Here is a 116,322-nt window from a genome sequence, read left to right as displayed (position 1 = left end):
CATTTACACATGGTATTTAAAAGATAAACTGAGGCATATTAAAAATTTCAAGAGTTTGAGCAAAAATCAATTCCAATCTGGCAGTGCTAAACCAGAAAGTGGTTAGATATGCTCCACCAACAGGAGCTATGAGCCAAACGTTTATAGAAAAGACTTGGAAGCAGAGCAAGTAAATTATTTGATTGGCTATAGCTTAAGGAGCTGCATTATTTGTGAAAGCCTAGTTGGCTGTTTATAACTGGTTGTCCTTAGGTTTTGGTTTCTTAACCTCGAGGCATTTACAGGCTTAGGTCTTGGTTTGCTTATACAGGGGGCTAAGGCATTAGAACCACCTCAGTCTTTTTTTTTTTTTTTTTAATATTTTATTTATTTATTTGACAGAGAGAGAGGTCACAAGTAGGCAGAGAGGCAGGCAGAGAGAGGGAGAAACAAGCTCCCCACTGAGCAGAGAGCCCGATGCGGGGCTCGATCCCAGGACCCTGAGATCATGACCTGAGCCGAAGGCAGAGGCTTAAACCACTGAGACACCCAGGCGCCCCAAGAACCACCTCAGTCTTGTGGCCTCCTTGTTTAAGTAATTTCAAAGTAGTGTATGCATCAAATTTTTTGTATTATGGAAAATTTCAAAAGTGCACAAAAGCAAAGAAATACCATTATTACTCTTCCCAGTCCCTTTCACTCTATATTCATTATGCAGCTTTGATGTTTATCAACTCATGACCAATTTTGTTTCATATACACCCCCAACCCCAAGTGTTTTGTGTTCTGGGTTTGGATTCACCTGAAACCTTGCTTCCTCAGTTGAACCTATCCAGGAGGTGACCCTGGGTGCTGCGGACTCCTGTTGGTCTGTCTTCCACTCTGCCTTGTGGACCAAGGCTTGAGAACACCTCGAGTGTCACATTCTATTATACTTGATAGGGAAACTCGAGGCGTCCTGGTGGCGGGCAGAACAAAAGGACAGCTGTGCCGGGCTGACCACAAATTAGGGCATCTTTGGAGGTTGTCCTCCAATTCCCAATTAATTTTTAGGAGAGCTTTAATTATGTCATCAACAGTCCTCACTTAAACAATCACAGGCACTCTGGCTAGGGGGGACATGAGTGACAGACTAGATTTGCATAACCATTTACTCTAATTAGAATGTCAAAAGTTGGTGGCTAAGAGGCCAAGTTGTGCTGTGACTTAGTATCATTTTAATTTAGACCAATTTCCTATTATCATAACTGTCTTCCTCTTTGCCTCTCAGGTCCTCTATCCTTTTAACTGATTTGTACCAAAAACAGAATGGAAAACAAGCAACTAACAACTCACTTGCAGGCTGAACTCCCGAGAAACTCTAAAAGTTTCTTTCCTTAATCCAAGCCATGATTTTAGCTTCTAAAGAAACATAATTGCATGGACATTTAGATGTAGCACTAGTAATTTAGGCAGACAGTTAGCTTTGAACCCAGAAGCCTGCTCTTTGCGTACGTGTGTGTGCACGCACGCGTGTGTGTGGGTATGAAGTGGAAGAATCATCTTCAGGTTGTCCCAGGAGAAAAAAATAGTGTCTTTGTATAGTCACTTTTATTCCAGTGCTTTAACACAAGGATTAGTGTGTAATACCAATTGTAAGATACACTCATTAATAGATAATTTTGTTTTTAATAAGGTGTAAAGCTTCTGTAATAAACGTTTTGGACTATGAGATCTGAAAACTACAAAGCAAGCTGAGAATAAACAGAACTCCGGGTCTCAGGCATAGGAACCACCCTAACCCATTAGAGACTGTTTAGGCATGCATGGGTGATTTCTGGGTCCAGTGGCTGAGCTTCTTACCCAGGTCGTAGTTAAATCAGGCATCCTCTGTCTTTCCGCCCTCATTCCCTTTTAGCAGCAGGAGGCCACCTATTTAATTAGTTGGGGGTGGGAGCCTCTGTAATCTCCTGGGGGCAGCTTTAGTCCCAGGGTTGGATAAGAGGTGAATCCAAACCCGGGTGTGGCTGGCCTCTCCCCTGCAACATATGGGGAACCCACCATGCCTTCAGCCCAAGTTCCAGTGGCAAGCATTAGTGGAGAGGCCTTCCCTGCTGGGAACACACCCTGTAAAGCCAAGGGCAGGTGGCGTCACTAGTAGAGGTCAAGCAGTTCTTAGACCAAACAGCATCTGGCGAACCATGCCAATTGGAAATCAATGTCCCTCCCTGGGTGGGTTTAATTTTATGGTTGTTTGCACAAATTTACAGCCCCTAATGGGAAGGGCAGAGCTCAGAGCAGCCTCCCAGGATTGTTCCAATGGAGTCTGGTGTCTTCACAGCCCATCGATAAATTGAATTAAAGAGTTTTGTTTGGTAGAGGCTAGGGTTGGAGCCTGGCTTCGGGCTAAGCCAGACTATAGTAACGGTGGGGTTAGCCACTATTTATCCAAGGCCTGGAGGTCTGGCCACAAATGCAATACATGTAAGCCCCCAAAGCCTACCACATCATCTCCAGCCTGAGGGAGACATGTGGGCTCCTCTGCATGTGGCAAAATTGGATCATTATGTTCAATGTTCTGATGCCATGTTAAGCAGGACAGCATTCTCTGGACTGACATAGATTTAAGAGTGGTTAAGACGCTATGTTCTGCAGTCAGACAAATTCAGGTTCCATCACTCACCAGCCGAAGGAACTTGGGACAAGTTTCTAACCCCTCTAAGCCTCATTTTGCTCATAAATCTCAGGTACTAAAAATGGCAAAAAAAAAAAAAAATGAAAATTCTAGCCAAATATGAGTAAGATAGATATGTTAAATAAATAGGCAGGAACCAAGTGAGTAGTGCTGGTTTTAAAATCTTGAATGTTAACATTTTTACAATGGAAGTCCATAGTCTTAAAGTTGTATGGGAAGTCTTCAAGTTGCTCATTTCTCCCCTGTTTGGACTCACTAATCTTTCTTGTTTTTCAACAAAGAGATGAAGATCCAGGCACATATTTTGATTTACCCTGTAATGAATGGGTTTTTGTGTTAGGAGGACTTCATGCCAGTCTCTGGTCCAATCAGAACCAGAACTCCAGGGAACCCAGCAGTAGTCATGCAACAGCTTCTGTCACATTCCTTAGGTAGGTCACTCCCCCAAGAGAGCTGCGTAATCAGGATCTAGTGATGACTTAAGGGAGAAAAACTTTTGTGTAGCTGGGGGTGGGGTTGCTTTCTTCAGGGCCAAAACTCTGCTGGAGGTGGGCCTGTCTGGTCATATGTACCCCAAGGCTTCCTTTCCCCCATCAAAGACAGTTTCATTGCAACGGACACCAAGGGAATAGGGGCAAGGAGCCCTGCTTCTGGGTGTGGCTGGGGGAAGAGGACGGGAAGAAGGGCCAGTTCTCCCAGATGAACAGAGAGCAGCGGCGGTCAAAGAAACTGTGCTACATCCCAAACTGCAGCTTCCCTGAGATGCCTGGTTACTTTCTCCTTTATCTGCAGCTTCAGCTGAATCCCCATCACTGGGGCAGGATGAAAGGGTTTCCCTTTCTCTAACAGACACAAACTGCAGTGGCTTCTGGTCACAACCAAGCCCCTGATGACTCTATTGTTGTTCCCTAGCCACAGCTAGAGACACTTGGCAGGCTGGTCAGTCCAATTCTCTCTCCCGGGTATTTGAAAACTTGACTGGCATAGACAAGTGGGCTGGGCGGTCATCTCCTGATAGTGCTCTAGGACCAAGAGCAAGGGCTCCTCAGGTCCCAGGTCACCTTCATTCATTCACCTGCCAGAGAATATGTTAAGCTTCCTTTGATTTGGTCAGCTACTCCTCGTATCATTTCTTGTCTCCATTTTGCTTAAAGACTTTTCCTTTTTTCTTCTGCAATAACCTTAAGTGATACTGTTTCCTACTGGAAACTTTTTAAAAAGAGGTAGAGAGAGGTGAATTCTGTATAGTAGGCTTCTGAGGTTTGTAAGTGTCTTAATGTAAAACTTTTGGGTTTTCCAACCTTGAGAATATCATTCTTAACTTAAAATTTCCCTCATAAGAGACATCTCCAACCATGAGACCTATAAGACTACCTGGAGATGCATGTACCAGGTGGCTTGCCAGTGGACTTGTTCCTTGGCTAAGTGATGTACATCTATGTCTGGAAGGCTAGGCCTCCACAAAATGACCAAGTTGGCTTCCTCAAGAATAGGTGACATTAGAGTGCTATTTCTTCAAATGTCAAAGGTCTCTGAAAAAGGGTCTTGGGCTCACCTAAGCCGCACAAATGCATGAAACCAAGTACATTAATTTTTTTTACAATTTTATTTACTTGAGAGAGAGAGAGAGAGATAGAGAGAGAGCAAGAGAGGGAACACAAGCAAGGGGAATGGGAGAAGGAGAAGCAGACTGCACACGGAGCAGGGGCCCAATGTGGGGCTCAATCCCAGGACCCTGGTATCATGACCTAAGCTGAAGGCAGACGCTTAACGATTAAGCCACCCAGGCATCCCTAAAATTTTTTTTAAAGTTTTACTTAAGTAATCTCTACACCCCACATGGGACCCAAACTCACGACCCTGAGCTCAAGAGTTGCATGCTCTTCTGACTGAGTCAGCTAGGTGCCCCCATTTTACTCTTTATGAACTACAATATTACCTTCAGTGATTAACTAGAATAGCCTCAGCTATGCCAACCATCCAGTGAGCAGGCCATGGATTTCCTTCCGTTACTACTAGAAATGGCTTCTTCCAAAGGATCGATCCTTCTAATCCATGTTTGGATGCTGATTCAGACTGGGAAGGCTCTAGCCCCATCTTCTCCAAAGAGCTTCCTCTGAGGATCCAAATGTGAGGTTGGGTCCTTTTATCAATGACAATTTGGAAGATAGGTAATATCCCAAAGCAAGATATCAAATTTGAGCTCCGTCAAATAGGGAGACTTTCCTTATGATATCACCAAGGGTTGGTTAACTCCGCAACACAGCTAAAGACACAAGTCCCCTTCAATTTCTTCTCTGTTCTGGCAATGGAGTTCATCCTCTCCCCATGGCCATGATCAGGTTGTTTCCAGATGGCTACCTTTGGCACAATGCATCTTCACTTCTGTAGGAGCCACTCAGAATATCAGCGGTACTGTTTTAGCTTCCCATAGACCACATGATTCACTGAAACTTTCTCCACATTTCCTGGAGTTATCATGTTTCCATGTCATGAGTTAGCAGTTAGAGCCCACTTATGGAACTCCCCATCTGATGACTCTTGAGCCTTCCATTTGTTTCTCTGTCTCCCACCCTCCCTTTCCTACCCACGTGGTAGGTAAAAGGACTAGGAACAGACCAGGGGGAAGCAACTAGGTGCATCACCAGGCAGGCCTTGGGTAAAATCAGAAAAGAGTTGGATTAACTTCTGGGAATCCAGAAGCAGACTCTGTGGTTTGACTAAAGTACAAAGAGGCTCACCTCCTTGACCCCAAAGCTGACCACTAGCACCTAAAGACACACACTGCTCCTGTTCTGTCTCCATTTCTGAAGAATTACCCAATATAACCCTGAAATGGAAATTTTCTACTGACTAATTTCTTTCTAATTGCAGGAGCTCATATTGTGTGATCAATGTGTGGCAGCCCCCCCTTTTTTTACTTTGTATTTTGCAGAATTTCAGACAGGAAGAATAGTATAATGAACCACAACATGCCCATCACCCAGCTTCAACAATTATGAAGTCATAGGCAATCTTGTTTTACCTATACTTCTACCTATTTCTCTCTGTCCTAGATTATTTTGAAACAAATTCCACATATTATATAATTTCATTTGTGAATATTTCAGTATGTATCTCTAAAATATAAGGGCTTAATGTAACCATGATATCTATTTATCTAAAATAACTTGCCAACAATTAATAAATCATTATTATTAATTCCTTACTATTAAGTATACAATCAGTGTCCAAATTTCCCCAATTGCCTCATACATATTTGTAATATTGGTTTATTTGATTCAGGATCCAGACAAGATCCATACATTGCATATGGCCGATATGCTTCTAGTCTCTTATTATAATTCCATAGGTTCCCTCTTCAATTTTTCTTTTTTCTCAGGCAGTATATGTGTTGACAAACGACTTTTTGTCCTATTGAGATTTTCAGTTCTGGATTCTGCTGATTGCCTCCCTACAGTATCTCTTAACATGTTTGTCTTCTAAATGTTATGCAAATTGTTAGATATAGAGGACTAATAACATTCAGGTACAAATTTTTAGTAGGTATACTAGTAATGCTGTGTTTTTCTATCAGAAGGCACAATATCTGCTTGTCTCTTAACTCTTTCTAGTGGGTTAACTGAACAATAATTAGAAGCACTCAAATAACAGAGGTGGGTTATTCGCAGGTACAGGTCCACCAGCAGGTCTTGGGCAATAAATCGTGGGTTGGGACAGTTTGAATCTGACCCTGCCACCAATGCCCTTCTCTCTACTGGCACTTCCTTCCTTTCTGGGTCCCTTTATATTCATTCAAATTCTGTCCTGACTGAGCAGTGAACCTCTGATTATCCTCCTTGACAGCTAGTTTTTTGCCCTGAAAATTTTCCCAGCCTCAACATCTCCCAGCACATCCATCTAACCATTCGAATTGCCAGAGAATTTGCATGCTTCAAGTAACTTTATAAGAGATATGTTCAGGACTCAAAAGAATGACTAGAATGTAGTGGAGAAGGAATTAATTCATTAATTTCAGAACTGCAAGTTAGACTTTTGAGTGTAAAGATATACATATTTTTAAAAGACTTTTGTTTATTTGAGAGAGATAGAGAAAGCACATGAGTGTACAAGCTGGGGGAGGAGCAGGGGGAGAGGGAGAAGCAGACTTCCCACTGAGCAGGGACTCTGAGATCATGACCTGAGCTGAAGGCAGATGCTTAACTGACTGAGCCACCCAGGTACCCCAAAATATACAGATTTTAAAAAAAAAAATCAAATGCTAAAATGTTTTAAGATGGCCTCTTCCTGAAATGTAAGATTATGGATTCAGCTTGCATTTTCCAAAATTTTTGTGCTTGGATACTGCTCTCTGGATATCCTCCAAGATGAAGAGTTTCTATGGCAACATAATTTGGGAAACTATATATATTTCATCCTGAGAAGGACCATGATCATAGTAAAAGGTCTGAAAAGTCCTACAGTAAAAAGTCTGTATAGCTTTGTTAAAACCAGAATTTTCTTTTCTTTGTTGAAGGGTAACAGTTTCAGAATACTCTTTGGGAAACCAATAAAGCTGATCTTCTGGGTAAAGTGAGGCATGAGAGAAAGAGGGCACTGGGGGCTAGAATCAGCACTTTGGAATTTCTCTGACCCACTTGAGTCTGGGGATACTGGGGAGATTGAATTGACAAGAGGTTCTCATAATGGGCTTCTGCAGAAAAATTGTGTTCTAGGGGTATTTCTTGGCCTGAAGTCATCAAGTATTAAAGTAAACTTTTGGCTTCCATCTGAGATGACTTACCTGTATCCTGCATACCATCATGGGGCATGGAGGCACAAACCTATGTTTCATGGGCCCCAAATCAACATTCGTCAGTTAGTAGCAAAGCAAAACTGCTAAGTGATTCAAGTGACTTAGAGTGACAGATTATATGGAAAGTGGGCATTAGCTCCTAGGATGGATGTGCTGGAGGAAGGGGGCTATGGGCATCACTTGGCATCTGAGCAATGCAGCCGGCAGTGGTTGCATAACTGGTAAAGCACAAGGTGCTCAGCTGTCTGGGTCCCTGAAGCCTCCAGAAGAGGCAGTGGTGAGAGGTAAACAGCAAGCGATGGAAGACCAGGGTTGGAAGAGCTGACTCTGGTAAACTTGGCTTATGAGGGGATGGTCAGAAGCCCAGGGTCAGAGGGGTATTGAAAACTTAGGCTCTCTCTCTTTTGGTATTGACATCCTAGAATCTGATATGTGAGGAGATGCAGAAGCAAGAAGCCATAGGTATGGTGAGATGTGGATATGACAAGTCCTGGGGCTAGGGAGGGGTATGTGCATTGAAGCAGGCCATGAGTCCTCTGTTGTGAGAACAGCAAGTGTCCAGGTCCTGGGAAGAGAGAGCTCATGGTAAATGAGGGATCCCATTAACCACACTGAGGGTCAGGACAGGCCTTTAGGAATCTAAGGAGGAGGGCATAGTGTGTGTGTGTGTGTGTGTGTGTGTGTGTGAAGATGTAAGTGCAGGAGGGTCTGAAGAGGAAGAGGAAACTCAGTAAGTCCTCAGGAACCTTTGATTCTGTCCCAGGTACATCAGATACCAAGCTCAGGGCTAGGTACTAATTCTAAACCACTAGTGGGAGGTGGAGCTCCAAGGAAACCTAAGATTTGGTTCACGGAAATAGGCTAATCTGTGCCTGCAAGCTACCAGTCCCACTGCCTACTATTAAGCAGGGCTAAGGCAGGCTGGAACTGACACAGCGGTGCACATAAGTCTCAGCGCCTTTAATGAACATCTGCTATGTGCCAGCCGTAATACTAGGCACTAGGGGTACACTAAGGCCCTGTCCCTAACATCACGAGACCCAGTGCAGCACAGAGCATGCGCTCCAGGGGAGAACTGGGTTTCAAATCTACTCACTGGCTATGCAGTTTGGTTTAATCAGGGCTTTGAATTGTCTTGGTCACAAAATGAAGATTCTAACAAGCCCTACGCAAAGGGTATTGTGAAGATAGGAATTAATACCTGGTAACCATTTAGTGTTTCCTGAAGGCATTACTTTATTTATGGTGATGACATTGGTTTCTTTAGCTTAAGGTCAGCCTGAATAAAAACTTCAGTCAACCAAGCAGCTAACACATATTTATCACTCTAGTAAGACCCAGGTATCTGAAATTTGCCCCTTCCCTCAAAGAACTTATAACCTATTTGGAGAAAGAAGAAATGAATTCATAAGAAGATACCAACAATACCAGTTTGAGGGTAGAGATTTTTGCACTGTGGTTAACTCTATTTCTAGCACCTGGCACATAGTAATTTCACTAAATATTTGAATAAATGAAAGTTTGAAACAATGAGACAAATTGGTATATGGTTGCCAAAGGAATAGGAAAGCACATATACTCCTATGGCTACCAGTGCTGGATACCACTTGGAGACAGCCAGGAATCTGACTGGTATAGATATCGAGTGAGCTAGGCATGACCTCTTTTTGCTCCCTGCTCAGTGAAGGTCAGTGGGAGGCTGGGGCACAGACAGGGAAGTAAGACTCTAACATGATGGTGAGGAGGAACAGGAACACAGGAATTAAAAGACCCAAGTCTTCGGACATTTAGAAAAACTTGTTCAGCCAAGCTGCTGAAATTGCACAAAGAAACTAAAAAGCAACATCAACTAAAATAGAGAGAAAACCACTTCCCCCTGGGGCAGGGAGTGGGTATCAGCCGCTGGCCTGGGCCCGCAAGGCCTCTGGGCTTTAACTCTGAGCTGACTCAGGTACTGCCTGAAACCTGGATTGTAATGAGAGCCACCCTTTGGGGAAGTAAGCCACCTGCTCACTGTGAAACAGCAAATACCACAATTTCAGAGCAGAAACAAAAGCAGCAGGTCTGTTGCCACTGCTTTGGAGGGCACAATTTCCCCCAAAAGAGTCCATGTGAGCAGGAAGAAAAAGAGCTGTGTTCCTAGCAGAACAGTGTCTACTCTCCCTTTGTGTGTGGGGTCCCTTCATCTACATTTTCCTCCTCCTTTCTTTTTTTCTTTCAGCCAAATTTCTTGAGCATCTGTCATGAGCTAGACACAACTCTACGTACTTAAGATACAGCTAGGAATAGTACAGACAGAACCCCTGAATTCCTGGATTTGCCAAACAGCGAAGGACATAAAGCATCAGATAGAACAGGAGTTGAATGACACAACGAAGCCACCTGGGGGAGAGCTGGGGAAACTGTATTTGAGGCCAAGGGAGCAACCAGGGAAGAAGCTCCAAGGTGGGGGAAAGCATGGGATGTGGAGAAGGAGCAGCCTTTTGAGAGGGTGACCCTTTTGGGGTCACCAGCCAAAATCCTTCTTCCTCCAGAGCACAGTAAAATCTCTCTGCTCTGAGCCCCTAATGGTAGTAATCACATACTGTTTCATGCCTAGGACAGTGGTCCCAGCTTTTCTGACATACACTCCTATCAGAGAAAAAAAAAACCAAGAACACTGGTATATACTCATATATAAATATACATTTTTATATTTTGTGTGCCATAAATATATCCCAAGATAGAAATTTTAAAAATAAGATAAAATAAATATCAGCAAAATTTCTAATCTTCTCACATACTCTAATGGACTGTCTTGTGTGCTGTTTGGGGACTGTAACACTGGTTTATGACTCAGGGTTAGTTTTTTGATGGGTGTTGGATCTTATCTCCACAAGTGGATTGTGAATTCCATTAGGCTAAAGGCTGTCATCCCTGATGTTGTTTGGCACAGGGCTGAACAGATGGAAACAGTAATTACTGGTGGACACGCAGACAAGGAGACACCTTTGTATTGGGTCTTCACTGGGAGGCAGGGAGGGTCCTGTGAGTTTGCTGTTGCCTGGAGAAAAGATTCCTTGTACCAGTCCAGGGTTCAACTAGGGAAATGGTGCCACTGTGTGGACTATGGAAGAAGGAATTTATTATAAGGATGATGACTTACACATAGGGCAAGGGGCTAAGAGTGCAAGGGTCCAGAAGGGGTTGTTGAAGCATCAAGGAATAGTCACTAAGCAACCCTGGCTTGGGTGAAGGAGGAAGAGCTTGCAGTTGGGTCTGGGAGGCATGTATTTCCAGGGGCTGAAATAAGACTGGGTGGGGAGGTGTTGTGCGGTAGAGCTGGCAGTCGGGAGGGAGGAGTAGAAACACAGTGAAAAAGTTCAAGAACAAACAGGAATCCAGGTGTACCCCTATGTCCGTTTTTCATGGCCTCTAACCTGCAATAATGTTCAGAACATGTTGACTTCACTTCTGCTTCCCAAAGCTCATGTAACTTCCTTTTGCCCACCTCAAATCCAGAATGACACAGGGAAGGGCATTCTGAAAAACATAGCTTCTGGTCCAAATTTACCACAGAACAGTGCAGCACATCCCTTGGATTGATTCCCTTTGTTCTGCTTCTAGATTCATGAAAAGAAATCATAACTGATTTGTCTTCTCAAAAAGACCTCAGTACTAGGAAGGGAAGGCCCTGGATAGTGAATACAAATATTCCAGTCACTGGAAAAATAGAGCATCCCCTGAAAATTAACACTTTTTTTTTTTTTAAAGATTTTATTTATTTATTAGAGAGAGAGAGAGCAAGCACAGGCAGAGGCAGAGGGCAAAGCAGGCTCCCTGCCAAACAAGGAGCCCGATGTGGGACTCGATCCCAGGACGCTGGGATCATGACCTGAGCGGAAGGCAGCCGCTTAACCAACTGAGCCACCCAGGCATCCCGAAAATTAACACTTTTAAATATGTGTCTGTAACTACAAAATTGAACCTCAAATTATAATACAATCCCCAAACTTACTAGCCAGCAAGGCCCTGAGCAGCAAAAGGGAAAAGGAACTCCTTTCAGTGTTCCTGCTCCTATGGAAGAGAAGGAAAATAAAGCAAAAATGAGCAGAAAGGAGGGGAGGCTAATCTACATCTTGAACCATTGCCACAGGTCATTTTATTTGCCCAAATAAGCACCTGTACCGTGTTTAACTGTAGGCCAAACACAGACCTAAGTGTTTACAAAGATTAACTATCTAATCCTCATACCAAATCTGTAAATTGGTTCTGTTATTACCCCTCTCTTTAACAGATTAAGTTAAAAGGCATAGAGAAGTTACGTATTTTGCCGAAGATTGCACAGCTGGGATTCACATCATGACTAACTGTAGCTTTATGTATAAAAGATTCAAACAATGATTCATTAAGTTCATTTTCATTATCGTTTGTAAAATCTACTCACAACATGAAGTATTAGCTGTCATTTAAAGAGTGACTTCCTTAGGGACCAGGCAGGGTCTTTACAGCTACAGTCTCATCTGATGCTCTCCACTGCCCTTTGAGGTAGGTATTATGATTCCACTTTGCAGATGGAAAAATAGAAGTGATCCGTGTAAGGGCACACAGCTAGCTGACAAGAGATACAGGACTCAAAACTGACTCCAAAGATGGTGCCTAACCCAGACACTAAGAGAAGGCTAAGATCCAATATGGAGAAGAGTGAATGCAGAGTCTAAACCATGCAAGTCAGTCTGGCTCATGGTGAGGAGAAACTAAATCAGACTGTCAAGCCAGAATTTTCAAGCAGTATGTGAAGCAACGGGGGTTGGAGAATCACCTGGGGCACTGTGGTAAGCCCATACTTTCTGGAGATAAGTGATCACTTCTGAGGCCTGGGATGGCAACCCCTGCATCCTTATGGATTATCTTTAAAATAATATTGCTCCTACTTTTCTACTCCTACAGGTGTAAACTCCTTCTATGTCTCCCTCTCCCCCCATCTCCATCTGCTAGTTTTGATTTCTGGCCAACCCTGAGATATAAAATAACTGTCAGTTCCCTTGGTAAGATCATACCTTCAGTACAGAAACAAAGTGGGAATTTCTGAGATGCATGTTCTTCTGGCTCAAATGGCGGTATTTTCTGGTAAGAATTAATTTTGCATTCAAAATGTGGAGCTAATGTAGATGTTCTTTATAAGGTGAAGGAATGCAAATCATCATATGGGTTATTCACTAGGAATGCACTCATCCTGTAGCATCTCTCTCTCATTTACCTAATTTATTTTTCTAGCCATTCAGTTTGTGTCATGTATTACCCTTCATTGTCTAAGCGCTCTGCTAGACATTAGAGTTATAAAATAAGTAACACCCTCCTTTAAGTACACAATTTCTAACTTTATTTCTGAAACCTTCCCTAGTGACTTATCTGACTTTGGGAAGTCACTGGTGGATCTCAGTTGCCTACCATAAACTGAGTGGCTTGTATTAAGTGATCTTATAATTTGAAAGCCTCTAAAATCAAAGGACACAGGATATTTTAATACAGCCATTAAGTTGCCCAATACCTCTGAGCATACTGTTTAGCTTCTATGACACACCTTCTCCTCTGTAAAATAAATGGGAGGTACTAGAGCAGGTTTGAAAAAGTGTATTCCGAGGAACTTTGTGAACAGGCTTTTCTAGGAAAAAAGGGTCTGTGTTCAAAAAGGTCTAAGAAATGCTGGAGTCAGGAGGTTTCTTTATTGTAGGACTTCTCAGAAACTTTACTGTACTAATTTTGCTTCATGTCTCTCCAAGCAGGAGATAGCAAATATGTTTCCCAAACTTACTTGACAATGAAATCCTTTTCCCCTAAAGCCTCTCTGTAGTACTAATAAATTGTCCTTCAGAATACACTTAGGAAATGTCTTACTTTACACACTGTATACTCCTAAGGCCCTTTATTATAGCAATGTTCGTATCTCTATCTTAGATCAATTTCATGTCATAGATACCTGCTAGTTTATGTTCTTATGTGCTGTGTGCATACTGCTACTTTTCCTTTTTGGAAAAGTTGTGCTTTTGCTTCTCTTGGTACACGGGCTATAATCTCTCCAAACATGAATATATGGCCTGCAAAATCACCCATCTTATTAGCACTCTGATCAGTAGAGTCCAGAAGAAGTGCACAGTATGTTTTGTGGGGCAACATTCCCAAGAGTGTCACAGAGGAGACTCCTCGGGGAAAGGGATGAGATATGTGAACATGACAAATAATAGGATTAATAGGGCAGATTTCCATAAGAATTCAAAAAATACATTTGACATTTTGATTATGAAATACTGTGGTCTTTCCTGTCACAGAACTACCATTCCTGACCAAGACTATTAGGACTCAGAGTAACAGAGCTGAGTGGCTCTGTGCAAAAGTCTGTGTTCAACATCTGTCACGCTGGAGATCATTAATGTTCAATTGCATCCTATTGTCTTCCTGCTACTCAACTTCATTTCACTGTCATTGCTTCAGCTGGGGATTAATCAACTATTTATGGGAAGACTGGACTTGGGGAGTCAGGACATTCACAATGGGGTTTCAGTCTGAGGCTACGGTGGGGGAAGAAAGTTATAGTAAAAAGACTCCTGCTTTGTTAGAGTTTGTTGAAAACTAAATTAAACAAAAATATCTGAGAATAATGCTGACATCATCCATATTTCAAAAGAAGAAAGAACATACTTGGTATTCCTGAAGAATCCAGAAATGATCCTGGCTTGAATCTATTCAGAGCTGGTTTCTTCGCCACTTTACTCTTCCTTAAGAACTAGAAAAAAGCTGTGATGAAGAATCAAATTAACGGGGTCTCTGTATAAATCAGATCATTATCAATAGTGGAAATGGTGCTTCGTTATTGTTCCTGAGGACAGTTGATACAACTGAAACATCCACTTGGTATGAAATATTTATGGGGGGAAAAAACTTCCATTAGGAATTATTTTTAAAATCTCACAAATTACTTAGATGTTTCCATTTTGCACATACATGTGCATTATGATTAGTTTTATTAGATTTAAATGTCAAATTAAATAATTATCATCTCAATATATGTTCCCAAAACATTTATGAACCTTTTTCAGGGCAAATAGAGTATAAATTTTGAGTTAATTTGCCTAAGTATCCAAACTCATGCAATCCAACTATGTAGCTAGAACATTTTTGATATATCATTAATATCTTTTGATATGTTACAATAAATTATTCTGCAGAAAACAGCCAAATTATTTGGACAGTAGACTTTCAGGTCTGTAATATTAGGACCTACTAATTTGTCCCAATTTACTTAATAGCTAAGATAAAAATGTCAGTATATCAGATCGGCATTAACCAAAATTGTCATACATCTTGACAAAGCGAAATCTCCTTAAACTCTTAACATATCTCTTAATTCCAAGACCAACATGTTCACACAAATAATTTCTAATAAATGTAAAACCTCGGTTAAGTTTTTGATACGTGAGCTGCTACTTGATATGGGAAAAGACAGACCAAGCTCTTTCCCCACCCCCACCCTGTTATTCTTTTGGGGACAGCCAGGCCACTCCAGATGGTGTGTTACTGTTGGACATAGCTTTGGAGAAACTTTAACAGACGAAGGCTGTAATGTCAGGATTTTGCTGTGCGTCGTCCCCCTTCCCCCCCTGCAGTTCCCAGGGTAGGAAGGTGCTGAGATGGAAGCTGAGGGACGCCCGCCCACCTGCCACCACCTGTTCACTCCCTCAGCCCTCTGCTATAAATTCTCCTCCTTCAAAGATTCATCCAGCACTCCCCGACAGCTACTGCGGAAAAAGCGCTCCTTCTCTCTCTGAGCATCTGGAAAGATTTCGTCTTCCTGAAAAAGAAGTCTCGGGCTTTCCTAGAGGACTTGAAAGATCTTCCCCAAACCAGCCACACCAAATTCTGCAGCAAGGAGGTTCCCTTCTCTTTTCCAACCTCACGTTGGGAAAATGACTTTCTCTTCAGCACCTCAGTTTCCCCTAAATTTGAACAAGTGAAGAGACAGCAGTCTGGTTATCCAGTAGGACGGAAGGCGGGGTCCCGTACTCCCCACTGTAAACTCTTGATTTCCACGCGAGTTGCTTTGTGTATGACTTACTCGCTCAGAAGAGCCACGTTGGGGAGCAGCTCGATAGACCGGCTCGCGCGCAGGTCCTAAGCGGGCGAGTGAGCTCAGAGCCTCCCTCCTTCCGGCCTGGGATGAAGTCCTGCAAGCCCAGCAACCCTGCGGCGGGACCGCGCGCCGCGCCCGCGTGCGCAGGCGGTGCCGAGTGCGCGGGTGCGTGCGCCGGGGCTGGGCGGCTGGAGAGCGCGGCGCGCAGGCGCCTGGCGGCTAACGCGCGCGAGCGTCGGCGAATGCAGGGACTCAACACCGCGTTCGACCGCCTGCGTAGGGTGGTGCCCCAGTGGGGCCAGGATAAAAAGCTGTCCAAGTATGAGACCCTGCAGATGGCATTGAGCTACATCATGGCGCTGACCCGTATCCTGGCCGAGGCCGAGCGATTCGGCTCGGAGCGGGACTGGGTCAGTCTCCACTGTGAGCACTTTGGCCGCGACCACTACCTTCCGTTTGCGAGCGCGAAGCTGCCGGGTGAGAGCGAGCCCTACGGCCAGAGGCTCTTCGGCTTCCAGCCCGAGCCCTTCCAGATGGCCAGTTAGGGCGCGCGGCCCTGCCAGGGGGAGATGGCCAGTGATCAAGCTCCGGAGCCGTAGCCCTTTCCCCAGTAGGTGGCCAAGGATGCGTTCTTAGAATAAAACAGCAAACCTTCAGGTTACTTTTATTCGCGTCGCCGCCTTATGGACACGATTTTATTGCCTTTCTTTTCCTCCTTATCAGTATTTTGTAGACTACATTAATGGAACTTGTGAATGGTTTTGATTCCTATGAAAATAATGCCTCCTCTCCCTTTTGGGGGACGACTTTAAGGGAAAACAATCTCAAGAAAAAATAGGATTAGGCTATACTGCAGTTTTAGTCCTCAGAGAAACAATCACTTTCTTAAACTTTGCAAGTTTGACCTGTTCGGGTGAAGTTACAGTATTCATTACGTGTGTATGCTTAAAACAGCTACCTACCCGTCGTGTAAATACATTTATGCTTACTGCATTGTGTGTGTATGCATGAAGTAGTCATACTTTTTTTTTTTTTGCTAGAGTACATAGCGTGAGTGCTCTGTATTTTTAAATGTATACATTATTAAAATATAGATTTTGTAATATAGAAATAAAAATGTGAGTTTGTTTTTTATGCTAAGTGCCGTGCTAGTTTCCTGATGGCAATAAAGGCCTATTTGGGGGCGATGATATTGAGTGCTTCCCTGAGTGAAGATGTGGAATGTTTAAATCTAATTGCACCAATTGGCAGATGTGCTCTTTTGTAATACTAAAAAAGGCAAGCTGATGAGAATACAAATAATTAATCTGAAAGCTTTCTCTGTAACTTGGAACTATAGATGTATTATTTTTCATGGTTTTTTTAAAGGTTAAATTAATTGAAATAACATTTAGCTTTTAAGTAGATATACAATTCCTCAATATTTTATTGAGACCAATTACTACTAATTCCTTACAAGTACCCAAATATATATATTTGCTCCTATATAGGAATATGTATATGTTAATATTACATATGTAAATATAACTAGCACTGAGAAATTTTAAAATGTTGCTTTTGTAAGTTATTTCCTTTTAATCAGTACAAGTAAGCAGAAAGGGCATCACTACCATCAAGGCTAATCAAGATTAGAGCAAAATAATATGCATGGTAGTTGTTTGAATTACTTTCATGAATTTGCTTAACCACTGGATACGTAAACCAAACCCTTAATGTAAATAGTGACTTGGTGATCAACAGCACTGCATGCATTATTAGAATTGCAATAGCAATTAGAAATAATAACTAGAAAAAGCAGGACTCTAAGTTATGTGTGCATTTGGCATTTTTCACAAGTCAACAGAAACAACAATGACATCCCCCAAACATATTATGGATTCCAACACCTAACATCAGATGCAGCCACCTACTTGCAATTTATATTATTTCTATAGAAAGTCTCCATAGAATTTTTACTTTCTTAGTTACCCCTAATTAGCAAAATCCATTTGGTATATAAGGAATGAAAGTGTCTTCCCCAGAGCATAAACTTAGACTTACAAAATCACAAGTGTATCTGTAGAAAGTTTGGAGAAACAATTGCTGGATTTCCCTTTCCTTCTGATATCCGTTAATAAGAACCTTTGCTTCCTCACTGCAGATTAGAGGGTAAAATGTTTAGGCTTAGAAGATACTATAGTTACACAACATAGCTCTAGAAGAAACGATACCATGTCCTCTTTCTGGCCACACTCCACTGCAGTGTGTACTTGAACTGATGACAAGGCTCTGGGCCTCAGTCTTTCTTACTATTTGGGCACAGTAGTTTATTATTTAGACTCGGAAAGCTTCATTAATAACCCCAGCAAGTTTGTAGAGTTTAAGAATGAATAAAATCAGTACTAAAAAATGTGTTAATTAGGGAAGTTCTCAAAAATGTGTTAAGATGGAGTCCTTTTCCCAGTAGGCTTCATATCCCACTCTCTAGACTGTAAATTACCTTGTAAAAGAGAGCTGTGCTTTTTATTTGATCTCTCATGGCTTTTAGTATAGAGGGATAGACAGAATAAACTCTCAATAAATATTTCTTTTTTGATTATAAACAGTAGTTTCTTAATGAGATTAATTAAATAGATAAGATCCTAATCCCATATCTCTTCTTCCCCATCCCCATTCTCTAAAAGAATGGTAATCTGTCTGTTAAATATTTTGCCTATAGCTTCCTTTTCTGTGTTTTTGAAATCTCAAAGCAATTTAGCTCTAACCAAATCCCTAAGCTATCCACCCCACTTGATGTACTATTTTTTCCTGGGAGACATTTGAGGGAAAAGTAAATGGGTCTTAGTGATCAAATCCAGTCTTGGATAAAACTCCAAAAACTGTACATTGGGAAATCCGTTATGATTTATGGATTAGGAGCTTGGGTAGCACAAGTATAAAATCTTTTTGATGTTAAGATTCATATATTATTATACATAATAGATTGTAGATTACCAAAGCACTTAAGAGTTGCTACAGTATTCTATACTGTCCACATTTGAAAAATCTGTGTTCTTTCTAGTTTGACAGCAAGGCATATTGAAATTCGAAAATATTCTTTTACCTGGGCTCCCTTTAAAAAAAAAAATCAAATATTATCAAGCACCTACCCACACCCAGGCTTACTCAACACCACCCTTGTCCTTGGATATGAAGCCAAGATGAACACACGTACTAATGAATAAGCTGTCCTAAACAGAGTATTGCTGAATACTTCAGTGGTGTAGCTCCAGTAACATATGCCATAGGAACCCTTTAAGAGGGGGCATTAAAATAAAAGAAGACTCCCCTGGGCAGGTTTTCAGTTTGATTAGTTATTGTATCTGGGCTCTTCCTAGGTGCTAACTGGAGGCCGTATCCCCAAACACCAGGGTCAGAAGTCTTGAACCATGAATAGGTCTATCATGAGGGGAAAGACCATCCAAGCCAGTGGTTCTCAACCATTCCTGCTCATTAGAATCACACCTAGGAGTCTTGAAAAAAATACCAAGTCTGGGGCCCCTAGCTCAAGAATTGATTTAACTTCTCCAAGGTGAGGCTTGGGCATAGTTTGAGATTCTCCCCAGGTGATTCTATTGGGCTGTCAGTATTAAGAACCACTTAACTGAACAATATGTACTATGACACCATTAAGCTCATTACCCAAAACTGATTATACTGACTTCCAACTTTGGGTATTTGCAGATGTTAAGAGAATCTGGCTATCTTTTTTATCCAATACAGCCAGTTTCTTAGTAAATGAGGTGGCCTTTATATTAATGAAGATCTAAAATTTCTGTTAGCTATGAGCCAGGTAGAATGTATTTGGGTTGTGGTTGGTAGAACTGTAGGATTCAACAATTAAGGCTCAACTAAACATCTTCCAGTAAAAGCAAAGTGCTGTTTTGGACTGAATTTGGCTACCCTCTGCTCTGCTTAGAGATACCTCTTTTTGCTAACTACAGTGAAAACAACTTCAAAGCACATATAAAACCATAAATATATGGCTTGTCCTTTTACATGGGTATACACCCATTCCCTTCTAAGGTCATGAATACAAGTGGGTACAAGCTTTAACAATTGTTGTATAGAAGTAACACGGGTCTTTAGGGTTGCTATTTTAAACTGGCAGTGTATCCAAAAAATACCTAAGCTGAAAGAAAACCACTGAAAGCAAGAATTTACCTATCTCACGTACATAGTCTGGAACCAAGCTACAAAGCAAAACAAACCCAACAATTAATTGAGAATAAATAAAATTTTATTTAATGCATAAACAGTCCATCACATCCTCTAAATTTCTTTTTTAAAATATCCAGGTTGAATTAAATGCTGGTTCTTAATTTTTATTTTTTCTTCTAATTGCAAAGTTTCCAAACAAAGCACAACCCCTAACAAATCTTTAAGAAAGCACGACTAAGAAACAGTAACAATATCATGGAGATGACTGGTCTACTGGAATACAGTACCACATACCTTTTGAAGAAAGACACAGTTTATGCTCACAGACATTTGGGCTTAAGCGATCACTTGTTTTCAGTTCCACAGAATATCTAACATGCATGATCCAGAAGACCAGGAATATAAGCCAAGATCCATTAATTGCTTTTTAGTAATGGAAGCAAAACATTATTTTTATGTAATTCGCACATTTCAAAATGGCTGTTATAATGGTTTTTCCGTTAGGATTTCAATAAACAAAAAAGTACTTTAGAAAATAAGTTGACTCAAGCTTCCTAAGATGGAAGCATACCATGTTTGTTAGAGGCATCTCTTGATTCTGATTGAATTATGTTAGCTGTGGGTGCTCCGTGCCTCAACTGAAGTCTCTGTGTGTGTGTGTTCATGTGCATGTGTGTGTACATGCCTGTGCGTATATGTACATCCTTTGTCAGTCCTCACGGCTGAAATGAATCATTGGGGTTAAATTCAGACTTGATGTAGCTGAGAATGCAAAAACAGTGGCCAAAGGCTATGCTTATTTTTTGGGTCTTTATCTATCTGTTATTTCAACATAAGGTCATTGACATGCTAGCATGGAACGTTTTTTCACTGGGGTCTGGAATAGTACAATGAAATTGTCCTGAACTGCTTAAGCCAGAAAGGAATACAGAAACTCCTTTGCCCTTTCTCTGTGGTCTGCAGAGTCATTTCCACTAACTTCATTCGTGGACACAGGAGTCAGAGTTCCTGTTGGCTATTCTACCTATGCCAAAATAAATTTTCCTGGAATCTGCCTGCAGAAAGCCGATAGAATATTTTTTTAATTCATTTGGTTTTTCTCTAGATTCTTCTTTTAACTGCATACCATCTAGAAGATTCCACCGTTACGTACTACCCTTCTAAAGAGAAACAAAGTAATGGGGCAGGAAAGAAATGCGAAACTTAAAAGCAAATTCAACTACTTACTTTGGAGAAAAATATTTTAAATGTTTCCTTTGGAATAAAAAAACCGCTATTACTTTTTTTAGGGTCTCCAAGTAAATTCTTCCTAAATGTTTGTTTATCCTAGCCTCCATCCTGGAAAAGGTGAAATCAAGTATTTTGTTTACAGATAAAGAAACAAGAAACCTCAGCGTTACAGAAAAATCAGAGAATGTGTCTGATATTCATCTGAATTATTAAAATCCCTCTTGAATTCCTAGGAATTCACCTAAGAATGCCTAGAAATAAGGAACTTCCCTAATACTGCTAAGTATTTTACAGATTTTTCAATCTCAACAGAAAGGTAACAAAGGGAGAAGAGTAGGTTAAGAAACTTAATGCTGAAGATTGGAAAAGTAAGTGAGAATCAGAAAAGAAGATAAGGTGTCTCTGAAATAACAATACTGAAAAAGTAAAATTTAATTTACCCATGTGCATTAAAAAAATACATTTGCATGCAAATGATTTCATTTGTATTATTTGAGGGGTTTAACTCTCCCTTAACACAGTAAAACTGTTTATACTCTGTACACATACACATTTAGTAATCTTTTGGTAATAACTGCTGTAGTCAATATTAGCATATAATTCACTGAATTCTTGCACTACTAATTGTGGGAAAATTACAAGAATCTGCTAGTTTGCAGATAACTCACTGAATCTGTGAAAAGCATCACGTTCTTTGGAATTTTGGAACGTCGAACAATTCATTCTTACCATACTATATGAAACTAACTCATGTTTCTTACGGGTATAAAAACACCTCTTTTTTTTTTTTTTTTTAAGACTTTACTTTTAAGTAATCTCCACAACCAATGTGGGGCTCACAGTCACAACTCCGAGATCAAGAGTTTCATGTGCCACCAACTGAGCCAGCCATGTACCCCAAAACCCCTTTTTATTGTATCTCCATTAATTTTCAGTCTAAACTGGTCAAGCTTCTCCACCCCCATCTTTCCCTTTTTTAAGTTTCATTTTTTAATGTGTCTGTTTTCAGTTAGGAGGCAGAATGATTTTTTATCTAAGAGAGTTAACATTCTATAAGAAGTCTACTGGATTTGCTGGATATTTTAGGAAGATTAAAACCTAGTTATCTTTCTGTTGCTCTGTTGATATTTAATCAGCTTGTAATTCATTTGTAACACACAATTTGAATAAGAATATTTTTACAAAATCACTTCCAAGTGTCAAATATACTTATACATTAAAAAATTGGTTGAATCACCATCAAAAAGCTTAAACCTGGAAACTAGAACTGTTTTCTTCATTTTAAAGAAAAATATATATTTACTTCGACCTTAGAATATTTGTTGTCAAATAGTGTTGAACTCTTTTAGTTTTTATTGTTAGGGAAACATTTTCTATTTACTCAGATGTTAAAATCTTCTAGGAAATTAGTATTTTTATGGCTTTACACTACAGCCATTCTCTTTATGCTTACTCTCAGCATTTTTGGCCCAATTCTCAGAGGACTGAAAGTGTGTTCTTTCTCTTTTTCTTGCAATTTCAAGGCTACTGCTTTTTGGAGTTTGAGGTGACCATTGTTTACATATTAACAAAAGACAGCCTGTTTATTATTCTATAATACCAAGTGTGCTAGCTAGTATAATTAGAAATAGGAGGCAAACATAATTTCAACAAATATGCATTTTTTTTGCACTGTACAGATTTTTTAAAACATGGTATTAGCAACTTTTTTTTAGCATACTGATGACCACTGCATTGTCAAAGCTTAGAAGACGTTTGGCATTCTTCAAGCAGTGTTTCAGTAATTAACTTTCTAAAATCTTGATCCACGTAAAACAAGAAAAGGCAATTAGTGGTGAAAAGGACTTCAACAAGCTTATTGTAATTGAAGTAACTGTTTTTCTTACTGGTAAGGCACATTGATTTTCTACTCAACCATCAGCAGAAATACTTTGAGGCCAGGTTACCCAAGGACCCTGGCAGAGACCTTGAATAAAGGTCATTATTAGGAACTTTGCCTTTGAGTTTACAACCAATTCATAAATAGCCCAAATACAAACAGACTCAGGCCAGGATCTCAGCTTGGAAGGTACTTTGGGAGTGTGTGGGGAGGAAGAGGACAGGAGGAGGTTTTGATCAACAGGAATTTGGATGTCTGACCCAGTTAGTATTCTAGACCTCCCCTCCCAACCTGATTTTTTTTTTTTTTTTTTTTTTTTTTTTTTACTTTGTCAGCAATTCTGTCAATTAGAAGTTGATGGGAGTAAGAAGGCAACTGCTTAAAAAGAATGCAGCCCCTCTATGAAGTTAAAAGACTCTCAGGTAATCAGAATTCGTTCAGTTGGACTGCTTTCTTCTGACCATCGGCCTGAGATGCCTGGAACTGGAGTTAGGTCATTTTAGAGCGTGCAGCATGCTGACAGGCTGAGATGGGATGGGTTACCACAGGGGGGTTATAGGACATGGAGCACAGGGCATCTGGGGAGAAAAACACAGAATGGGGGATAGATGCAAAGGACCTTAGACCGCATGATAGACACAAAAAAGGAGAAAGTAGTCTCTCTTCTCCTCTTATGGCCTGCTTTGCCTGGATCCTGTTCTTGGGACCATCACCCAATCAGGTGAAATAGATATTTTAACTCAGTCATGAATTAAATTGGGTTTACTGAGTTCACTTGGGAATCTAGCATTGTGTTTTGGGTGTAAGGAAATATATTCTGAGTTTTAAACAACCAATTTACAAGTGAATATCTGGAAAGCAACCCACTTGTCGTTTGAGGATTATTCAAACTAACCTGTCCCTATAAAAGTCAGCTTTTGACTCCTCTAGGCACTATTCTCCATGGTTGGTTTCATCCAGAGCTCTAGCTCTATCTACTGCTGGTCTCTCGACTACTCAATTTCTCATTGAATGCTTACAAAAATTAAGTGAGGAATAAAAAGAGAAAGATGCATTGATCCCCATTTCCACAACTAATCGAATTATGGAAAGCCCCTCAAATTGTTTGGAGAGGAGAGTGCTTATGGGACCTGTGTGACTTGTAGAAACAAAGGACCAGACAAATTGCATCAACTTTCTCTCCTTCCCTGGTCCGTTTTTGAGCTTCCTCTGGGGGCTTTATGAATGCTACATGTCTAATGAGTGTTGCACAAGATAGGAGGGCCCAGTAAGGCCAAAGTGTGTGTTTATTTCTACTTTCTAGGCATGCACTGCATGTACCACAAAGGGGGAGTATATTCTTCACTAGGTGCCCAAACTACAGATTTATGCCCTCTGCATCCCCTTGGACCTTTCTGGGTAGTTCAGAAATTACTCTCCGTAGATGCAGCTGCTCTTTGGAATCCCCTGGGAAAAATCCTGATGCTTATGCCACAATTCCGGAGCTTATGACTTAACTGATTTGGGGTTGTGGCCTGGGTATCAAGATTTTTAAAAGCTCTTCAGGAGATTCTGATATGCAGCCCAGGTTAAGAACCACTGCTCTAGTCTCAGTTCACTTTATATGGGAACATGCTGACATACCTAGAAATTTAAAGTTCAGTGTAGGTCAATGAATATTTATCGAGTGCCTACTCTGTATAAGGTACATGACAAACTTTGACACAGTCCATACCAACAGAAGCTAAAACCTAGTGTGGGCAAGACTGGCTAGTGCAAGCGGAGGGGACAGGCAGGTATAGAGAGGCTATATTTTATATAAAATACTATACAAGGCCATCTTTTCTTCTTCCAGATTCAAGAAACTTGCTATAAGTTTTCAAAGAAAGTAGAATGTATTTGGGTGGGGCCTGGGGGATCAGAAAATAGTTCCCAGAGGCAGTGGCATTTTTAGATGGGCTTTAAGGAACAGATAAGATTGCCATAGGGAGAGGCTGGGGAGAGAGAGTCTTCCAAGGTAGAAGTGACAGAGAGGCATGGAGCTGGATAGCAGGGGCCTGTGTTAGGTTTGCTGCCATATGGGGTGTGTTTTCCGAGGAATGGGTTGAAAAGTTTTGGCATCATATTGGAACAAGCCTGGAATACAACAGGGCAGAAGAGTGGGTACCTGATTGGCTCCAGGGAGCCACTGGGGGTTTGAAATTGGGGAAGAGTACGAGCAGAGCAGTCCTTCAGGAAGAAAGAGCTGACACTGAGACCTGGGCTGGATTTGAATGGGAGAAATGGCAGCAACAGAGGCAGAAAGGCCACTTAGAAGTCCTTTATTATGGTTGAAATCAGAAATATTGAGGGAAATTAAAAAAGTAATGTAAGTCTGAACTGGAGAACTGCCGGGGGATGGGAAGGAAGGGCTGAATGTAGAAGAAATAATAGAATTAATGGGATCTGTTGATCGATTGGCTAGAGGAAGCAAAAAATGACTTGGATGCTTTTTATCTGGATCGCTAGGAATGTGATGGTGCCATTACTAGAAATCATTAAGCAAGGCTGAAGAGTGGTTTGTGAAAGGGAAGATGATGAATCTGATTTGAGACATGTTGAGTCCAAACATATCCAGCTGAACCAAAATTTCTTATATATGTATCCCTCATTATAATTGACTTCTTTTTTTTTTCAAGATTTTATTTATTTATTTGACAGAGATCACAAGTAGGCAGAGAAGCAGGCAGAGAGAGAGGAGGAAGCAGGCTCCCTGCTGAGCAAAGAGCCTGATGGGGGCTCCATCCCAGGACCCTGGGATCATGACCTGAGCTGAAGGCAGACGCTTAACCCACTGAGCCAGCCAGGCGCCCCTATAATCGACTTTTAATGGAATTCTCAAAGCAGGGAACTGATTCGTTCAACACAGTGAGGGACTCTGCCTCGTAGGAAGCATATGGCCTTGTCTAGAGACATTTTGGGTACCCACAACGTGGGGATCAGCTGCTAATACTACTGACATCCAGTTAGAGGCCAGTGATGTTACCAAACACCCTACAGTTTGCAGGATAGCCCCTGCAATGAAGAACGATCCACCCCACAAGGTCAATAATTCTGAGGTTCAGAAACCCTGAATTGACATAATCCAGTATCTCCAATTTCAGGAAGTTTTAGGTTTCTTATATTTTAGGTTAGACAGCGCCATCCAGTGGTCAAGTATAATACTAATCCTAATTCCCTGGTGAACACCAGAAGGCAACAGATATATTAAAAAGTATTTTGAAAGCTAAGACATAGAGATGTGAAAAATATCCTTTTATAGGACAACTACTTGGGGTTTACAGAAATAGATGTTATAGGAAGGTTAGGTGAATGACCGAGAAGGAACAATCCTGGAGTTAGAAAGTTCTCTTTGGGTAGAAGAATAGAAGCCGACCTGGAAACAGAATATTTTATCAGATGCATTCTGCATGAAACATATGCTATCATTACAGTTGCCTGTATTTTTAGTATTGCTCCTGAATACATGAAAAAAGAAAACAAAAATCTAATACTTTCACTGAATAATTGACTGAAACCTTTATTTCTTAATGATGTAACCTGTGGCATTTGTTTCATTAAGAAATAAAGATTGAAAATATTAAGATGATTTTAGAGTCATAAAAAAATATAGGGTGAAGAGAACTAGAAACTTCTATTTGATAAAGAGCAGATTTTTTTCCCTCCAAAGCAGCACTCTTTATGCCTTACATCTTACCTCCCCTACTAGATTGTAAGCTCCCTGAGGTCAGGGACTGTGTCTTATTCATAGGTCTCTAGCATAGCATCTTATACAGAGTAGACACACAAATGCTTTTTTTGAGTGAATGAATTTATTTTTATACTGAAAGTCATTGCCTTGAAGTGAAGAAAATTTCAAGTCTTTCTAAACAACTACTATTTGTTCATTGGAGTTAGATACCAGCTGAGGGTGCCTGGCTCAGAGAACACCAGACACCTGTGCACCGGAAATTGGTAACAGACACCTCCAATTCATTTCACAGGGGATTCTGGAGCAAGCTGTGCTGTGATGACCATTCCCAGGGCAGTTTTTGGACTGCTGTGTGAATTGCAGATTTCTCTATCTAATATAAGATTCATTTATCCAACAAACATCTATTGAATGTCTACACGGTGCTAAGCACTCTTCTAGGCACTGGGGATAATCGTAGTGAATTTAGTTCTAAAAATTGCTTAAGAGGCAGATTTTGAATAGGTGGGTTAGAACAAAGATGCATATTCCCCTTTCCTCCCACTCTCCTGGTTAGCATGATTTTTTTTTTCAGCATAATGTTTTCTATATAGAAAATGCAAATTATCTGAAACACAGTCCATACCTATTAAAGATGTCTCCTTCCACACCCACTGCTCTTCTAGGGCAAGTGAAAAACAACACTCTCCATCACTTCCTTTCCTTGTTGGCATCTCTTCCTCCCTCACTGCCTCATACATTTCCAGACTTTTGGGGAGACAAGAAGGGCAGATGATGACGACTCTTACATATTTTGCAAGTGGCAGTTGAAGCTAGTAGCTGTAAAAGTGACCCTATAGAAGCTTTCTTTTTGGTTGGTTTACTAGTAACCTTTTAGTTCTAGCATTTGGGGATGTATAAAGTCAGAAAGAAAAACCACTCACCATTATATCCAAAAGAAAATGATGCAGACAGGCTAACGGGGCCTTGTTTTGGCCATCGAACAAGTGCGTTGTGCAATATTGAGGGTTTCAGTGAATTTTTTGGTATCTCAAGCACATTTTGGCACCTTAATACGTGGCTCAGTACACTCAGGATAAGTAAATCAAAAGTGCTTCTCCACATCTGTGAGTTGTATGGCATGATCTCTTAAGGCTAAGTAGAAGCTGATTAAATGAATCCATCAAAACTACTGCTATGGATTTAACTGATGAAAGGTAATGGAGACCTCCCCACCTTTCTCCTTTACATTGTTTGGTGAGTTAGTGATTCCTAAGGTCACTACTGTCTAACTCCTTTCAGCCCAAACATATGGCCCCTCATTACTTCTAATAGGGCCTAAATATCCCTAACATAGCAGGGGACAGGGGAGCATGCTAGCTTTTTCCCAAAGCAGTGGATGACTTCATGACATCTTTGGTTCATCTGTTATCGTCTTCTCACATTTTTGTTGGAATCTTTAAAAGGCACAGCCCTACATCTTTTCCCTAGCTGAGACAGCAAGAGTCCCCAGCTGACTTATTCGAAGCACTTCTTGCCATGGGTCCAGCAGCATGGGAACTCACTCAAATCCAGTTGCTTGGAAACCACTGTGTCTGGCTTGTCCTTCTTCCCCCTCCACAGTCTGCCCCCTTACACAGCCGGCACCCAGACATTCCTAAAGTTCATCACTCTCCACTACACTCCGAGAAGAACATGAATACACCATTGTGCTTTCCGTGGAGGAGAAGGCGGAGAAAATGTCAAGTCCTTTACTGGTGAGAGATCCATAGCGACTGCCACTGGGCCGGACAGACATGGGTGGTGGGATCTGCTGGTGCCACTGAGCTGGAAAATGGACCAAATAACATGTTACAATCAAGGGAATGCAGTCGAGTGGGTACAGGGCAGGGGTGTATTCTGTCCTCATTCAAACAGTTTCTGTGAAATATATCTGGGTCTGAAATGTGTCATTTGCAAAGAACAAAAAAAATCTCTCCTTCCCTGCCAGGAATAGGCAAACTGGGCTGGTGAACTCTTATGCTCCCAATTCCAAAACCCACGATCTGGGACTATAAGAGTAGCTGTACGGGGAACGCCTGGGTGGCTCAATTGGTTAAGCATCTGCCTTCAGCTTGGGTCATGATGCCAGGGTCCTGGGATCTGGTCCTGGGATCAACTCCCGTGTCAGGCTCCCTGCTCAGCAGGAAGCCTGCTTCTTTCTCTGCCTGCCCCTCCCCTGCTTGTGCCCTTTCTCTCTCTGACAAATAAATAAATAAAATCTTTAAAAAAAAAAAAAAAGAGGGGCATGTGGGTGGCTCAGTCAGTTAAACATTTGCCTTTGGCTCAGGTCATGATCTCAGGGTCCTGGGATTGAGCCCCGTATTGGGCTTCCAGCTCAGTGGGGAAACCTGCTTCTCCCTCTGCTGCTCCCCCTGCCTGTGTTCTCTCTCTGCCTCACTCCTTCCTCTCAAATAAAAAAATAAATAAATAATCTTAAAAAATAAAAGGAGTAGCTGTATAGGGTGATTTATCAAAATATCTCCTCTTACATCCCCTCTCGCTGATCTAGCATGGAGTCTCCCAGGGGCAGTGTAGAAAGAGCTGTAGGCTCTCAAGGGCAGGTACCTCAGAAGGCAGAGACAAGAAACCTGAGGTAATGGATGCCAAAAGACAGGTCCAGACCTCCAAAAGTACCTGTCCCACACCCTAATCACTAATCAGCCACTACCCATCCACCCCCTTATTCAGGTTCTAATGAGTTTATAGCAAGAAGACTGAGAAGTAACTTATGTGCAATCAAACATGATTCAGGGACAAAAGAGAACGTATTAGAATTTCCATGTTCAGCAAACATTGTCTAAAGGAGAAGATCCTTAGGCTTGAACATGCCTGAATGAAATATCCACTCAAATTGCTTTGTCCCTCCTATTGTGTCTGATTCAGAAATTTCGAAGCAGTCTTCTGATTAGGTTTCCAGGGACCTTGGTGTGGAGAAGGGGGAGCAGCAGGTGGGGAAACTGGGTACTCTGGATCCTATGGACCTGTTGAGCATTCTTTTGTTGATTTCATTATTTTGAATCAGTTTTTTAGATAAAAATCAGTTTTTAGATAATAATCATATTATCAGTGTTTTGGAAATACCTCTGAATGGGTGGATAAATTCAAGTTTTGAAAGCTACCAAAGTGAGGACAAAACTTACAGCGATTCCACTGAAGAGCAGGCCCTCAATGAAGCCACGGTGAACAGTCGTCTCTGCTCCAAACCTCTTAACCAGACCACTACAGTTGCTTCTATCAGAAGCTCTACTTTGGGTGAGAGAGGGGAGCCCACCTGCTGTCCCCATTCCTTAGGGGAGGAAGTGGTGGTGGTGGTGGTGGTGAGAGGGCAGGGGATTGATTTCAGCCCAAGTCCTCCATTCCCTCCTCCATTCCCAAGTCCTAATCAAAGAAACAGCACCCCCTGCTGTTGGTGCTGCTCAATCAAGACAGGAGCCTGGGAGAGGTGAGCCTGGAAAACTGAACTGGGAAGTGGAGAGCAGGATTGGGACAAGATTTATCAGTTTCAGGGCTTATTGATACCGAGTTTCTTAGTTGTAGAGCTATCTCCCTCTGACATGGGGAAGTGGATGAAATGGATAGGGGACTTAGCCTAGGTTAAATATGTCGATGGCCTCTCTCTCCCCACCCCCTCACCGGGGGAAGGTACATTAGAGTCAGTGTCCCTCACAGTTGAATTTCTTTTCAAGTCCAAAGATAAGGGAAAATAATCGAAGGACTATATATTGCCTCCAAATAGTAGACCTAGGGAAAAATTAGCAGGCCAAGGCTCTTCCTGTATGGTACTAAAAAAAGGGAATTCCTAGTATGTACCTATGAATAGTTGGGACCTCAGGTTCTAGACACAGTGACTTATTTGTTATTCTGGTTGCTCATGTTGAACCAGTAATGATTAAGAAATTTATTAATTACTAAATTACTTAAAAATTTTTTTAAAGGAGAGGAAGAGAAAGAATCAACCTTTTGGATTAAGGAATGTGCCTCCAAAAAAATACCAGTTACTGTCAAAAGTATAGAGGAGAATAGCAGAGTACATTACATTACATTAATAAAGATTAACTTGTTAAATTCTTTTGAAAATTAGAAACATAGCTCAAAGGAACGATACAAAAGCCGGCATTTGCCTCCTGGCAATAGACACATAACCTCCCTGAGTCTCAGTTTCTTCAGCATTTAGAAGAGGGTCACAAACAGCTGCAATAATTGGGAGGGTCTAAGAATACCATTTTGTAAATTACAAGTCATTATACAAACATCATTTGATATTATTATTGGGACAGCTCTCTATTATTAGTCTGGTTGTGGGATTGGCACCATAAGTATTTGTGGAATGAATTAACAGATGAATGGGGACAGGAAAATTCTCCTGGGTGGAGGTATGCTTGGGAGGAATGACAGGCAGTGGGGATGAAGTTCCAGTGGGTGGCCCATGGTATTAAGGAGACAACAGGAGATGTTGGATGATCAAAAGCATAAACACGGTTAAATTCTGAAATAATTGTAATTCCTAACATTATAGGACATTTCTTTGAAGAAGCTTAAGCTCAAAGTAAAATGCAAAAGTATACAAAAGCCCTGAGGTAACTAAGATGAAATGATTTTAAAAATCCATCACTTAAGCACTAAAATACAGTCTAACGAATTCAGTTATGGAAAAATATCATGCCTATCCTTAAAAAACTTGTTTTAAGCTGTCTATCACACACAGATGTTTAACTGAGGACATTACACCTACCGTATATATCCAGCCTCGCTGTGCACGACACAATGCCAGCTTCATTCTTGGCTGACAACGTGTACCATCCAGCGTCGGATTTCTTGGCTGGCTGAATGAGGAGGCAGACATACCCTGTTGTGTCCTGGTGCATACTAGAGAAAAAAGAGAACATATCTGCATTGTACCTGGGGGCAGAGAAGGCCTTGAGCGGTTCAGGGTTCAGGGAAACTCTTGGGGCAAATCCAGCAGTACAGTGCATCTCCTCTCCTCCCTGACCCTAAGGGGAGGGATGGGCAAGTCAGCTTAAAGCAATTATCAAAGGCAAAATGAATGGTGGAATGGAGTTACAAAAGAGCAGAAGTTAACCCAGTGAGGCCCAGAGGAGCGTTGACAGCCCAGGCAGAGACCCATTCTTGCCCTCCCCACTGCTCTACCACTCTCGGAGTTGTACTCCTTACCAGAAGGGCCCCCATTTGTCACAACCAAAGTCCCGAAAAATCTCTCTTCCAAACCAGATTGGACACTCAAACATAGATGTATTGTTAGCATGGAGGGGTTATTTCTTAATGTAACCAATTGGGCACGAATAGGATTTAGTTTAATGCAGTTCAGGAGCAAATTCCTTCCGTTTCATCCACATCAGTAGTTCTCACCCTTGGCTGCATATTGCAATCTTTGATAATTACACTAGAACTTCAGGCTGGATTTAACATGCTATGTTAATTATTATTATTATTAATGCCCAACATAGGGTTTGAAATCATGACCCCAAGATCAAGAGTGGCATGTTGTACTGACTGAGCCAGCCAGGCACCCCTACACGTTACATTAATTTAGAAGGAAGCGTTAACTCAAGAATATTTTCTGTGCTTGCATGAGTTTTACCAGAAAAAGATCTCAACCTATATATATGTAGACTTCTTAGATGCCAAAATCCTGTAAAGTTTGACAGCTACAACATCCTCTGGAACAAATTCAGTTTACTGTGAAGAAATAAATCTCAGTAGAAACTTTTGTACATAAGCTGCTTTTGTTTGCTTGCCCCCTCATGGCATAAAACCAAAATGGCAAAGATAAGGTTGATTAGAGGAAATCTAGCAGGGACCCATTTTTGGAAACCGGATCTTGAGTTATTTTGAAAATAACAATGTTGTGATGGATAGAAAAGGAGTTACTGCCTTAATGTTTTGTTTTGCTTTATTTTATTTTAGCTTTTTACTGTCAAAGGGATTTCCTGGGTACTAATATGACTGAAGATATGTAACAAAAAATATGCAGGATCCTCACAAATTCCTTATACATTTTCAACTGAAAAATTAAAGTTTTAACAAAATCAGAAATGAAAGAGGAGAAATAACAACAAATACCACAGAAATACAAAGGATTATAAAGGAATATTATAAAATATTAAATGCCAACATTGGACAACTTAGAAGAAATGGATAAATTCCTAGAAATATATAACCTCCCAATACTGAATCAGGAAGAAATGGAAAATTTGAACAGACTGATTACCAGCAATGAAATAGAATCAGTAATAAAAAATATGCCAACAAACAAAAGTCCAGGACCAAATGGCTTCACAAGTGAATTCTACCAAAATTTTAAAGAAGAGGTAATACCTATTCTTTTCAAAATATTCCAAAAAACAGAAGAGGAAGGAAGACTTCCAAATTCATTCTATGAGGCCAGCATTACTCTGATACCAAAACCAGATAAAGACATGAAAGAAAGAAAGAAACTAACTAACAAACTGCAGGCCAGTATCTCCAATGAACACATATACAAAAATCCTCAGCAAAACATTAACAAGTTGAATCCAACAATACATTAAAAAAATTCACCATAATCAAGTGGGGCTCATTCCAGGGTTGCAAGGGTGGTTTAATATTTGTGAATCAATTAACGTGATGTATCACATAAACAAGAGAAAGGACAATAACCATATTATCATTTCAATAGGTACAGGAAAAGCATTTTACAAAATAAACATTAATTCCTGATAAAAGTTCTCAACAAAGTAGGTTTAGACATAATAAAGGCCATAGGTGAAAAACCCACAGCAGACATCATCTTCAATGGTGTAAAATTGAATGCTTTTCCCCTAAGGTTAGGAATAGGACAATGATGTCCACTCTCACCACCTTTATTCAGCATAGTACTGGAAGTCCTAGCCATAGCAATCAGACAAGAAAAAGGAATAAACGAAATCCAGATTGGTAAGGAAGAACTAAAATTTTCACTATTTGCAGATGACATGATGCCATATATAGAAAACCCTCAATTCTACTACAACTGATAAATGAAGTCAGTAAGGTTACAGGATTCAAAATCAATATACAGAAATCTGTTGCATTTCTTTTTCATTTTTTTAACACTTTTTAAAATAAGCTCTACGACCAATGTATGCCTTGAACTCACAACCCCAAGATCAAAAGTCGCATGCTCCACTGACTATGCCAGCCAGGCATTTCTATATATTAATTGCATTACTAGACATTAATAATTGTATTTCTATATATTAATAATGAAACATCAGAAAGAGAAATTAAGAAAACAGTTTGATTTACAGTTGCACTGAAAATAATAAAATACCTAGGAATACACTTAATCAAGGAGATGAAAGCTCTGTACTCTGGAAACTATAAAACACTGATGAAAGAAACTGATAAAACAATGTTGAAAGAAATTGAAGATGACACAAACAAGTGGAAAAATATTCTGTGCTCATGGGTTAGAAGAACCAATATTTTTAAATGTCCATATTACCCAAAGCAATCTACGGATTTAAGTGCAATCCCTATCAAAAAATAACAATGGCATTTTTCACCAAACTAGAACAAATGATCCTAAAATTTGTATGGAACCACAAAGACCCCAAATAGCTGAAGCAATCTTGTAAAGAAAAACAAAACTGGAGGTATCACAATCCCAGATTAAAAGTTATACTACAAAGCTGTAGTAATCAAAACAGTATGATGCTGGCACAAAAACAGACCAATAGATCAACAGAACAGAACAGAAAGTCCAGAAATAAATCCACTATTATATGGTAATTAATCTTTGACATAGGAGGCAAGAATATGCAATGGGAAAAAGACAGTCTCTTCAACAAATGGTGTTAGGAAAACTAGACAGCTACATGCAAAAGAATGAAACTGGACCACCTTCTTACACCATACACAAAAATAAACTCAAAATGGATTAAAGACCTCAGTGTGAGACCTGAAACTATAAAAAGTCTAAAGAGAGCACAGACAGTACCTTCTCTGACATTTTTCTAGATATATCTCCTGAGGCAAGAGAAATAAAAGCCAAAATAAACTATTAGAATGACATCAAAATAAAAAGGTTTCTGCACAGCAAAGGAAACAATCAACAAAACTAAAAGACAACCTACTGACCGGGAGAAGATATTTTCATATGAAATAGCTGATAAAAGGTGAGTATCCAAAATATATAAAGAACTTAATATAACTCAACACACAAAAATGAAATAATCCAATTTTAAAATGAGCAGACATTCCTCCAGAGAAGACATACAGATGGCCAACAGGTACATGAAAAGATGCTTGGCATCACTCACCATCAGGGAGATGCAAAGCAAAACCACAATGAGATATCAACCTCACACCTGTCAGAATGGCTAAAGTCAACACAAGAAACAACAAGTGTTTGCAAGGATGTGGAGAAAAAGGAATCCTCATGCACTTTTGGTGGGAATGCAAACTGGTGTGGCCACTGTGTAAAACAGTACAGAGGCGCCTCAAAAAATTAAAAATAGAATCACTATATGATCCAGTAATTCCACTACTGGGTTTTTATGCAAAGAAAACAAAAATACTAATCCAAAAAGATAAATGCTCCCTCAAGTGTATTGCAGCATTATTTACAATAACCAAGATATGGAAGCAACCCAAGTATAAATCAATAGATGAATGGATAAAGAATGTATGTATGTGCATGTGTGTGTGCATGTGTATGTGTGTGCATGTGTGTACACAGAGGAATATTACTCAGCCATAAAGAAGAATGAAACCTTACCATTTGCAACAATACGGATGGATTTAGAGAGTATAATGCTGAAAGAAGTAAGTCAGTCAGAGAAAGACATATATCATATGATTTCACCCATATGTGGAATTTAAGGAAAAACAAAGGAACAAGAGAAAAAAAGAGACAATCCAAAAACCAGACTCTTAACTATAGAGAACAAACAGGTGGTCACCAGAGGGGAGGTGAATGGGGGAATGGGTGAAATAGGTGAGGGGAATTAAGAGTATACTTATTGTGATGAGCACTTAGTAACATACAGAATTGTTGAATCACTATATTGTACACCTGAAACTAATGCAACATTGTATGTTAACAAAACTGAGTTGAAAAAAAAATTAATCTTGAAAAAAATCTTGAAAATTAATCTTGAAAAAAATTAAGGTTTAAAACTGTGGGACCTCTATACCATAGCCTGCCTTTCAGGAACTAAGAAGAATAAATTCTTGACACGCACAATAACATGGACAAAACTCAAAGGCATCATGCTAAGTGAACGAAGCAAGATTCAAAAGACGACAGACTTATTTGGGTGCCCAGGATGTCCCACTGAGCTCGGAAGTCCCTTTGAACGCGGGAACGGGCTGTACCTGATCCTTTCTCGGGTGAAAGGGAGGGTCTCGTTGTCCTTCTTCCAGAAGAACACAGGTGGTGGCATGCCTATCACCCGGCACTCCAGCCTCACTGGGTGGCCTTCGGGAACTCCACTGTTCTGCAATTTCTCCAGGATCACAGGGGCTTTCTTCACTTCTTTGGCTGAGTGAGAGAAAGGCCATTCTTGTTTGAAGAGTAAGTGCCTTGAGGTTCATGCTTCGAACTCATTACTGTTCTGGAACTTAGCAGAGTGCCCCTCCCCCATACCCCACCTCCTCTTCAGCAAACTTTTCACACCCCGAAGTGAATATCATTGCTTTTATAAAAGCTCTGGAAGTGATGAAAAAGGAATGAGGGACTCTCTTTGCATATTGTGTGAGAGACAACGCTCCAGGATCTGGGTGGCCCACTGGGCAGGGGGGTGCGAAAGGTGGGTGTGGAATTTAAGGAGTCTCTTTTATTCCCAACAGTAAATTTTGAGAAACAACAGATTTTATGTACTGAATCTATCCTTTTTCTTTTCTAGAGATGATTTTGTAAAAGGTATATTCATTTTCCCTCAACTTTTACTTTGAAGAAGTTTATAGCTACAGGAAAAAAGTACACTACTTTTTTTTTTTTAAGTTTTATTTATTCAAGTAATCTCTACACCCGACATGGGGCTTGAACTCAAGAGATTGAGATCTGAGATGTGAGATCAACAGTTGCACTCTCCTCTGAGCCAGCCAGGTGCCCCAGAAGTACACTACTTAAAAACAAAACAAAAAACCCCACCAAGTATGCTTCCTAAGGAAGCCTTTTTGGGGGGAACGGGAGGGCCAGAACCAGATAAGGCAAAGATACCTCATATTTCAGGATTCCAGAGTCAATATTTGCAAAATATTAGGGGGAAAAGTAAAAGCTTGCAATCAATATATCCTTGCAGGAAGAGCTTTTCCTACTCTGTTGGGTAAGAGAAAATTAAGAGTGAGAAAAAGGAAAAGATATATGGGGTGAGCAGTTACAAGCCTATAGAGAAGATAATATGCCGAAGTCCCCTGATTTCCAAGGGCCACACATGGGAGAAAGCTCAGCACTAGAATTCGTATATTCTGAAATCTAGTTCTGGTTGGACTCCTGCCCCGAGGGCAGGTATCAAGCAAGTGATGATGACTTCTTGTCCTTTTTTGTAGGCATTACAGTGTTTTGTTCATGTTGCCTTACAAGGTAAAGGTTCATTTGTTTAGTTATCAACTCAACATTTGCTGAGCACTGTGCATGTTCCAGGCACTGAGTCAGACTTTAGAGAGACACAGAAAAAGTCAGAATGTCTGAGTTAGGAGATCATAGTTACATGGAAGGCTGCAAGTGCTCTGAGGAGTCTCTCCTTTTCTAAGTGCTAAGGAAACAGAGGAGGATGTGCCTTGGTGGTGACATTTGAATTAAGCCTTGGTGAATGACAAGGAGGTTCCTAAGCAAAGAAGGGTATATTCCAGGTAGAAGGATCAGTGAAGCAAAGGCATGGAAACTTGGAGTAGGGACAAGAATCTGGTGTGTTCCAGTAGTGATGAACTGTAGGGCAAGTGACTTGAATTTAGTGTAGTCAATATACTAATTAACTGATTAACTATTACAATGGCTCCCATATACTGCATGCATATATGCATAAGATACCATATTATGTTTTTACTGATAGGTCTTTGTAAGCAATGTAGGAAGTATGGCCCTTACTATAGTGAAGGAGAAACAGAGATGAAACTTGGTAGGGCAAAGGACTAAGGAATTCTGTCAGAGGTTGTGCTTATTTGGGCAATAACTTTAAAAGGGAGTTATGCTTGGGGGTCCCGGAAGCCAACCTTACCTACTACGGTGAGCTCCAGACTAAAAGAATTCTGTCCGGTTTTGTTGGTAGCAATGCATGTATAGGTCCCTGCATCACGTTGAGTGAGCGGGTCAATGAGCAGAGAGTGAACTCCAGTTTCTCTGACCAACATCTTGTGGGAGGCGTCTGGTAGCACTGGTTGGCCATTGAGCAGCCACGTCAGCTCTGGAGGCGGTAAGCCACTCACCTAATAAATAACAGGACAACTGAGGCAAATGACAGGCTGATGACAAGCAGATTTATTTGGTGGCTGAATTCTTCATCCTTGTCTGGCACCAAGTAGTGAGAAAAAACACGGGGTGGAGAGACACCTCTCTCAGGGGCATCAGGACAAGAGGTACTGGGTGAGGGGCCATATTAATTTAAATTGTATAGTAGTTTGACCCCAAATTCAGGGGATGATTATATTTTAGATTAGAATAAGTAAGAAATAAAAACTAAATGAATAGATAAAATAGGTCTGCAGAGTCAGTTTCACAGATGATATGTTGTTGCTTACATACCTGAGAATCGCGAGAGGAACCAAGGAAAGGGCAGACATTAGAGTTCTCAGATATTTCTCTGTGTTACAATCACGTGGGGGAGCATTTGAAAATCCCAATGTCCACCTACTATCTTAAGTCAGAATCTCTAGAAATGGGACCCGGAATGGGAATCTTTCAGGGGTTAGGGTGGAAGAAGTAACAATCAATCCCGAATATTATTTAGGCAGCCATTGACAGAGTAAGAACCACCTCTACGAATGATTAACCTCAAGCGTTTACCACTTAGCATCTAAAAATTCCATAGCATTCTGAATCTTTGGAGGGCAATAGGTGACGTAAGTTTCTCTTCATACTGAGGGATATCCATGATGCTCAGCTGAACAGTTTCTGGCTGAAGAGTTAGAATGCAGAATAGCTAAAGCTGCTGGATGTTGGTTAGTATGAGAGACCAACTTCTGTTTTCATAAACCACCTCAGAGCCATCTTTTCATGACTACAATTTTTTCAAAGCCTATAGGTCACAGACACTTCAAGGATGCAAAAATCACACTTTTGGCTTTATAGCAATAAAGACTTTCCCAGCACTACATGGAAAATGTCTGAATTACATCAGTTCCTTGGTTGTCTTTTACAAATACAGGGTCAACTTGATACAACACCAATGTAAATTTATTAAGGTACAAAGACTTAAAAATTTCATCAAAAATTTTTTTTTTGTCTGGGATTAAATGTTCTGAAAAAGCCTTGTGAGAAAAGAAGTGATCTCTTTCGCTTCCCCAGTCCCTCTTTCTCTAAACAAAACATAAAACAAATACAAACAAAAATAAGTCAGACAAATGCAAAATGTGAACAGATCCTGAACCAAGGATGAGGATTAGAGTCTACCTTACAGTCCAGCCGACAGAGGCGCCCCTCGTGAGCTACCATATCCCCAGGAGCCTGCAGGAAATGTGGTCGGAAAAAGCGTTCCTGTAGGGGCTCTTTGTCTCTCTCTTGTGCTCGGGACCTTCCTCTACAAAAACAAGCAAGGTCAGGCATTAAACATAGAAACCAATCTATAAACCTACATCAGCAAGCATTTATGCATGGCAATAGACCATGGAGAACAGATATTTTGGGGGCGTGGTAGGGAAGGAGGCTGCTAGACTGTAAACAAATGATAAAATAATAAATAATGGTGTGAAGCTTATGTAAAAAGCCAGGTGGTAAGCATCTCATACCCTGTAGGATTATCTTATGAGATCTGTAATTAAATAAACAGGCTTTAGCTTCTTTCTCTCTGAAGTCATTCTGGGTTAAGTGGCTCAGCTCCCCTTGCCTGGGCTTTGACCAGTTGTTCAAAAGTTTCAAAATAAACAAATAAATCAGTATTCAAGCCGAATCTCAAATGAGAGCCAACAGACAAGTCCTGTTTATTACCCAGAACAAGGCAGCTGCAATCCCTGTGTCTCTGAGTAATAAAATTTAACCTGGCTATAAATTATGGCAGACCATTAAAGATGATCAGGAACTTGAACTAGTTAAGACTGACCAACAGTAACAGCTGTTCTTGAAGGGGGGAAAAAAAAACGACAAAGAAGGTATAGTTGCAGCGGTGATGAAATACTGTATCTGAAACTTGGGTCACTATTTTTGCTCCTTTGGTAAGTCAAATATAATTCATCCATGTCAGCAACTATGGAATGCTTTGCTAAGACTCTGTGGCACCATAAGACTCAAGGGGAAGCCAGGCTCTTAATTCTTAGTGGTTAGTAAAATCAGAGAGGGAGAAAGTCAATTGCTGTGTTAGAGTCAATTGTTATACTGGGGACACCAACAACAAAAATATTCAATCTATAGACATAACCATTAGCAGTTTCTGTGTTTTTAAAGAAAATACGGTAATTTAATTCAAAGACTCTGGTTTATATATTATCTGCACAGGTGCTACTGATGGTCACAAATTTTAAGCCATCAAGAGTGTGTGACAGACCTGTGGGTCTCAAAGTTAATGTGCTTATAAGTCACCTAGGGATCTTATTAAAATGAATTTCTGATTCAGTAGGTCCGGGGGGGCAGTGCTTGGGATTCCACATTTGCAACAATCTCCCAAGGGATGCTGATGCTACAGGTACAGGACTACATTTTAAGTAACAATTTGTAGACCCAGCACTTTGATGCTCATTGTGGTAGGTGGCTGCTTGGGAGGGGCTCGAGAAGGGAGATTCTTACTGTCTTTACCTGTGAGACTGACCAGCAGATGTTAGTCGACTGCGAATGGGCAAACTTTGTACCATCAAGTGGCCAGAACAGCTGATTCGTCCCTGAAACAAAAATGAATTTAAAATAAGAGAATTCCCCATTTTTTTTTCAAATTTATATAAATTTTTCTGGACTGGAACAGTTTTGAACCTTTTGGCCAACTATTATGCACAAGAAAACTTGGGGTTGGGGGATAAAAACAATAAAATATGACTCCTTAAATCACTGTTAGTAGTCCAGGGGAGAGGGGCACCTGGGTGGCTCAGAGGGTGAAGCCTCTGCCTCCAGCTCAGTTCATGGTCCCCAGGTCCTGGGATGGAGTCCTACATTGGTCTCTCTGCTCAGCAGGGAGCCTGCTTCTCCCTCTCTCTCTGCCTACTGCTCTGCCTATTTGTGATCTCTCTTTCTGTCAAATAAATAAATAAAATCTTTTAAAAAATAGTCCAGGAAAGAGATTTAAAGAACATTGTGATGACTTTTATTTTGAGCTGAGAAATGAACAGAACACAAATGTAAAAAAAATCGAATTCTTGTGCACTGAACATTATCTGCGGCCACATGCAGAGACTATGGCCAAGTATTTTATACTTTTCTTGATAGAGATTTATCCTCAAGACTAACATTTTATTTTTTTAAAAGGTTTTATTTATTTATTTTACAGAGAGAGAGAGATCACAAGTAAGCAGAGGGACAGGCAGAGAGAGAGGGGAAGCAGGCTCCCCGCTGAGCAGATAGCCCGATGTGGGGCTCGATTCCAGGACCCTGAGATCATGACCTGAGCCAAAGGCAGAGGCTTAAACCACTGAGCCACCCAGGTGCCCCAAAACTAACATTTTAATAAGGAGAGTGGGTGAGTAGAAATTATAGCTCTATACTTTGTATTCTAGTAATAGTTGAAGATACTTATTCTGTCATATCTTTTAGAGGAATTTTAATTCTTGATCCTAAATCTCATTCAGAAAAGAAAAGTGAGAGATTATGGCTTTCTAACTTTTACCAAAAAAAAAAAAAAATCATTCTTCGATAGAATGATTTATAGACTCTTCAAGAGAATCAATGAGTTGGTAAACAAAAGATTTAGCCCAATACATCTGGGACATAGAGAACAGGTATTTCTAATGTCCTTTGACAAAGGCTCAAGGCTTGTGTGACCCATCCATGGCTAACTGGTCTTTTAAGCTGTGCTCTAGTTACACACAGTAACAATGATCCTCATTCATTTTCCTCAGCAATCCTTAGTAACTAGCACTTCTCAAGGTCTCATTCACAATGACATCAAGTGCTCCTTCCTCAGTGCAGCACAGCGCAGAACCCTGCTTCTCCACCTGGGGGTTGGCAGCCATGATAGTGTAGTTGCCGTCATCATCACCGGTGGTGGAGTCGATGTGCAGAGAGCACGTCCCATCTCCTTCTCGCCTCATTTTGCAGTGCTCATTTCTCTTTGAAATCTGCTTCCCATCTTTGAACCAGTAAACCTGCAATGAAAGATAATCGAGGAGAACATACGATAATGAAGTAGGGAGTAGGGTGAGGCAACGGCGTCTCTGCAAGAGCCCCATCCCTTTTAAAGCACTTTGAAAAAAATATTTTTAAAATGTCTGTGTAATACATATACATATACAATACTTATACATATACAATACTTAAGTTAAAAATTCTGTATGATTTAGGATTGAGATAAAGCTTTTGACTCTTCTTATTTTACTTCGTAATTACTTAAAAAGTCACCCCAAGGAACAGACACGTCTTCATAAACAAAATGATGAAAACCAGGAGCATGAATTTTCCCCCCAATATCCTATCTAAAAGCTCAAGTCTTCCGCAGTCACAGATCTCCAGGTCTACAATAGTTCACTCTACCTGAAAGGATAGTACGGTTTTTTATACCAAGTGGAAGGAGGCCAGGACTCACTGGCTAAATTTCTCATTAAATAAACATTTAAATAAATAGATTTTTCATGTTGAGTTCTGTATGTATCAAGGAGATCTCTCAAAGACAGGGGGGTTAGAGTACTGGCTGCAGCTGTTCTCCTCCATGTTTCCTAGTTACTTAACCATACATGATAACACCATGCTAATGTTTGTGCAAGTAGAGCGGAGAGGTCCCCTATCACAGCCATACTGGGTGTAAATCCTTCTTTCAGCTGACTGCCAAAAAAATCTGGTGACTCATAAGATTTTTCTGCAGTCAATGATAATGATACGACATTTTCAGCATTTACCAACCTGATAGTAATGATACAAATATAGCTACTTTGTGCAACAACAGGTCCTTTGTGGGTATTCAGTAAGCGTTAAATAAAAAGAAAAATATCAATTTGGTGAGTTTGGTTTGAGAGAATCAATAGCCCAAAGTGGAGGATTATGACTAAGAAGCTTATTTTAAACTTTTATTTAAATTCTAACTTACCCATAAGTCTGATTTATTTGGGGCCTAATTATTTAACTGTCTTATCCTTGACTGTCTCTTTTTAGTGAAATTATCTGGGCTTTGTTAGTTTTTCTGGTAGTGGTTTTTATTCCCTCTGTAGATATTTCCCTAGAATCTGGTAAGACTTTCTGGAAGGCACTGTCTACGGTTCTGTGTTGGTTGGCCCACCAGCTGGTCATCTTCTCCTACCTTTGGAACAGGTATTCCAACAATTTTGCAGGTAAATGTCACTGGAGAGCCTTCTGTAACCCGGAAATGCTTGAGTCTTTTGTCAAAGATGGGAGCAATACACTTGCCCGTGGGGATCTCATCATGTTGGATTTCATCATCTGATTCATCAACAGGGGTACGTTCCAAGCGAAACTCTATTTCATTCATCAGCCTCTGCTCAAAGCTTGAAATTTTGTACTCCTGTCAAGATGGAAAACATGTTTCAGTTTCAATTCCATGGGTGCGAAAGAAGATGTCTATCAGTATGATTTGAGGATGGAACTTTTTAGATTCAGACGGTAAATATATATCATGGAAACCCAATAAACCAGGCATGTTCCATTTCCAGTTCCTCCCCACAGAGCACTAAAGGAGATGCCAATGTCTCTACTATAATCCCAAACTGCCTTAGTGAATCCTGATTCCTCACCTTGAGTATGGAGCCCCAGTAGCATCCTGTAGAGAAATGAAGATGGAATGTAATTTCCATTACTACTATTAATGTCCATTTCAAATGTAGAACTTCCTATCTGGTAATATGGCAAAACTATTCTGAATTGTATTCTGATGCATGCCTGCATTACCAGCTTCCTGTCTTTACTGGACACTCCCATCTGCATACTTGATGAAACCTGTCTTGAATAAATCTCCCTTGACTCCATATCCATCTCTCTACTCTCACCACAACAAAACTAGCTGAAATAATTTTGTATTGTTACAGGATCATTTGCTTGTCACCCAGTATTTTAGTAATGCACTCCAATTAAGCTTGTGTTCTCACTGTTCCCCTGAGATTACTATTGTCAGGGTCTCCAAATTCACCAAATCCAGTCGTCACTTATCTGTTCTTATCTTACCTGATCTCTCAGGAACATTAGACAAGGATGACTATTTTCTCCTTTTTGAAATATTTTCTTCTGTTTGCTTTCATGACACCTTATTGTTTTTCCTTCTTTTTCTTTAGTTGCTCCTTATCAGTCTCCTTTGCTAGCTCCTAGACCTAGGTAGGTGGTCTCATCCTGTCTCACTTCTGAATGCTGATGAGTCCAAATCCATATCTTCTGGCCTGATCTTTCCACAAAATTCATATACCTGATGATCTATTGTACATCATAAGAGTCATATACCCAGCGACTGATTCTATATCATGGCTTGGGCGCCCAAGGGGCATCTCAAACTTAGCATGATCCAAACAACACATACTTGATTTCTGTCTCCCAGAGATGCTCCTACCCTACCCTTGCCCATCTCAGAAAATGGTGCCATGACTCATCTACTTGGTTAAATAGTTAAGCCAGTGTTTCTTGCACTATCTTTGCTGAAAACCAAATTTTAAAAAATTAACATATAATATATTATTTGTTTCAGGGGTACAGGTCTGTGATTCATCAGTCTTACACAATTCCTAACACTCACCATAGCACAAACTCTCCCCAATGTCCATCACCCAGCCACCCCATCCTTCCCACCCTCTCCACTCCAGCAGCCCTCAGCTTGTTTCCTGAGATTAAGAGTCTCTTATGATTTGTCTCCCTCCCTGGTTTTGTCTTATTTCATTTTTTCCCTCCCTTTCCCTGTGATCTTCTGTCCTGTTTCTCAAATTCCTTTTATCAGTGGGATCATATGATAATTGTCTTTCTCTGATTGACTTATTTCACTTAGTATAATACCCTCTAATTCCATCCACATCCTTGCAAATGGCAAGATTTCGGGTTTTTGATGGCTGCATAATATTCCATTTGAAAACCAGGTTTTAAAAAATGTCCAGTGCATACTTTTATAAAGTGAAATAAAAATGAATGTGTAGCAAAATGAAATTTAGGAGGCATGAAAAATTATTATATTCATAGGCATAACATTTTTCTGTCAAATTGCTATAAAAATTTTTTAATGGTTACTCTCAGTTTCTGTGCTTACACCAAGGTGGAGATGTGATAGCCTGCAGATTGCTACACGTCCTCAGACCACACTTGGAGTTACCAAGTTAAACCCTAAATCTAGGACTTATCCTGAATTGCAGTCACTCCCTCTCCCTGCTGAATTCTATCGAGATTATATGTCACCTCCCAAAGCAGCCTTCCCAGTCCACTCCCATTCTAATACTGTGCATAGTACTGGTTGCTATCCAGTATATTTCTTGTTTGCTTATTGATTGAGTGATTGAATATCTCTCTAAGGATTGGAATGTTAGCTCCACAAGAGCAGAGATTTTTATCTTGCTTCTCACTGTATCAACAGCACCTGGAATAGTGTCTGTTTCATGGCAGGTGCTCAATGAGTATCTGAATAATGAGCAAAGACAGGAATGACATGGGGGCAATCCCTTGTTCCAAATGCATCTCTGAGGACTCCAGAGCCCTGGCTTTGGGCTGAGGGTAAGACCTTCTGTAAGCTTGTGACTCTAGTTAACCACAATTTCGTAATTTAGGTGAGCTCCATGGAGATGGCATTAGGATGTTCCTGAAATAAAATTTGAAAGCACATGACTGATATACATCTGCCCCGAGTCTTAAGCAGAGTGATTGAGTTTAAGACTCATAAGCTGTATTCTGAAGTTATAAAGTCACATTACTCTTGTTCTTTAGTTATTGTCTTATACATATTATCACCTGAATTTTTGTAGAATTGGAGCTTATGAAACACAGAAATACAGAAATCAGAGGTTCTTTGGTTTCAATTTCTTGAAACCAATTTTATTATTTTTTAAAGATTTTATTTATTTATTTGACAGACAGAGATCATGAGTAGGCAGAGAGGCAGGCAGAGAGAGAGAGAGGAGGAAGCAGGCTCCCTGCTGAGCAGAGAGCCCAATGCGGGGCTCGATCCCAGGACCCTGAGATCAAGACCTGAGCTGAAGGCAGAGGCTTTAACCCACTGAGCCACCCAGGCACTCCTCTTGAAACCAATTTTAAATCCTCCTCTCTTGGCCACATCTCACACTGGGTAAGCAAAATAAATCCACGGTTCTTTCATGGTAGAGAAAATGATTAATCTCCAGTTAGCTTATTAATTTTTAATCAGATAATTCAAACCAGTTAAAGCAAAAAATTGTTCACGTCTATTAATTTGAAACCTAGTTTAAAAGTATTAAGAAACCTAGTTTAAAAGTATTAAGACTATTTTCTACATTATAAGAGTTTTTAAAAAGTTAATATTAAAGCTTCCAACTTTCTACCTATTAGGTTGAATAATATGAAACTGACATTTTTGTAGGTCAAAAGTGTAGAATTTCATAGATTCAATCTAATACTTCACAATGACTATATTTTCCATAAATACAATAAATGTTCTGCCAAATTTGAAATATTTCTTAGTCTTCCAGTTTAAAAATCACATGAAGAAAATATATTTCTTCTTTCTTGAATTGCCTTTGTGATTATGAATATATATTATTTTTCTTTTTAACACATTTGTTTATTTTCTGGGATATTTAGGAGTAAAACCAATGAGTCATTTTATTCTCTTACCATATGAGGTAGGTATTAAATAGACATTTTATTATTTTAAAAATTACATCCAAACAGAATAATTCACATATTTTCAAACCTCATACACAGATCCTAGGGTTCAGGAAACAACAGTTTTTGTGAGGGTGGCAGGAGGTCTTAGCCTTTCAGAGCTTCTCATCTTGTTTCATTTAAGGCCCCAAACTCCTAGTCATTCCATACCAACTCTAGCCATTGTTCTAATGGAGTCCTTGCTCTAATTTAAAGAGTCTTTCCTCATGCTTCTCCTATTGCCTGACCTGTAAGGGCTGGTAACTTCCTGGTTAAATACATTGTCAGAGTTATTATAGGGAGAGATAAATTCCTGAAATTCTATTTTGAAAGTATCAAGTAATTTTCCCTAAGAAGTGTTTTGTACATAGTTCTAAGTTATGATTACTCCTAACCTTCAGGAACACAGTGGGTGATATATATGAGGCTGTAAGTGCCTGCCTGAGAATATCAATATCACATTGTCTCTGTGTATTCCAAACTTGATTTTACCAACTTGGGGTCTGATTTTACAGAATTTATAAATGTTTGAATTGATTTGATCCAAGGAACTACAGAAGCAATATGATGAAAATATGCACAATTTGTTCACTATAAATGTATGCATATTGGTTATATATTTATTATTTTTTCAGTATGATGAATTGGGAGATGATAGAGAACATTCAATGAATTATTTAAAAAATACTACTGATAACTATGTACTGAGGATACGGTTGCAACAAGATCTTAATTGGAAGTTTTTTTTTAATTTAAAGATTTTATTTATTTATTATTTGACACAGAGAGAGAGAGAGAGAGAGAGAGAGAACGAAGTAGGCAGAGTGGCAGGCAAAGGGAGAGGGAGAGGGAGAAGCAGGCTTCCCATGGAGCAAGGAACCCTATGTGGGGCTTGATCCCAGGACCCTGGGATCATGACCTGAGACAAAAGCAGATGCCCAACCAACTGAGCCACCCAGGTGCCTCTTAATAGGAAGTTTTTATTGAAGCCTAAGATGGGCTAGGTATCGGAAAACAAGTGAGCTGACAGACAAACTATTCTTCAGAAATTTCAAAGCAGTTGCTTACGGACAGGGTAGACCATTTAAAGCCCCCACATCCGCCAGAGAAACAAAGGAGTCAGAGGGGAAACAATCCAGTGAGAGCACTTTGGAGAGAGCTATTGTATCTATGCATCTCCTACCTCCCCCTCTACCCCAAGAGTACCTGCCTTCACTTCAAGCTCAGTGAGGGAGATTAAATAGGCCCATTGGGAGCTACAAGCAAGATGGTGGAGGAGCAGGAGACCTAAATACCCTCACATCCCGGGAGTTCAGCTAGATAGTTATCAAATCACTCTGAACACCTATAAACTCAACAGAGATAGAAGAGAAGAAGAGCAGCAAGTCTAGGAACAGAAAAGTGACCACTTTCTGGAAGGTAGGATGTGTGGAGAAGTGAATCTGAGACAATATACTTCCTGTATATAGACCGTGGGGAGGGGGACTGGCAAGGGATAGAGCAGCAGAGCACAAAATTGGAAATTTAGAAGTCTGTTCCACTGAGGGACATTGCTCCAGAGACTAAGCAGTGGGTGGAGCCCTTGCAGGGACAGTGTGGTCTCAGGATCTGTGGTGTCACAAAAAGACCAGGGGTGTTTGAGTGTGGCAGAGCTGCCAGGCATCAGAGTGGGGAAGCCAGCTGCAGAGGTGGAGCTGAGGAGTGGGCTTTTAGCTTGGGGTTACCTTAAACCGTGATCTCAGGCACAGTTGGGCCTCTGCTCTTCAAACAGGGACCCCACAAGTGACAGATCCTGGGAGACCCCTTTCTCCTTCCTTTGGGAGGAGTGGCACAGGAGCAAACTGCAGGAATCTGCTGGGTTTGGAGACTCCAAATGGGGTTGTGTGCCAGAGATAGAAATGCTTGGTCACAGGCTGGGTGAGCACAGAGTGAGGCCAGAGACCAGGGAGATGGGAGTGATTGACTGCTTTTCTCTGAGGGCGCACTGAGGAGTGGGGCCCTGAGCTCTCAGCTCCTATGGGGCTGGAGATTGGGTGGCCATGATTTTCATATTTGTCCTCCAAAGTTCTACAGAAAGTGTTCAGGAAACAAAAGCTCCCAAGAGCAAAACTGAGCAGATTACTTAGCCTGGACCCTGGCAAGGGCAGTGCAATTCCACCTCAGGCAAAGACATTTGAGAATCACTGCAACAGGCCCCTCCCCAAAAGATTAGCAAGAACATCCAGCCAAGACCAAGTATACTGATCAATGAGAACTGCAAATCTCCAGAGGTAGGGGAATGCAACACATAGAATTCATGGCTCTTTTCCAATGACTCTTTAGTTTTTCAAAGTTAAATTTTTAAAATTTTATTTCTTTCTTATTCTATTTTCTTTTAATTTTTCCTCTTTCCTATTTTACCCTTTTTAATTATCTTATCTTGTCAATACCTTTAAAAAATCTTTAAAAATTTTCATTGTTATAGTCATATTCCATCCCTTTATTGTATTTAACCTTATTTTTTGTATACATATAGGTTTTTCTTTCTTTAAAATTTTGGGATACACTTTCTTCTAACAGATCAAAATTTACCCTAAATCTAGCACATGGCTTTGTTCTAGTTTCCAGGCTGATCACATTCTTTCCTCTTTTTTTTTTTTCTTTTTTAACCACCTTCTTATCAATTCCTTTTTCTAGAATATTTTTTAATTTTCATTTTTACAGTCATATTCCATTCCTTCATCATGTTTACCCTTATTTATATATATATATATAAGATTTTGTTTCTTTAAAATTTTTGAAGGCAGTTTCTCCTAACAGATCAAAATACACCCCAAATCAAGTGTGTGGCTCTGTTCTAGTCATCAGTCTAATATAGATATATATATATATTTCTCCCCCTCTTTCTTCTCCCCACACCAGTTTCAGGTCTCTTCCCATTTGGTTAGTATATATTTTTCTGGGGTTATTGCTACCATTTTAGTATGTTTTTCTTTCATTCATCTATTCTTATCTGGATAAAATGACAAGATGGAAAAACTCACCACACACACACACACACACACACACACACACACACACACACACAAAAGAACAAGAGGCAGTACCAATGGGGACCTAATCAATATGGACATTAGTAAGATGTCAGAACTAGAGTTCAGAATGACAATTATCAAGGCGCTAGCTGGGCTTGAAAAAAGCATGGAAGATACAAGAGAATCCCTTTCTGGAGAAATAAAAGAACCAAAATCTAACCAAGTAGAAATCAAAAAAGCTATTAATGAGATGCCATAAAAAAAAATGGAAGCTCTTACTGCCAGGATAAATGAGAAAGAAGAGAGAATTAGTTTTATAGAAGACCAAATGATGGAGAATAAAGAAGCTGAGAAAAAGAGAGATAAACAACTACTGGACCACGAAGGGAGAATTGGCGAGATAAGTGATACCATAAGATGAAACAATATTAGAATAATTGGGATCCCAGAAGAAAAAGAAAGAGAGATGGGGGCAGAAGGTATATTGGAGTGACTTATAGCAGAGAATTTCCCTAATTTGGTGAAGGGAATACACATCAAAATCCAGGAGGCACAGAGAACCCCCCTTAAAACCAGTAAAAAAGGTCCACACCCCTTCCTCTAAGAGTAAAACTGACAAGTCTTAGTGACAAAGAGAAAATCCTGAAAGCAACTTGGGACAAGAGGTCTGTAACATAAAACAGTAGAAATATTAGATTGGCAGCAGACTTATCCACAGAGACCTGGCAGGCCAGAAAGAACTGGTGTGATATATTCAGAGACTAAATGAGGAAAATATGCAGCCAAGAATACTATATCCAGCTAGGCTATCACTGAAAATAGAAGGAGAGACAAAAAGCTTCTGAGACAAACAAAAACTAAAAGAATTTGCAAACACCAAACCAGCCCTGTGGGAAATATTGAAAGGGGTCCTCTAAGCAAAGAGAGCCTAAAAGTAACAGACCAGAAAGGAACAGAGACAATATACAGTGAAAACCACCTTACAGACAATACAATGGCACTAAATTCCTATCTTTCAATAGTTACTCTGAATGTAAATGGGCTAAATGCCCCAATCAAAAGACACAATGTATCAGAATGGATAAAAAAAGCAAGACCCAGTGATATGCTGTCTGCAAGAAACTAATTTTAGACCTGAAGACACCTCCAGATTTAAAGTCAGGGAGAGGAAAACCATTTACCATGCTAATGGACATCAAAAGAAACCTGAGGTGGCAATCCTTATACCAGACAAATTAGATTTTAAGTCAAAGGCTATAATAAGAAATGAGAAAGGACACTATATCATACTTAAAGGGTCAGTCGAACAAGAAGATCTAAGAATTTTAAATATCTATGCCTCTAACATGAGAGCAGCCAATTATATAAACCAACTGATAACAAAATCAAAGAAACACATCAATAATAGTACAATAATTGTAGGGGACTTTAACACCCCCCCCCCCCACTGAAATGGACAGATCATCAAGCAAAAGATCAATAATGAAATAAAGGCTTTAAATTACACACTGGACTAGTGACTGAATATATCACTCAGATATATTCAGAACATTCCATCCCAAAGCAACATTCCATCCCAAAGAACACATTCTTCTCTAGTGTACATGGAATAATCTCCAGAATAGACACATCCTGGGTCACAGATCAGGTCTCAACCAGTACCAAAAGACTGGGATCATTCCCTGCATATTTTCAGACCACAATGCTTTGAAACTAGAACTCAACCACAAGAGGAAAGTTGGAAAGAACTGAAATACATGGAGGCTAAAGAACATCCTACTAAGGAATGAATGGGTCAACCAGGAAATTAAAGAAGAATTGAAAAAATTCATGGAAACAAATGAAAACACAACTTTTCAAAATCTTTGGGATGCAGCATAGGTGGCCCTGAGAGGAAAGGGGACCCTCCTACACTGTTGGCAGGAATGCAAGGTGGTTCAGCCACTCTGGAAAACAGTATAGAGGTTCCTCAAAAAGTTCAAAATAGAGTTACCCTAAGACCCAGCAATCCCCCACTACTGAGTATTTACCCTAAAGATACAAATGTAGGGGCACCTGGGTGGCTCAGTGGGTTAAGCCGCTGCCTTCGGCTCAGGTCATGATCTCAGGGTCCTGGGATCGAGTCCCACATCGGGCTCTCTGCTCAGCAGGGAGACTGCTTCCCTCTCTCTCTCTGCCTGCCTCTCTGCCTACTTGTGATCTCTCTCTGTCAAATAAATAAATAAAATCTTTAAAAAAAAAAGATACAAATGTAGGGATCCAGAGGACCATGTGCACCTGAATGTTTATAGTAGCAATGTCCACAATAGCCAAACTATGGAAAGAACCTAGATGTCCATCAACAGACGAATGGATAAAGAAGATGTGGTATATATGTAAAATGGAATATTATGCAGCCATCAAAAAATGAAATCTTACCATTTGTAATGATGTGGATGGAACTAGAGACTATTATGCTGAGCTAAATAAATCAATCAGAGAAATATCAGAGAGATATCATATGATCTCTCTGATATAAGGGATTTAATCTCCAGAACAAATTGAGGGTTACTGGGGGGTGGCAGGAGACGGATAGGGTGGAGGGGTATGGACATTGGGGACAGTACGTTCTATGGTGTGCGCTATGAATTGTGTAAGACTGATGATTCACCTATACCCCTGAAGCAAATAATACATTATATGTTAATAAAATAAAAATAAAAATAAAAAAATAAATGGACCCAATAGGAGAGCTTGTTTCGTTTTCTACAGTGGGTTAGGTTCTGACTCCTGCCTCAAAAAGCTAGAGTGAGGAGTGAGGCAGCTTCTTGTCAGTGGGAAGGCTAAAGACTACTTTGACTAGCATTCACTCCTGCATTGTGTCAGGGCATAGGACCTGTGATGGGTCCCGTCGTGCACACTTAGGCCCCCTACAAGACAAAGCCACTGTGGAGTCAGCTTTCGTCTCTCCATGGCTGGGAAAGGGAGTGAGAAACAGCAGTTAGTAAAGTGGGGGAAGAGGGAGCAAAAAAGAGAGCAGCTGGCCACACTTCCCTCCCTGGCTTTAGGTTCACCACTTGTAACAGTCCCTGCGCTGTAGGGTATGGATAGGGGTGTTTGTGTGTGGGATCTTATTTTTGAATAAGGATTGGAGTGTTGGTTACTACAAGCACTGGAAATTTTGTACTACTGGATCAAACCTGTATTTTGCAACAAAGTTACCATAAAACCTTATATGAACTAAATGTGACCAAAACTATTTTGAGATTGCCTTATATTTGAGATTTCCAGGGGCAGGAAAAGAAATAGTCCCATGATAAATTCAAAGGGATATTGGGAGAAAAAAAAATTTTTTTCGACATATTTGTTTAAGGTACTAGGTATACAATGTATAAACTGCAAATAAGCAACAACATAAGCATCCTGTAGATCAAGGAATTTCCATGAAAGATTTCATAAAATATCTGGGAAATTGGAAACAGGAATGAGGAAACTATGAAGTTGTGAGCCAGGGGTATGTGGCTTGTTGCTCAAGCACTGAATCTTTATTTCTGAGCTGTTACCAAAGATGTATACCATCCCCAAAGCAGGAATTGATGTCTTTGCAATAAAGAGTTGGTTATCCCATGGAAAACTACCCCGATTACACATAAATCAAGATTGTCATTCCAAGTTATGACTGATGGAACTCAGATTTTGTAAAGAAAATTGCAAAAAAAAAAAGGCAGTATGTTTAAGTTAAATTTAGGTGCTTTCTGTACAGTTCTGCACAAAGTTTGAACTACTGATCCACTGTTGGTAGACATAGGCTTTGAATTCCAGGATGGATTTATGTTGCATTCTCCATTTCCCCTTGCCTTAACCTGTTGTGAGTAAAAGCAGCAGTTTCTGCATTAGCTGCTTGTAAGCAATGTTTGTGCTCAAAGGAGAGAATGTTTTTCTGTGTGAAGTTGACATTCAGTTAACACCAGAGTTTTGCTTAATTTCAGTGTTTTCATCTTTTAAATCTATTGATCGAAATGGATTATTGTCATTATGTAGTTTCCGTAATTAGGCATAATCAGAATCTATATAGTCAAGTGAGGTATTTTCCATAGACCACAAATCCAAAACTTTCTATTTGGTCAAAAGTTTCACTATCTTATCAGAAACCAATATAAATCAGAATAGCTATGTGCTAATTCAGCAAATATTTACTGAGTACCTACACTGTGCCAGACACAACAGGGGTGCAGCGATGATTAAGAGATCCACCAATCTGAGGTCCCAGGGAGACTGTGATTGGTGCATCCTGGTTGGGTCCATGGCAGATGACATAGGGACACTTCACTATCCCAAGGTTCTACTATGCTCAAGGTAAGCAAAATAAGGTCATTGGCTGTGTGGAGTTCTTATTAGAACAGGAATGGATGGCAAGACTCACAAAATAGGATTTTCATAAAAGTTCATGGTAAGAGATGAAAGAGGTATGCTTTAGATAGAAGAAAAAAAAAACTAAACAGCTTAAGAAGATTAGAGGAACAAAAAGCATAGCAACAATTAGGTGCATATTTTTTTTTCTTTTGTCATGCATGACAGTATCTGGGAACCACAGGCAGTTTTAAAGAAGAATTAATTTTAAAAAGTATGTTGGGGGAAGGAGCAGTAATAAAGAGATGGGAAGGTTTCCAGAGAAATGAGGTCAAGGAGGAAAGCTGAAATAAGACAGAGTGTGTGTGTGTGTGTGTGTGTGTGTGTGCATGCATGCAAGTGTGTGTAGAAATTAACAGCACCAAATAGTTACTGGGTGCAGAAAATCATGTTAAGTCATGTGTGAATTAAAATCATTGGTCTTGCAACTATCACAGGATCTCCCTGATATGAGGAAGTAGAGATGCAACATGGGGGGTTTGGGGGGTAGGAAAAGAATAAGTGAAACAAGATGGGATCGGGCGGGAGACAAACCATAAGAGACTCTTAATGTCACAAAACAAACTGAGGGTGGCTGGGGGGAAGGGGGTAGGGAGAGGGTGGTGAGGTTATGGACATTGGGGAGGGTATGTGCTATGGTGAGTGCTGTGAAGTGTGTAAACCTGGCGATTCACAGGCCTGTACCCCTGGGGCTAATAATACATTGTATGTTCATAAAAAAATTACTTAAAAAAATCATTCATCATGAAAACTTCATTATTACATTTTGTGATCCTGGGTTCCTTTGACCTTTCAGGTTCACATTACTATCCTTAAACATTTATGTTTTTTGATCCGCTGAAATTCCACTGGTGGTGAATGATACCCTTCAAAATAAGAAATGATACAGCCTAAAATCTAGAGGCTGGGCACTTCTCTTAGCTTGTCCCTAACTCAAAGAAACTTCACTGTCAGTTTAAGTTAACCATTTTAATAAATATGAACATCTGAAAAGAGGATACCTTTGTGTCACACAATGTTCTAAGAATCAATAAGCAAATGTTAATTGCTACTTAGAAAAGTTTTATAAAATGAGTTAGAAGGTAAATGCTGAAATACTACAATAGGGAAATGCAAAGTGGTAGATAATGTCAAAGAAAACCCATTTTCTAAAACATTAATTTAGGAGTTTGCGTTCTGGGGAGGAAACTATCTATAGTCAAAATTCATTGTTCAAGGACCTCTGATTTATTTTCATGCTCAGCATAATGAGATAAGGCTAGACCAGACACATGTTCTAAGAGGATGCTATTCTTCATTGGCTAGGAATAAAATAGGGCCAGAGAGTCCAGCTTCCGGACTTAGAATTTTTCAAAACAAAATAAAACAAAAACAAATGCATACTCGTCAGAAGAAATCATTTGTTTCCCCTTCATATGGGCAGCCTAATATAGGAATAAGAAAACTGATCATTTTGATTCCTGTGTCCCCAGTCTGCAGATACAGATAACTATCAACAGGCAAGTGTTACTTTATGATTGCTTTTCTACTTTCCCAAGCAAATTTTCTTCTTTAGGCCATAATACACTTTAGACAGTTCTTCACAACATCTTCACTATCATCTCCCAAGGCAACAATGATGAGGCAGTATTACAATGTGGTCATCATTTTATTCCTTAAAACTTAATTAGTATCAGCATCTACCAAGCTAATGCAAACTTTCCATCTTAGATCCTTAGTTTCCTGAATTGCATTTATGCAATTTATTTATGCAGCTTGGTTTTCTTACCCATGGCATAGAACTTAGTCCAGAATCAATTCTGTAAGTAAACCACCATAGCGATTCCCAGAATAATGATTCTCAGGGGAACACTGATGCATGTCACAGATATTCAAATGGAGAGGATTGGGATAATTTTTGAAACTGCTCCTAGTCCCCGCTATTGGCCCTGGAGTTAATAATGAGCTCTTTCAGGTTTAGGACACTCAATTCATAGAAGTTCATGTTCACATATACTCACATTTCAGTATTTCAGGAGACAAACCCCACTTTGCCATGAACTGGGCAGGGGATTAGCATGGATCTACCTACAGTAACTATGAAAGTAACATCACACGGCTCGTGTGCTAACCTGGTATTATTTTTACAGGGTTCCCAATTGCTGAGTTGCAAAAGACATTGGCTGATTACAGCTCTGATTTCAGTGATACTTAGAAGGATTAACAACCACAAATGTGATGACAGTATTATAGGAAAGCGAATCTGCATCAGACAGAGCAACATTTATGGCACCTTAAAGGTAATTGTCATAAAACTGAAAAAGGCTGCACCGTTTTAGGGAACATGTGAAGTGTCCTGGGGACTAGGGCTCTAGTTCTAGTTCTACCACTGACAGTTTGACAACTGTGCCCCCTCTTTCTCGATCTAGAAGAAGGAATGGAGAAAAATAGTTGCTTTGGCATTCATCTCCCAGAAACATACCTAATCTGGTGAAATGATACATGAAAGTGTACTCAATTATAACAAGCTTAAGTGTTCTTCTTCAGTTCAAGCAGCACATTTTCAAAAGAACCTACTTAGTAAAAATTGCCCAACATATCACACAATTGTAAAATACTATATATCCATAGCTCCACTGGAGGTAAAAGATAGAAACTAAGGAAAACAGCATATGGTCGGGAAAATTTGGAGCCTTGTTTCCCAGGATCACTTATGCCACAAATTCCACAATATTTGGCATACAGTTTTGCCTAAAATCTTATGTTATGTTTCAAAATAGATTTTTATCAGTTCCCACCTTGGGAAATTAACCAAGAGTTAAGTTATTAAAATGTAAACCTACATTTAAAAAGTAACCACATTATGAAATGCAAAAATAAATGGCCCAAATAACAAAATACTCAGTCTATTTTTCTTTTATTTGATGATCACCTATGGCCTTCCTTTTTCTCCTTCAGTGTGAGCACTTACTAGAAAACAAGGAGTTGAGTGGGTTGAACCACAGGATATTGCCTATTGACGGCTTTTCACATGATTCAAGCTAATGCAAAGAGTGAGAGGAACTGGTGAACAGACCTCTAGCACATTAGATTGTAGGAGACAGATAAAGGACAGCGTGGCATCCCAGCGTTCCTTAAAGTCTAGATCTTCTCATATATTGCAATATTTCAAAGATGTGATGTTATTTGCCTATACTGAGTTGAGGATTGCTGGAATGGCCAGCAAACTAGCTAGTCCTTCTCTTTCTTTGACATATTCTATTCTGTGTAAACACATATAAATAGTTAAACTGATTAACTACCAAGGTAATCAAGAACTGTAGATCCATGTGGATGAGTTTCCCATATGACCCATATGACTTCTAAGAGTGCAGGGTCAGGCTCACTGAGGTCTGGTGACCTGTCCATCCAAGGACTAAGTTAAGTGAAATGATATTTCTTATCATGAAATTCCAATAAACCATTGTGTGCGACAGTCTTACCTGCTGGTTTGATCTGGCATCACTGAAATTCATTTTTTTCCTCAAGTCTTGAATGACCGCATTCTTAGTTTCACGAACGTAATCATCATTCACCGGTTGCGGAGACTTCGTGTTTTTCTTCATTAGTCCCTGGGATGGCCTGTAAAATAAATTCACACCTGATACACCCATGAGAAACCCTTGCCAGTGTCCGAAAGCCTAGAAATCGGAGTGGCTGAAAGGGCGGTCGGACAGTAGGAGTCATCAGGCACTTAGGGAGGTCAGCTCGGGTACCAAAGTTGAGCACTGCACAGAGACTCTGTGTCTGTAGAGGTGTTTTCAATATTTAAATTATTAAACCTGTAAGGTATTCAATATCCATTTAGTGCCTCAGAGATAGGATTGTCTAGGAATCCACTAAGTGAGAGTCCTGTCCCAGACCAAGCTATTCTATGTATGTCTTTTTTTTCTTTATATATTTTATTTATTTGACAGAGAGAAATCACATCTAGGCAGAGAGGCAGGCAGAGAGAGAGGAGGAAGCAGGCTCTCCACGGAGCAGAGAGCCCGATGCGGGGCTCAATCCCAGGACCCTGGGATCATGACCTGAGCCGAAGGCAGAGGCTTTAACCCACTGAGCCACCCAGACGCCCCCATGTATGTCTTTTCTTAAGTGATATCTTTTACTCGAGAAATCTTGACACTTACACAGATGGTGCGCTTCTGGGCAGCCCCATGGCATTGGTGGGAGGGATGGCAGGGAGAGAAGGCAGAACAGAGCTGAGGAAAGCCACTGGGTTCTGAATCCGGCTGGTGGGAGAGACAGGAGCTGGGGAAACACAGCGGGGCTGAAACTGGTTCCCACTGGAGATGGCAAATGTGAGTGGTGCTGGTGCTGGCTCTCCTGGAGCTAGAGGGGTTGGCTCATTTGGGACGGTAACTCCTCCTAGAGATTTGTTTGGCAGGGACGGCTGAGAAACCAAGAGGCTCTCTTTGCTCACTGTCCTCTGGATGGTTTGAGGAGTGCTGCTCAGGGTGAACACGGGCGAGCTGGAAGGGGACACAGTTGCTGCGGTGGTGTTCGGAGAGGGGAAGAAATGCTTTGGCCGGGCCAAGCTGAATGTCTGTGATGAAGGAGCCTTCACCTGCTTGCTGGGCATTGTCACCGCCGGGGAAGCAGTGGAGTTCAAAACACTCATGTTGAAAGGAAACTCCTTAGGAGAGGAAGGAGATGGGTTTTGCAGCTGCTGTTGTTCCAGTAGGACTTGGTTGTGAAGCTGTTGTAGCTGACTGGAATCACTGCACAAAAGACGGGGGGAGAGAAGGGAAATCTGTCACTGTCAGCTGCACCCATCAGAAAACGTCCGGACAGGCTATTTACGATTCTATGCTGATTCAGAACACACAAGCAGAGTTGTCAGAAATGAGCTAATCAATTCCTCGTGAGCTGTTTCTCCTTCCTAAATCTGCTTTGTTGTCGGCAAGAAGGGGGGAAAGCCACCACAACGCCTGACTCCAAAAGGCATTGCTCACGTTGTATTCTTTGTGTGGTGACCTTGAAACAGGGCAGGACAATTTTAGAATGTTTATAAATTAGAAAGAAGAAATAGAAACAACGGTCCTCTGTTGGGAATGCCCAAAGTTCTGACCGGAGCAGACTGTATCTCAGCTTTGGGACAGAAAGCGGTGAGCTACGTATTGTTGTAAGGAACTCAATGTGTTGTATACTTCATTTTGCCTCAGTTTAAAACCTTAAGAAAGCCACTGGATGTGTCTTGGTGTTTCTCATCCCCTCTTGACAACAAATGTTATAGATTAGGGGACCACATGTCTCAATACATTCTGGGCAGTCTTGGTTTATGACTATTTTCCTGGTGCTTTTTTTACTCTCAAAAATGTCATGATTTGAATGGTAGATTATATGGCCATCCTAATTAGAAACATTGCCTTAGACTTTTCTTGTTCCTAAGAGGAGAAGATCAAACAGAAAATACTTTCTTCTTTTGTAGGAAACTGAATCACAGAAGCATTATATGATTTGCCCACAGTCTATTTATCTTAACAAAATGGTTAGTTATTATTTTTTTTTAATTATATATTTGACAGAGAGAGAGAGCAAGCAAGCATGGGGGGGGGAGGCAGAGGGAGAAGGTAAGAGGGAGAGAAACAGATTCTACTAAGCGCAGAGTGAGCCCAATGAGGGGGTCAATCCCGTGACCCCAAGATCTCAACCTCAGCCAAAATCAAGAGTTGGATGCTCAACTGACTGAGCCACCCAGGTGCCCCCAGTTATTTTTTTTTAAAGGTTTTATTTATTTATTTGACACAGAGAGAGAGAGATAGCAAGAGAGGGAACACAAGCTGGGGGAGTGGGAGAGGGAGAAGCAGGCTTCCTGCTGAGCAGGCAGCCCAAGGCGGAGCCTGATCCCAGGACCCTGGGATCATGACCTGGAGCTGAAGACAGATACTTAACGACTGAGCCACCCAAGTGCCCCTGTTTTTTAAGAAAGAAAATGGAAAATGAAAATCTGTAAAAATCTTATGCACATAAAGTTGTAAGGGCTGCTAAATGTTGCTATTTAGAAGAATCTACTCTCAAATGAGTAACTGCAGGAAGATCCACAAGGAAGACTGGGGTGTTTCAAATCTGCCATGGTTTTATGTTCTTTGGAAACATAGGTTGCTTCTGGAATATAGAAGGTGATCTGCTGAACATGAGATCTATTAAAAATGAAATGTTCAGTATTTTCATAGCGTTAGGAAAGTGAACACCAATGGTAATAAAGTTGAACAAACTTTATTTTTAAATTTTATTTTAAATAAATTTTTATTTAATTTTATAATTTATAAAAAATTTTATATAAAATTTATAAAAATAAATTTTATTTTAAAGTTGAACAAACCTTGATTTGTCTTAATTCTGGGAGTTTAAGGCCTTTCTCCTTCCTTTCATTAACATTTCTCTTTTTTTTTTTTAAGAAAAAAATTTTTTTTAATTCATTTGACAGACAGAGATGACAAGTAGGCAGAGAGGCACTCAGAAAGAGAGAGAGAGGAAAGCAGGCTCCCTGCTGAGCAGAGAGCCCCATGTGGGGCTCTATCCCAGGACCCTGAGATCATGACCTGAGCCAAAGGCAGAGGCTTAACCCATTGAGCCACCCAGGTGCCCCTCATTAACATTTCTGTTAATGTAAAAAAGTAACTTCACAAAATAGAGCCCCATATGTTGTCATATAGCTATATAATATGCAATCCTTCTTTGTTTGTCGATAAAAATTCTTGTTTTGACTTAAACTAAGAATTCAGAAGCATTAACCACTTGGTATAGTAACTTTCTTCTCTCTCTACTTTTTAGAAGTATTTAAGCTTAGAGAATAATATAGTTATAGATTAATTAATCCTTTTAGTTTCATCATGGATGAAAGAGTCAGCAATCAAGAGAAGCAGAAATATCTTTGTTAGGTTATCCTTAGGAAAATATATAAAATATATACAATTAATATTATTTCTGTTAGTGTTAACTTTCCCAATGGTATGAAAACACAAAAATCTTTAGATTTTTAATGGATTTCGTATTTGTCAGATCACATTCTGTGGTTGCTGTAGCCTGAAGACAATGCTGTATAGCTTTCAGGACATCTCTGTACAGAGTAGTCTACACAAATTTTAGTCTTATGATTTTCCAGAATCCTTTTCTCATGGCTACAGAAAGAGAAAAAGTAGTATATGACAAGTAAATAATTTCAGAAAGAAGGATGATCGAAAGGGGCAGGAAGTCATTTGGTACTGATTGAGTCTTATTTTCCTTTAGTTCCCATTGAATAAAAACTAAGAACTATCTTTTTATTTTAAGTAAGATTTCCAGCGGCATGTTAGCCCTTATCATTTAATGCAGTGTATCAGATTAGAGATGGTCACAAACCTTAAACATAATGATATGTGAGATAGAGTGTCAAATTGTTTTGCTTATCTAAGATTCTGGAACAATTCATTTGAGAAAATGTCTCTTTTTGTTTGAACAAGATTGGTTTTTTTTTGTTTGTTTCTCATTTTATTAGTCTTGTTTCACAAGGGATTTAAAACAGCAGTTTGGATGGCTTATCCATTACATCAGTTGTCAATGCCATTGTCTGAAGAACTTTTATTAAATCTTCTGTGTTAACTTTGCTAGGCACTATAGGAGAGATATACATGTCTGAGATAGCACAAGCTATTCAGGGCTCAAAAATCTTACTATGCATACATACAACATAAATAACCACTGGTTATTTAAGAGAACACATGGAACTTACTTGCTGCTTTAATAATGAAGGTACAAAGAACAATGAAAGAATAAAGGAAGGGAAAATTAATTACAAAGGCATTCTAGTTCTAAAATCCAGAGTAACATCTCTAATACAAAGTAACAGCCTGTCATAAATTGCTACAAGATCAGCAGCTCTTTTTTTTTTTTTTAAGGTTTTTTTTTTATTTATTTATTTGACAGAGAGAGATCATAAGTAGGCAGAGAGGTAGTCAGAGAGAGTGAGAGGGAAGCAGGCTCCCTGCTGAGCAGAGAGCCCGACGTGGGACTCGATCCCAGGACCCTGAGATCATGACCTGAGCCGAAGGCAAGCGGCTTAAACCACTGAGCCACCCAGGCGCCCAGCAGCTCTTTTCTTGTTGCCATGAGGATTTCTGAAGTCAGGTCTGTATCCAAGCTTTCTTTTATCAGCTTTCAAGCTGACATCAAGCTTTCTTTTACCCAGGCAGATTTATCAGCTCTCTTGAGTTACCTGAATATATCTTCTCCTTTGCCACAGCACATAATTTAAGCATGATGCTCAAGAATATGGTTTCTACAGACAGACAGACATAGGTCCTAATCCTGGCTCTGCCACTCATTCATTGTCTGCGTGACTTTGGGTAGTTTCTAGACTTTTTCTGACCCTGATAGCCTCATAAATAAAATAAGTACACTCTCAACATTGTTGTGAGAATTGATCAAATCACCGAAAACATATAAGTACTCAATAAATGGTGGCTTTTTATTTTTTAGTTTGTGAACCACAAATGTCAATATCAAGATTTATAAGAATGAAAATTGAGAGTTTCAGAATAATAAAGATGCTTCTTTTTGTTTCTGGGGAACAAAGGAATCTCTTAGGGATTTTAGATGAAAAGGCTTAGTGACAAAAACAACAAAACAAACTTGGGATAGTGTATCAAGTCCTTTTGAAAGCTGTTTTGGCAACACAAATTTTGGGCAGTGTGTGCTGGAGCCAGTTCTCGATTGCTCTGGAGAGCAGATTGTGCACATCTCATCCCAATTCCCAGTTCAATGACCTTTCTTTAGTAGCTTGAAATAGAACACGGTGGGAGAAAATTGGCAAATGCTACAAATCAGGGCTTCCCTGTCTTTATCCGTTTTTAAAACATCTGCTAGCACATCACTGATTAGAATAACAAATTCTGAGTAAATATGTCTCTGCAATTGGCTTCTAGCTGTGGTTTTAGCAATGGCTACCATGCTGGCTACACATTAGAACCACTCACAGAGCATAAAAGACAGACAAACCTCAATGCTTTAGGCACCATTGCCCAGAGAGTCCAGCGGCCCCAGAGAAGATCCAGGCCTAGTTATTATTCTTTTTAAAAGTAGGTCAGTGGTTCTTAAACTTTAGTGAGCCTCAGAAGCCTCTGGAGGGCTTATTGAAACCCAGATTTTGCCCTCCCCACCCCCTACCTCCAGCTTCTGATTCAAGTCTGGAGTGGAACCTGAGAATCTGCATTTTTCTATCAAGCTCCCAAGGGATGCCAGCACTGTGAATAGCAAGGCTCAAGGTGGCTTTTGCATGCACCTGGGACTGAGAACCACTGCTCTAAAGAAACACTTGTCCCCCAAACCTAGGCTTTCCCAGTACATGCCGATTTTTGTCTGACATTTTCCTCACTTTAAATGTTAATTATTGTGTTCCCCTGGGTGTGGAGGGGTGTGTGGATGGGGTGGGGTAGAATGATAAATGGTGGTAACTCAGACTTTCCAACTTTAGACCAGTAGTTTCCAAACTGGATGAATATTTTAAAATATCTGTGAGGGATTCCGATTCAGCTGGGATAGAAGGCATAAATATTTTTTAAAGGCTCTACCTTTCATTAGAGAGTGTAGCCAGTTGAAGAATTGCTGCTCTAGACAGCTTGAAAAAGTCCGGAATTATCCGGACTTTGATGATACAATGTTTAAAAATGACAGTTTTTTTTTCTGTTGCAGTTTTAAGATCTATAAGAATTATGTCTATTTTCCATGTGAGTGGCAAGTTGAGGGAATAACCAGAAAATTGTGCCCTCAAGAAGATTATTCAGAGAGTCAACATATTGTAATGCAAAACCTAGAAGATTAAAAACAATGAGGTCAAAACCAGTAAGAAAAGGCTGTTGGGGGCACCTGGGTGGCTCAGTGGGTTAAGCCGCTGCCTTCGGCTCAGGTCACGATCTCAGGGTCCTGGGATCGAGCCCCACATCGGGCTCTCTGCTCAGCAGGGAGCCTGCTTCCCTCTCTCTCTCTCTGCCTGCCTCTCTGCCTACTTGTGATCTCTCTCTGCCGAATAAATGAATAAAATCTTAAAAAAAAAAGAAAAGAAAAGAAAAGAAAAGGCTGTTGGAGGTGTGGCTCAGTGGGTTAAAGCCTCTGCCTTCCGCTGGGCTCCCGGTCTTGATCCCAGAGTCCTGGGATGGAGCCCCAAGGGGCGGGCCCTCTGCTCAGCAGGGAGCCTGCTTCCCCTTTCTCTCTCTCTGCCTGCCTCTCTGCCTACTTGTGATCTGTCTCTCTGTCAAATAAATAAATAAAATCTTTAAAAAAAAAAAAGGAAAGGCTGTTAGACATATGGGTTCACAAAGGACTGCTGTGTGTGTTGTGTATGTGTGCATGTGCACACATACATATATGTTCATCCCTCTACTAAGACAACCTACAGACACAATTAAGAGAAAACTTAAGGAAAGCAAAACAGATTCAAGAATTATATAGCGCTGAGGGCTGGATTTGTAGGGCGTGTCACTGCATAGTTTAATAACAAAAAATTATATTCATTGCAAGTCCGATGTGGTAGATGCCGCTGGCTGTTTACTTCTTCCCTTTGTAAAAGAACTTGATTTTATTCATGGAGGCAACATCTGCAGCCAAAGACTACACTTCCCAGTCTCCTTTGCAGCGACTATTCCGTGTGACTAAGTTCTGGCTGATGAGATACAAACACAAGATTTTTGGGTAAGACCGCAGAGGGCTCCTTAGAAGGAGTTGGACCTCAGGCCTTCCACCCATTTGCCTGTCCAGCAGCTGGAAATCAGACATGATGACCAGACCACCATCAGCCATTCCGGACCAAGATGGGAACTGGAGAGGAAGCCAGTGCTAAAGGGGGCAGAGTCGAAAGACAAGAACCTGGGTTGTCAATGACTATGGAGGTATTCTAATGGCCCCAGACTGCCCATCCAATTCCTTTATTTAAGAGGAAAAACCCTCATGTATTTAACCCACCATTTATTTGGGTTTTCTGCAACACAAAACCAAACTGAATCCTAACTGATGTACTTAATCATCCCTGAACAGTCCCTGGGTAAAAGGAGGCTCTACAAAGAAGGCAGTTCCCAAGGAAATTGTTTTGGATTACCTGTTCCCAAAACTCCCTTTTCTGTGAAATCCCCCGACCCCCCACCTCACCGTCCTTCATAGTTCTGATTTGATCCATTTGACTCTTCTTTCCTCCAAACATAAATCCTCTGCACCTGACCAGTTGGTATTTGGAATTGAGCTGCTATGAATTATTTAATTCGCAGTGGAACTTGACACGAATTGTAGAATGGGACATGCCATGATGAGCCAGGTGCGAGGTAATGAGTCTTCAAAAAGGGAAGAGTGGAGAGGATATGCAAAAAAGAAACAAGGAGGTGCTCCAGACAGAGAGTGAGTGGGGGACAGAGGCTTGGGTATCTTTCTCCAGGCAGGACCTGGCTGCCTTCAGGTTCCCATTCCTGTGTATTTCCCTACAGTAACCACTTTTTTTTACTTTAGTGGATTCCTATTTCCTGTGACTAGCAGAACTTTCAGGGGACAGAGACATTTTTGGATGTGGTTTTCCAAGAGGCATGCTTCATAACATTTAATTTTATGCCCAGGATTTTGCCTTATGTGATAGTGAGACAAATATAAAACTAAATGACCTGAGGATTGCTGGGGGGGTGGAGAGGTAGGGAGAAGGTGGTTGGGTTATGGATATTGGGGAGGGTATGGGCTATGGTAAGTGCTGTGAAATGTGTAAGACTGATGATTCACAGACCTGTACCCCTGGGGCTAATAATCCATTATATGTTAATAAAAATAATTTTAAAAAACCTAAATGACATCCCCTGCTTCCATTGAACATCTTGTGTTCTGCACTGAGAAGCGCATGATGGGCTTACTGTTACTATAGATTTTAATTTTGACCTTTAAAAGTTTATGTAATTATAAATATAATTTTTATAACTTTGATCCAAAAGAACACAGTAATAATAGTTTCATGTTCTGTGTTTGCTTTATTATGGATGAATTTTAAACATTGCAACATGGCTCCGATGGAGGCTCCTTAAGGGGTTAGCGTGACATCACATCAGGCCCCAAGGTGAGTCTGAAAATTATGACTCCTCATTCTTTCATTCCCATTATATTATACGAAACCTACTGTGGTTATTATAGCATATCTAGCCACAGCAAAGAACGGTCAAAAAAGTACTAGATATCTTTTCATAATGACTACAAGAGCTTTAGCTGAAAAAGAAATGGGAAACATAAGGATGAAATTATAGATTATAAGGATTACTAGATTCAAGAAAGGACTCTATAAGAAGAGTGCAGAAGGGCTTCATTTGGAGCCTCTAATGTTAGACAAACATCTTTATCAGCTAGGTTAGGGGTAACATTAGGTATAACATTTTTCAGAGGTAGAATATTTAACAGTAAGGATAGTAGTGAGAGTACACTAATGTTGATGTAAGGATTTACGGTTTGCAAAGCATTTAAATTGTTTCTTCTCATTCTGTTTTCAGACCCATTTTTTTTTTTTAAAGTAGGCTCCACACTCAGCATGGTGCCCATTGCAGGACTTGAACTCACAACTCTGAGATCAAGACCTGGACTCTTGGGGCGCCTGGGTGGCTCAGTGGGTTAAAACCTCTGCCTTCGGCTCAGGCCATGATCTCAGGGTCCTGGAATGGAGCCCCGCATCAGGCTGTCTGCTCAGTAGGGAACCTACTTCCCCCTCTCTCTCTGCCTGCTGCTCTGCCTACTTGTGATCTCTCTCTCTGTGGTTAAAAAAAAAAAAAAAAAGACCTAGACTCTTTATCCAACTGAGCCACTCAGGTGTCCCATTCAGCCCCATTACTATTTTTTTAATAATTCTTTTATTTTTTTTAAATAAACATATGATGTATTATTAACCTCAGGGGTATAGGTCTGTGAATCGCCAGGTTTACACACCTCACAGCACTCACCATAGCACATACCCTCCCCAGTGTCTATAACCCAACCACCCTCTCCCTACCCTCCCCAACCCCGGCAACCCTCAGTTTGTTTTGCGAGATTAAGAGTCTCTTATGGTTTATCTCCCTCCCGATCCCATCTTGTTTCATTTATTCTTTTCCTACTCCCCAAACCTCCCATATTGCCTCTCAACTTCCTCATATCAGGGAGATCATATGATAATTGTCTTTCTCTGATTGACTTATTTCGCTAAGCATAATAGCCTCTAGTTCCACCCACATTGTTGCAAAATCAGCCCCATTATTTTTAAGGGCAGATTCAGAGAGGCTCAGAGGCACCCTTGATCCTGTTTTAATTTTTACTTACAGTTTGGGTTTGGCCAGAACTGGAGGGGGTTCTTTGATGGGTGAAGAAGGCTCAAGGATTTTTGCTGCCTGTCCATTGAATCTTTCCGGGAAAGAATCGGGCCTGGTCTGCTTGGTGGTCACCACGCCCTCCTCCGAAGATGCTTCACTTCCTCTGTCATCTTCAGGCAGGTTGAAGTGCACACGGAGCCCAATCCTGGAGCTGGACCGGGGCTCATTGTGGTTCACCAGAACTCCTTCAAGTTTGGGTTTAGGGGCATGTTCCACAGAAGGGGGCTCTGGGTTGGGTGGGGATGGCTGTTGCTCAGTAACAGCCAGGTTGGTGGTGGAATTGGCCGAGTGAAGAGACCCATTATTTCTGAGGTCTTCGTTTCCTGGAAGGACAATAACAGGACCCTAGCTGTTAGCCTCACTCAGCAAGACTGAGACAGGATTATAACTGTGAGCTGGGCCGTGCAGCCAACCAGATGAGTATGCTAATGGGAGAATGCTTGTCAAAAACAGTGACCATAATCTGGGGCATTAAAGAATGGTGAAGATACAGGGGGAAAAAAACCCTAAACTAAAAACCCAGGTACCGGTTTGGAAAGAATATTAGAAGTTTATAAAACACCAAGGGGATATTTTCTTAAGGAATACAAGAGATAACAGCAGGGTAATGGGTGGTGGTTATAAATGCACAAGAAAATGAAAATTGGATATTGTTCCATAGTCTAGACTGTTCTGGCCTTCCAGGCCCCCTTACCTCTTACATCGAGCTGTGCAATGCTTGACACTGTGCCGTATTTGTTGCTTGCTGTACATGTGAAGCACCCAGAGTCTTCTGCAAACACCTCAGCAATGACCAAAGTACAAATCTCCTCTAAATGCCAGTAAAACAGAACAGTTACTGACTTAATTGTAGAAATGGAATTATAAAGTTTACTGATATCAGATGAGGATTCTATAAAAGTCAATATAAGAAGCTGATTCTATGAGTTGTTTGAAAGTAATCAGTCTAAACAATTATCTGATTGGATTGACTGATGAGCAGGCTCAATGAATCAAAGACGTACAACAAAAAACTCCACATAGACTATTGGCAAGAGGATCTTACGATAACAAAATATCTTAATAAATTGTGAATTCCCAGATCATTTTCTGTTTTTATGTCATCAGTCCAGATGATAAAAATAGAACTGAGAAACAGTAAACTTAAAAAATCACAAAAACAAATTAGGAGTTAAAGCAAAAGGAGATTTGTGTGAAATAAAAGGATTAATAAAACATTTTTAAATCTAGGACTTTCATTATGTCTGTGGGGAACTTTTCCACCGATGTAATTTTAAATGAAGGCCACAATTTAAAACTGGGCAAGAAATATTTTGCTGTGCTAATAGTAATTAGCCGATAGAGTAATTTGAAATTCCAGGTGAAAAAAGAGTGAAAAGCATCTTCTCTTTTGCAATACTATGGTAATTCTTATGGATTATTTCAATAGAGAGCATGAACCCCCTTTGAATAATGACAAAGGTTATTTGCCATTATTCAAATAATGATTCCATCATCATGGAATTGATTCCCAGATTAAACCATGTGATTATAGCCTAAAATTATTATAGTTAGATATTCCTTGATATGAAGAGAAGTATAGGACAGTAGCACAAACTGTCAATTATCAGTCAGTGGACCTGACATGAAAAACAAAAATAACAAAAGCATTGTTGTATTGGGAGGGACTTGGGAATCTCACTGTTTCATGATAACTGAATTGAATTAGCTGGCCACCCTCTAGGCAAACTGGACCAGAGGCCACAGCAGACAGTGTTGAGTACCTGCTCCAGAGCTCTTCACCCTCCTTCCTCCTTCCTAATAGAATTCTGGCTTGGTCCACCCTCTTTGGAGCGGTCACATGCTTCAAGGCAACTTGGCCTCTCCCTCTCCTGGTCTCAGGTGGCAAACCCTGACTGGACACGCTAAGTTCTGTTCTTTCTAATTCATGGCATGCACCATACAACTCCAGTCAATGAAATAGGAGGGAAAGCCTTTTCTCCTTTTTTGGAAGGAAGGAAGGAAGTCCATGAGAAAGATCACTTTGCTCTTGGAAGAGAACAAAAGAGTTTTGTTCCTGAATTTTGCTTCTGCAGTGTTGTCTGCATACAACACTCAGAACTGTGGCAGCTGTCTTAGGTAGATGAATAAAACAAGACTAAGCCTGAAGACAGTGGAATGGGAAATGGGGAAAAAGCTTGGCCCCGATGTAAAATCATGCAATCTTAAGACATTTCTCAGAACATCTTGCTACGTGAGGATATACATTTTTCTTAAGGCTTAAGCTACTTTTAGTGAGGTCTTCTTTATTGCTGCCAAGAACCTTAAATGATAGAGAGGCAAAGTTTGGTCTGGTGCCTCTCTGTACTTTTTCTGAGCCCTGGGACTATGCTTCCTTTTCTCTGTTCTCCTTCCCAAACATCTCTACTCTCAGCCTTCAACAACCACTTTCAGAAAATGATCCGATTAATTGATTCACATGACACTGTTCCTGTCTGATGAAATAAAGTATTCTGTCTCTAAAGGGTATTTGCATATAAGAAGATGGAGGAAGACCTCTCTGGCTATGAAATTTTAGATCACAGAGCTGGGAAAGGCAGTACTTGTTTTGGGAAGGGACCCCTTTTAGGTGCCTCTGAGATGATTCTGTATATGAAATTGCCTAGTGGAAGAGTCTGCTCTGGACAAAAGTGTCAAAATCTGAAATATTTTTTCAGGGGAAAAATACCACTCCATAAGCAATGCAAGAATAAGGCTGCTCTATTCTTTACTTATGTATTCCCAAGGCCCTAGGGCAGGGCTGTGCTGTATGGATGGGTCATGTCTACTTCTGGAATGCCTTTCCACTCAGTTTTCAGAAGAGAGAATTATAATAATGAAATCCCAAATAATCATTCTTACCCAGGGGCATGAATACAATCTAATTTTCCAGGGTGCTCACAGAGAAGACTTTTCAGATGTTTACACTGTGGTTTGTGAGTAATTTGCATTTTCTAGAGGTTAGAGCTTCACCTACCATCATTCCCATGTTATCTTGGTATCTTCCCAACCAAATCTAATAACACTATGGAGGTTTTATTGATTCCGCAAATTTCAAAATTTGATGGATAAGTTTTAAGACACATAAACTGTGGAATTAGAACTGATCTAGCATCATGGATATTGCTCTGCTCAGTTTTGGGAAGTCACGTGTTGGGGTAAAAAAAAAAAAAAGGAGGGAGAATATTCCTAAGAAACATCCCTTAAAAACCAGGAACTAACTGCATTCATGTTCAGTATTGGATATAAATTCCAAATTTGCATGTGCTCCCCTCTTTTCCTTCTCCTACGGTAATAGCTAGAGTGGGTTGGAATCCTGCTTCTAAAACCTTATTTTTCATTTTTTCCTTGACACCAGTTTAACATCAATATATTTTACTATTTATGTACGATATAAAATCACTGACTTACGTATATATGTTTTTATATATATGTGAAATCACTAGTGCTAACATGTTACCATGCTAATAAATTAAAGTTAAAATGATCCTTACCTGGTTCTGCCATGGATCGAGGTTCTAAAAGAAAAAAAAAATTAAAAGATTCTAAGCATTTCTTTTACCGAGAGGCCATATTTTCATCAGAAGCTTCCTATAGAATTTCAGTCTCTTGTATACTCATGAGTGATTTGATAAGGTTAATCTGTAAGTGTGGAGGTCAAGCACCAATGACCTCGACGGGGACAGGACAGTTGTCAGAGAAGGGCAGCAAGAGAGTTGCTAACCAGATGTTGCCACATCTCGGGATACACCTGGATTCCACTTGGGACACACAAAGCCTTAGGTGAGGAAAAGTGACTGAGTTAGGGATTCAAGAACAGCTTGCTTTTACTGGTACCCTTTCAGCTGTACCTGAAACAAAGTTTGTGCAGACTGAGACTCATTCTTGGCAAGGATTCTCACATCCTAATAAAACGTAGATTCTACCTCCTGCTCTAAAGTTTCTAGATCTGATTAATTGATTCACACTACACCGTACCTGCCAGATAAAATAAAGTATTCTGTCCCCAAAGGGTATTTGCATATACAAGATGGAGGAAGAACTCTCTGGCTATGAAGTGTTTTCATAGTCAAGAGAGCCTCAGAGTAGATAATTTAAGTAGCAGATTTTTTTTTTTAAGATTTTATTTATTTATTTGACAGACAGAGATCACAAGTAGGCAGAGAGGTAGGCACAGAGAGAGAGGGAAGCAGGCTCCCCGCCGAGCAGAGAGCCCGATGCAGGGCTCGATCCCAGGACCCCGGGACCATGACCTGAGCCAAAGACAGAGGCTTCAACCCACTGAGCCATCCAGGTTCCCAGGAGCAGATTCTTTTTCTTAAAATTCTCTGACATTCCTGGAAGTGCCTTCATGGTACTGAATATGGAATACAGGTGTTCAATGGCAGGCATTCAATAAGAGTTGTGGAACTTAGTTACAACCTTCCACACTGCTAGAACTGCTCAAGTTTTTTTTTCTCAAGTTTAAACAGTATTCAGATTATGTTATTGTTGCTGCTACTGTTAAAACCTGATAGCAGTTTGACTCATATATCAGTGATAAGCAGAGACAAATTAACAACAAAAAAAATAAATTACAATGTATTTTATGACCAAAATGGGTCAAGGTGAAAGCAGTACATGATAAGAAAAAGAAGAATTGACCACTTGAATATATAAATAATTCTTACAGTAAAAAAGAAAAAATCTTCAGTATGAAAATGAGAAAAGGATATGAACAGGTAATTTAGAAATAAGGAAATACAAAGACCCAATAAACATGAAAAAAATTCCACCCCCCATTTGCTTAGTGAAGTACAGATTAAAACAAGCATTCCAATTTTGGACCTATAAAATTAGTGAAAATTTAAAAAATCTTTCATATCCTTTATTAGTGAAGGTATTAGTAAAGGGCATTCCCATGCATTGGTGGTTGTAATAAAATATAGTTAGAACAACAAGTGTCCCCCCTCATTTGGGATAGTCCTGTTTTATTCCTGGGATCTGTGTAATTTTGAATGGCAATCTCTTTCCCAAAGTGTCCCAAATTAGATGATTAATTATGTGATTATCCTCAACTTAGTTCAAACTTTTGGGCTGGCATTTTGGCAATATATATTGAAAGCCTAAAAATGGGTGAATTTATAGTAGCAATCCTAGTACTCTTTATTCTTTTTTTTTTTTTTTGAGAGTTTATTTTTAAGTAATCCCTACACTCAATGTAGGTCTCCAATCCACAACCTTGGGATCAAGAGTCATATACTCTACTGACTGAGCCACTCAGGCACCTCTGATACTCTTTATCCTGTAGATATTCACAAATTATTTTTCTTTTATATGCATTGAAGCAATTTGCAAAAGTAAGAATCTGTGAACAATTGAAATATTCAATAATAGGAGATTAAATAAATATAAAGTTGATTGTATTGATTTGTTTTTAAAGGATATTTATTAACACGAAAAGATGTTCATGACCTGCTGAGTAAAAAAATCAATTTACAAAAAAGTGTTAGATTTATTTTTATATTTGAAAAACATGCATGGAGAAATTTTTGGAGGCTTTAGTTTGGAGCATTATGAATACAAGTAATTTTTTAATTCTTTTAATTATATTTTTACTTGGTTGTTAGAAGTTATAGAAATAAATGAATACAATATATTTATAAAAATTAACTATCAGAAAAATAACTTTAAAGCATCAACTTACTTTTCTGTAAAATTCTGAAATCTGGAGAATCTTCTATCAAGGTCCCTTCTCTATACCACTCAACTTTAGGAGATGGAGCTCCTTTTACTCTGCATTCAAAGACCACCAGCTGACCTTCAGAGGCTGATAAATTCTGTAACATCTGTAATGAGAAGAATATTGTTAGAACCTAGAAGTATACATTTTTGGAATTTAGTTCCAGTGCCAAATTTTAGAAAAAGTATCGTCTTCATATTTGGATTCTCTCCAAATCTTCTACATCTCCAGCGGTTTCGATTCTGTGGATTATTTTTGAAAATAGAATCATCTGAGCCCATATGAAGCTTTTCCCTCACGATCCTCTTCTTTTTCTTCTCTGTTGCAGTGCCAGACAACTTTCTTAAATACTAGGTGACACACTGGAAGTTTTGGGAAAATGCTGGCTTTTGGTAAAGTACTTCTGTTCTTAAATACCCAAGTAGAGTTTAGTTTCCAGAAACAATAACAATTTAAGAAATCTGCAGGAGGATCTACGAGGCATGGTCAACAGAGTAATGTATTTCTTCACACAAGACCGTCACTGTTCGTGAGGTGGAACATCCCTGTGCCTCAAGTAACTGACTCCATTTTCCTGGCTTTGTCTTATTAACAAATATTCTTGGAAATTGACTTTTGTTTTGTTTTCTTTACTTTTCTCTAAAGTATAGCTTCAACGATCTCTTGAGGGATATAAACAATGACAATCTCTATAAAATCATAGTCACAAATAGAGTCTGATGTCATGGTACAATACGTTGTAATTTTGTGAAAGTATCATTAAATGTTTTTGTGCACATCCATGAAAAAATGTTTACAAAACCACTTTGCTTTTATTTGTTTGTTTATTGAAAGTAGGTTCCATGCCCAGTGCAGAGCCCAACGTGGGGCTTGAACTCTCAATCCTGAGATCATGATCTGAGATGAGATCAAGAGTCAGACACTTAACACACTGAGCCACCCAGATGCCCCTACAAAACCACTTTGAACTGTATCATATCAATATATTCTATAATAGAATCTACCAGAGAATGGCACTCACAGTTTCCATTCACAGCCAGTCTTTCACTCATGATTTGTGAGCTTAAAGTCACACATTCTGGGGCACCTGGGTGGCTCAGTCGGTTAAGCGTCTGCCTTCGGCTCAGTTCATGATCCCAGGAGGGAGCCTGCTTCCTCCCCACTGCTTGTGCCCTCCACCTCTCTCTCTTTCTCTCTAATAAATAAAAATCTTAAAAAAAAAAAGTCACACATTCTTTTGTGTAGTTGGTACTTCATTTGACTTGCGAAAGAGAGAGATGGAGGGAAAGAGAGAGATAAAGGGTACCAGTAGGGGAGGGGGAGAGGGGGAATAGAGGGAGAGAGAGAATTTCTCAAGCCAAGTCCAAGCTAAGCATGGAGCCCGAGGCAGGGTTCGAACCCAGGACCCTGAGATCACAACCTGAGCCTAAGCCAAGAGTCCAATGCTTAACCTGCTGAGCAGCCCAGGTGCCTCTTGTACTTCATTTGATTATCAAATTCTTCTTTGGCATGTGTGCGGGCATATTACTGCTTTTTTCATATTATTGTTTTTAATGTTGGAGCAAACATTATAAACATGGAAAGATTCTGATTAACTTCCTCCACAAGTTCTATTAGTAACAAATGCTGCAAGGCTTTCTGTTATTATTATCTGGAGATCTGCATTAAGGAAATATTGGCTTCTGCATCAGAGAAAGGTAATGCTGGTATTTAGTTACTTTTTTGCTTTTGTCATTCACTTCTTATAAATATTCTGTGATTATTTATAGCTCTCTTATGAACAATGTATGATAGAATGTTCATGGCATGGCCGCATCATATTTATGACACTTGTCTAAGGAATATAGGGGTGGGGATAACCACACAGCCTTAGCTATATATAGTAGACGACTTTTACCTCAGAGGTATGTAAGTTGATATTGGGAAAGCCAGGGGGCGCTGTAGTTCAACATTAGTGTTCAGTTCTTATGCACTCCCAAATTTGTTTGCTGAAGTAATTCAAGATGAGATTTGTACCGAGGGGTCTCTGAATTAATAAGGAACTATTTGATAAACAAAACCAATAACAACCCCCCCCAAAACCACTTTCTTATTCTTTATCTACCCCAAACAACAACTTCTAGTGACAAGAAAGTAATGTTCTTCCTAAGCAGGGAACATCAAGGAGTCTTGGGTACTCCTGGCCAGGTGGTGGATATGCCCTCCACCTTGACATCTGATCAAATTCTGTGTAATATGGCAGCTTTGAGGCTGAGTGAAAATTTTAACGGCAGCCAGACACCTCCCTGGGATTCATATGAGATAGAGTTTCATTCCTTGAGGCAAACAAATTAGAAAAACAGACCAAGGGAAAAAAATGGTGGTGGTGGAAGAAGGGATTGAATAAATTAAATATGGCATCCTTTTCAGGTGGATGTAAGAAGAAAGAGGTCACTCTATATGTTCTGACATGGCTTGCAGTTCAGATATATCAGCCTATTCTCAATCTGCAGAGGTTACACCAAAAGAATATACTTGAGAGAATATGTTGCTCACAGTTGAGACCAATATTAATTGGTTGTAATTGTTCTCTTGACATTGAAGGTCAAGACCTGTGCTCTATTTGAGAGTCCAGCCAAGATACCTCAGATACTACAGTATATGCAATATGCCTGCTAAGTGTCTGTGATATGAGATGTAAACTCATTCTATTTGATACATCGTCAATACTCAGTCAGAGAGGTGCCAAGGGTCATCTTATAAGCCACTCAAAAAAAGTTTTTGAAAGTCACAGTTTGAAGAATGATGATAGTTGTTACTGCTGAAGACCACTTTTCTTCAAAAGTCTCATGAGAAGGAACCGACTCACACCAGGGTCCAAACCAATCACACCATTTGAACATAGTGCAGATGGTGCAATATTCAACAGGCGAGTAGGTCTTAGGCTGTTATTAATGGCACAATGTCACCAGACCTGATCAGAATCTTCTTGACGTCACTGAGAATGAATAAGATAAATGAAACATTCCCCGACTAACAAAGATTTAATTAGTCTTAACTAGGAATTATGGATTTGGACTAAAGTTCTTAAACTGAGGGTCTACACCCTCCTGAAGTTAACAGTATCCAAAGGGCAAATCTATCTTGTGTGTCATCACCACTGATCACCTGGAAAGACACTCTTTCTAGAGTGATTGGACAGCACAAAGCCTTGAGAAGCATCTCTTCCATAACCATTTGATATGGGACAGACTTTTTTTCTCCATTCCTCCCTAAAGATACTCTGAAGCCACAAAACAATGAAAGCAATAATTCTTTATTTAGTTGAAATGGAAGTTATTCACCACTGGATCAATATTACTACATGCCAGGCACTGTGCCAGGTGCTTTAAATGTGAGCTGAAAGGGCATAGTTTGTGCTTAGATTTATACCCACAAATATAATATAGGGATAACCTTGAGAAAGGACATTGCCCTTATTGGCTAAAAGATAACTGCTATAAGGTTCATATTGTCATTTTATTCTTTTTTTTTTAAGATTTTATTTATTTATTTGACAGAGAGAGACAATAAGAGAGGGAACACAGGCAGGGGGAGTGGGAGAGGGAGAAGCAGGCTTCCCACTGAACAATGAGCCCGACGTAGGGCTCCATCCCAGAACCCTGGGATCATGACCTGAGCCGAAGGCAGATGCTTAACTGACTGAGCCACCCATATGCTACCCTGATTTTTTTTTTTTAAAGAGTTGGTGGGGGGATACATGTGGGAGGGAGAGGAAATCTAAAGCAGGCTCCACACCCAGCGCGAGCCCCACACAGGGTCCAATCTCACAACCCCGAGATCACGACCTGAGCCAAAATCAAGAGCTGGATGCAGCTGACTGAGCCACCCAGGTGCCCCAGGTTATTCCTTTTTTAGTTCAGTTGATATTTGTGTACCTCGGGAGAGAGAGGCTGCAAGTGAACATGTATAGTGCTTTAGGCTGGAGTTGGTTCAAAGGAGTTTTTATGGATAAAGAACTGTTTGACGGAAGACCTTTTTACCCCTTGGTGGGCGCAGGTGCCCAGATCAACAGTTGAGCCAGAAAAGTTTCTGGCATTGTTGGGCTGGGGAGGGTGGGGGATGCCCCATGTAATCTTTAGAAATCTGGATCCGGGGGCGCCTGGGTGGCTCAGTGGTTTAGCCGCTGAAAGCGGCTAAAAGCCGCTGCCTTCAGCCCAGGTCATGAGTCCAGCGTCCTGGGATCGAGCCCCGCATCGGGCTCTCTGCTCAGTGGGGAGCTTGCTTCCTCCTCTCTCTCTGCCTCTCTGCCTGCTTGTGATTTCTGTCTGCCATATAAATAAATAAAATCTTTAAAAAAAAAAAAAAAGAAAGAAATCTGGATCCGGCCACTGGCCCAGTTATTTCAGGGTTTTCCTGCTTCTGCTATTATATAATGAGGTGCTCTTCAAATTCTCACTTCCCCTGCCCCCTTGCACTCTTCAAATTACTGCTGAAGCAGCTGGAGCCAGGGTGGCTGGAGCCTTGAAAGCTGGCCAGGGCAGCTGCTGCCGGACTGGGAGCAGTAAGATTCTAATCTAATTTGATCATCTACCTCCCTTCGCACTCAAGAAGTGTGAGCTCTGTTTTCTCCCCCATAAATAGAGTGAGAGTACTTTTGATACTGTACAGAAGATGGAGGATAGTCTATTTCCATAAAATATTTAAAAAATATAAGCATCACCTAGAAGTAGAGCAGTGAACCAGATCTGGTAGTCTCCCAAGCTACCACTGTTTTGCTTTTCCTTTTCCTCTCAACCTTCTTTAAAAAGAAGATAATGCTAGTACTTCCGTATCACCAAAGGAGGCACAAGGAGTTAAATAAAACTCCGCTCTCTAATTTTTTGCTTTAGAAAAATAGCTTCTTGCCAGTACTGGCAAAGAAATGCTTTGTTGGGCAGTATAGAAAATCAATCATAGGCGTTGGAATGCCAGGAGTCCCTAAAGAAGTAAATACAGCAGGAATAACCCAAACAAACTATGCGTACGATCAGCTCTCACGGGTCATACCATGTGATTACCATCATCGGTGGCCCTGACTCTGAAATTTTCTGACACTGGCAGTGACTATGACCTCGATTCTGCCCTCACTGGTGGAAACTAACGCAAGCACACCGTTGCTGATAAGTCTGTCTGGAATCTGAGCCGCAGCCTATCTTATCCCTGTGCCGTACCTCTGAGCGAGCTTGAGCCCATTTATGGAGGCAAAAGCACATCTCCTGAGGGCTGAGAAAGCCTATTCAGAGTTTGGGTCTTTGTATCAAGGCCTGTTTTCCTAATGTTTTTGGAGACTGATCTAACAAACGCCATACACGGATGGTCCCCGACTTGATATGGTTCAACTTACAATTTTTCAAATTTACAATGATGCCCAAGGGATACACATTCAGCAGAAACTGTAAAAGATTTTGAATTTTTTATCTTTTCCTGGCCTAGCGATACGCCGTGTGCTCCTCTCTTGTGATGACAGATAGGAGGGCTGAGTGGCGGCCTCCTATCAGCCACGCCATCACGAAGGCAAACAACCGATACCCTGACAACCATTCTGTAAGCATCCAACCTTTCTGTTTTTCACTTTCAGTACAGTATTCAACAAATTCTACAAGATAGTCAACATTTTACATAGAATAGGCTTTCTATTAGATGATTTTGCCCAGTTGTAGGCTGATGTAAGTGTTCCGAGCATGTTTAAAGTAGGCTAGGCAAAGCTAGGTGTACTCAATGCATTTGGACCTATGATATTCTCAAGTTTTACTGGGATGTAACTAATGACTAATTTATCTTCCCATTTTTATTTGTCAAAGCAAATATGAATCTGCCCATGAGAGTATCTAATTGCAAGGAGGAATCAGAGTCACCACACAAAAGCCCCTAAGCCTGTTCATTTAACCAGCCCATGAAAACTAAATGTAAAGAAGTGCTAAAGTCCTATTGGATTTATTGCAATAATATGGCTTTGGACCTGTTGTTTCCTTCATGGACTTCCATCTAGATATTGGAGATAGCCTTCAAGGTGCTTGTGTCTGTGCAAACAGCTTCATTAGTGTGCGAATTGTTGTTCCAAAAGTATGTACCAGGTGATTCAGATGCAGGGAAGACAGAAGACCTGGGAAGATTTGAAAGTGAGTAGGAGACAAGGACACTTGTCTGGTGGCTGGCTAGGCAGGTGGTGGTGAGGAAGAGGAGAGAGGACACTTCAGCTGGCACTGGGTATAAATTATTCTGTGGTTTAGTTGCTTTTGAAGAGTCAGCACTGTCTCTAGGGTGTGACAAAAGGGCATGAAAAATTAAAACGTCCCGATTTGGGGTGCCTGGTGGCTCAGTCAGTTAACCGTCTGCCTTTGGCTCAGGTCTTGATCTCAGGGTCTTGGGATTGGGCCTGTGTTGGACCCCCTGCTCAGTGGAGAGTCTGAATTTCCCTCTCCCCCTGCCTCTCTTCCCTCTTCGTGCTCTCTTGCTCTCTCTCAAATAAATAAAATCTTTTTTAAAAGTCCAGATTCTGTGGCACATAAGCTCTGTTTTAAGGCTAGGTGACTTAGTATTGAAATAAGAGATAATTAGAGGTAGCTCTGTTGGCTCTATTACACACATGTGCATGCCCATATGCCTGCATGTGTACACACACACACACACACGCACACACACACACACACACATCTATACGAAGGTCTACCTATAACGCTTCAAAATCTTGTATTCTCTAAGTCATAGATATGTTGCTTTCCTACCTCAAGTCTTTGAAAATAGTAAGGCTGAAATTCCAAAAGCAGATTACAAGAAATGAACCTGATACATGGAGAGGCATCTTGCTTCACATAAGAATGTCTGCCCAACTGATATGGATATGGATAAATATCACTCTAGACTCTGCTTGACTTTGGAAAACCATCTGAGATGAGGTGATACAATAGAACTTTCCTAAAACTGATGTTTCCGTGGAAGTTGTGCATTTAGCTCTTTCTTCAGGGTTCATACTCTTCGGAAAATATGCCATTTTTGCCATTTTGCTCTAAACCATGATTTCTCAGCCGCAGGACAATTGATAATTTGGGCTGGATGATTCTTTATTGTGGGAGGTGTAGAAGCTGCTTTTAGGCCACAGGTGTGAGCAATGGTTGAAGGGCCTACCTAGCTGAATGCAAACAGGCTTATTAAACCATAGTTACTAACCGACCAATGGGCTCCTTACTACTTGGCGTACTTCCCAAGATTACCAAAAAAGGGAAAATTCCATACATCTCCATACACCCTCACTCCACCCTATAACTATAGCTCCTTACCACTGCCTTGGAGATAGTCTCTTCTTTGCTATCCTGCCCGCAGCTCCCTTGGAGGATAGTCAATTATCTTCCATCTCCTTTGTTCTGCCTTGGCTGAATTTTTTTTTACCACACACACCCACTGGCCCCCACCCAATCAGGACACCGCCAAGGGGGCTGTCATTGTGTACATCACAGGATGGTTAGCAGCATCTCTGGATGCCAATAGCACGATCTCCTGGTGGTGACCACCAACAATATCTACAAACATTGCAAATGTCTCCTGTGGGGCAAAGTTAACTCTGATTGAGAACCACTGCTCTAAACTAAAGCATACTTCTGACAGGACAAAATCTCTTTGGGCCTCACTTTGGCATTCATATAAACAATAAGCTATAAATCCAGGTATGGATTTCATCCATGTGGTCTTCATAATACCAAAAAAAAAATGTGGCTCAGTTTTCAACTTTAAATATGTCTCAGGCAACACATAAACAAAGCATGTTATATAAAGGTAGGAATAATAGACTGGGAGTTGGAAGAACTTGTTTCTAGTCCTGATTCTGCCACTAACTCGCTTTCTGACCTTGGATAAACTGCCTCAAGTCCCTGGCCCTCTCTTGTGTTTTCGTTTGTAAATGAAGTGCTTGAGTAAATATTCCAGTTCTGAATACAAAGATTGTGAGACTCAGAATTTGATGCCACCACCATAGTTGATACGGTGGACTAGAAGAAGAAAGTTCTTTGTCCTAGAGTGTTCCTTTATGTTAAGCCTCCTAAGATCATTTAACTCCATGCCTTAAACACTAGAGACATGTGCCTGCAACCTGATTCTTCTGAAAGTTCAGAGAAACCTTTGGAGTAGGAGTAGGAGTAGGCTAGAAACTTATCACCTCACCCTTAGGTGTGGCTACTTCATTTAACAGCAATAAGTTGGCGATATAGAGATCAATGTGGTGAGTGGGGAAGACATTCCTCTCATTATGCAAACCAGTATTAAAAATCTGGGACTTGAAATGACCTGGTAACAACTACCAAAACCCCCCAAAGCCTATACAGTACTTATTAAAGACCAAAATCCTGAACTAAGTCAGTAAGTCTTGGATCCTACAATTTTGTGTGGGTACTGCGCTTTATTTAAAGCCATGACAGAAAGAAGGAATATTTTGATTACCTTTGTAAACACAGGAGCTGCAATGATAGGTTTTCCATCCAATCCTTGCAGATAGTTGGTAGGGCTCTGACACTATTAGAAGGGAACCAACAATAGATTCATTGTCACCATGATTACTACCTAGATGATTGATAAAACAAGTCTATAGCATTTTGTATATGCAATTATTCTAAAACCAAAAGACTGACCTTTCTAAGTCTATGAACCACAGACTTCAAATTTGATACTGAATTGATTGTATTTCTTTCGAGGTCATGGTGGTTATAAATAAGTGCTGTTTATCCCCACAGCCTCAACATACAGAGAGAGCTCGACTGGTTGTAATAAACCCTAAATCTCTGAGGAAGTTCCATAAAACCCGAGTCTCCACATACCACAGCTTGAAAACTACTGGGTTAGAACTAAAATGTGACCCCTCTACATTATTAAATGGGTTAAATAAGAAACTCTGTTTGAACTTTTTTTTAAGTTGCAGATCAATACGTTTACTCATACATACATAAATATATCAATAACATATTACAAATATACTTAGTATGACTTCCTATTTTTAAAATATTATATATATATTCATATATATGCACAGAAAATGCCTAGAACTATCTGCTAGCAACTATTAACAAAAGGTACCTCTGAGGAGTTGGGGCATGGGAGTAATATCTTGACCAAGGTTTTTATTGAATATACTTCTATATCTTTTGAATGTTTTTACAATAAGCATGCATTATAATCATCATCATTATCATAATCATCATCATTAACTTGAAGGATGAGAGCATTAAATGCTTTCTAAAAAAATCATTTCCTGGTTGTTGTATCTTAGAAAGTAGAATTATTTGCAGCTCCATGAAACTGAGTTTCATGATATAGTGTCCTGCCTGGGCCAATGTGAGAGCTGGCAACTCTTTGTATACCTAACCAATGCCCTTAATTAAACTGGAACTATCAAGACTACTTAGTAAAGAGTTTCTTTTCCCATGAAATCTGCCTATGAAGCTAGAGAATATGTTCCCACAACAATAAGAAACGCCATTATCATGATCGTGGAAGTGTGTTGCCGAAGTCATGAAGTTGCCACAGAGGAGAACACAATCATGCCATACAAGATGGCTATGGGCACAGTGCCTGCTCATCACAGTCCATGGTACCTGTGTTTCACTTAGACTCTATACCTGTTGGATGGTTGACACCCTGGGCTGGGCCACCACATGCTGGGCTTGGGGTGCTGCTGAAGGAATGGCTGCAGAAGTAGTGGGAGTAGATGATACCTCTTTTGGCTTCTGGATTCTGAGAAATGATTAAAATATAGATTTTAAAACAGACCTATCATTGTTTTTGAAAATTCTTTCAGAAAAGCTAGTAATGTCATCACTTCTTACAAGTTAGATGTACTAAAAATTTTTGTTCAACAATATTTCACAAATGCTTATACTTCTTTAATATACACTTTTTAAAAATATTTTTATTTATTTATCTGAGAAAGAAGGAGAGAAAGTGCACAGGGAGGGTGAGAGAGAGACAGGGAGAGGGAGAGGGAGAAGCAGACTTCCTGCTGAGTAGAGAGCTGGATGCAAGACTCGATCCGAGGAGCCCAAGATCATGACCTGAGGCAAAGGCAGAAGCTTAACCAACTGAGCCACGGAGGTGCCCCTTTTTACTATACATGTTGATAGGCAATGTCAACAAGAAGATGATAAGATGCCACTACTATCCTTGAGTTAGTCGCTCTCAGCTGGGGACTTAAGAATATTCGTAACTAACGGAGATTCAAGCAAGACAATTGCAGAAGACAATTACTTGAGATTCTTGTTGTCATTGTATTTTCCCTCCCCCTTCCATTCCAAGTAAAAGTCCAGGCTTCAGGGGCGCCTGGGTGGCTCAGTGGTTTAAGCCACTGCCTTCGGCTCGGGTCATGATCTCAGGGTCCTGGGATCGAGTCCCACATCGGGCTCTCTGCTCGGCAGGGAGCCTGCTTCCCCCTCTCTCTCTGCCTGCTTCTCTGCCTACCTGTGATCTCTCTCTGTCAAATAAATAAAAATAAACAAAATCTTTAAAAAAAAAAAAAAAAAGTCCAGGCTTCATAAGCATTTGCTTCTGGCATTTTGGCGTGGCATAAAGCAGAAATAGCTTGAGTCAACAAGTTCGAGTTTACGCAAATTAAATTAAATTAAATAGATTATTTGAAGGGCAAGAGGGCCAGGAAGTAGTCACAAGAAGACTCTGGAAGGGAGATTATTTTAGTTTTGCTGAGAAGAGAGAGGTCTGAGGATCTCGTCAGAGAACCTGACAAGAGGGAGAACCAGAGTTCAGAGGGGATGGCAACCCCTCTAATTAAAAGTCTCCAGTCTTACGAAAGATATCAGTCCCCCAGCAAGTCAGGAGGCAACAAAGCGCTGGACTTGAAGGGAGCTTGAGGTCTGGGAGATAAGATTCCCTCCCATATCCCATAGGGATAGATGACTGATGACAGAATGGGCTTCCCTTTTGTCCAATTGTTACCTCCCTCTTCCTCAGCTCCTTTAACTCTAAAATGTGGAAATAATAATTCTTACTTCAGAGGTTTTTCGTGAGGGTTAAACAAGGTAATTCATGTAAGATGATTAGAACAGTGTTTAATATCAAACACAATGTCTATGTCTATATATATATATATATATATATATATATATATATATATCGTCTTTGTAAAGCCATGGAGGAGGAAAGGGATGGCCAATAATGAGTGATCGAATTTTTTTCCCAGCCCAGAAGGTGGGGTCTCAGAAACAGAATTATGTAGTGATGCAGAGGCTATCAGTGTCCCCAAAGCATCCATCTTCTTCTTCTACAATAATAGAATTCCTGATTTCTTTATATGGCTATTCTAAATAAAGACTGCATTTCTTGACCTTCATTAATCTAGGTATGGCCACATGACTACTCTCTATAGAGTAGAGATATGAAGGATAGTGATGTATGTTGATCTAAGGGAAATGACCTTAAGAAGTGGGTGGGGAATGCCCTTCATTACTTGCAATCTGAGACTAAGACGAGGCTATCCCTTAGAATGAAATGAAGCTGGAAGTCACTGGAACCCAGTGAGTTGTAGAGCCATTCTGCCAGCCAAATCCATATGTTTATGTAAGTGAGAAAAAAATATCTCTCTTATTCACATTACTGTCATTTGGGGGTCTGTATTACACAGAACTGAAGCTAAATCCTAACTACCAAAAGTAGATTTAAAGAAAATAATCAACCAAGATATTTCTTACTTATTCAAGTTTGTATATCAGAATTCCTACCCATGAGGCTTGTAAACCATGTTATGAGAGACTTGAGGAAGAAGTTAGGAATGTGCGGTGGAGGAAGGGTTTATTAGAGAACTTGACTGTGTCTTGAAGGATACATAGTTTTCCAGGCAGAGGGGACAGGGCATTCCTAGCAAAGTGAATGACTTGAACAAAGGGATGAACATAAACTAAACATTGTCTGAATGAGATAGGAGCAGTGTAGGAAATCTGAGGTGGCAGAAAGGAGGAGGAGGAAGCAGGAAAGCCTGGTTGATACTCTACTCAATCAGGCTTTGTATGTTATGTTAATTTTTTTTTTTAATGTTGTTCATGTTGTGTTTGTTTGCTTGTTTGGGATTTTATTTATTTATTTGACAGAGAGAGAGAGTGAATACAAGCAGGGGTAGCAGCAGGCAAAGGGAGAAGGAGAAGCAGGCTCCCTGCTAAGCAAGGAGCCCAGTGCAATATGGGGTTCATCCCAGGACCCTGGGACCATGATCTGAGCTGAAGGCAGACATTTAACTGACTGAGCCATCCAGGCGCCCCTTGTGCTTGGTTTTTATTTTCCCATTGATAATACATTTTTTTTAAGTTAGGGAAATGAGAGGATCAGAATTATCTTTTAGAAAATGTCTGGTTGTAGTTTGGAGGCCATGAGAGTGAGAAAAGGGCTGGAGCAACCATAAGGAGGTGGTTGGCATAAAGAGGCAGGAAAGAAGTAGGAATTGACCAAAAGTCACGAGAACAATAAGGAATAGTTAAAAGGGAGAAGTCATTTACTCTGGTTATGAACTTTCGTATCTGTGAAAAAACTAAAAGCAAATTATTGTTTCTATTCCAAGGCAAGCATACACAAAGGTATTTTAAAGACTAAGACATGGGGCGCCTGGGTAGCTCAGTGGGTTAAAGCCTCTGCCTTTGGCCCAGGTCATGATCCCAGGGTTCTGGGATCAAGCCCCATACTGGGCTCTTTGCTTGGCGGGGAGCCTGCTTCCCTTCCTCTCTCTCTGCCTGCCTCTCTGTCTACTGTGATCTCTGTCTGTCAAATCAATAAAATCTTTTTTAAAAAATAAAATTAAATAAAAATAAAGACTAACACATGATCTCTGCCCTGAAGGAGCTTCCCCTCTGCAGGGGAGGACAGAATTTGCAAACACAAGTCAACAACTCTAACCAGTCTTCCAAATGTTGTTTGTTTCAGGTAATCTCAGAGAATGGAATTTGCATCCGTTTCAGGTCCCATGCCTTCTGTCCACAGTTTCCTCTGCCTGAAAATGCTCTTTCCTTCCTTGTTCGGGGGTGTCCACCTACTGCTCTTTTAAGACTCAGCTCAAGGTTACCAACTCTGTGAAGCCTTTCCGGACCCTTCCCAACCAATAAAGAGACCTTTGTGCCAAGTCCAATACACCCTGCCCATGGTTATATCATTACACTTTATTATTCTTGCTTTCTATATGCTTGGTATACATCTCTTGCTATTTTTGCTATGTATTTCTCTCTAGTAGACTGTGAACCTTTCGAAAGTAGGAAGCATCTGCTTTTTCTTATTACACATTGTGTCTAATGAAGTGCCTGGCGTAGAGTAGGTGCTTAACTGATGGCTGGGAAAGTAAAGAATGGATAGATGTAACTTGTTCAGTACTAAGTATAATTGTTTAACAAAAAGTTATGACTTACTTACATCACTCACATATATAATTTAAGATAATCAGGTTTTGTGTCTTTATGAATGCTAATATCTAGTCACAAAACATGAATTTTTTTGAAGCACTGGGCTATTTGCTTTTTACTCTGTAGATATAAGTATGATATAGCATGATGATATAAGTATGATGATAAGTATGATGATCACCTCATTTTTAAAATACTGGCAATATTAAAATTCTTCGTCTAGGAAAGACTTAAAGCAAAAGAAGTAGAGTTCTCTAAATCTACTCAATATTTACTTTTTGAGGTCATACCCTGGAGCCACCCTTTTCAAGTTCTACTAAACCAAATAGCAGCTTTCTCAGGATCTGAGGATGCTAAAGCCTTAAGACAGAAAATTAGAATTACCGATTCATCTCTTCCTTGTTAGGGTCCCCTTCTGAGTCAGAAGAAGAAACCCCTGGAAAAATAAAAACAAGACATGAAATCTTAAAGACGATAATTTCTTAAACCAGTTCCTAGGCATTTGAAGACCTATAGAATTTCAGACCTAGATATGCACTCAGTGATTTCCTACACTAACACCCAATTTTACAGATGAGAAACAGATCCTATGTAGTTGAAGGACTTGTTCAAGGTCACATGGCCAGTTAGTGACAGAGTTCAAATTAACCGGCCTAAATGTCAAATGTACTTATATACAAAACACCTGCTTATGCCTCTAACAGAGCCCTTTTTGCAGACCTTTTATGCTGTCCATAAATCCTCTTGCTTTTGGCCTACACAGATTAAATAAAAGGAGGGATTACATTGGATTCTGAACATTGTAGGTGTAGGTGGATGCTCTTCCGCCCAACCCTAATATTAACAAGTCATACTTCATCTTGGGAGTGGGAGTGTTTGAAGCCCTGTTGCCACAAATTTAAAAAATCAGCAATCCAATCTCAGCACGGCTAGCAAAGCTTTGATCTTGGATTTACTTCTCAAGATAGTGAATTCCAGGAAGATATAACTGAGCTAAATCTGGAGGTATTTATTATACTTTAAAAAATTTGCAGATAAAAACATACAACACATATCTATCATGCATTACTCATTATTATCATTATTCATGCATCTATTCAATAAATGTTTATCAAATATTCACTATATATTTGGTATTACATAAGGTATTAAAGATATAAAAAGGAATGAGACAGTTCTGCTTTATAATCTAGTTGGTGAATGAGAATTTATACCAAAAAAATACAATATTTAAGTGCTAAAACCAAGGCATACATAAGGTATTAGAGATGATTAAAGTGCTAAAAAATAGTTCTTTATTCTTTTCTATTCTCTTTATTCTTTTCTATTGTCTATTCTATTCTCTGAAAAAACTCAGAGATGAGATAAAATGGAAAAAACTTAGGTAGATATATAAGGAACATGAAATGATTTCTTCCCTAAAGTTTGTCATACAAGTTTGGTGCTGATGTAAATGCCTGTCCAATGCTCCCAAATGGTCTCCCTGCTTCTACCCTCGACTCCCTGAGGTATATTCTCAATCAGGAGCCAGGGTGACCTCATTAAAAGCTGTCAGATTATGTCACATTTCTGCTCAGAATCCTCTACGGTTTCCCATCTCCCTTAGAGTAAAAGCCAGAGTCCTTACAATGACCTACAAAGACCAGCATGATCTGTTTACCTGCATCCTCCCCCCTCTACCCCATCTTGAACTTCTGACTTCATCTGTTACCTTTTTACTTGTTTCCTCCATCTAGGCCACATTGGTTCACCTCTATACCTAAACAGGTTCACTCCCATCTCAGGGTCAGTGTACTACTGATTTCTCCATTTAGAGTAGTTTTCCCTTGAATATCATTGTGGCTCACTCCCTCCCTTCCTCCAGGTCTTCACTCATGTCACCTGGATAGTGAGGTCCTCCCTGACTATGCCATCTGTAGAACGACAGCCCCCATCTCCCCACCCACACACTCGTGCACGTGCACACTCAAGCAAATATGCACACATATGTGTATTTCCTATTCCTTTTTCTTGCTTTCTATTTCTTCTGTAGTGTTACATATACTGTGAGATACAGAAAATATATCTATTGGTCTCTGCCCCCAGTTCCCAGCACAGAGCTGCTAAAACTCTTATAATTTCCTAAGTCATGAGCATATCTTGTTCTAACATTTGTCTTTGAACCCCATAGAACTCCTAAAACTCTTATAAATTTCTAAGTGATAAGAGCACAATGGCATCTTTCGTTCTAATGAAGTGACTCTGGTTGGTTCCTAAATGAGGTCTGGTCACCAGAAAGACCAAACCATGATTAGAAGCTTGGAATTTTCAGCCCTTCCCACCAGTCTCCTAAGAGGGGAGAAGGACAGGAAATGGAGACAATAATTGATCATGCCTACACAAGGAAGCCTCCATAAAATCCCAGTAGCATGGAAATCTTCCAGGTTGGCAAATGCACCACTGCATTCACACTGGGAGAGTGACACACCCCAACTCTACAGATACAGAAGCTTGTGCACTCCAGACCACATAAGACCTCACTCTATGTATCTCTTCATTTGGCTGTTCATCTATATTCTTTATCATATCCTTTTCCCTGAGTTCTGTGAGCCACTCTAGCAAATTAATTGAACCCAAGGAGGGTGTTGTGGAAACCTCCAATTTGCAGCCAAGTGAGACAGAAGTTGTGGGTTATCTGGGGGCCTAATACTTGTGACTGGCATCTGAAGTGAGGTAGGAGCCATCTTGTAGACCTAAGTCCTTAACCTGCTGGATCTAACACTATATCCAGGTAAGTGATGTTAGAACTGAATTAAATTGTAGGACACCCAACCCCACATACCACACACAGGTTGGAATTGGTGATCAGAACCATTTTATATACCTATTATATTATATATTTTATTTATTTATCTCATTTATTTTTTGTCTCTCTCATTTACAGTGTAAATTCCATCTGTCCATGAACTTTTGTCTGTTTGGCTCACTGCTATTGTCCTCACTGCCTAGAACAATGTGTGGTACAGTAGGCCTTCAATAAGTATTTCTTATAAATATGTCTTACCAATAAGGGCCATGCTGTAAGAGTATTTTGTTTTACCTTCTATATAAATCTCAGCAGAGGTTGAATCTGTCCCATAGATGTTAGAAGCAAAGCAGGAATAGCGTCCTGTGTCTTCTTCAAAGGCTTCAGCAATGGTCAATGTGTGCAGATTTCCTGCCTGGACAATATGAATGTCTGGGGAATTTTCAAGCTCCTTTCCTTCACAGTACCACCTGCAAAGAAGGGAATATTGCACATGACCCAAGTGTGAAAATTAATAGCATAAATGCTCCAGATGATCCCTAAAAGGAAAACTGTGACAACTTAGTATCAGAACATTAAATGGTGTAATTTGATTGTAACAATAAGAAGAGTCCGCAGTATTCAAACTACATTGACACTTTATTCAAGAAACTTGGGAAATGGTTCCTATCAAGAATGATACAACTGAATGCAGTGCCTGGGGGGGCTCAGTTGGTTAAATGCCCGACTCTTGGTTTGGCTCAGGTCATGATCTCAAGTTTGTGAGATCGAGCCCTGAGTCAGGTTCCATGCTCAACAGGAAGTCTGTTTGTCTCTCTTGCTCTGTTCCTCCCCGTCCTCTTGTACTCTCGTTCTCTAAAATAAATAAATAAATAAAATCTTAAAAAAAAAAAAGAATGATACAACGAGAAGCATATGGATGAAAAATAAATCCAGACAACCACAAGGAACTAGATCTTTGAGGTGGAACTTGGCTTCTCCTAAAAAGATGTACAGCTTTCCATACTATGCGTTAAGTAAGTGCTCCTTTGCTTATCAGGAGAGAATCTAAGAGATATTAAAAGTTCATGAGGTTGAGTGCAATCATTCCCTACTATGAAATTGCATCTGACCTACTAAATGAAAATTATTTTGTTGGGTTACTTGAGTCATCAGAGTAAGGAGGATGGGTCATATTCTTCAGTAGTGGCCCAACTTCAGCAAATAACCCAAGTATGTTTCCATAGGTTATGGTATTCCACACACTTGAAGTTAGAAATTTTTATTATAGTTTTTTGGCCAAAAATTTACATAAAATAATACATATAATAACGCTTAGGGGTGCCTGGGTGGCTCAGTCAGTCAAGTATCCACCTCTTTATTTCGGCTTAGGTCATGATCTCAGGGTTGTGAGATCAAACCCTGAAATGGGCTTTGTGATCAGCCAGGAGCCTGCTGGAGATTCTCTCCCCTTCCATCTCCTTCTGCACCTCCCTGTTGCTCATGCACATGTGCTGTCTCTCTCCTTCTCTCTCTAATAAACAAATGAATCTTTTAAAAAATAATGTTTAAAATGTGGAGGTGCATAATAAGAGAAAAAGGCATCAAAACTGCACAGAAATGCAATTTCTCATGTCACATGCTAATAAAACTCGAAAAGTTTGATGAGTGTCATCTACAGTTAGTAGGAATGCAAAATGGTGCAACCCCTATGAAAGGAATATGGCAATATCTGCCAAAATTACAGACGAGTTTACCTTTGGACCCAACAATCCCACTTGCAGGAATCTCTCACACAGATCCACTTGCATGCATACAAAATGGCAAATGTACATGCTACTCATTTAAATAGTGAAATATTAGAAAGAACTTGAGTGTCCAACATCAGGGGTCCTATGAAATAAACTATGGTACAGCCACATAGTGGAACACTCTGCAACTGTGAAAAGAGATTGAGAAAGATCACTATGCATCAATATAGAAAGACTATAAAATTTAGAAAACTAAATTTTATAGTTAAAATTTTAAGAGGAAGTTACAGGATAGTGAACTTGGAGAGTTTTTGTAAATTATGTGGCTTGTTAGGGATTGAATTATCTTTCTCCAAAGGATATGTTGAAGTCCTAAATACCAGTACTTGGGAGTGGGACCTTACTTAGAAGTAGGGTCTTTACAGACACAATCAAGTTACAGTGAAATTACTAGGATGGGTCCTAATCCAGTATGAATGGGGTTCTTTAAGAAGGGGAAAGCCCTATGTGAAGACAGAGACACACAGAGAGAATGGAATGTATTGGCAGAGGCAGGGATCTTCACAGAACCTATTATCTGAAATCGGTCCCTTTGCTCTTGTGAGGTCCCCCACCACTGGATTGTAAAGTGTCCATGACAGGACATTATTAGTTTTATTCACCAATGTAATCCCCAAAACTACAACAGTGCCCTGCCATATGGTAGATACTCAGGAAACATGTGTTGCATTTGTTGAAAGACCAAATGATAGAAAGAATTGATAGTTAATATTTTGTAAGAATTTTGTTATTAAATTCACCAAATTCTTTGCCAGTTTTTGATCTGTTGTGACAGTGCTATATGTAGCTACTGAACTGGGTTTGTAAATCTCCAAGGCATAAATCTCAGTAAGACCCCAAGAAGTTTACAGGGCACCTGGGTGGCTCAGTTGGCTAAGGGTCTGCCTTCAGCTCAGGCTATGATCTCAAGGACTTGGGATCAAGCCATGCATTGGGCTCCCCGCTCAGTGGGGCATCTGCTTATCCCTCTTCCTTTGCCCCTCCCCTGCTCATGTTCTCTCTTCCTCTTTCAGATAAATAAATAAAATATTAAAAAGAAAAAGTCCCTGAGGAGCTTATATGAACAAACCCTCAGAGCATGTGTAGTTCTAAATACAGTGAACATCCAGTCAAACATGATGTATTAAGCACATGTGTTTACCTTTACTCCCCTCCTGAAATGCCCCTAAAATGAGAATAAAGGGATTTTTAAAAGGTACAAAAGCACAAGAACCAAAAGATTGAGAAGGGAGATGAGAGCAGTCCTGAGATCTTGAAAACTTACAAGGTGGAAAGTAGATTGAGGAGCCAGGAGAGTCGAGAAATCTGAAAATCAAGTGTCTGTGGATGTCAATGAAAGAAGCCAATTTGTGCTGTACAACCCTATAAGTTTCAGAATTTGGAGACACAAGTTTGGGTGTAGAAACACGCTAATAACGGAAGAGAACTTAAAATAGGGTAACTGATTTCAAGTTTGGGAAATGCACATAGACATCCCCACAGCAGGTGGCATCCTCTCTTCTGAAAGTTAGGGGATGCCCTGGGATGAAGACTGAGTTGCTGGCTGCATAAGCAGCTGCTCCATATTAGAACAAGAGGAAGAGGGTTCTGGAGAGATTTCTCTAGAGAGAAACAAATGGGCCTGATGGTTCACCTGCATGAAACTGAATATTTAGGAAACACTTTACAAATGTATTGGAGAATTGAAACAAATTTGTGATAGGACCACAGAACTAAGCACATAGAGAGAGAAAGAGAGAGAGAGAACACAAGATGGTGGAGGAGCAGGAGACCTAAATACCATCAAGTCCCAGGAGTTCAGCTAGATAGTTATCAAACCATTCCGAACACCTACAAACTCAACAGGAGATGGAAGAGAAGAAGAGCAGCAATTCTAGGAAGAGAAAATTGACCACTTTCTGGAAGGTAGGATGTGTGGAGAAGTGAATCTGAGGCAATACATGGGAAGAAATACTGCAGGGGTTAGGGCCAGCTCCCAGCAAGCAGTAGGGCAGTGGAACACAAAATCAGAACTTTTAGAAGTCTGCTCCACTGAAGGACGTCGCTCCAGAGGCTAAGTGGGGGGTGGGGGTGTGGAGGGGTGGGGATGGTGGAGCCCTCGTGGTGTGGTCTCAGGATCCACGAGGTCACAAAAAGACCAGGGGTGTCTGAGGATGGTAGAGCTGCCAGGTGTCAGAGAGGGGAAAGCCGGCCTCAGAGCTGAAGCTGAGAAATGGGCTCTCAGCTTGGGGTTACCTTAAACCATGATCCAAGACACAGTCGGACCCCTGCTCTTTGAGCAGGGACCCCACAAGTGACAGATCCAGGGAGATCTTCTCCTTCCTCCTCTGGGAAGACTGGTGTGGGATTGCACTGCAGGAATCTCCTGGGTTTGGAGACTCCAAACGGAGCTGTGCACCGGAGATAGAAATGCTCAGTCACAGGCCTGGTGAGCACAGAGCACAGCTGGAGACAAGGGAGACAGGAATGATTGACGGCTTTTCCCTGAGAGCGCTGAGAGAGTGGAGCCCTGAGCTCTTGGCTCCTACAGGGCTGGAGATTAAGAGGCTGCCATTTTCATTCCCATCCTCCAAAGCTGTATGGAAAGCATCAGGGAACAAAATCTACCAAGAGCAAAACTGAGCAGATTACTTAGCCTGGGCCCCAGCAAGGGCAGTGCAAATCCTCCTCAGGCAAAGACATTTAAGAATCACAGCAACAGGCCCATTCCCCAGAATATTAGCAAGAACATCCAACCAATACCAAGATTACTAATCAATGAGAACTGCAAAACTCCAGAGCTAGGGGAAAGCAACACATAGAATTAATGGCTTCCCCGCCCCCATGATTCTTTAGTCTTTCAAAGCTAAGTTTTTAAAATTTTATTTTTTTCTTATTCCATTAAAAAAATTTTCCCACTTTCTTATTTGAATGTTTTTTAACTTTTATTTTATCAATATCTTTTTAAACATCTTTTAAAATTTTCATTGTTATAGTCATATTCTATTCCTTCATTGTCTTTAACCTTGTTTTTTGTGTACATAAAGGTTTTTCTTTCTTTAAAATTTTGGGATACACTTTCTTCTAATAGATCAAAATATACCCTAAATCTAGTGCATGGCTTTGTTCTAGTCTCCAGCCTGATCACATTCTTTCCTCTTTTTTTTTTTTCTCTCTTCAACCAACTTCTTATCTTATCAATTCCTTTTTTAGAATATTTTTAAATTTTCATCTTTACAGTCATATTCCATTCCTTTATCATGTTTACCTTTATTTCCATAAATATATATAAGTTTTCATTTTTTAAAATTTTGGGAGGTAGTTTCTTCTACCAGACCAAAATACATCCAAAATCAAGTGTGTGGCTCTGTTCTATTCACCAGATATCTATATTTATATCTATATTTATTCATATCTATATATAATTCTTTTTCTTTTTTTCCTCCTTTCTTCTCCCCCCAGTTTCAGGTCTCTTCCAATTTGGTTAGTTTATATTTTTCTTAGGTTGTTGCTACCCTTTTAGTATTTTGTTCTCTCATTCATCTATTCTTATCTGGATAAAATGACAAGGTGGAAACACTCACCACAAAACAACAACAACAACAACAACAACAACAAGAGGCAGTACTGATGGCTAGGGACCTAATCAGTACAGAAATTAGTAAAATGTCAGAACTAGAGTTCAGAATGACAATTATCAAGGCGCTAGCTGGGCTTGAAAAAAGCATGGAAGATCCAGAGAATCCTTTCTGGAGTAATAAAAGAACCAAAATCTAACCAAGTTGAAATTTAAAAAGCTATTAATGAGATGCCATTAAAAATGGAAGCTCTAACTACCAGGATAAATGAGGAAGAAGAGAGAATTTGTGATATAGAAGACCAAATGATGGAGAATAAAGAAGCTAAGAAAAACAGAGATAAATAACTACTGGACCACGAAGGGAGAATTTGAGCGATAAATGATACCATAAGATGAAACAATATTAGAATAATTTGGATCCCAGAAGAAAAAGAGAGAGAGAGGGGGGCAGAAGGTATATTGGAGTGACTTATAGCAGAGAATTTCCCTAATTTGGTGAAGGGAATAAGCATCAAAATCCAGGAGACACAGAGAACCCTCTTCAAAACCAATAAAAAAAGGTCCACACCCCTTCTTCTAAGAGTAAAATTGACAAGTCTTAGTGACAAAGAGAAAATCCTGAAAGCAGCTTGGGACAAGAGGTCTATAACATAAAACAGTAGAAATATTAGATTGGCAGCAGACTTATCCACAGAGACCTGGCAGGCCAGAAAGAACTGGCGTGATATATTCAGAGACTAAATGAGGAAAATATGCAGCCAAGAATACTATATCCAGCTAGGCTGTCATTGAAAATAGAAGGGGAGATAAAAAGCTTCAGGACAAACAAAAACTAAAAGAATTTGCAAACACCAAACCAGCCCTGTGGGAAATATTGAAAGGGGTCCTCTAAGCAAAGAGAGCCTAAAAGTAACAGACCAGAAAGGAACAGAGACAATATACAGTGAAAACCACCTTACAGACAATACAATGGCACTAAATTCCTATCTTTCAATAGTTACCCTGAATGTAAATGGGCTAAATGCCCTCAATCAAAAGACATACTGTATCAGAATGGTTAAAAATCAAGACCCATTGGCATGCTGTCTGCAAGAAACTCATTTTAAACCCAAAGACACCTCCGGGGCACCTGGGAGGCTTGGTGGTTTAAAGCCTCTGTCTTCAGCTCAGGTCATGGTCTCAGGGTCCTGGGATCAAGTCCCACAACGGGCTCTCTGCTCAGCGAGGAGCCTGCTTCCCCCCACCCCTCTCTCTGCCTGCCTCTCTGCCTACTTGTGATCTCTCTGTCAAATAAATAAATAAAATCTTAAAAAAAATAGACCTATAGATACCTCCAGATTTAAAGTCAGGGGGTGGAAGACCATTTACCATGCTAATGGACATCAAAAGAAAGTTGGGGTGGCAATCCTTATACCAGACAAATTAGATTTTAAGCCAAAGACTATAATAAGAGATGAGGAAGGACACTATATCAACAAGAAGATCTAACATTTTAAATATCTATGCCCTAACATGGGAGCAGCCAATTATAGAAACCAATTAATAACAAAATCAAAGAAATACGAGAACAATAATACAATAATAGTAAAGGACTTTAACAAACCCCCCTCACTGAAATGGACAGATCATCTAAACAAAAGATCAGTAAGGAAATAAAGGCTTTAAACGACACATTGGACCAGATGGACATCACAGATATATTTAGAACATTCCATCCCACAGCATCAGAATACACATTCTTCTCTAGTGCACATGGAACATTCTCCAGAAGAGATCACATCCTGGGTCACAAATCAGGTTTCAACTAGAACCAAAAGATTGGGATCATTCCCTGCATATTTTCAGACCACAATGCTTTGAAGCTAGAACTCTAGAACTCAACCACAAGAGGAAAGTGGGAAAGAACTGAAATACATGGAGGCTAAAGAGCATCCTACTAAAGAATGAGTGTGTCAACCAGGAAATTAAAGAAGAATTGAAAAAATTCATGGAAACAAGTGAAAGTGAAAACACAACTGTTCAAAATCTTTAGGACACAACAAAGGTGATTCTGAGAGAAAAGTATGTGGCAATACAAGCCTTTCTCAAGAAACAAGAAAGGTCTCAAACACAGCCTAACCCTACACCTTAAGGAGCTAGAGAAAGAAGAGCAAAGAAAGCTCAAGCCCAGCAGGAGAAAAAAAAAATAATAAAGATCAGAGCAGAAATCAGTGAAATAGAAACCAAAAGAACAGTAGAATAGATCAGCAAAACTAGGAGCTGGTTCTTTGAAAATTTAATAAGATTGATAAAGCCCTGGCCAGACTTATCAAAAAGAGAGAGAGAGAGAAAGAGAGAGAGAGAGAACCCAAATAAATAAAATCATGCATGAAAGAGGAAAGATCACAATCAACACCAAAGAAATACAAACAATTAAAAGAACATAAGAGAAACGACACACAAGCAAATTTGACAATCTGGAAGAAATGGATGCATTCTTAGGGACATATAAACTACCAAAACTGAACCAGGAATAAATAGAAAACCTAAAGAGACCCATAACCAGTAAGGAGATTGAAGCAGTCATCAAAAATCTCCCAACAAACAAGAGACCAGGGCCAGGCGGCTTCCCAAGGTAATTCTACCAAACATTTAAAGAAGAATTAATACCTATTCTCCTTAAAATGTTTCAAAAAATAGAAATGGAAGGAAAACTTCCAAACACATTTTATGAGGCCAGCATTACCTTGATCCAAAACCAGAGAAAGACACCATCAAAAAGGAGAATTATAGGAGCGCCTGGGTGGCTCAGTGGGTTAAAGCCTCTGCCTTCAGCTCAGGTCACGATCCCAGAGTCCTGGGATCGAGCCCCGCGTCGGGCTCTCTGCTCTGTGGAGAGCCTGCTTCCTCCTCTCTCTCTGCCTGCCTCTCTGCCTACTTGTGATCTCTGTCTGTCAAATAAATAAATAAAATCTTAAAAAAAAAAAAGGAGAATTATAGACTAATATCCTTGATGAACACAATGCAAAAATTGTCACCAAAATGCTAGCCAGTATGATCCAACAGTACATTAAAAGGATTATTCACCACGACCAAATGGGATTTATTCCTGGGCTGCAAGGTTGGTTCAACATCCTCAAATCAATCAATGTGATACAATACATTAATAAATAAAAGAACAAGAACCATATGATACCCTCAATAGATGCTGAAAAAGCTTTTGACAGAGTACAGCATCCTTTCTTGATCAAAACTCTTCACAGTGTAGGAATGGACGGCACATACCTCAATATCATCAAACTATCTATGAAAAACCCATGCAAATATCATTCTCAATGGGGGAAAAACTGAAAGCTTTTCCCCTAAGGTCAGAAACACGGCAGGGCTGTCTACTATCACCACTGCCATTCCACAGTAGTAGATGTCCTAGCCTCAGCAATCAGACAGCAAAAGGAAATAAAAGGCATCTGACTCAGCAAAGAGGAAGTCAAACTCTCACTCTTTGCAGATGATATGATAATTTATGTGGAAAACCAAAAGACTCCACTCCAAAACTGCTAGAACTCATACAGGAATTCAGTAAAGTGTCAGGACATAAAATCAATGCACAGAAATCAGTTGCATTTCTGTACACAAACAACAGGACAAAAGAAAGAGAAATTAAGGAGTTGATCCCATTTACAATTGCACCCAAAACTATAAGATACCTAGGAATAACCCTAATCAAAGAGGCAAAGAATCTGTACTCAGAAAACTGTAAAGTCCTCATGGAAGAAATTGAGGAAGACACCAAGAAACCATGGAATGAGCAAGATGTTCCATGATCATGGATTGGAGGAACAAATATTGTGAAAATTTCTATGCTACCTAAAACAATCTACACATCTACACAATCTAAAACACATCTAAAAACATCTAAAACAACAATCTACACAATCCCTATGAAAAACCATCCATTTTTTTCATAGAAATGGAACAAATAATCTTAAAATTTATATGGGACCAGAAAAGACCCTGACTAGCCAGAGGAATGCTGAAAAAGAAAACCAAAGCTGGTGACATCACAATTTCAGACTTCAAACTCTATTACAAAGTTGTCATCATCAAGACAGTATGCTACTGGCACAAAAAGAGACACATAGATCAATGGAACAGAATAGAGAGCCCAGAAATGGACTCTCAACTCCATGGTCAACTAATCTTCGACAAAGCAGGAAAGACTGTCCAATGGAAAAAAGACAGCCTCTTCATCAAATGGTCTTGGGAAAATTGGATAGTCACATGTAGAAACTGGACCATTTCCTTACACCACACACAAAAATAGACTCAAAATGGATGAAAGACCTCAATGTGAGACAGGAATCCATCAAAATCCTTGAGGAGAACACAGGCAGCAAATTCTTCGACCTCAGCCGCAACAACTTCTTCCTAGACACATTGCCAAAGGCAAGGGAAGCAAGGGCAAAAATGAACTATTGTGACTTCATCAAGATCGAAAGCTTTTGCACAGCAAAGGAAACAGTGAACAAAACCAAAAGACAACCTACAGAATGGGGTATCAGATAAAGGACTAGCATCCAAAATCTATAAAGAACTTATCAAACTCAACACCCAAAGAACAAAGAATCCAATCAAGAAATGGGCAGAGGACATGAACAGACATTTCTGCAGAGAAGACATCCAGATGGCCAACAGAAACATGAAAAAGTGCTCGCCATCACTGGGCATCAGAGAATACAAATAAAAACCACAGTGAGACCTAACACCAGTCAGAATGGTTAAAAAATAACAAGTCAGGAAAGGACAGATGTTAGTGAGGATCGCGAGAAGGAGGAACCCTCCTACCCTGTTGGTGGGAATGCAAGCTGGTGCAGCAACCGTGGAAAACGGTATGGAGGTTCCTCAAAAAGTTTAAAATAAAGCTACCCTACAACCCAGCAATCGCACTACTGAGTATCTGCCCTAAAGATACAAATACAGTGATCTGAAGAGGCACATGTACCACAATGTTTATAGCAGCAATGTACACAATAGTCAAACTATGGAAAGAACCTGGATGTCCATCAACAGATGAATGGATAAGGAAGAGGTGGTATATGCATACAATGGGAAACTATGCAGCCATCAAAAGAAATGAAATCTTGCCATTTGCAATGGTGTGGATGGAACTAGAGGGTATTATGCTGAGCGAAATAAGTCAGAGAAAGACAATTATCATGTGATTGCTCTGATATGAGGAATCTGAGAGGCAGGGCAGGGAGTTGTGAGGGGTAGGGAGGGAAAAAATGAAACAAGATGGGATTGGAAGGGAGACAAACCATAAGAGACTCTTAATCTCACAAAACAAACTGAGGTTTGCTGGATGATAGGAGGGGAGGGATAGGTTGGCTGGGTTATGCACTTTGGGGAGGCTATGTGCTATGGTGAGTGCTAGGAATTGTGTAAGACTGGTGATTCACAGACCTGTACCTCTGAAACAAATAATACATTGTATGTTAATTTAAAAAAAAAGTTAAAAAAATAAAGATAATAATCAACTGCAGGTCAAAACAAACAAATAGTTGTACAAGCATGGAAACATTCATTTTACCCTACCTGGATTGTCAGTAAATAATACATACTAAGAAGAAAGTAAACATTAATTTTTTTTTTTTTGATAGAGAGATAGAGCGAGAACATGAGTGGGCCAGATGAGATCACGAACTGATCTCAAGAGTCAGTCACTTAACCAACTGAGCCTCCGAGATGCCCCACATAAAATATTTTTTAAACAACCTCGTAATATTATTATAGTGAGGCAGTGAAGGAACAGAAGTGCTGGTTTATTAAAGAGGTGCTGAACTCCCATCTTCTGGAACAGAAAGTCAATAGAAAATAGTTGACATCAATATGCCAAGCAATAGTGGTACAAGTATATTACAGTAGTTCTCAAAGTAGAGTTCACTTTCTGTGAAGACAAAGCTATTTTTATATAATATTACAATATTATTTGCCTTTTCACCATGTTGACATTTACACTGCTGGTGCAAAAGCCACAGGAGGTAAAACTGTTAAAGTTGCTTTAGCCCGACAAATTAAGGCATTGTCAAAAATTGACTTGTGGTCGTTGTGTTCCTCACCTCCATGCTCACAGTTGAAAAAATTTTCAGTTTCATTTAAAAATGTCCTCAGTGAAGCAGTACACATCATTACTTTTATTAAACCTCAACCTTGCGCCTATATCTTTTTAATATTTTGAGTGGTGAAATGTGAAGTAGAACAAAGCATTTCTATAGGATGTGAAAGAGCATTTGTGTGTGTGTTTTTTTGAGTGGAACTAAGCATTAAATGCATAGAATAATATTTGAACTTGAAAGAACAACCGACAAATTATGGTTATTCAGACTTGGGAGTCTGGCAGATGTTTTTTCACAAATGAAAGAAGCCTTTTGTTTCAAGTAAAAATAACTGATACCTTTGTTGTCATTGAAAAAACTGGAGCTTTCAAGGAAAAGTTAAAATTTTGGAAAATTTGTATCCCCCACTGTGAATTTAGGGCTTCCCAATACTTAAAGATTTTTTGATAAAATCAAATGATGATACTAACACGTGTTTTTTTTACTATTAAATAATAAAATGTGTCAACTTTCGGAAAATCCGTATTACTCATTTTCCAAATTACCAGTGCATGATATTATACATTTAAAGTCCAAGACGGAAGGTCCTCAGTCTCATAAAGTCCAAGACAGACAAAGGGTTTTAGTATAGCAGAGTATAAAAGTTTATTGATATGGTTTCAGATTTCACATTGCAACTAACCTTTAAGAAAGCACCGCTAGCTGAATTTTGATGTAGTACCAAACAGGAATAGCCATATTACCTGAAAAGGCTATTGAAATACTCTTCTTATTTCCAACTACACATCTATAAGGCCAGATTTTAAAAATTTGCTTCAACCCAAACAACATATTACAATAAACTGAATGCAGAGACATGAGAATCTAGCTGTCTTCTATTTAGCCAGACATTAAAGAGATTTACAAGAAATGTAAAAGAGAGAGCACCTGGGTGTCTCAGTGGGTTAAACCTCTGCCTTCAGCTCAGGTCATGATCTCAGGGTCCTGGGATCGAGCTCCGCATTGGGTTCTCGGCTCAGCAGGGAGGCTGTTTCCCCCTCTCTCTGCCTGCCTCTCTGCGTACTTGTGATCTCTGTCTCTCTCTCTCTCTGTTAAATAAGTAAATAAAATATTAAAAAAAAAAAAAGAAATGTCAGAGTGCCACTCTTCTCACTAAATTTTTTGGAAAATATAGTTATTTTTCATGAAATTATTTAATATTAGCATGTTCATTATTGTTATTTAAAAATGAATAAGAAATGCCTATTTAAAACATTTCTCAGTTTTCATTTCTAATATGATCATTTCAGATGTAATTCACATATGCAATCCCTCTTTTGGGCCTCAATAACTTTTAAGACTGTAAAAGTGTCCTGAGAACAAAAATGAGAACTGCTGGAGTATGATTTGGAAATACAGAGGTAAATAGATAGGAAACTGCAAAAAAGAGTTGAAATTGGTCTGTTCTTTAATGTTACTTGACTTTTTAAGCCCTGTACCTGTATTAATTTAATAAAGCAAATAGAAATAACTATTTCAAGACAAATAAACAAGTATGTTCCCTTACATAAACATTATGAGGTTACCTCATTTCTTTAATGTTTTTCTTCCTTACCAAAATGGGAGTGGAAACATCTAGAGCAATTGGACAGCCAGAGGCGATAAGTGGAATGATTCAAATGCCCAAACTCTGTCAGAAGCGTTTTTGTGCTGCTATTCAGATGGCAAGGATAGCTTCAGCCAGTCCCAAAGGAAAAATCCCTAACCGTCACTCTGACTTTTAACACCGTGACCCACTCAGAAATAACACCCCGGTCAGGCTGCCTTCTCAAAAAGTATTAAACTTTATCCAGCTTCCCCGAAGACTTTTTGAAGATAAGGAGGAAAACACACTCTCTTCAAACATTTATCCATGTTAGGGAATGCTTTCATGGAAACGCCCTGCCCAAGGTGTGTGTTTTAGGACGCCCAAGCCTCATGACACAGACTGACAGTGGTGCCAGACATGATTCATGGCTCAGCAGAAATGAGTCAGTGATCTGGGAAAATAAGGCAGGTCCAAATGAAAAAGAAGGACCCGGCTTTTGCGGACTCGGGAGAGCTTGCCAGATCTGCTAATTTGGCTGGCTACCAAGCCTGGGAATGAAGACACTTGAAGAGACACATTTTTCAGATTTAACTGGATTTTTGGTTACTGCTGTTAGGTTACTATTTTATCAAAACTATGGCTCGGATAAATGTTATGACTCATTGCTTTAGCACATTAACGACTTCTAAATGTAATTTGAATGTGTTATTCTGACTCACCAGCAATAATGCTCATTAAAAGAATGATTACTCAGAGCGTTTCTTTAGCCCTGTCCCAGCCCTTCCAATGTCCCTATCCTACCTCCTATTATTGCCTCTCCATGTTTGTTTCCTTTACTAACCCATCTATCACTTATAATTATACAGTGGTTTGGAGGTTTATTTGTTTAGTATTTCTCTCTCTGACAGAACAGCAAACACTACTGGTTGGAGATAATTATGTTTGTCTTGTTTATCACCTGTTTATCTGGTTCCTGGCACAGTGTATGGTACGTCAGAGCTGCTCCAAAAAATATTTGCCGTATGGATGGTAAATGAATGAATTCATATTAGGATGATTAGCGCCTCAAGCTTGTTCTGTTTTCATTCTTCAGAAAGGTTTGCTGGCTAAAAAGGAACTTTCCTTGAATTGCCTTTAACCAGCTTTGTCTAACAATGCCTGATGTCTTATGTGGAGGGTGGAGGGCCTAAAATAGACAAAAGTAGTTTACTTCCTGAGTCAGCTCTCTCCATTCCGCAGAGGGACTCTTCCCTAGGCAGGGTACATTGGACTCTGGACTATATGGGACAATAAGATAATAGTAGACATTTTCTAACAAAACTCAAAGTTATGTTGGATTTTCGCAACATTATTTGGTGTTTTGTATGTCCTGTTTGCTACTGAGTTAACAAACTCAAGTGTTCATGACCAGTGGCTATATTTCAATCATGGGGCTGTGAGAGTACAAGGAAGGGCACAGGTCTATGCTTGAAATTTTATTAAAATTTACTGAGTTCTTCGAGGTGGAAACTTCTTGGTAACTTAATAGAAACATAAATAAGCACTTGGTTAATATCAACATATCAAGATCTAGCTAATTTTAATACTAAGAGTTAAGATTAATAAAGTGAAAATGGAAATAATTCCTAAATAATTCTTTAAAGGAGTTCATTACTTTGGGTAGGGCTGACTAGAAACTTTTTGTTGTCTCCTTCTAGAATTCTTAGGTTTTCGTTTTCTCATAGTACTTATTACTAAATTACTACATAATTTACTTATTTATTAAATTTACTGTTTGTCATTCATTTGCTTCACCTCAACTAGAAGAGAATATGGCAGGAAACTTAGCTTTATTTACTAATGAATTTCAAGTGCCTCGAATAGTTCCTGATGCATAGTGAGTGCTGAATAAATTTTTATTGAGTGAATGAACAAATGAACATATTAGATTTTTTAGTTTTGTTGATGCAATGTACTGGAATCTTTGCAATATTGATATTTTAAAGTATAATTTTTTCTTCTGTTATACTATGTTAATCTTTCTTTCAGAATAAATTCTTCTATTCATTCAATTTGGAACCACTTTGATGGTATTGATTTTGTTTATCCCAAGAATTCAAGTTTGGCTAAACATTATAAAATCAATATTCTTTTCCATATCAAAAGAATCAAGGAGGAAATCATACAATGATCTCAATAGATACAGAATAATGTTTTATAAAATTCAACATCCACTCATGATTTAAAAAATCTTAATCTTCCTAAACAAAAGAAACCGACAACAAAATCTTATGTAAGGATGAAAAATGGAAAGCGTTCCCTTTAAGATTATAAATAAGACTAGAAAACCCACTGTCACCCTTTCTTTTTAACACTGTACTGGAGGGTTTAACCAGTTTAATAAGTCAAGAAAATGAAATATAAGATACGGGACTGGAAAGGAAGATCACCCATCCAAAAATATATAGAAAATCTCTAGAATGTAGCAACGTTGTTGGTTAGAAAAACCAATATACAGGTGGTTGGGGGATGGGATAACTGGGTGATGGGCATTAAGGAGGGTACGTGATGTGATGAACACAGGGTGTTATATGCAACTGATAAATTATTGAACACTGTATCTGAAACTAATGATGTACTCTATGTTGGCTAATTGAATTTAAATTAAAAAAAGAAAAAAATATACAAAAGTTGATTGCATTTCTCTATGTAACAATCGTAGGATGCAATTTTTTTAAAAAGCTATCATTTATACAGAGTGAAAATGAGATGCTTTTGGATAAATCTAGCCAAATATTTGTACGACTCAGAGAAAAAAATTATTTAAGTTTACTATTTAGGTAATTAAATAAATGGAGAAACATATTATGATCCTGAATATGAAACCTCAATATTTTATTTTTAAAAAGATGTCTTTTTTGAGAATGAGTGAGAGAATGAGTAGGGGATAGGGGTGGGGGGGAGGGAAAGAGAATCTCAGGGTGACTCCCTGCTGAGTGCAGAACCCAATTCGGAGTTTGATCTCACAACCCTGAGGTCATGACCTGAGCCAAAATCAAGAGTCAGACCCACAGCCGATGGAGCCATCAAGGTGCCCTGAAGCCTCAATATTTTAAAGATGTCAAATTCCCCCTAAATTGGTCTATAGATTCAATGCAATCTCCAAAATCTTAATATATTAAAACATTCTTCTGAAATTTGATAAGAGGATTCTAAAATTTATATTGTAGAGCAAAAGGCCAAGAAGAACTAAAATTCCTTAAAATGAAAAAGCTGGAAATTAGAATTATGAAAACTCTATTGCAATGAGATAAACCACAGGAAAGGAATAGAAAGCTCAGAGGTAGATCCACATATTCACAGAATTCTGACTTAGGATGGAGCTGGCATTATAGATCAATTGAAGGGGGAAACACTTTTCAATAAACTGGAGCTGAAACAGTTGATTGCCCAATCTAAAAATAATATAAATGGATCCTCTGCTTTACACCATACACAAAAATCAGCTTTAAATTGATTAAGAAATTAAATGTGAAAGACAAAATTACAAAACTTTTAGAGGACAATATATAAGAATATTTTATGTTGAGGTTAGGAAAGATTTCTTAAGCTAGACACACACTATAGAAACCAAAACCACAAAAAAATAATTGATTTTATACCAAAGTTAAAAATACTTAATTATTAGAGATATCATAGAGAAAATAAGAAGGCAAGTCAAAGTAGGAAAGGATATTTTCATTATATATATGTCAGTATGCCATATGATTAGTACCTTAATCATATTTTTTTAGAAGTCTTACAATTCAATAAGAAAAAATTGACAGAAAAATGAATGAAAGATGTAAAGAGGTCCTTCATATAAGTGAATCCTGAATGGTCAATAAACACAGTTTTTAAAATTCTCAGATTCATCAGTAATTACAGAAATGAAAAATTAAAATTACAACAAGCTAACACTTCATACCTATCTGACTGGCAAAAAATTTAGAAGTCTGGTAATATCGGGGCGCCTGGGTGGCTCAGTGGTTTAAGCTGCTGCCTTCGGCTCAGGTCATGATCTCAGGGTCCTGGGATTGAGCCTCACATCAGGCTCTCTGCTCAGCAGGGAGCCTGCTTCCCTCTCACTCTCTCTGCCTGCCTCTTTGCCTACTTGTGATCTCTCTCTGTCAAATAAATAAATGAAATCTTTAAAAAAAATAATAAAAAAAGAAGTCTGGTAATATCAATATTGGCAATGATGTAGGACAACTAGAGCTCTCATACAATGTTGATGGGAATGCAAGTTGAAATAATTTCTTTGGAAAAATTTGGTATTATTATAAAGTTGAAGTTGTACAAACTCCATTAGCAATTCTATGCCTAGACATACTCATGTATCAGGAGAATATATTAGAATGTTTATAACAACATTGTTCATCTTAAGAAAAAAACCTAGAAACAACCCAAATGTACATCAACAAATACAATCCTCTAGCCTTACAGTGAAATCCTATATAGCCATGAAAATGAGTGAATTAGAGCTACATGCAACATCATGGATGTAGTTTTTGGAGAAAAAAAATTCAAACAGCAGAAGAATACAAACATCATGATCCTACTTATATAAAAATTTTTAAATATGTAAATTTTACTAATATTTTTTAACTTTTTATTATGGAAACTGTCAAGCATATACAAAGTAGAGACTCTGTATAATGGGCCACCATGCACATATCCCTTAGCTTCAATAAATTATCATCAAGTGGCATATGTATTCCTTTTATATTCTCCACTTTTTCCCACCTTGAATTATTTTAATGTAAGTCCAGGATTTTGTATTATTTCATCTGTAAATGCTTCCATACCAATATTGTTTAGGGACATAAAAATATGTTGGAAAACTATAAAGAAAAATTGTTAAGAAAAATTTAAAGAGAAAACACAAGATTTGAACTAGTGATTACTTCTGAAAGGGGAGGAAGGGAGAGGATTAGGAAGACAGCAGTCTTAAAAATAATGGTAATGTGGGCACACAGATGTTTGTGCTATCATTCTTATCCCACGAACATGCGTATGAGTGCACGCGCACACACACACACACACATTCTTCAGTATCTAGTCAAAGTATACTTTAGAAAACAATTCAGGCAATTCATTCTGATGATTGTGTCCACTTTGGGAGTATATGTGAAGTCAAGAGTCTGATTAAAGAAAGTTGGTAGGCAATGGCAGGAACTTATGTAAAGGCCCTTGGGGAGTTTGACTTATAGCCTCTGGAATCTGTGGGGGTACAGAGGTTTATACCCAATTCTTACCTCAGAAAATTTTATTTTATTTATTTATTTTTTAAAGATTTTATTTATTTATTTGACAGACAGAGATCACAAGCAGGCAGAGAGGCAGACAGAGACAGAGGAGGAAGCAGGCTCCCTGCTGAGCAGAAAACCTGATACGGGGCTCAATCCCAGGACCCGGAGATCATGACCTGAGCTGAAGGCAGAGGCTTAACTGACTGAGCCATCCAGGTGCCCCCAGCCTCAAAAACTTTTAGGGTGACAGGATATTTAGTATTGCCCAAAAGAGAAGGACAATAGAAAGAGCTTCAGTGGGAGCAGCCTAGATTTCCAAACTTTATGGGACAAAGATGTGGTTTTCCCATGGACCCAGTGGACACCACAGAAACTAGCCTGGCGTTCCACCTCAAAACAGAACTCGCTTCAAAGAACCGCCTACGAGGCTGAGGTGACTCCAACAGAGAGAGTGTGAGAAGTGTACTGTTGGAGTAAGAACTGAGCAGCAGGTCCTAAAGTGTTACCTGGAGATTGCAGTCTCTGGGTCAAGGAACAGAGTGTGGGGAAGGTCCCTCCCTCTGAGGTAGTTCCTGAAGAAATTGCAAAAATTCTCAGCACAGCAGCAGACTGCAGTTTGTTAAAACACAGGTGTTTGGGCCTCGTTTTTAGAGACTCTGATTCAGTAGGTATAAGGTGGAACTACAAATCTGCATATTGCCAAGGTCTCGGATGATGCTGACCGACTGGTTCAGGAACCCACTTTGAGTAGCGGGTTCTAGGAGGCTCTCAAAACGTAGCCTCTTCTGCCTCTCTGGACTTACTCTCAAACCATCTCCTCCTCACTCTATGTTCTGGTGACATCAGTTCTTTCAATTCCTTCAAGTCAATGATGATCTTGTAGCTTTCAGAGCTTCGAATCTTCTGTTCCCTCACTCTGAGACACTTTTTCCTAAGCTCCACTTTGCCAGGCTAACTCCTAGAGATCTTTTATTTCTCAGCTTATATACCGCTTTTTAATACAACCTTCTTCAGCCTACCTATAAGGTTTGGTGCCTTGACTACATGCACCCTCCTTTACCACATTTATCACAATTACAATTATGTAATAATTTGGGGATTTTGCTTATTGCCTGTGTTCCTTACTAGACCCTAAACTCCATGAAGGCAGAGGATTTTTCTTGTTTTTGCTGTTTTAATCTTAGTGCCTATAACAATACATAGGCACGTAGTAGGCATATACTATTTGTTGGATAAATGAATGAAGGCATCTAGAGTTTCCCAAAAAGTAGAAGAAAAAGCCCCTAAATAATGTAATATTTCAAATACTTGTGCAACTTATTAACTATATATCACATACAATTGTTTATAATAATATTTTTATAATTCCCCTGTGTCATTTAAAACATCCTCTGTCTTTGTAACTAATTTATTTCCTGATCATGTCACTTGCAAGCTATTGTCCAGAAGCAGCAAAAGCAAAACCGAGCAGCCAAAGCAGGCACTGATGCCTATAAAGGGTAAATTTGTGCCGCTTCAGAAGGTTGTGCACAAGCAAACATACTTAGTGTGACCCAGCTGCACATTCCTGGGAAAAGAATTTGAAGTCAGGATACAAAACAGGATCACAGCCATTTGCTGTGAATTCCAACAGACGCTTCCATCTGTGGAGGATGCATGAATGTGTTTCATTTTCTAAGGCCCCTCCTCCCATGAAGCTATGTCCAAGCTTAACAAGCTTTTTCAAAAGGCTACCTTCAGGGACGTAGGATCTCACCTCTACAAAACAAAGCAATTTCTGCCCAATTAGCTTGGAAATCAACAAATACACCAAAAACAATTTTTCAATTTGCTAAACCAGAGTTACAAGAGCATGGATATCGTACTGATTACACAGAGGAGCGCCCAGATCCAAGGTTAGACCTTAGCTGCCAGGTATGCTTATTGCATTTTCCTGCAAAAATAGTGAAAAGGATATGTTTCTTATTGACTGCCACATTCCTACACGGCAAGCCAAAATGTCTTGTTATTATTTTAATGTATTTTTAAGGTATTCTCTCGATAAAAATCTGTGCTCCTGGGTTCTATGGGGATGGATGCCTTAGGAGTTTCGGGCTTCTTCCACTCCAACGCTCTTCAATCTCAAAAGCTCTAATTTTATCCTTTAAAAATGTGTGTGTGTGTGTGTGAGAGAGAGAGAGAGAGAGAGAGAGAGAGAGAGTGTTGGGATAACATGTAACAGATTCGTTGCTGGGAGAAAACTGGGAGGGAGTTACTGCTAAAAGAAGTTTGGAAAACACTACTTCAGTCTGGCACTAGTAGAAGTTAGTTCCAAGTGTTATCTGTTTATATATAGTTCCTTTGTAATTACAGAGATATTGTGTCCAGATTTCCTAGTGTCCAGGTCATTCCTTGGAATGTCTCCAGTTCCACTACCCTCTCATTTGACCTTCAGTCGTGCATTTCCAACTGCCTATTGGAAATCATCCCTTGGTCTCCTCAGACTCAAATCATCAACTCCGCCATTCGTCAGTCACCTCTTCCATTTTCTTAGTCCTTGCCAGTGACCCCAGTATTCTCTCAGGCACCCAGCTTCACACATGTGGAGTAACATTTTTTTACTCATCCTTCCTATCCAGTCAGCCACCAAGTTTGGCTTGATTTCTTTTCTTCTAAATCTTGCTCCCACTGCCCCCATTCAAATCTGATCAGAGCATCTGACGCCCGGGATATCTCCCTCAGCTTCCTAAGTGGCCTACTCTCTTCATTCTTTTCAAGTCTAACTCCTCCTTCCAGACTAATTCTACTTAAATGCTTTCATCTTGGTACTTCTGGATACACAACCTTGTAAATGGCTTCTAGGCAGTTTTGAAACCAAGTCTGAACTATTCTGTTTTGCTTTCAAGGCTCTGCAAAATCATTTGACTCTACTCTCTTTTCAGGTTAGGCCAGTCTCCTCCCTGTCATATAAAAATATTCCTCTCCCAGCGTCTGTGCCTTTATATGAACATATTAAATTGACCTGACCTAAAAGCTTTTCTCTCCTCTTGGCTCACCTGTTACCCCATGTTCTTCACATAGCCAGGGAACTTGCAGTTCCTTGAAAAAAATACACTTGTCTTTGGACCTTTGCACTTGCTTCCTCCTCCACCCTTGGTCTCTTCAAACTAAAGGCATCTCCTTTGTGAATGCTTCCTTTCTCCTGCGCTCGAGGCAAAATAATCACATCTTCTTTGAGCTGCTGTTGTGTTCTATACATACTTCTGTTATAGCCCTTATCATACAATATTGCACCGTTTTGACTACATTCCTGTCTGATTGCCTTTTCGATTGTGAGCTACCCTCTCAGAATAGTTTTGGACTTGGTTTCAAAACAAGGTCCTTGACCTCCAAGAGCTCACAGTTGGTTCGTACTCCCAGGGAGTCACTTTAGTAATTCAATAGGTATTTGTTGAATGATTGAATGAATAAATCCTAAATCCTCTCAATCTTTCTCATCCTACATGTCCGAAGTCTTCTTTGATCTTTCTAGTCTTCCATTCCTTCTCTGAAGTCTGCTAGTTCTTATGGTTTTGTACTTTATAAACTTGGATGATTTCTTTAATTGAATCACAAGCTCCTTGAGGTCAGGAAAACGTCTTATATTGTCTCTGTCACTGCAATAATCAAAGTGCAGAGCTCATAGTAAAAATATATTTGCTGTCCAATTAATTAGAGTTATGTAAACTCTGGGCTTAAGACAATAATGACAGCTAATAGAAAATTCTAAACTTTTTGTAATATAATTGCTGCCATAAATAAATACTAGTTCATTTAGAAAATATTTAATGAATACCTAGAAATTTTCTGGCACCAAACCAATGGTTGGAATACAGGCATGAATTCTATCAGGAAAGAAATTCTTCCGGGTAAAATTAGTATTGCTACATAGAAGCTGTGTACATTTTTTTCACTTTAAAATTTGTAAATTTGTATTTGGTTGATTAAGTAGTTTTTGAGTGACTAGATTACTTTGTTTTGTGTGTGGGAGATGGGTAGCTTATAATTCTTCCTGGCTCATTTTTCTCACATGAATACTGAATTCTTTTTTGTATCTGAGATTGTCACAGTCAAGAAATGGGGAGAATCAGTCCTGAACGATCTGGTCTAGTTTTTCTGGGGTTTTGGGGTCCATTCTATGTTTAGAAATTAGTGGGGGTTGGACAAGACTAATCTAAGTTGTGTGTGTATTATAACTTGAGTACTCACCAGCTTACTTAGACTGACCAAATGTCACTGAATGATTTCCATCATGGTTCTGTGATGACATCTCACCAGCATTACCAACAATACTGCCCAAGAGTGTCATCAGGCATGCTTAGAATAGAAGGTTAGATACTGACCTGTGTCATACAGTTTCAACCCTTTGTCATATCTTATGCCATATGACCGAATCCTGATTTAAACTGATTGAGTTTCTAGTTTTCCCATTTCTTTATGCATTGGTTTAGTTAACATTTCTTAGTGATTACTATGGGCCAGAAATAAACAAAAGAGATATGAAGGTGTTCAGGATACAAAGGAGAACCCCTGTCCTCAAGGAGTTCATTTGCATAACTGGACAATAGTGTATACGACATTGTAGAAATAATATTTAACATTGCATTCTGTTGCCTTTGAAAACCAAAATTCAATATATGAGTATGTCTTTGGGTTAAAATCTCTTGAATCTATAGGTAAATATAAATAAAACTATTATTATTAATACTATTACTGTCCTATAATATGAATACTGTGTGAGAAAAAGATGAGACCCTATTTACACACCTAGAATAAATGTTAAATAGTAATGAAGTCATTCTACTAGTAAATAAATTGTTAGGAAGGCAAAGTGATTGCTACAGGACTCTAAATACCAGTAATTCTCTACAAAGCAACACACTTAAAGCTCTTTATTCACACATTATTACATTGTAATTAGAGTTTGCAAATGTCACCCTGGGGCTGCGGTCAGATCCAGGTTGTGGGACCTGAAGCTCAGGTATGTGGAAGGGCCCCTTTAAAAAATGAAATAAAATAAGACCACAAAATTGGCATAGTTTATGCAAATGAGGAGCCCTGAGGCTTAAACTTCATGTGCTTCAAAGAAAAGCTAACTGGTAGGCACATAAAAGATTGTTATCAGGGGCTCCTGGGTGGCTCAATAGTGAAGTGACTGCCTTTGGCTCAGGTCGTGAACCCAGGGGTCCTGGGATGGAGCCCCATGTTGTGCTCCCTGCTCAGTGGGAAGCCTCCTTCTCCTTTTCCCAATCCCCCTGCTTGTGTTTTCTCTCTCTCTCTCTCTCTCTCCTCCTGTGTCTCTCTCTGTCGAATAAATAAAAATAAGATCTTAAAAAAAAAAAAAGACTGATCCTCTCTACTCATTAGTCATATCAGGGAAAGACTTGGGCATTAGGAAGAATAGTATTCATTAAGCTGTTATGAAAAGGTTTATAATAAATATAATACATGTAAAATGAATCTTTAAATTGATTTTACTTAGCTACAAACTTATTCTATCTTTATTCTATTAGTCTTTATTCTATCATTTGGCTTTCTTTAAAATTGAAAAAATACCTCAGGTATTCATTGAGTATAAGTCTTAAATACTTTCTTGTTTTAAGCTTCAGGCTGTAGACTTATGCTGTCCAATACCTTAGTCACTGACCACATGCGGTATTGGGCACTTGAAATGTGGCTGGTGCAACCCAGGACCTGAATTTCAAATTACATTTAATTTTAATTAATTTAAATTTAAAAACTGCTAATTTTGCTGTTATGAAATTTTGAGGTATGTTTGGAACAACTTGAGTATGTTAAGCTACTTTTTCAACTGTAAATGTTATGAAATCTAAATGCAGATTAAGTATTTCCTAGGAAAATTAAGCAGTCAAATTGAGATGTGCTGTTATAAATGTAGAATTCACACTGGATATCTTATTAATAGTTTATATTGCTTACCTGTTGAAATAATAATATTTTAATATATTGATAAAATAATACATATTTTAAAAGCTTATCTCACCCAGTTCTTTTTACTTTTCGAAAATGTGACTACTTGAAGGGGCGCCTGGGTGGCTCAGTGGGTTAAGCCTCTGCCTTTGGCTCAGGTCATGATCTTGGGGTCCTGGGATCGAGCCCCACATTGGGCTCTCTGCTCAGCAGGGAGCCTGCTTCCCCCTCTCTCTCTGCCTGCCTCTCTGCCTGCTTGTGATCTCTCTCTGTGTCAGATAAATAAAATAAAAATCTTTAAAAAAAAAATGTGACTACTTGAAAAATTTCAATTGCCTAATTTGGCTAATATTATATTTATTTGGAGAGTGCTACATTAGACTCTGACTTTTTCTCAAAAAGAGTACATAGTTTTTGAAACCACATACTTAAAAGACAAATATGTAAGAGGATCAGGGTAGATGGAAAACAATTACCAAGCATTACTAATGGGATATTTTTTACCTTACTTGGGGTGGTGGAATTCCTACCACTATGCAATCCAACTGTACTCTGGTTCCTTCTGGAACTTCTCTGCTCCGTAACTTTTGAGTGAACCGAGGAGGTTGCCCCAGAGGTTCTTCATAGTACAAAGATGAAGGTGAAGAGCCTGGGGTGGTGTCTCCACCAGTGACCTCACTGGCAGCCTGCTCAGCTTCGCGCCTCTTAGCTTCCTGCCTTTCAAGGGCGTGATTCACTTCATTATCCCTAGTATCTGCAGGGATAGGGATGGGAACAGAAGATCTTTCTCTTCTTTCTGAGATATCTGACAAACTGGAGCTATTTTCCTGTGTAAGTTTGTTTTGAGATTCCAGTTTACTCTTGTGGTTTTTGCAGGCACGAGGTCTAATCCTTTTGGAGCTATGGGCTTTGAAAAGGGAGGACAGCTCTTCAATGAAATCGGCAGCTTTATTTAAGAATACTTTTTTGGACTGGGTTTCAGAGCTATACTGTGGCCTTTTTGCCTCATGGGGACTCTCTTTAGAGCTGGTAGGACCTCGAGAGTTATCCTGACAGAAGTTGGGGTCAAAACTTGATTTAGGTGAGTGTTTCATTTGATCAGATGAAAGACGTTTTCTGGCTTGAGCTTCATCTGCTTTCTCCAAAGGGTCATGATTGATGGCCAGTCTTGCCAGATTGACACTTTCATCTAATTCTTCTTGGCTCAGGAAGGCTGAAAGATCTGGAAGGTCATCTTGGCCTCCTCCTCCTTCAGCAGCTCCAGAAGGATTGCCAAAATGGAAAGGGTTGGAGGACGGTTCTGCTCGACTTCTCTCATTGTTTCCCCGGTGTCTAGTTTCTGCTAAATAGCTCTCTCTTAGAAGCTGAGATATGGAAGTAGAAGCTTCTATGCTGTCGTCTTGCATGCTGTCACAAAATAATAATAATAACAAAAAGTTCGATCATTTCTAAAGAATAATAGGTCTACAAGCATGATGGAGTCTTAAGATCTTAAAGTTTAAAATAAAAAGTTGCCTAATTTTGAGACTTCTACAAAATTTACATTAACGACTTAACGATTAACCTCAAATTGTAAAATGAAGATGAACTGAATGAGACTGCCCTGAAATATAAAATAAAAACATGGCTAGTAACCACTCTATTAAGTTCTTTAATACAAGTTCAATTGTGAAAGCTATGATGTAACCATAGTGATAGTAAATACAATTTCTAAGCACAGTTTTGATGATATCTATAAAGGGCTTTTAGTTATAAAGACCTTTTATACACAGAGATTTGCTGTCCATGCTCTCCCCTTTACCTTGAATGCAATAAAATAATAGGCATTAAAAGATACAGACAACAACAGTTTTCCGTTTCATTCATAAAAAGCTCTACATAAACTGACACTGTCTCCTATGGTTTCAAGACTTTTTCACTCAGCTTCACCCACACTGGTTTCTTATTATTTCTGAAATATTCTAAAGTTACATCTGAAATGCCTCAGAACATTTGATTTGCTGTTGCCTGTACCTGGAGCGTTCTTTCTGAAAATGCTATGTGACTCACTTCTCACTTCCCTCAATTATCTATCTATTCTCTCCTCAGTGGTTCCTTCTTTATGGCCCAACATAAGACAGAAATACCTTTCCAGCTTACCCTTTTTACACAGTTTGGTTTTCCCAGTACCACTTATCTTCATAAGAAATACCTGGCATGCAATATTTTTAGCAGCTTGTCATTTTCCTCCCACTAAAATACAACTTCCACCAAGGCAAGGACTTTGATCCCAAAAAATAATTGTTAAACTAATGATTAAATTCTTCTTTGAAATGGGAAGAAAAAAGATACAGGCAACATAATCCATTTAACTACTGAAAACATCAATTTGATCCAGTTCATGAAAATAAATAATGCTTTGGTTTTTGACTGGAGACAAGTTGTTTAAATTCAATGTTGTTTAGAGGTTCAATCTGCTCTTGAAAAGTGTAATGATTTAGCCTTTTCAAATAAGGTAAAATTAATTTAATTTCTACGAAGATATGAGTTAGAGCCTAGATTTTAAAAGATCTCTTATATTAACATTGGTGAAGAAAGGATATAGGAGATAGGGAAATGAAGTTCAATACAGGACACCCCTATATTGTATTTCACTGTATACCCTTTCCTGACTTTTGAGTATCAATTATATGAGGCTATTACTGATTCAAAAAATAAATAATTTTTAAAATGTTAAGAAAATATTACAAAGCGCCCCCCCCCCCCGAACTAGAGATTGGTAA

The 116,322-nt window shown here is 39.6% G+C and overlaps 2 protein-coding genes across 2 annotated transcripts; one reads left to right on the top strand and one right to left on the bottom strand.

Moving 5' to 3' along the window:
- The first annotated feature begins 15,641 nt into the window (after nt 1–15,641).
- On the top strand, nt 15,642–16,557 carry ATOH7 (atonal bHLH transcription factor 7). The gene has a single exon (XM_046027737.1). It carries the CDS (start codon nt 15,642–15,644, stop codon nt 16,098–16,100), a length of 459 nt encoding a protein of 152 aa, XP_045883693.1. The 3' UTR covers nt 16,101–16,557.
- Nucleotides 16,558–28,188: 11,631 nt separating this feature from the next.
- On the bottom strand, nt 28,189–114,966 carry MYPN (myopalladin). Its single transcript, XM_046027506.1, has 19 exons — nt 114,065–114,966; nt 89,625–89,800; nt 86,930–86,981; nt 82,778–82,892; nt 81,606–81,677; nt 73,119–73,260; nt 70,927–70,950; nt 68,109–68,225; nt 67,365–67,737; nt 58,211–58,801; nt 57,524–57,662; nt 43,142–43,363; nt 41,847–41,996; nt 40,501–40,583; nt 39,166–39,292; nt 37,775–37,982; nt 35,931–36,096; nt 31,306–31,439; nt 28,189–28,358 (listed from the first exon to the last, which is right to left on the bottom strand). The coding sequence occupies exons 1-19, from the start codon at nt 114,964–114,966 to the stop codon at nt 28,189–28,191; spliced, it is 3,963 nt and encodes a 1,320-aa protein (XP_045883462.1).
- Nucleotides 114,967–116,322: the final 1,356 nt, after the last annotated feature.

Source organism: Meles meles, chromosome 13 (assembly GCF_922984935.1).
Source record: "Meles meles chromosome 13, mMelMel3.1 paternal haplotype, whole genome shotgun sequence".
Classification (NCBI taxonomy): domain Eukaryota; kingdom Metazoa; phylum Chordata; class Mammalia; order Carnivora; family Mustelidae; genus Meles; species Meles meles.
This window is presented reverse-complemented; position numbering and strand designations above follow the sequence as displayed.

Excerpts from the sequence above, each read along its gene's own strand:
- ATOH7 (XM_046027737.1), top strand. The coding sequence starts at position 15,642 with ATGAAGTCCTGCAAGCCCAGCAACCCTGCGGCGGGACCGCGCGCCGCG.
- MYPN (XM_046027506.1), bottom strand. The coding sequence starts at position 114,966 with ATGCAAGACGACAGCATAGAAGCTTCTACTTCCATATCTCAGCTTCTA. Across the intron at positions 89,801-114,064 it reads ATTCCACCACCCCAAGTAAG|GTGGTACTGTGAAGGAAAGG; the intron begins GTAAAAAATATC and ends CCTTCTTTGCAG. Across the intron at positions 73,261-81,605 it reads CAGCTCCTGTGTTTACAAAG|ATGTTACAGAATTTATCAGC; the intron begins GTAATCAAAATA and ends TTCTCATTACAG.